Genomic DNA, 102,243 nt, shown 5'->3' on the forward strand with positions numbered 1-102,243 from the left:
ATCTGAGGGTGATGGTGTGGAACAAAGGCGCCGACTATTCGTCTGTGCCCCACGCCCCCCTCTTCATTGACGCAACCCGTGAGCGATCACGGGACGCCCGCCGGCCCGTCTTCGGATCCCCCGCGGGTTTCCTTTGACGTTCTAGAATCGGATCTGTTGTCCATCGCAGCATCACAGGGCGGGCAAGAATCTTCAGGAAGTGAAGATTCGACAGTGCTGCCACTTTCGGGTGTGCATATGGCATTTGTCGAGTCAGATCCTGAGATGACGGCCATGCTTTCCCTAACCCGCTGCGGGTATCAGACTAGAGTGGAACCTTCCACCCTGTCTGAGCGCTCGCTGCTGGACGATTGGTTTTTGGGTGCGGCCGCTGACACCTGTCAGCGTCCACCCCAATACCTTTCTTTCCGGATGTGCATCAGGAGATCTCGAAATCCTCGAAGACCCCCGTGTCTTCCAGCAATCCCTTGTTGATCTCCTCCGCCCTTCCTCCCCTCGACGGGGCCGCTGCCCATGGGTACATTGGGATTCCCCAGTTGAACGTTCTGTTGCGATGCTACTGTGTCCTCAGAGTGCTGCTTCTCAGCGCAATCCTAAGCACTCGTCCTAAGCCTGTAGTTTTTCATCTACACAAGTTGTGGCGAAATTCTAAAGCGCCACAGGACAGGCAGCTGCCTCACCGCATGCCATGGCCATTCTGCTGGTCTACCAGACCCAGATGCTCAGGGACATGCACGAGGGCGGGACTGACCAGGGCTCTTCAATGAGCTGCGCGCCATCACTGACCTTGCTCTCCGAGCGACGAAAGTGGCCGTAAGCTCCCTGGGTCAGGTGATGCCCACCATTCTGTGGCAGAACCTGTCCGATGTGCAGGATGTCGGGCGGACCCGTCTGCTCGACACCCCCCTATCCCAGGTCGGCCTCTTCGGCGGGGCGGTTGAGGGCTTTGCCCAACAGTTCTCAACCGCCCATGAGCAGACTGAGTCTTACTCTGCCCCGACGGCCCCGCCGTCCGCTCAGATCCCTCAGTCTGCCCACTGCCGAAGGCGCCCTCCCGCGGCTCCCAACCCGCCCGTTGACCCGGGCTGGCTCTGGAAGCCGCAGGGGGACGCCACAGCCCTCTCCAGTCCCGCCCCCCGCTATACACCGGGTTAAGCGGCACTCTTGAGTTGGGCTGCTCAGAGATTGGAATCAGTTCTTTCCAGGAGCTGGTATCAGGGCCACTCCTTTCCCCGGTGGAGGGCCGGGGAAGAATCCTTATTCTCAGAAAGAACTGACTCTCCCGTCTCTGAGGACACAGAGTTCTCGGACGACATGGTGCGCAGCTCCCGAGCCGTGCACCCCTCGTCCCCCTCTGTCTCAGAGCCGGATGACAGTGCGTGCCGTCCCCGGACCGTACCGCTCTCATCCCCCTCTGTCGCCAGACCCCTGGCAGAGCAGGCCCCCGCGGAACGCTGGTCCTTCCCTGGCCTCCTCTGTCAGCGTGCGGGTATGACCGTGCCCCCACACCGGGCCGCTATGCCGTCCACATCCGGGCCGGTCATTCCGCCTCGCTGCACCACTGAGGGGACATCTGTGGTTCACATGACTCCGCTGGCACAGTTCTTGGGAGCCTGGCTAGAGCGTCCCAATCTGAAACGGAGGTTGCTACCCTACTGGCGAAGGGAACAATCGAGACTGTCCCTCCAGCCGAAATGAGGTCCGGGTTTTACAGCCCCTACCTCATTGTCCCGGAGGATCCGGTGGGTTACGGCCAATCCTGGACCTGTGCATCTGTACCGCCCCCTTCACAGGCTGCCGTTCAAGATGCTCCTGGCCAAATGCATTTCCGAATGTGTGTGGCCACAGGATTGGTTTGCAGCGATCGACCTGAAGGACGCCTACTTTTATGTCTCCTTTCTCCTTCGACTCACACGGGACCAACCGTTTGCTGTCAGGGGGCGCGCATATCAGTACGCTGTTTTCCCATTCGGGCTAGCCCTGTCTCCTGGCGCCTTCACAAAGGTTGTCAAGGCAGCCCTTGTTCCTCCATGGGAACATGGGGTTTGCGTCCTGAACTATCTCGGCGACTGGCTATCCTTGCTCACTCTCGAGACCAGGTTTGCGAACACAGGGACCCAGTGCTCCGGCACCTAGCTCGTATGGGCCTTCGGGTCAACTGGGAAAAGAGTAAACTTTGCCCTGTGCAGAGGATCTCTTTTCTCGGTATTGACTTGGTCACCTTCTCCACTCAGCCACTGCTGACTTGCCTGAGACAATCAAGCGCAAGAGTGCGGTTCCACTGAAGTAATCGTACATCTCCTAATGTATGTCTCCTAGCGTACATCCACCATCAGGATGGTCTGCGCTCCCGCACAGCTGGCCCTGGGCCCGGCAAGTATGCGTTTTCCCCCAGTGAGCCGTCTGGCACAGACCTGTGCGAGATCAGGGAGGACGAGGAGCAGGTCATTCTGGTCGCGCCGCACTGGCCCGCCTGGACCTGGTTCTCCGAACTAGTACTCCTTGTGACAGCACCTCCCTGGCCAATTCCTCTGAGGAAGGACCTCCTTTCTCAGGGACAGGGCACCCTGGGGCACCCTATGGCACCCTCGTCCCTAATCTTGGAGCCTCCACACTTGGCTCCTGGACAGGACGAGGCAGGTTTGAGTACCCTACCACCAGCGGTGGTGGCTACCTTTACTTCCGCTAGAGTGTCGTCCACGAGACACGCCCATGTTTGAAGTGGAACCTCTTCGTCAACTGGTGCTGGCAACTGGAAGAACCCCGGAGATGTTCGATCAGTGTCATGCTTTCCTTCCTTCAAGAAGGGTTGGAGCGAAGGCTGTCTCCCTCCATCATCTAAGTATACGTTGCCGCCATTGCCATACATTCCACTCCACAGACTGGATACGTGCGATATTCTCCTCAGGTGAGCTTCCCCGAAAGCCCTGAGTTCCTCCAGCATTCCTGACGTCGGCGCCAGTGTCTATTGTCTGCGTGTCGGCTAGGTGCCTCCCGTGTGCATGGTCTCTCCTTTGAGCGACCCCCATATGTGTATTTCCACTGTAAGCCTCTCTGAGCATGTGTCTTTCCCTTGGCAAGCCACCTTGCTACCCCTGGGGTTTAAATATTCCACCTGCGGCTGGACACCCCAGTGTTCTCCATATGTATCCCTCCCGGTCATATGTGTATTCTCTAAGTGCCCCCCCCCCCCCCCCCCCCCCCCTCCCCCCCTCCTCAGATTTACGCAGGGCACTGGAAGACAGCTGAGAAGGTGGCATGATTAGACTGGTAACCCCATTCGTCGCCATCCGCCGTAACTCGGAGTGACAACCAAAGGGAATGTCTCGGTTACGTATGTAACCCTCGTTCCCTGAGTAGGGAACGGAGACGTTACGTCTTCCTGCCACTTTCCACTTTACCGTGGGGGTCGCCTGAGTTCAGTCTCGGCTCCTCAACGAAGAAACATATCTGCATGTTGCCAGCGTCCTCCTTTTATACCCACGAGGTAAGGCGGAGATACGCTATGCAAATTCCGCAGACCCATGGCATTTCTTTGTCATTGGCTCGTTTTGTATACTCAAAGTCGATAGGCTTTCTAAGCGAAACCCCATTCGCCGTCATCCGACGTAACGTCTCGGTTGCCTACTCAAGGAACGAGGGTTACATACGTAACCGAGACGTTCTGCTGCTTAATGTTTGTGTGGTAACCATGACACTTTTTTCAGGATTTATTGATGAATAGAAAGTTCAAAAGAACAACATTTGGAAATATTTTGAAACTCACTTTTGATCAATTTAATGCATCCTTGCTGAATAAAAGTATTAATTTCCTTTAAAAAAATCGTACTGACCCCAAACTTTTGAACAGTACTGTAAATGTATATGAAGCAACATAAAGCAACAACAAATGGTTGGTTTTAAACCAAACTGCCACTGAACAGCGCATGACAAATAGTGTTATATCTCACACTATAGAATCTCAAAAATAATCAAATTGATTTTTAAACCGATTTTTGCATAACCAGATCCTAAAGATACTGAGCAGACTTATGTTGGACAGTGTTTGTAAACATAAAAAATGAATCAGCATTATAGAGCATGTGTTTCACAGAATAAGGATATCTCTGTAGACAGGCAGAAATAAACAGGGCAATGGCTGCAGTGCCGTCAGTGTCGTCTCATTAAACCACAGTAACAGCAACCCTGCAGTCATATGTGCCTCTCACATTGCTTTACCGATTCAAGTTCCAGAGTTGTTTCTGTCCCTGAACTCTTGTATGAGCACTGCCACATCTAAAAAAAACACCTTCCTTAGGTGACAGCTTGTAATGCTTTCAGTAAAAACAGCTTGTGGTTAGAGATGGCTGGGGTAAACCTGAGTGTTGATTTAAGGTGTCAAAATAGCATATGGTCAACGGCTCTCCCCAGAGGGATGTTATTCACAGGTGGATGGGGGAACGATTGCCCAGGGTTTCAGTTTTCTGACCCACATACGAATGAGTCCTGACAAACACACTCCGTAGGACTCGTCTGGAAGTAAACAAAGTTTGTTATGCTGCAGAACTCATGAGCTTAGCAACTTTTATTTTTACATCTCTTTAATTAATGGGTGGAAAGAAAAGGGCAATGAAAGAAAATAGAAATAAAGGAGTGATTGAATTAATTAGTGAACAAGAAGAGAAGAAAATCAAGATGTACACTACCATTCAAGACTCTTATGCTCACCAAGACTGCATTTATTTGATTCAAAATACAGTAAAAACAGTAGTTAATATTGTTAAATATTATTACAATTTAAAGGGGTCATGACATTGATTATTTAAAATTATTTTAATATGTTCCTTGAGGTTCACTTATAATGTTAATAAAGCTTTTTTGCACACACACACAAAAAAACATTTATTTTCAACCTTCATTCTGACCCTGTCTGAAATTATCTGTTTTAAGGGGTGGCTCCTTTAAGGCCTGTCAGTAAACAGCCACTGTTATGATTGGCTAAAGTCATTACATAGCAAACGGTATCCACGCCCACGCACTCGCTATTGCACGTGAGTAAGTGTTTTGAAAGCATTATCCATATAAAACGCCGGTCATTTGCAGACAAAACATAATGAAATCGTTTGCGATGTAGCTGCTGTCAGAGCCAATACAGCTGACTGCTTCATCTGTCAACAAAAGTTTTTTTGCTAACTCTCCATTACACTGTGCCTTGTTTAAAAAACAATCTGCAGTCAATATCTCTATCCACTTGTTCCTGACGCTGGTATCCTTCTGAAGTCTGTACAGAGACACAAATGAGCTGTTTAAACACGACGCGTCAAAGCTAACGTTCCTTTATGCTACTTTTCACTCCTCCTTTTGGCCTCTTGTCGGCAGAGTCAAGCGCATGGACTAAAGTGAACAGGCATGTGTAGACAGCATTAGTGATTATAATGTATTTTATTTGCTGCTTTTGACACGACACTCACATCCGGTGTAAGCAAGTGTCATGCCAGGTTCACACATATTCCCTTTACAATGCGTATGCAGTACAGAAGCAGCCTAGGCTCATTGTGCTTTCACATTTGACACATTTTCAGTGCGTAACTGATCCGCGGCTGTATACTAAAAACACATTTATTCATTATTTTTATTTCAAATCTGAAATTTGTTAATGAAAATGCTTTTTCAGCATTGTGATTCTCTTTGTACACACAATTATACTATATTTCATAGACGTATTCATGTTTAAACGCATTACCGTTAAACAACGTATTATTCAGATCGTTTGTTCTATATTTATACATTAAGGCCCCATCCACACTACTGCGTTTTAGTTTAGAAACTGAGAATTAAAACGAATACGATCTCCGTCCACACCAGCGTTTTAGCTGCGTATTAGAACTGATCTCCGTCCACATTAAAACGACTGAAAACGCGGATCACGTGACCATTCACCTACACTGGGCATACGCGTGCCGGTGTAAACAGGAATCAGATCGACTTTTCCTCAGATTTCGCTGAGGTTGATAACCGCCGATCTGGACATTCAAAAGTTTTCGCACCATTCTTTAGGAACTACAACTTCATTGATAAAATTATCCCACCATGCGGTGGTTCTTCCCAGCTTAACCCAAAACCAACGCTCCATGTACGGTCGATACCGCCGCTGCACACGGGAATTGTCACAGATCACTCGAATAATAGCATGCCTCCGGCGCATGTAGGCAGTTATAGCATTGTAAAATGCAGAATTTACTTGCACTAACGTAACTGGTAGTCCAGGCTGTTGTTGTATGTTTTCTTCCAATGTATGACACCCAATCAGAAAGCTGAGCGTGAGCCTCTGCGTCATCGTTTCTAAAGTCCTCCGTTTTGACCCGTCTACACTAAAACGCCCTCCCGAGATTCAAAATAAACAAAAGGGAGATATTTTCTTTTACAGAAATCACTTTTTAAGGCCTACAACAAACAGCTGGTATAGGGACTACAATGAGCTTCTTCAAGAAATAGTGACATCATGTGATTTATTGATTTATCATGACAGAACATGCTAATCAATAACTAGAAGATAGTTAAACCCACATTAGCTACAAAAATTAATCAACTAAACATTCAGAAATGTCCTGTTGCATTCTACATGTCACTTCTTCATGAGTCTCTCCATATTTGTCCGACTCTGGTTTGAACATATTAAAAGGCTAAAAGTTTTTGAAATTTTCAGTACATGTCTGAGCTAATCGGAGCTGCTAACACACCAGCTTTTGAAGCTCCGCCCTCTATGCTAAGAGCAGCAGCTCATTTGCATTTAAAGGGACACACAAAAACGGCGCGTTTTTGCTCACCCTCAAAATGTGACAATTTTAACATGCTATAAAAAAACACCTGTGGGATATTTTGAGCTAAAACTTCACATACACACTCTGGGGACATCAGAGACTTATTTGAAATCTTGTGAAAAAGGCATTATAGGACCCCATAATGGGACTGAACACCATTAGAAGGGGCCTACGGTGCAAAGAGATGCTTGAATAAATAAATGCTTTGTTTGAAATGAAGGGGTCGTTTTAAGCTCTGAAACTTGCAGGATGTTTTAATGGTACAAAAGCCTCTTACATGTCAAAATTTGATTTCTCATGTCATGACCCCTTTAAAGAAAACTGTTTTCTATTTGAATATTTAAGGCCTGAGTACCGATGGTGTGAGGACCCTATTGGAATTGCTCTGAATTTTTAACTGAAAAATTAATTGAAAAACCATTACTTCAGCCTTCAGTAAAATCATTCTAATTTGCTGATTTGATGCTCAAGAAACTTTAAATTATTATTATTATCAATTTTGAAAACAGTTGTGTTTTTTAATATTTTTGTTGACACCGTGATACTTTTTTTCAGGATTCTTTGATGAATAGAAAAAATATCAGTGTTCATTCCAAAATCTAGTGAGCTGCCTCTGTATGCAGCTGATTAACAAATATTTAATTATGCTGCCTCCTTAAACACCTAATTTTTACCAAATAGAATAAATCCAAGATGCCAGGCTAGTGAGAGAAATGTCAAAAAGTAGCCTAAAAAAATCATTCTGAAAGTATTATAAATGGTAAGTATTATAAAGTATTATACTATTTTACCCCAAATATGTGTATTTTTGCACAGATTTGGCATTAGCATATCAGTACTGAGAGCATCTGCCATGCGCTTCATTTACAGAACACTATGATGTGTGGAGTTACTGCCGGTGTGGAATGTTACAGATCAAATCATTTATGAGGTTCCATTCAGGAGGCTGCCTTAGAACTCAGTTGCCTATAGGCTGTACACAGCTCACTAGGTTCTGGAACAGAGCCTTATTCTGAGTGCATAAGGAGAAGGAATGCTTTGTTTTACGGTTTCAAAAGGTCATGTTATGATAACCCTCTGCATGAAAATATTTATGCACTCAGTGGACCACGGAAGAAAAAAAAAAACCCTTTAATAACGGATCATGGCTGTCATTCACTGGTATGTGTTCCTGTTAACATTGCATTGCAAGCTCTGCTGAACATAAGCAGGTAGGATTTTTAATTATTGGAACAACCAGTCAGTACAATAAAGACTAAAGTCTTAAGAACAATATACTAGTTGTAAGCTGTATGTTTACAACTGTACGACCAAGTCACGCCCTAAAACTCCCCAAGTCTAACACCAAATGCTTGGGGAGGAGCTTTCTTCATTCGGCTGTAACAATTTGGAACTGTCTCCCCTGTACTGTAGTAGGTGAAATCACCTCAAAGAATGTTCAGGCCTTCAATAAAAGACTAAACAAACATCTTCTCAGTAAAAAAATTGCAATTTCTTGATGCTTAATGTCACTTATCCCATATTCCTAGTTCTGAGCAGCCGCAGATCACGATAGGCTCTCGGGTCAACTGTTAAAGCCTGTATCTGCTAAGCATTAATAAAAAAAATTTTTTAAAAATGTGTTTGATTCACTAAAAAGAATCAGCACATAAGAGTTATTTCTTTGGGAATCGATTAGACTTTTTGTACTGCAGGGTTCTGATTCACTAAAAAAGAATCAGCTCGTAAGAGTCTTTTGTTAAGGAATCAGTTTGACTACACTGATTGCACTGTATGGTTTTCAATCACAAAAATAATCTGCTCATAAAAGTAATTGGTTCAGGAATGGGTTTTAGGTCATATTGGCCGTGCTAAATGGCTTTGATTCGCTAAACAATATCAGCTCATAAGATTTACTTGCTCAGGAATTAGTTGGACTACATCGTTCGCGCTTTATGGTTTTGATTCACAAAAAAAGAACCTTCTCAGAGTTATTTGTTCAGGAAAATATTGTAATACACTTATCACAGTGTTGGTTAGCCAATGTTAGTCACGGTATAAGGTTTTGATTTACTTAAAAAAAAAAATCACCTCAGAGTCATTAGTTCAGAAACTGGTTGAACCATACTTGTCGCAATGTGTATTTTTGATTCACTAAAAAGAATTTTCACATAAGAGTCATTTGAAATTAATTTTTCAAAACTGAAAAAGTGTTATTTGTGTAGGAATCACACTAATCTGGATGCGCTGAATGTTTAGTGCTACACTGCAATGTCATGTTTAGCATATTCTGTGTGTCCAACCCTATAGAACATCTAGAAACTGAAAACCAACTTTATTCAAGATAAAACATTTGCAGTGGGGAAAAAAAATAAAGCCACTCTCAACACAAGCAGGCACTTTAATGGAAAACTGGTCTAACTGCTTCAAAAATACCAGTTGATCCCAGACTCTGAGTTCCCCCTAATCTACAAACCCCAGTCATATGACCTACTTCTAAGGGTATTTCAAACCCACATCCTCATCTTACCCAGTACATGTCATCATCGACAAACTCAGTCCAGTTCTTAGCCCAGACAACTCAAAGCAGAGACCGGACGGAAGCCCATCTCAAAATGACAGGAGAGGCGAGTCGTCTGAGATAGAGCGGGCCAGATAATGTTTCACCGACAGGAAATCAAATCTGTGAGCCACTTTGACAGGAAATTAAACAGAACAACATGGTTTAAGACAAAAACTCAACCAAGCACATGCATTCCTTAATGCCAGACCCAAATGATCTGAAACTCAATAGGACGTTCAAACAATCACTCCCAAACACTCTCCAGGGGCCTGCCTCATCTGAGATCAACTCCCATGTGCTAAAATATCTGGAGCTTAAAGAACACATGCTTGGAGAAGCGTCTATTTCTATTATGAACCAGCCTGCTTCAATAATCTCCATCTCTGGTGATACTCTCCTCATTTTTGCTTTGGTAATCTCACAATAAGCTAGCATATTGAAACTATGAGGCACACATTCAATCTGTTTTTCATCCAAATGTCTCATTCTATTAGCAAACAGGTTATCAAATCAAGCCCAGACACGTGGTTCTCGGGCTCCAACCTGTTATTTCCAGTGCTATTAATAAGTTGCTGAAGAAAAGAAAGCCACATCTGGATCGTCTCACAACTGGCCTTTGCTCGTGAGAGGCGTGTCTCTTTTGACCAACCTCAATTGAAGATCCAGATTGCACATGAAACAAAACTGCAAGACTTTATACATGGCAAACACATCAGCCGTGGTGGACTAACCAAAACAACCACATATCGATGACATTATGGTGATTCACCAAAATGTTCATATCAAAATCATATGCACTGATTTATGAACATCAAACAAAACAGACTTTTATGGCTCATATCATATGACTGATAGATAGGCTTGATATGCATTTTATGCAAGTAGTCTGCTATGTTAGTATATTTATGTTCGTTGGCACTCCAAAGATATCATCAAAGATTAGTTTTATGATCAAAGTTTCTGAAGTTTTTATTGTGGGGGCAAAACATATAATGCGATGAAATACGATGATGATTGAGAGATAAATGATCATCAAAAGCCTAATGCATCAAATTTCATACTCAAGATTTTCAAAGAAAAAAAGAAAATCTTGAAATATTAGTAAATATTTCAAGTTTTTATAATTATACTAAAGGGCCTTTTACTTGCTAAAAATACAAACCATCAATCAGACGACAGGCATAAAGTAGATTGTGTACAACAGGTTTTTCAGCAAAGGTTTGAAGGTTTGATCACACCTAGGAAATGTGTATATTAAATATGATACGCTAGGCTTTACATGGTTAATCTCAATGTTTATTGCTCACTATGCTAAATTATGTAGTCTGATGGATGAAGTTGTTTGTTTCATCTTGCCTTTTTTATGCTCTTCAATCCATTTGAGCTCAAAAGGCAAGCAAGTCTAACCTCCTTCCAATTCCATGTTACACCGTGTCCTGGATTCAAACATACCCTTCTTACTAAAATCCCACAATAAACCGCAGTCCTGGTTTGGTTTTGGCACTACCCAGCCTGCAGGGAGCAATGGAGGATGTGCATCTTGGCAACATCCCTCCACACCCTCTGGTTCCTTTAAAAAAAAAAACAGTGAGCCACGGCAACAAAGAAACATGAACCTACAGCACAAAGCCTGCACAAATTACGACATCTCTTTATATGGAGGACTGAGTGCAAATTGAAACAAAAAAAAAATTGGAAAATATCTGAGATGTAAATTAGAATTAGACTCGCCACTGGAAAAACTCACAACTTTGGACTTTACAGTATGTTTTTGTGGGGTTTCTATAAAGGATTGTAGGATAGTTTGTTTTTGCTTCACTTGCACACATATAAAGCAAACATTAAAAGACAAATGTTAAGGGGTCTAGGGCGACGGGTTGCATATATGTCAGTTTCAGGCAGAGCGAAGCGGGGCTGCTTTCTCAAGAGTGTTACTTTTCACCAAACTCTCCAAAATCAACATTCCACCACAAGCCGAAAGAAAGAGAGAGCGAGCTGTTGAAACTATGTGCAAGCATGGATTTCACAGACCTGGCCTTTTCTCAAAGACTGAAGCCATTTGTCCATCTGTGACATGGTCAACTACCTGTAATCAGTCAGATGATGGTCCGGTGAATAGAGGTGAAACAGTGATTAATTGGGTAATTTCAACATCCAACTTATAGGCACAAACAGAGTGAAAAGCCAGGAACTGTGTTGTAACCTAGAAGTTAGTACTTGCAGCATTTTCTGAACCTACACTGCTATTTATTGCTGTTGTCATATCTCTAACTGCCCCTATAAATAATGTATATAATAATTAATACAATTATTATTTAGCAAGATTTTTAATGTTTTTGAAAGTGTCTCTTATAGGCTCTATTTGATCATTTGTTTGATCAAAAATACAGCAAAACAGTAATAACTGTTTTCAATTTTATTATCTTTTAAAATGTAATTTATTCCTGTGATGGAAAGCTGTATTTTCAGCATCATTACTCCAGTATTCGGTGTCACATGATGCTTCAGAAATGATTGTAATATGCTGATTTGCTGCTCAAGAAACATTTTATATAATTATCAGTGTTGAAAACAGTTGTGCTGCTTCATATTTTTGTGGAAACCTCAATACATTTTTATCAGTATTCTTTCATGAAAAAAAGAACAACATTTATTTGAAATAAAATATTTTGTAACAGTAATATTACAAAATATTTTTTGTTGAACGGTAATATATATTCAAATAATATACAAATAAAACCCCAAAATTGGAACATTAAAATATATGTAAATATAGGCTATAAGTAAATTGTGTCTACTTTATCACATACTGACACTTAAATTCAAATAAAAAAAATTGAATGCAGATTCACACTAAAAAACATTTTTTATACAGACATTATGACTAAAACAGTATAGGGAAACATAATCCACCCCATATGAAAGCTTTGAAATAAGGCAGTAAAAATGCATCTGCTTTTAAAGAGTCTCAGGAGTGCAGCACATACAATACCAATACTATCAGCGTCTGGGCATCTCAAAATTCTCCATTTCTGATATATGTATTAAACCGCGGTGTTCATGGATCCCTGCTATCTTTCAGCTGGCCTCTGAGCCGTACAGCTATGAAGTCAGTTCAGAATTTAAGACTGCTTTTGTAGGTGATGTCATGGTGGAAATGTCCAGACATCTGTCAGCCCCAGAATTAATGTGGAATCTTCCTGTGCTTGTACTAAAGATAAAACAACACGAGGACATCACAGACTTGGACAACTGCAAGTCGGGAGCTACCATTATTTTCCATTAGAAAATGCATAAGGTGCAAGGTATTTAAATGTGGGGAAATTTCTGGGTTTTACATCTTGACTTGATGTAATCATACCACTAGTTGAGGAAATGGCTCAAGCGTCAGAGCATCAAGCTGGAATCCTAATTCTCATCATGACTTCAGTGTTTTCATATCCTGCACATTTCTCGAAGGTCTTCAGGTGCAGATCATCAAATAATTTCAAGCTTCATTTCATCTGTGTGGAAAATAGAAAGCGAAAGAATTCTGTTTTTCCTAAAATGTGCACTCGAAATCACCCAAAGCAGTGTCACAGGTCAGCGCTTAAGGACACCTGCGGAAAGATGCTGCCGGAACTGAGTCTTTACACAAATATGTGTCAGTTCCATTAGAAAAGGCCTTCCAACACCCCATAATGGCGAAAGACCTCAACCGTGCAGTATAACATGACATATAGGTTTAACGGTAAAAAGAATTCCCTAAATGGGAAACAACCGGAGGTGGCTAATCCTACACAGAGGAACCATTAGTGAGCTTTACCAGGGACTCTCCTATCATAATGGACCAGCCTGCAATATAAACATTCTCCAGATTATCATTTACATGGCCATAGACACACAGAGCAGGAGAGGCTCTGACACATCGTTTATCAAAGCTCTCTATGAGGTGGTCGATTATAAATGAATCCAGTGAAAAGAAGACAACCAGGCTTTTGGTTTTTTGACAACATCCTGAGTCTAGGAGATTTTTAATGTGGTGGGAGTTTTCACTTCTACTCTGGACTTTTATTACTTATGAGGTTTGGCTGTGCTTTAGATCAGCAGCGCTAGACACTTAACGTATAATTAAGCTGTAGCACATTTGCAGAAATAGGGAACAAGAGGTATTTGGCCTCTAACGAAACTCAAAAGGTCTTTTCATGTTAAATAAAGTAAAAAATTACCAGGCTTTACAATGATGATGTGCAGAGATGCCTCATATTACAGATTTGCCACTTCATTGTGAGTAAAACAAGTGATTTGACAGGTCATTATGTTCTGTTTGCTCATACTAGCATACATGGGTTGACCTGTGGTGCTATACTCCAATTAAAACTATTTTAAACATTTAAACAGCATTTTGCTATTATGCAGATTATATGACCTAGATGAAACAATGGAATATTTTTACTTTTTGATTTAAAAAAATTTATAAATTGTCACACCATGACCATTTAAAGTAAAATTATAAAAAGTAAAAATAATTTGTGATCTGCACTAAATAATCAAGATAAGAGGAAGAATATTGATAATAATGATAATAATAATAAATGCAAAACATGTCCATATATTTTTTTAATCATACAGTGATTAGCCACAGCACCAACAAACAAACAAACAAACAAAAAATAAATAAATAAATAGGCTAAATAAATTCACAATGTTGGTAGTTGATTAAAAAAGTTTATGGACATAATGTGCGTCAACTACCCACATATAGATCTGTAAATAAGAAGAAGAAAAAACTACATAACTGATGGAAGCCTGAAGCTGGGAAACTTATGAAGAAAAAGACCAAGGAAAGCAGTAATTAAATGGTCTATGATGCATCAACCCATTTGCTGTATGTTTGACATAGAGGTGACCAAACATAAACTTTATATATAACTTTTATTTTCTCTAACTTCTTCTGAAAGACCAGAAGATACGTTTAATCTATCTTCCTCTAAAGACACTAAAAAATCAGCATATAAAAGGTTTTGGCCTTGCTGGCGTAGGCAGACATGCCTATGAAGAAAAATGAATGCGTCTTACATGGAAGCTACAGCTTCCTTTTCTTAATAGAGCCATAGTTTGAGATGATTATCTGTGAAGCATGGAGACAAAACACATCTGGTTACAGTTCCAAAAAATGAACATAAAAAAGTCTAGATTTCCATATCCACATCATCTACTGCGACTGCAAGTACATGCCAATATCAACAGTGCAGAGAAACACAGAGATCTGCCAATTACCATTAAAGCTCGCTTTATTTTTATATCCAGACTCCTCAGCACAATTGCTTGACTGTTAGAAGCATTACACTAGGACCATACTTTGTCACCATTGTAAAATATCATAATCAGATGTGCTGTAGTGTGTAACTGTGCATTACAGTTCAGGCAGCCCTGTTAAGTAAGGGCACAAGAACTATGATGATGACATCATGCTGAACACACTGTGGGATATTGTAATGTGTGAAATACAGGCCGGTAAATGTTTTCCCAGACAGTACAGGCTCACCGTTTTGAATCGTTCCATTAACTAAATAAATATATTCTTGGCTTTGCGCATTAAGGCCTGTGAAAGTATTTTCATATTAGCAAGGACCTCTAAACACTGTAAGCAGACATTTTATAGCCTATAGTTGTTGTTTTTTTATCTAAAGTTTTTAATTTGATGATGGATAATAATAATAACTCATAAATAAAATATATACAGATCATATCATCTGACACTGAGTCATAGGCCTATCTCGTGACTGCGAAGTTTCAAAAATTGAGAGCAAACATTTTACCAGGGTAACACTGCCATCTAGTGGACAACCTCACACATTGAATGACTTTTACAAGAAAAATTCAACCATTTTAGGGGGCTTTTACACTGGGCTCGTTTGCTGCGGTCCGGCGAGCCCGGGCGCGATTGTTCCCGGCGCCCCCCGCAGCGTTGGTCTGGTTTCACACTCCACTTGATTCTATTCAACTCTGGTGCGTTTGCGTGCAACTTACGTCATTGCAAAACTGCACGGCGCATGATAGAAAACACGACGCAGGTCAATATATTGTGTTTTTTATTAATTTGGTGCTATTATGCATAGCTGTACAACGCAGGTTAACTGTGTGTGTGTGTGTGTGTGTGTGTGTGTGTGTGTGTGTGTGTGTGTGTGTGTGTGTGTGGCATAAGCTGTCTTTCCGCTGCTTGCAAATGGACTCTTTTGAGGAGACAGTGGATTTCCATTAATTTGTTGCCCTGCTGAGATTGCACGCACTATGCGCGAAAACACTGCAGACTCACTCTTGCTCGTATCAAAGGTAAATCTTCATCCCTTGCGTGTGTTTTATTTAACTAAATACATCATAATCGGCTAAAACGCATGCAGGATACTTTACTTCCTGAAGAAGTGCGCACCCGAGTTCGTGTTGCTTCCACATACACGCGAACCGCAGCACGGTTCGGGAGCAACCGAACTCAGACCACCTCCTCCAGGTAGTCTCGGGTTCGGAACCCAGTGCGCACCCGGGTCCACATGACAGCGTTCACATTAGCGATTTTTCATGCAAACCGTGCCCCGTTCCGAACTAAACTGTCAGTGTGAAAGCCCCCTTAATGTATTAGCCTATGTACTTACCATCGTGTAATTCCAAACCCGTACGACGTTCTTTCTTCAGTGGAACAAAACGTGAATGTTTGAAGAATATCCCGCGTGACGTCACGCCATTTGGAGCAGCCATTTTGACAGAATAGAAAATACTATACCGCCGGTGATAATACAGCTCGTCGCGAAATATTTCTATCATGCCCGAGCGATGCTGTGCAATTGGATGCGATCAGATACGTGATCATACAAAAGGAATATCTTCTTTATACCGTATCCCAAAAGAAACAAAACGGAGAAACAAGTGGTTATAAATAGGCAAAACGCTGATGGCGGTGTTAAGTTACTGTTTGGCTTCCAACTCAACACAGCTTTGCACTCTTCATTTTGGATCAGCTAAGTTGTCCCCTCGAAGGTTAATGAATGATTTCTCGGAGTTCGGGATCAAATGTTATAAATCCACTGTTGCCATAGAAATCCGCAATGTGTGTGTGCACACTACCATTCAGCATAACATAACAGGGCTCTCAAGTGTCACGCATTGAGCGTGACAGTCACTCATTTCGGTCTTTTGTCGCGCTCTCCCGCCACACGTTGTATTTCTCACGCTGAAAAACTATTTGTAATATATTTAATATGCCGCAGCGCCCAAAACTCTGGCCGCGCCGCTCTCACTGTGGAACCGGCAGGAATCAAGCGCGTCTCCTCTGGTGTTGTTCGGCGAGCTACACAATAGCCAATCAGAAAATAGCACTAATGTATCTGGGTAAGATTTAACACAACAACCAATAAAAAAAAAATTACACGGTTCTAATGGTGTATGAGTTGACTACATTTTTCTACGTTTTTTTTGTAGCAGTGAAAAAAACCTACCAACATTAGCTAGAAACAGTAGTAGTAAAGAGTAGAGAAGAGATCCGTGGAATTGCTCAGTTAGCTTCAGAGTCAGTAACGTTACTGGTAAATGCATTTACCTAACACACTGTAGCCCAATGTCAAAACGTTTTTATGTAATTATATTATAAGTATAATAATATACTAATATATATTACCCACGGCAATGGATCTATTATTAGGGGTGGCCCACCGCAATGGATCTATTATTAGGGGTGGCCCACCGCAATGGATCTATTATTAGGGGTGGCCCACCCCTAATAATAGATCCATTGCCACGGAGTAGCTGACAGATGTATTCCGTCACGTGACTGATCCCTAGATGGGCTAGGACTCTCAAGCTTGAAAAGACTCAAAAACACCATAAATATTATAAATATATCATTTATAATATAATAGAACCCTCACTAAGCCGCAACCTCCCTAATTACTGCTGCTACGCCTGACAACCTTTCGCGCCTGGCACGTCTATACAGTTGTTACGAGCCTGGCTCAAAGCAAGCAACAGAGTAGGGAAAGGCCACACGGAATACTAATATACCAGATTTATTAAATTAATAGTTTTAACAGAATAAACTTTGTACAGCCAGCAATGAAGTTGAAGTTGGCTTTGACAAAAAATAAAGATTTAAGCAATGAATAAGCAAAACAAAATCCTAAACGGTGCGGGAGAGATGCAACGGAGGCTGGTTTTCCTCCCTGTCTCATCTGAAGCGTCTTTAAAGGCCCAGACCAGGAACTAATTAGCACAACTCCAAACACCTGCGCCCAGCTCACCTGTAGGAGACAGACACAACACACAGCCAGGAGGAGCCAGGCAAGGCCGTGACACAGTGTGTATGCACTTTTTTTACTATGGTATGCACCGGTGTCTTTAAAAAAATCCACTGTGTCAGACATTCCCAATGAGATAATTAGTAATTTTTGGCGAACATCTGAAATATCTGAGAGAGCAAGACAAAAGGGACTGCAGTATGCATTCGAGGGATATATCCACGACATAATATGCAAACGATTAGATAATAATTCCATAGAAATTGAAGCTAAAGCCTATAGTCCCAGCGCTAGCAGCAGCCGCCTCATACGCTGATCTGACAACTTTTGAGTTTTGCTTGGAGTGAGATTTGTTGACGGGTCGGTTGGGGATTGTAGGCTACTGTATCACGTGCCGTTTGAATTGACGCGCTACAGCGATCTGGCACATTTAAAAGCGCCAAAACGTTATTTATTGTGTGAATCTCGTAAAAATATTGACAGAATCTGACAGCTGAGAATTTGTTCCATATCAAAAGTAACCTTCTCTGTCGCTGTCAGTGTCTTTGTCCGCGATTTTTCTCTGCGTGAGACAATGGATGTGGCTTGAGAGCATGTGAAAAGGGTCGATTGCATGAGTCTCACACTGAATGCGTGAGAGTTGGCAGTCTGTGACCATTCAAATGGGGAACACACAAACTGAGGAACAGCTATGTTCGAGCACAGCAGGGTACGTGAAGTGTGAAAATAATCAAATAATTGTAAATCAAGCAGTTTATCCATAAATCTTGTGGAATAACACTAACACCTGTTCGGATTGGGTTAAAGTTACTCAGTCAGGGGTAGTAGGCCGTCGATTAACAAAATATTGAGATATATTTTAAAGTATGTCAGTGAGCCTCCGTCTTGTCTTTAATCGTCTTATTTTACGTTAAATATGCATTATGAAAAAAGAACCGTCATTATTACCAAGCAATAAGTTAGGTGTTTTTGTCAATCCTGTCGACACTTAGTTGTGAATGGGGTCTCCCACAATGCTTGATCCACGCCCATCATTTCTCCCCTTGGCTTTTAGATTTTCGGGAAGGAAAAAAAATTCCACTCCCCCGTCCAAACTTTTAGGATACCGGGTATCAGATTTGAACTATCCATACGCACAACGCTTCTGCATGTTTCCCTCGCTCGAAAGCTTGCCAGACCTCCCACGCCTAGTCACGGTTGCTAAGACACGATATGCCAGTGGCGGTTTTCGGGCGTGGCTTAGCGAAAGGTCAATTGATATTTTTATTTATTCACATTATGGAGTTTTACAGCTAGTCCCCATTAACTTTTATTATATTGAAATACAATATGTATATATATATATATATACACACACACACACACACATATATTGTATTTCAATATAATAAAAGTTAATGGGGATTAGCTGTAAAACTCCAGAATGCAAATAAAAAAAAATATCAAAAGGTAATTCTATATATATAATATATACACACTCACCTAAAGGATTATTAGGAACACCTGTTCAATTTCTCATTAATGCAATTATCTAATCAACCAATCACATGGCAGTTGCTTCAATGCATTTAGGGGTGTGGTCCTGGTCAAGACAATCTCCTGAACTCCAAACTGAATGTCAGAATGGGAAAGAAAGGTGATTTATGCAATTTTGAGCGTGGCATGATTGTTGGTGCCAGACGGGCCGGTCTAAGTATTTCACAATCTGCTCAGTTACTGTGATTTTCACGCACAACCATTTCTAGGGTTTACAAAGAATGGTGTGAAAAGGGAAAAACATCCAGTATGCGGCAGTCCTGTGGGCGAAAATGCCTTGTTGATGCAAGAGGTCAGAGGAGAATGGGCCGACTGATTCAAGCTGACAGAAGAGCAACTTTGATTGAAATAATCACTCGTTACAACCGAGGTGTGCAGCAAAGCATTTGTGAAGCCACAACACGCACAACCTTGAGGCGGATGGGCTACAACGGCAGTTATGGGCTACCACTCATCTCCACTACAAATAGGAAAAAGAGGCTACAATTTGCAAGAGCTCACCAAAATTGGACAGTTGAAGAAAAAATGTTGCCTGGTCTGATGAGTCTCGATTTCTGTTGAGTAGGGTTGGGTACCGAAATAGGGATCCGGTTCCGACGTAAACGGTAGTAACCAGACCGAAAATTTCGGTGCCTGATTTCGGTACCAGACTCTCTGTGTCATGAGGCGCACACACGCAAGGTCTCTCGCTCTCTCCCTCTCCGCCGTGCGTGCAGTATACGGTTTGGAGCACAGTCTGTTCTGTCTGCGAGCTCTTGCTCGCTCGCTCTAGATTCCAGAAGATTTTAACTAATTTGCGGGCATCAGGGAGCCGTTATTAATATGCGGGAGACTGCCGGAACGTCTGCTGATAGTGAGGGGATTGATGAAGATGCCGAAGACAAAACGCTCCAAGGTTTGGCTGCATTTCACATGTAAAATTACACGTCAGAACGCCCTCTGGGTGTGCCGATTTTCTGAAGCCGATATAAAATCACGCCAATCCATTGGATGATGGCGTGGGCGCCGCCTCGATGCTCTTACGTCGTCATATTATATTGGCGCACACCATCATCTGCTCCTCAGATTTCTCTGCCGAAAAAGGAAGCTTGTCGGCTGCGCGAGGAGTTTGGCAGCGAACGCAGCGTCTCGTATTATATTCAGAGAACAAAGGTTACACCAGTAACCAGAGACGTTCTCTTTCATAGGTTCACTCAACGCTGCGTAGCTAAGACTGTGCGAACGATACCAAACTCACCAAGCTAAGCGCTGCTGTAACTAGTACAATGACCAGATAACATACATGACTGGTTCAAGCAGACAAAACATGGGAACCTGTAGCCATGTCGAGATTATATTACCCTGGTAGTAATCTCTATTAATCTCCAGTATTATTACATTGTTTGATACAATATTGTTTTATTTGATATTATGTAAATGTGAATTTTTATTTTAAATTGGTTTATTTATTATTACCATGTTACTTGTATTTATTGTTTAAATATTTAAGTTAATATTGTGTCCAGTTTGGGCCTGTAAATAAAAGGGTATTATTTTTTGACAAAGAATGTACGGTTTTGTTTTCTTAAGTAGCGTTTCAAGAACCGTTTAAGCACCGGAACAGTTTAAAAAATACAGAGTAGGTACTGGTATCGGATAAAACCCAACCGATACCCAACCCTACTGTTGAGACATTCAGATGGTAGAGTCAGAATTTGGTGTAAACAGAATGAGAACATGGATCCATCATGCCTTGTTACCACTGTGCAGGCTGGTGGTGCTGGTGTAATGGTGTGGGGGATGTTTTCTTGGCACACTTTAGGCCCCTTAGTGCCAATAGGGTATTGTTTAAATGCCACGGCCTACCTGAGCATTGTTTCTGGCCATGTCCATCCCTTTATGGCAACCATGTACCCATCCTCTGATGGGTACACTTCCAGCAGGATAATGCACCATGTCACAAAGCTCGAATCATTTCAAATTGGTTTCTTGAACATGACAATGAGTTCACTGTACTATGGCCCCCACAGTCACCAGATCTCAACCCCATAGAGCATCTTTGGGATGTGGTGGAACGGGAGCTTCATGCCCTGGATGTGCATCCCACAAATCTCCATTGTAGGGTCTGGACCAATCAGACACACACTAATTATTCATATTCACTATATTTAATGAATATAAAGGTCTATGAAACTCTCCCCCAAAACTAACCTCACAAATGAAGTTACTTTGTCAGCCGGGTGTCCGGTTACAGAACACTTTAAGACTGATAACAGACTTTACGACCTCAAAGGAATGTGGCCACATGCGCCACATGCTTAAGAGAGAGAGACCATCTTTAATTAAATAAACTTTGCGGTGTTACTCTGATCTATGAAGGAACATGCCTCACAGAAACTGTGATGATTTACTGTCTCGTGTACTATTAAGTATAACAACATGGTATGTTTGATTGGGGTGTATGTGGTTGAACAACCACCCAACGGTCAATATAACCTCACCTGTATCATGCTTCCTAGCAAATTAATCCTCATTTAATGACACACACTTTGATGTACATCACCTTCTCTTAGAATGCAATGTGAATTTGTTATGTCTATTTGAGCTTGAATGAACAGTCTAAGCATGCTGGGGACAAAGACCATAAATCAACTAAGAGCCGCTGCCCCTCTCGGACATGTCACCTTACTCATAGGTCCATTCAAACCTTAGGGGTTGGTTCTTTTCTCAGGGTATATCAGAGGCAGGCAACAGTGACCGCCCTCTCTTAGTTTTTTCATCCAGCCGCAACACTGTTCTGGTGAGACTGGGGAGCCCCCTCCCCCTCCACGGGGGCCCCAGGGCCCAGCAGGCCTCGATTCCAACCAGATCCGGCCTCATGGAAAAGAGAGAAGACTCTCTCACAAAGAACCAAGGACAATCTCAGGAGTTTTGGAACAAAGACTCCAACCAACAAAGACTCCAACCAACAACGACTCCAATCACCCATCCTTCCGACTTCCTCACTTCTCCTGGGTGCTCGGCGTGGCCTCAACAGAGTCCCAGGCCTTCACCAAACCAGTCATGCGTTCCTGGAGAAAGAGAACGCTCAACCAACTTCCACTTGACACTGCCGGAACCATCAACGACTCCAATTTTCAACAACTTCAAGAATTGTTCCCATTACAAATGCAAGTATTCAATTCAATGAAATGTGAAAAAAAATTCTGATGGTTCTTCTCATAGACCCTCTTCCGGTTTCCAATTTCATCCTATCACTAACCTATTTATGTATTCATGTGTGTATGTTGTTTAGTTTATTTATATTCATATAAATATCTATATTTAGTTAATAAAACTTGTACATAATATGTATTTGGTTCTGTTTTGTTTGCAATACAAGTCACTTTACGATCACGGTTTTTGCTACTGGCTCAAAGTACTGTACAGGCGAAGAAATAATTATTCTTCGGTGGCCATGGAAGATAACCTTTTCTTAGAATAAATTAATAATCAAAATAGTTCGTTGGAAGAACTGATTAATTGATTGTAATATTAATTCAGCCACATCAAGTTAATCCAATTAACTGACCCAAATATTTATAATTAATAATAACAAGATATTATTGATTATTAATATTTCCAAAAAGCTGAGTTCCTTACACCATCAACTGCAAAAATGCGGGACATTTTCTCAATATGCGACGTGGGGGACAAGGGGTGAAAATGCTGTGCGGTACAACACAAAGTGTGACGGGTGGTCACCCTAGTCACACAACAGAAAGAATGTTGAATCGCAGATACATTCAGCGTTAGGAAGCTTACTTTGGAAATGTAATTGCTTACTGTTAGAAGTTACCCATTATAAATGTGGTTTGGATTATTTTATTTGGATTACTTTATCAAATGTAAATCAATTTCCTTTTAATTTGATAAGTAACTAATTAAATTACACATTTTACCTCAGTAATACAACTAAATACAATTACATTCATTTTGTAATTCAATAACAATTTCATTACAGTTAACTCACCCCTCAACCCTGCATACATTTTGTTCTAATATATATATATATATATATATATATATATATATATATATATATATATATATAAACAAATGTCCACCTAAAATTTTTTTTTTCTTCTAAAGATTTACTAAAGTAATTCTGGAAATCATGTTCTGAGTCATGTTCTATCATGTTCCACAAAATTACAATTACAATAAATCAAACTTAATTATTTGTTCCGTGACTAGAGCTTTTAACATTCATTGCTGGGGGGAAATATTTCCTGTTAATGTAATCTGTACAAGAGTTCAAACTAATATCATTTATAGAATATTTAATGCAATCATATCTGACATATACTGTAAAGCTTCATTGTTAAACACTTCACTTAAAATATCTATATGAATTTCTTAGAATTTGATTTGAATTGCAATTCTGCTTCCTTTAATTCAAATTCGAATTGTAATTCTAGATCCTGTTTTTGACATCAATTCAAATTCAAGAATTGAATTGGAATTTAGGAGTCATTCTCAATTCAATTCTGAATTGTGAACAAGCCTGGAGTGTATATATATATATTTTTTTTTTATATCCTTTGTTCCATAGAAAATATGTTTCCCATGTGTACAGCAGAAGAAAGAAATACAGGTTTGGAAAAACTTGACGGTGAGTAAATGATTAAAGAATTTTCAGTCTAAGTATCTCTTTAATAAAGCAAGATGCACTGTGGAAGTACGCGAAATCACGGCTTAATTAAATCGCTCAAGTGTTTGACGTAGGAGAGTCTGACTTGAAGTCACATTCTTTGATCTATAGAAAAATAAGACAGCAAAATGTAGAAGAGTAAATGATTTAATACGTATTAAAATGAAAATAAAACTACTGTTCCTGTAGTTTTAAAAAGTGTATTACTTGTACAATTTAGATAAATATTCAGAAAATGTATGGAATACAATTAACATTACATTGAAAGGATGTTCCTGTAAATAAAGTTTTAAATCGTTAAGTTTTTAAAAAAAATTTTTTTCATTCTTTTAAAAAAATTTTTTTATAGGTTTACTCTACTCAGCATATTTTAATAATAGCCCTGTTTAACCATCAATGCTAATGAAAATAAATAATTGTAATATTGTTAATATTATGTTGCCATTAATAATAATGATGATAATAATAAAGCACACCCAGATCAATCACTTTTGCCATATTTTATTTAATAAGACTGCTCAACCACATTTTAAGGCTGTTATATTAGAAACTAAATCAGGACTTCCAGCTACTATACGAGACAGATAAATAAAGCTGAATGCACTGATGTTCATCCTCTGAATTACCACAAAATTTAGCATGTTTCACAAACAATGTCTTTGTCTCACTTTCTAACAGTGCCACACAACTGCAAGTAACATTTTGCTTGTTTTACAGCAAATACAAAATATTAAATTAACACAATAACTAGATGAAGCATTAATCTAAATGTCTTTATTAACACTGAGTATAACTGGAGATGAAGCTGAGATATAACAGTAGGTGATGTCACTGTAATCACATGCATTTAAATACATCAGCAGGGGGCGCTAGAAAGAGAGAAAGAGATCACTGCTCAAAGCATCTGGCTCATGTGTAGGAGTAGTGTATGTTCTGCTAAGTAACTGTGTTCTTGTAAGTGATGCGTGATAACATTTACACTCACTTCACCAAGATGATGAACATCTTTATGAGTAAGAGAGAGATTGTGTAAGTTTGTGAGTGAGTTTAGTGCCACATGATGTCTTACTTTCGTCCAAGTGTGTTATGTTTTCAAGTTGCCAGGGGGCCCAAGCTAAGCTCCACATGGTGTGTGAGCCAGATGGCCTCACTGGTGGCTTCTCCCTCCTCAGCGGGTCTGATTGGAGCAGCGAGGTTCCGGAAGTCATGTCGGAGTTTGAAAGCAACCGTGACATCACCCTCCTCTATCTGCGGAATCACTTTGATGAAGAAGCCGATCTTGTTTGACTTTCTAAAGGCCACCACACTGAACAAAAGAGCAGACTGTTATTAATCAAGGGTAAACACACAGGAACCAATGATATCAGATGATTTGAAGTAGACGTAATGGCTTAAATGCAAGGTTTCTTGACTTCTACTGCCTACAACTTTAAGCTGAAAACTTTAATGTTCATGTTTAATTCAAGTTCTTCAACATTAACACCATTCAATCATAATATTGATTACCGCAGAGAATCATTTTGGCGTGTACCTGCTGCTTTTAAGGATAGAGCACTTGCACAGGATTCTGTATAGCATAAACAGAAGTTCATTCACTTAGAAAAGTGTTCCCACTTCAAAAAAGATTGGTCAGATAACTTTAGAGCTCAGATTATGAACTAAGTTTTGCTGAATAATTCATGTGAAGCTTATATTGTGTCAAACCTCTTAAATTTAAACATTTCAATCCTGACCCAGTTTCCCTTCCAATGTAAGTGCCTTAAGTTTGCTTAAAAAAATGAGGTCAATTGTTTTCTTTGGTAATCAACGGTATGCTACAAACACTGTTAATAGATCTTTAATAGACATTTGCCAGGGTAAAGCCATATTTATTTTTTGACAGGAATGAAAAAAAGGATGTGAGTGATAGAAGTACAGTATGCTCAATGGATTTTACTGTTGTTTAACATAATGATAAAAAAAAACACACTTTCAGAAGACAAGTTGTGAAAATTACGTGATCTAGGACCTTTACACAGTGTGTGCCACTATAAAGACTGTAAGTCTATCCCTCACGGGCTCATTTTCATCCATGTTAAATTCAATATTGCGTTGAACTGCACATGACCTAAGATATATAGGCTCACATGGAATCTGTGCAACTTTTCTACACTGGGAGGCAATACAGTTGCAATATAATACAATTATATACAGTTAAATGTGTTAAACAGATCTGAAAGTACTATTATACTCTTAACTGTACCTGTAAGTATTATCAAAAGAGCCAACATTTTTCATAAAAAAGGAACAGGGTAAATTGGATGTAATAAACTATGACGTTCAAATTCAAAGCAGATTCCTACTTATCAATCAATAAATAACCTATTCGCAGCATGTCCTTCTGACTCTGTATTACAGCAATCTCATCTTGTTAATTTATGAGCTCAATTGTTTATCTGCTCTCAGTATCATCAGCAACAGTGGTTCTTACTCTGGGTCATCCTGAAAACCTTGAGGTTCTGCCAGTTCATCATACTCAGCGGCAGCATCTTTCCCTGCCAGGATCAGTTCCTTTGAGGGCACCAGCACCTATTAAACAATCATATTTTAAAAATCAAACCGTAGGGGGACACAACACATGGCAATGATGAGGCGCTGCCAGTGAATTCAAGCACTGTGGCACCGTGATGGTGAGGCTGTAACGTCTATCTGGAGACTGAACTGAGTGTTTGTTTTTAGAGTTATGTTTCAGCTCAAGCCAGATAAGGACAATTATCTAATTCAATAACCAACCACCAGCCATCATTATTGGACAAATACACTGCTGATGATTCATTTATACAGTATCACTATAATTCATCTGTACTGTTAGAGAGAAGCTCAGCTGTGGCGTTTTACCTTAGCATTGCTGTTAATATCATCTGCGTCTTCCTCCTCACAGGTGTACAGAGACACATGGGTAATGTTCTCTACTGGGTTGGTCAGGGTCAGCAAAACCTGACTCTCCTGTATTAAAACAAAATACAACAATTACTTACAAAAGTAAAAAGGTCTATAACTTTTTCAAAGCAGTGTAACCAGACAAATGGTGTTCATTTATATATTTAGCATATATTCATTCAAGTGTTCCAGCATGAACCAAGCTTGCCTTCATATGACGCAGGTTTGGAATGGACATGATTCTCACTTCAGGAATGTAGCTCCTATAAAGGAGAACAACAACCGTTAATTGATTCATTTTAGGGTCATTCCTTGTCAACTAATCCAGAGGTCCCCGGCTCAAATTTTCGATCCTTTTTTCCTGGTGAAAGAAATACATGTATAAGGAAGAAAGCCGAAGTATTAAATGTCATGAATGTATATATTTGTTGCAGCTCAAAACTGGGGAAAAACACTTGTGCTTTTTGCCCCAAGTTTGCATGCCTGTAACTCAAGAATTAAAGAGATATCTTAATATTCTTTAAGATTCTGGTCCTTAATAAACCTTTTTTTTAGGTCCTCGATGGTTCAATCCCAGAGATATGGACATTGGTCAATTGTACACATTTTTAGTGATTGAAAACAGCTAAATACAGCTAATGCTTTTTTCTTTTAAAGAGAAATAAATTAACAACAAATGATTCTAGTTTCAACAATCTCCATGTAAAAATATAATAATGATGCTGCCATCTTTTTTTAAGTAATTTTGTTGATTTGACATGGAATGAGCCTTTAGTAAATAAACATTGAAAGAACAACGAACAGAAAAGAACAACAAACTAAAATAATTTAGAGCACAAACACAGGACTTACACTGCCACAAGCTGGATTTTGAACTTTATTGAGGTTGGATTAAACTCTGGTTTGCTCAGATTGTGCTCACATTTCTGAAATTAAATAATGAAAAACAGTGGTTAACAGCACTTTAAACTGTTCAATAGATCTGCAGCTTAGCTCACGGCAATCAAATACAAATATGAAAACGAATCAACTTTTGATATATACAAACTAATGTTCAAAAGGTTTTTATGAAATAAAGGAATACTTTTATTCATCAAAGATGCATTAAATTGATCAAAAGTGACAATAAATATACAATATTACAAAAATGTTTTACTCCAAATCAATTTTAACTTGCTATTTATCAAAAAATCCAAAGAAAAGCTAATGTATATAAAAGAAAACAGGCTGAAAAATTTTAGTGCAGTGATTCAATGGCAGCTTCCTGAACAGCTTTTTTTATAGTGAAAGAGAATCTGGATGTGTTTCCGTACCCTGCAACGCAGAGAGCGCTTCATTATCAGGTGTTTGTGTCTGGGATGCAGCTGTGAAGCTCCTGCAGGTTGAAAATCAGGCTGTAGCAGCCTCTGGCGAAGACTCGTTACTGCATTGAAACACAAGCCATGTTTAAAATATGCATCAAATAAGTCAATAAAGATCTAGTCACAAACAAAAAATTATTTGGTAAGGTCAGGTATCTTGCCTTAGAATGACTAATGTGGTTCAATTATATAAATTAACATTTTTCCACATTTGATAAGTCAAAGTAACCCTGAAGATGCAAACTCCAAAAATGCCCCATGGCACCTGGGAGTATGGTTCTACATGGGTGTACCTTCCATCACTGCACTAAGAAAGGGGTTGGATTAAGAAATTAATTGAGTAGTATTACTGGGTGAAGCAGGGATGAGACCAACCTTCAGGAAGGTTGACAGGGCGGGTGTAATAGTCTTCAGGCAGGGGCTCCACTTCATCCAAAGCCTGTGCTGGCTCTATAGTGATATCCTTCTGGTCCTCTCCTTCTTTTAATCTGAAAACAAAATAGCATCATATAGACAATGTTTACAATCATTTAAAGTGTCCCTATTATGCTATTTTTTAAAGGTTCCAAATTTTGTTTTAGAGGTCTTATACTATATGTTTACATGCATCCAATGTGAAAAAACACTTCACCTAATATACATTGCATATTACCAAATTTCTAAACCCCACCTTTCCACAAGCCTACTTTGCTCTGATTGGTCAGACAGCCTAGTCTATTGTGATTGGTCTACCGCTTACAGTGTGTGTCGGAAACAAGCTGGCCATTACCATTTCTGAATTTCAGCTCCAGAGGTGATGATTTATCCGTATCAATTCCAGCACGAGTTCTCATCCTTTTTTTAAGTGAATACACAGCACTGAAAATAGCATCTTTTGGACATGTTGACAACAAGAACCAAACTCTTCCAGGCCTCAGCTACAACTATAGTGTTTGAGGGCGGGTCAACTTGTGGCAAAATGCGATGCATCAATTATTGCAGTACTTCACATAATACCCCAGCCATAAACTCCACCAAGCAGTGGATTTTTTTGAAACGTGATACTTACGAAAGGCCGTACAGGGCACTGATTGGGGCTCCAGATCTCTGTCTCTGTAGTCTGGTTCCCAGTCCATACTTCTCCTTTTAGACATAAACATAGACCACATCAGTTCATGCTAATCAGACTTTTTGGTGGTAATAGTAAACAAAGGTTAAACACAAATGTTATCCAAAAGCTTGCTTCCCAAGAAACTGGTTGATTTATTCTGAATGAAATAAGATTGACTCTTTAATTTACAGAAATACAATTCTTTTTCTAAAGATTATAATCAAATAGGTCTGCAGCTAAACTTCAAACATCATTAATAATCTCCAAACATAAATACATGCATAACCAGAACTCTTCAACTGTCCCATTAAAGATATCACTAGCCAAATACAAAGGATTCGATTATGCATAGAATTCCAAGTAGCAATAGTGAAGCTCATGTGATCAGCAAAGTCATTTAGTAACAGATTAGACATGCTAAACTGATGGAAGGATTGGGGGGGGGGCCTTCTTAGTGTTTCTGTGAGAATTGTGGGGGGAAAAAAATACCACTCACCACCACGTGAATAGTGTGTTGCTGGAGAGGGGTATAAAACCAAAAATATCACCGTGCACAAGCAAAGAAAAGGAGAGAGACAGAATCAAGTGAAACAAATGCATTCAAGCAAACATTAAAGTGGCAGTTTGAAGCACAAGGAAACAAGGATTGCATTAGTAAACAAGACATGCAGCTCAAAGTACCCAGTCATGTATTACAGGGTTAGAAATCAAATATCTGAAGCAATTTTTTCTTGAAATACCATTCAAAAGCTTAAGGTTGGTAAGATATTTTTGAAAGAAGTCTCTTATGCTGTCCAATCCTGCATTTATTTGCTCAAAAATATAGTAATATTGTGAAATATATAATTTGAAATAACTGTGTTCTAGTTTAATATAATTTTAAAATGTAATTTATTCCTGTTATGGGAAAGCCGAATATGCTGATTTGGTGCTCAAGTAAAAAATGTAATTACCATCAATGTTAAAAGTGGTTTTGCTGCTTTATTTTTTTTTTTTTTTGTGTGTGAAAGCCGTGCAACATTTAGTTTTAGGATTCCTTGAAGAATAGAAAGTTCAAAAGAACAGCATTTATTAGAAATTGAATTGTTGGTCTTTACTTACACTTCTGATCAATTAAAAGTATGCTTTGTGAATAATAGTATCTATAAAAAAAAAATCTTAACCTAAGCTTTTAAATGGTAATTTATATATGCAGCAAATATTAGGAAAATTATTATGTACATTATATACATTTCAGACTCTGCTAGGTTTAGTTGACTTAATCAGCATTGATGCATATTTAAATGAAACTTTTATAATTTAAAATGCATAATTCATTAGTAATTTTTACAATGAAATAATACACACAAAACAAAATAGCAGTACTGTATTACTGTATATTATTGTATGTAATATAGGTTTACTGTATATATATTTTTTCTGTTTTTCCATTAGACTTAGCCAAAGTTTAGCCTCTAGACAAGGCAGACCACACCCGTTTAGTGCTTGCTAACTTGAAAGTAAATGTTAGGTTAGGAGGGTGTTTCTAGACACACTGACACAGTGGTATAAATGTGTACCGAGAACGCCTGAGGCATGAAAGGGCGTCTTCGTGCCAGCTTCTTCCTGTCTCTCTCCAGCTTCTCTCTCTGGGCCAGCTGCTGGTAATACTCAATCAGCTTGTTGATCTATACAGAAATCATAACTGATTTGTAAACTACATTGTAATATTGAAAATGTAATATTAATGTAATAAGAGAAGAGCTGGTTTTGCACATACCCTTTGGGTATGCTGATTTTCAGGTTCCTGCCATCCTCCACTGGCTAAAAAAATAAAAGGAGCAAAGTTGTATTACAATGTGGTGCATACAGACTGAAATGTTCTAACCAGGCACAATTTAAGCAACAAGTTTAAAGTCCTCTCTCTTCTATGCTAATTTCAACTTTTTCAACCAAATTTTTTGGTCCTTTGGTTCTATCTCTGTTATGTTCCAGCCCAGAGTGAAATATAATTCTCCCAAAATCCCAATTACTAAAAAAAATCATATTCTGTGATTAGTTACAATTATGACCCTTTGCAAAGTATTTCACATGGAGTGTGGGCAGTAAAATTACTTGATGCAGGAAATCTGTTGCATCCCTTCTTGTCAGAATATTACCAGATGTTTATGCAGGTCTGTGGTATGTGTAAAATGAACTAACATAAATGCAACATAATAATGATCTTAAAGCACTTCAAAAAGTGAAAAACAACCATCTGATAAACCAATACAGACACTGGAACACATGTACATGTTAGGAAGTGCCAGGACTCACCCACAGATTTGTCAGCCATGCCTACATCTCTTGAGGTCCAGCGACAAAATCCACAGGCCAGGTAGTAGGCCTTCTTCATTGTGGTTTTGGTGGGGTCATCAGGCAGTGGTGCTGGGATGTTGGTGGCCCGTGTGGAGAGGGTGTGCATACAGCATGGACAGTCAAAGCAATTGGCACACCTGAAATCGATGCATCATACAGAATTCAACATCTTTAATGGGAAAGACGATTCATGTGACAATTTAATATTGTTACAGTCAATTTATTAAATAAACTTAATTGTCAAAATCTTGATTAAGGAGAAGAGTGACCAGTTTCATGCATCAAAAATGATAAATATGGCAAGCATGTTACTAGGCAAATTACAGATGATGTTAGATGATTAAAATCATTGCCGTTACTCACTCACAGGCCTGTCAGATATTTAGCACAGATGTGTTTTACCTATTCTTCTTGAGCTTCGCCTCAGCTGACGGCATGTTCTCCAGACAGCTGGGACAGAAATGGGAATCGACCTATAGAACAGGGATTACACCAAAACACAATTTTCAAGACAAGCAATTGCATTTGTTTGTTTTTTTATATTGTAACGTACAGAAAGGCTAAATTGAACTTATCTGGTGCCAGTGGAAAAATTCACACATTACTTTAGCTAAAGTATAATAATAATAATGTAATAGTAATATTAATGATAATAATAAACTATTTCAACTGTCTTTACGGGGTGTGGTAGTGTTTATGCCCTCAAAAATAACACGAATGGGTGCTGTAAACATTGATAGTGGAACCTTATTGATCTTATAATCTGCATATGCACATAATGTAAATAAAGGTAAACTGTAGATTTTTCATTTCATTCAGAATTCTCCTACTAGCTTTTAGCTTGTCAAATATCATAAAAAGTGGGATGTACATAAGTTAACTGACCGGTTCTACAGCCAATTAGATAAGACAACTGAAGTATAATTTATGACGGATGGAAAAACTAGCCAATCACAGGCCCAAAATTGGTTACTCTTGGACCGATAGGCGGTGCAATACTGTCTTCAATAGCCTGTTAGCTCGCTCTTGGCACGGCTAACATCTGTTGTTGTTCACTAAATGTCACACCCCGCGTTACTTACTTCATGTGACACGCATTCCAAGGATCGCAGCTCACTGCAATATCGGCAAAAATATAGCTGAGAGAGCGGAACTCGAATCTTTTTCTCGCTTCGGACGAGATAAACCACTTTCTCTGGCTGCAGCAGCGTCGCCATTTCTGACTGATTTCCCTGCTGCTGCCTACGTGACGATTACGTCATCATACGTGCTCATTTCTTTTCCGCTTTTATGTCAATAGCGCCCCTGCTGTTCATACTGTTGTATACACAATTTCCTGTATTTTTCTCCATTGCCACCACTTAGTCATACTGTTTTGTTATGATGTCTTAGCTGTTTTATGCGTACACGTTTTTTTCCCCACAAGAATTGTCAGCTTAGAAGAAATTGCTGCTGCATGGTCCAGTTTGATAAAGGTCAAGTTTGTGTTAATTAACGGAAAAGATCCATTAATCTACCGAGTGAGTAATTTGTTCTGCAAACAGTATAATAGTTTAAACAAACAGGGAGGCAGTCAGTCAGACACCTGTTTCTTTTGACAGGATATAATGGGTAACACAGCAGCTGCACTGTAATCCTTGGATTCTTCTTGTTTACCATTATAAAGTGCTTTATATCTAGTTTTTATTAAGAATATTTATTCTGTAGCCTACTTAATGCACTTGATTTTGCACTGCCCTTGTGTATCCTTTGTACCATTGCTTCAGTTATAGCTTATGACAAATAATGACATTGTATTTAAATGTATAAAAATAAAGTTTAAAATGCAGACATAAAACAAAAGCTATACTCTGTCAGCTTCCATAATTTAGACACATAACAGCTGAAAGCTGCCACTTCACTATTCTTCACTATATTTGAGCTTAACCTTTGATACTTTCAGAAGCTTAACATAAGATGATCTGAGGGCACCCAATGCTGTATAGAATATAAAGCAAGAGTAAGGTGAAGCTGCAGTGCTTTGTAAGCTAGTAGGCTATAAGAAAATACATTTTAACAGACACAGGGAGCCAAAAGTAAACTCTACAAAACTGGGACTTCATTGTCAGTGGTCTTTATACTGTATCATTTGAATACATGATGGGCCATGCATGTGAAGAGGGAGATACAGTTATCAAGGCTTGAGTCAAGGTGAGTAATAACGTTTTTATTATTATTTTTTTTTTTACAATATGTCATGTACAAACAACATGGCAACAAAAATATAATCACTGTGTACTAAGAATGTCATATGCCTCACTTTGGCACACTGGCAGGGAGAACGATGTCTTTCTTATATGTTGAATGCAGTGTTATTTTAATAGAATTGAGTTTTTTATTAATATTTTGAAAGTTATTTTATACTTTCCGTTTTCATTTTAGTATATATAGTTTTTATTAAATTTTATTTCAGTTTTAGTTTTAGCTGTTTTAGTACATCAAGTTAAACTAAATGAAAATGAGAAATGTTGCCCTGACAACTATATGAAATGAAACAAATTTAACTTTTTATATATTTTATTTTATTCCAACTACTGTTTATTTTCTTTCAAGCAACATGGTTTTATGGCTATGGTTTTAAGTTTCAGGTTAAGTGTGGCATTAAAATGCATACAAAGCTTGATAGAATGGAATTAAAACCTTGCATGTCCATTTAAAAAATACAAACAACTCTTAAAAGAATATTATTTATTTAGGCAATGCAGAGCTGAAGTCAAATTGTTTGTATGCATGTAAAAGAACATCTTGTGCTTTTGTGATATCAGTGTTACCGATGAGCTGTTGAAAGACTGTTGCCAAAAATAACTGTCAACATTTCACCACTATCAAGCAAATAACTTAAGCCTCAACTCTTTAAAACATAATTCTGTTAATCAAATGACAAATTACATAACAATAACATCTTAGGCAGGCTAGAGCTGCGATTAACAATGCTCATGCATGTATTCACTATGTAAATATGTGGGATGAGGCTGGTGATATGATTGGCTTGTCTGCGTCACTCACCTCCAGTGGTTTTCATCTCCAGCACAGCCACGCTTCATTCAGACGACACACAGACACGCTGTAGAGGCCATGGGGAACCAGAAGAATATCTGGATCTCTGCTCTGGTCCTGGTGGCTCTTTTACAGAAAGTCAGTGGACTATCCGATACCCAGGTAAGATAGACAGACACATACTTAATATACAGTTTTTGGTTTTGGTAACACTGGATTGCTCAAAGGGATGAAATAGCAACAGAGAGCATTAGTTTAAGGAACATATTTTCATTTTAAGTAGAAGAGTTTATGATTATTAAAGCAATAAACTATAAGTGAACAACCTCCAAGTATCTACATATTACACTGACTTAAGATTTCAAAGTAAATATAGGGAAATAAATGTATTAAACATTAAAGTTTTTTGTATAATATCTTTATTAAAATGTGTTTTCAACACAATACTGTAAGAATGTTTAGGTTTTAGCCCATAATTCAGTGTGATTTAGTGCGCACTGTTTTCATCAGGAGCAGGTGCACGGGTTGCCACAGTAACTGAGGGGAGAAAATAAATAAATATATAAATGAAAAAGAGAAGAGAAAATAAATGAACAATGTTCAGTTCTTATCAAATACCAACAGCAAAAAACAAGTCATGGTAAATATTTACTTTGTCAGGGCATTGCAACCCCACTACTACAGCTTCAAGGTTATATAATCCTAACACATTTCTATTCTGAACATATAACTATTGGATTAGATAATATTATGATGTTTTTTTAGCCTGTTCAATGATTAAGGGATTGTCTGGGATTTCACAATTTTTAGTGATAATACAAAGGTGACTGCGATGTTTAAATAATGATTTTATCTCATGTTCAATATTGTTCAAAAGTGTGAAGATGTTTACACGTTTTGAAAGTCACTGCTAGCCAAGGCTGCATTTATTTGATGAAAAATAATGGTACTATTGTGAAATATTATTATAATTTAAAATATTTTTTTTCAAATATTATTCCTGCATATTATACATTATAAACATATTTATGTTTTTATAAAATGCATTCCTGTGATGGCAAAGCTGAACTTTTAGCATCATTACTCCAGTCTTCAGTGTCATATGATCCATAGGAATCATTCTAATGCTGATTTGCTGCTCAATAAACATTTCTTATCAATGTTGAAAACAGCTGTGCTGCTTAATATTTTGTGGAAACTCTAATTCTTTCAGGATTCTTTAATGAATAGAAAGTTCAACAGAAAAGCATTTATTTGAAAAAATGTTTTTAACAATATAAATGTTTTTACTGACACTTTTAATCAATTTAATACATCTTTGCTGAATGAAAGTATGAATTCATTTTAGAAAAATAGAGGTATATTTTTCATTAATGATTTTATGAACACAACAATAAAATATTATTTTGTAAAACATATATATTTTTAATTGTGGTGCAGTGTTAATTTATGTATGTCTGTCTCAGGTCTGTAACCCAGGTGTAGGTGACACTATACACAACTATGGTGCAAAAACCATAAATGGGACCCAGTACATCCCATTCTCCCATTATGCTGGGAAGCATGTCCTTATTGTCAATGTGGCCACCTACTGAGGACTCACCTTCCAGTATGTAGGCAAGTATGCAAATTATTTCACCTAACAAAAATATTAGTATATACAAACATAATTTATTGTGTTTGCATATTAATATGCACAAATATTTATTTGAGATATCATGACAGGAAAGCTTGAAGAGCAAATACTAAACCGGTTACTGATAACTGTATATTGACTGTGAGTTTTATGCTAATCAGAATTGAATGCACTACACAAGGAGTTCCGAGATGTTGGATTCACTATCCTCGGTTTCCCTTGCGACCAATTTGGGAAACAAGAGCCTGGAGGCAATAATGAAATTCTTCCTGCATTAAAGTAAGTTCACTGTAAAAAAGTAAAATGTCCACCTATGTCAACATAGAATCTTAAGATCAGTTGCTAACTTACATTTTTAAGTATAATCAAATTGGAATTAACTGAAATTTCAACTGAAATCAACTTAAAAATTTAGTTGAATTTACTTACAGGCCTTGTTTCACAGACAGGTCTTAGATTAAGCCAGGATTAGGCCTTAGTTCAATTAGGACATATAAGTAGCTTTTATAGATGTGCCTATAAAACATTACTGATGTGGATCTTGAGGCAAAACAATGGCACTCACATATTTTAAGGTATGTCAGTGCAAGTTGCTTTCAGTTAAAACAGCTCAAAAATGCATTTTAATAGTCTGGGACTAGACTTAAGCCTTGTCTGTGAAACTAGAGTATAAAAAAGTTAAAGTCATGTTGTCAAAACAGAGACATTTAAATGTGGCTATGAAACTAAGGGTTTCTCAAGATTATTTTAACCTTGAAGTTACTGGTCTTCTATCATGAGTCACAACAATCTGAGCATCAGACAATGCAATTAGCTTGTCCCTCTCATCCATCATCCCCTTTAAATTACTGCACGTATCATATATCTTAAACCTAAAGGCTCTTTTCTGGAGTGATATCTGAAGCCAATTTTCTGGTCTTGGCTCTCTGAATCCCTATCTGTTTTCCTTATAGATAGACTCTTTCTCCTTGTCTTCATAGGTATGTTCGTCCAGGCAATGGATTTGTTCCAAATTTCCCGTTATTTGAGAAGGTGGATGTGAATGGAGACAATGAACAGGCCCTTTTCACATTTTTAAAGGTTGGTCATTGCTTTAATGAAGCATATTTTGAAATCTATCTAAAATTGCTTGCAACAATGCAAGAAAAGCCCGTTAGGACCAAAAGTTCAAAGAACAAAATCTCAGGTACCACAAAATGATTGATTTGTAAACAACAATATATAGTGCACTTAAATTATATTTGAGCTGTCTGCATGCCATTGCATTCATTTAATATCTATATCAATGTTTAGCTATAGAGAAGTTTGCTTGTGTTGTCTTTAAAAATAAATATTATTTTTAAAGATTCTATTTAAAACTTTAAAGGGTTCTGTCAGGCACTTCATATTTAGAACATTTTAGGGGTTCACATCATGGGATAATTTTAGGGATTTAATTCATTTTTATTTTAAATTACACAATCAATTCAACAGCTCATAAACATAGTCACTAGAAAACATCAAATAACCCATTAAACATGAAATTATTATGCAATCATTTGAGACATGTGTCCTTAGACTTTTTTACGGTACCCATAAAGGGACATGGTGATGGAAAAAAATATATGTCAATGCTTTTGCGTTCGCTCAAAAATGTTTTGCGTTCTCCAGAGAAGTTTGCTCACGAAAGCAAATTTTCTTGGGAGAATGCAAAAGTTTTGAGGGAACGCAAAAGGTTTTGCAAGCGAACAGTTTCTAGGGGAAAACAACAAATTTGAGAGAACACAAAAAGCATGACATTTTTTTACTCCCATCTCATTTTTTTTTTTGATCCTTCACCATGTTTGTTCTTTAGTGGCTCCGTACTTTTTGGCATAAATGGTTCTTTAAAATAGAGTGTATAACATTTAATTTAAATGTACAAATACTTTTGGGGACAGAAATACTTACTGTGGCAGAAAGGCGGTCGGATATCACGTAGAATTTTCTCTTTCAGAATGCTTGCCCTCCTGTGGGAGACAGTTTCGGTAACGCCAACAGATTGTTTTGGGATCCTCTAAAGGTCAACGACATAAAGTGGAACTTTGAGAAGTTTCTGGTGGGACCAGACGGCAGACCTGTAATGAGGTGGTTTCCCCGAGTGAACGTATCTGAAGTTAGGGCAGACATCTTGAAATACTTCCGTCAGCTTGTACAAAAGGCTGATTAACTTTGAAAGAGTGGATACAACTCTACATTTGTCTCTCTATCTCTCTTTCCAGGATAAACCGTGTTAAACTAGTTAACAGCGAGACAACATGTAAAAGTTTAAAAATGTAAACCTTTGTGAATTGGATTATTGTTACAAGAACGTGAACAGTATAAAATGGAATTAAAATAATTCTCAGACTGCTCCTTCCAGAAGCGGTCAAGGGATCAGTTTGGAGACTGGCATGTTGATGACGGGAAGGCTTGAAAACAGACTCTGTGGTGCCTGACCTGAGAGTGAGGGCCAGTGGGCAGCTCTTTAGTGCATTCAGGCTGCTCTGCTGTTCCTTTTCAAACATGTCTCCTAAACTATCCTTTGAACTTACTGGCTTCTGTGGCATTGCTCCGCTTATACTCCATAAATAAAGACTGTAATGCAAGAAACAAAAGGTTTTCCTCTGTTTAATGAACATCAGGGATATGAGAATTGAATTGGCCTTTAAACTTGTAATTTAACTCTCACACAATAACATTTGGAGGTTTAGACAGTTAGAATATATTTATTATACTAATCAATTACAAAAGTTTCACATGAGATCTGCTTTCACCCACTGGAGAAAAAAAAAAGTCATTCCAAAGAGCACAAAACTGCCAACCAGTGAATCATTGAAATGATCAAATGAAGCACACATCTCAGAGTGCAATCTAGCTCAAAGACATTTCAACTTGAAAACACTAATCTTAAATTCAACCACATATTCATAAAATAAATGCCTGTATTTTTTTTTTCTTCTACATGTCAAATATAACACGTTTTTGAAGCAAATGAATTGCTCACCTTTGGGAATATTATCAGCATACCAACCTTCTTGAGTTTGGTTCAAAGCATTAGTCTCTGCAGTTGGAGACATTGCACACATCCAGAAAAAATAGCCTTCATGACGGCGGATGACCGTATAAGGATAAAGGATATTATTCTTACCCAGAACATTTTGTTCCAAACATGTTACAATGCTTTTGAGTGCAACACTGGACCCATTATAAATCAGACATCCAGTGATTGATCAAGAACGAGACCAATGAAAAGTGGGCTGGACTAATGTGATGCATTAAGTTATTTATTCTGGCCCACTTTCTGTGATTGTGCATATGCACAAACCCACAAACTCAAATCCTACAATCTTCCAGTAGCTACAATATGTAAAGGGAGACACAAAACAATACACTAAAGACAACATTACTTAAGACATTAAACCACACTCAGCTGTCAAAACAATAGATATAAATAACTTATCACTTCCATTTGCACATCGGGAATAATGTTTTTGAACACTGAATCATGAACAATATTAAGCAAAACTACTGTTACTTCTGGCGACCATTTACTAGGACCAGATGAAGGCCCTCCTTGATCAATTATCATTTCAATTACAATCGAAAGATCAACAAGCCATGTGAAGAACATAATCTAATAGATGGAAAGGTTTAACAGGTGTTGTACAGTATATGGCTTCCTTAAACAATGGGGCAGATGACCAGTCATAGAGTAACGGCACCCATGTGGTGACATACGCAGACAGTGTGTGACCATCCCAACCACGGCCAATGAAGGAATCATGAATCAGTTCAGTCACATTCTACTGTTAGCCATTTTCAAGACAATTCACCTATAGAGTTACATTTTTGTAGATCCATCAATGCCAAAACACATTCTTATATGTCAGGGAACCCCTAAATATACTGTTTTCAGGTGGTTATTATTCAATTAAGCAGTGGAGATTTAACTCTATAAGTAGATTGCTATAAAAATAACGTTCAATCATATTATCCATTAAATAACTGACTTCAATTCCTGCATAGAATTATATAAAGCAGATAATTTAAACTTCAACAATCATAAAAAGGTCAAATAATAAATGTATATAATCTTAATTTGTCAGAACAGTGTTTCACAAACAGGATTATAAAACTTAAGTATATAAACAACATTTTCATCAGTGGTAGATATATATATATACACAGTAGGAAAAAAAAAAAACAATAGTTCACACCATGCCAATGAAAATAAACTGCATCATGCTACTAGCCGGGAGCCATTCCAGGAGAGAGAATATGTGTTTAGTGCTTTCCGGGATCTATGTTCTGACGCTCCCTTTTCCCAAATCCAGTTGCTCCCATTTCTGCCAGTAAAAAAAAAAAAAAAAGTTAAGAATCCTCATTTATAAAATATTTTTGACCTTCTTTTTTAACAGAAAATAACGAGATGGGTCATGATCAGTGTCAGAAATGTAAATAATGTAATGTATATTAATGAAATGTAAATTTGCTGGCGGCTGGGGGGGCTTTGGCTTGTTGAGAGTTTCACATGAGATCTGTTTTCACCCATTGGAGAAAAATCACCCACCGTGATTCGGAAAGGGCCACGAGCAATGACTTGAACTTACCAGAAGGTAACCAGAATCACAACAGCAATAAGTGTTGGCTATATTTGCATTCTGAAATCTTTATGAGCATTTAATTGTATTAAGTATAAAAACAGTCCAATTATATTCTTTTGTCAAAAGTGTAGGGTCAGCATTCAGAATTTTCAAAAGGGCAGCAAATCAGCATATTGAAATGATTTCTGAAGGATCATGTGACACTGAAGACTGGAGTAATGATGCTGAAAATTAGCTTTGCATCACAGGAATAAATTACATTTTAAAATGGATTAAAATAGAAAACTTATTTTGTAATAATATTTCACCATATTGTGTTTTTAACTATATTTTTGATCAAACAAATGAGCCCAAACGACCCCAAACTTTTGAGCAGTAGCTTGCATTAAAAGAGGAATAATTTAATTGAAATATATGAATAATAAACTATTATGTCTGACACCTAATCAACAACAAATTTATTTCTGAACCTGGTCATGGGTTATAAAAATAAAATAAAAATTGTATATATATATATACAGTATATTCAGAGTATTCAGCAGGAAATAATGTTTGACATGACTTGAGTGTTTACAACTAAATTTGATAAAAGTGTCAAAGTTGAGCTATGATACAACTAATATAAAAAAAAATTGGTACTGCATATATAAAATATTGCATTATGTAGCTATATCAATTTAGAAGGAAAGATGTTTCACAGTTGGAGAACGAAATACGTGGTAAACAAACATTTTCTTCTGTAATTGGAAAGCAAATTGGGTCATTTTATGTCATGTTTGTAGATGAAAGAAATATCGGTTAAACCCAAACTGAAACTAAACTTCATAGGCCTTGTACAATCATTGTGTAATTTAAAGCTATTGCCATTTCATGTTTCTTCTGTCATGATTCTCACTGTCGTCATCATTTGAACTGCCTCCAGTGGAAGCTCACTGATTCAGACAGAATGCTTGAAATACCACTGGGTCAGACTGATATTGTGGGGCAAAACAAAAATGGATCCTGGTGACGCAGAAAGAATGTAAGAGGGCAGAAAGAACACAGGATGAATAATTTATACCTGCAGTTTCTGGAGGGGGTCTCGCTGTGTCTCCTTGTCCTCTGGAACCACGCGGTTGTGGGAAAGATGACTGCCAGGGAAAACCCTGAACACACACACACGAAAGAAGAAATTTCTTTGTAAAAAGTTACAAAGACACGTAGAGAACAACGGTTTCGATCTCTGTCCACTTCTGCACACTGAAGACACGCTGTACCTCTCGTAAAACCCTGTTTGTACAAATCATTATAGCCACATGTCTTTTTCATACTACATGTGGTTAACCACTTGAAAGCGCTGGAATGACACTATTGTGTCTGTTCCAGGATATGAAGGAAGAATAAAATCAGCAAAAAGCAGGAATTGCAGAAAAAAAAAGAATTTACCACTAATCGAACTAACCTCCATTGAAAAAGCCAAAAAAACAACAACAACAAAGTAAAATGATGATATTAGTGTATGGACAATAGGCACGTGAAGTGAACTTGTACTTCAGTATTAAGTTAATTTAAACAAATACCAAAATGCACTTCTTGGTCAAAAATAAATGTTGCAGTGATGCTTCATTAGTTCTTTGATACTGCTTGTTTACTTGAATAACTGAACAAACTTAAAGCAATGCTTAATTAATTAAGAGATATGTAAGGTTGTTTTAATTTAACTTAATTTCTTCATTAATATTTAAATAAGACTGTGGTATCAATAGAGTGGAACAGTGCCCGACCAATTTTTCTGTGGCGTTGGTTCCGGAAGTGTTTTTTTCATTCATTTCTCCAATATGAATTTCAAAAAAGTCTTTGATATAATCCATGAACTAAACCAACAGCTACGAGGTAAATCATAACATTTAATCAATCAAATTTTGATTTGATATATGCATTGATTTGATTCTAGTTTACCGTTTTGTGTTACTTTTCCTATTTGACTGCGGTAGACAGTTTAATAGGTCTTTGAAGAACACAATCCTACAGAAATGAATTGTGAACCTTGAAATGTATTTTGTTTTTTTCCATTTTAGTCAACCCAATATTAATTATAAAGCTGACTGCAATCATTACACACATGACTGGCAGACTTCTATAATAAAGTAAGGCAGGCAATTTCATTTTATTTTTAATAATAAAAATAGGAATCAAATCGATTTTTCCCCCATCCCTAATATGCATACATACATACATATATATATATACATTAATATATATACACTGACTCGATTACATAATTTGCAGAGCTTCATGGGAGTGGGCAGAGCTAAAGAGATCTTTTGGTGCGTTTTTCTTGTTTCGATCTCTCGGATTGGTGGAATTTTCTGTACAGCATGATGGGTAATGTTTACACCACAAAGTCCACTGTTAAAAACGTTTATTTTAAAACTAAGTTGAAATAATGCAGGCTAACAGATTCATTATAAGCAAATACTATCTATTAACAACCTGATAGACAGTAAAGGCTGTCTTTAAAGTTTAATAAATTATTGTTAAAAATCTATTTTTCCTGTGGAGAGTTTTTACTTCCGGAATCCAACTGTTGCATTCTATTTAACTGCTATCGCTATTGTATACTTACGGGGTTGACGGGCTGGAAATCCCTGCCAGGTGCCGTACTAATGTTGGGCATCCTTGGCGGGAAGTGTATGGGCCACCCCTCTAGACCTTGATGGCCCACCTGTACAAACGGGCCACAGTACGGAGGGCTTATCGGGCCATTGGCAGAGCCAGAAGTGGGATCGGACGTCCTCCTTTCTTGTTGCCCCTCCAAAACATGGAAAAACAAAATCTAAATGAGTTCCAGTTGTCTTCACTACAGCATTAATAGAGTTTCTTCCACAAGGTGGCGCTAATGTGGTACATTTGAGTTACCTGCTTATGTTGCATCTGTAGTCTCTCCAGTTTACACCTCTCAGCACGTTCTCTCTGACACTCATTCTGTGCTTGATGAAGCTGTGAACCAGAGACACTAAATTCAGGACTCTCATAAGATTCTTTCATGTCTCATTATTAACTAATTGGACATTTTACTGCAGTCATTTCATTCGTTAGAGCTGACATTCTATGCAGGGTCTGTGTAGCTTCTGACCTGATTTGTCAGATTGGTCATTTGACCTTGCAGCCTTTCCACCTGCCGCCTCAGATCTTCTTTCTCTTCGTTCATCCTCTCTCTATCACTCCTCTCCTTCCGGAAGTCCTCTTCAAAGATTTTCACCTGAGAAAAACGCATGTGATGAGAATGGAGAATCTACAAGATCTCTGCAGCCATTAATACATTTCAGCAGACTGTACAGCAGTCTGTCATCAAACCTCAAGCAAACTGTATGACTCACCGTGGAACCTTGACATTCATTTCTTACAAAGCGTGTTTTATAAATGAGGTAAAAAGACTCGGAATCAATTCACGTAGTTTCAATGAGTGAAACCTCAACTCCTAGAGAACCTCTGACAAAAATTGACGCAATGAGAAAACTCAAATGTCCCAAGGAGCTCATTCACTATTTGAGCTCATCTGACCAGAGCAAGGCACCGTGTCATATCAGACACACAACATATATTCATTTTAATGCATTTGACTTGATGATAAATTTAATCTGGTTCCAAATTGAAAACTGGTCCCAGGTTATTCCCAGTGCATGAAATCTCCACTTGTTCAATTAACGTCAGACAACAAGTATCCAAATGAAGTCTCCTTGTTTTTGTACCTGCTCCTTCAAAACAGCTATCTGTGTGTGCAGCTCCTGCTGTCTCAGGTTGGCCACACCTTCTCCCAGGTTCATGCCTGGTTGGGTGGAAGCGGGAGAGTGGAGGTTCAAAGCTTCCTCTAATGCCTGTAAAAGAAACATCACAATCAGAACTGATTTTTGCTTTTATTAAGCAGCACAGCTGTTTTCAACATCGATAATTATAAGAAATGTATCTTGAGCATCAAATCAGCATATTAGAATCATTGCTGAAGGATTGTGTCTCACTGAAGACTGGAGTAATGATGCTGAAAATACAGCTTTGCATCCTTGCTGAATAAAGGTATTAATTTCTGACTTATATTCAAACAGAAAACAATTATTTAATTATTTTCTCAATATTACTGTTTTTACTGTATTGTTGATGAAATAAATGCAGCCTGGATGAGCATAAGAGACTTATTTTTAAAAACATTAAAAAATCTTACCGATTCCAAACTTTTGGACGGCACTGCAGTAATTGTTATATTAAAATTACTCTATGGTGATAGATGCCCCTTTTTTGAGCCCCTGTCCCTGAGAAACTCTCTGTACATCTCTGTATACATTGGATTGATTTTAATAACTTGAATATGTACTTGAAGTGAGCACCAAGCACTCAGGAAATACAATTATCCGATCTGGACTCTGTATCAGTAGATACTCAATTTTCAATGACTCTGATCGGATCGGGGGCACCAAAAACTTGATCGGGATACCCCTATCAAGTAAATATAAAAAAAAAAAAGTTTTAAACTTTTTTTCTACAATTGCCAAAGGGAGTTGGATTAGTGTCTGCCTAACTTAAGAACAATAAGTCAAATGGCAAATCCCCATTTAGATAGCTAGGAAGCGTAGTGCACGTGTGTTTTGTGACTGACCCTGTTGAGCCGTTGGATCTCTTTCTCCTGGTATTCTCTTTGTTTAGTAAGAGGCAACAACTGGTCCTGCAGGTAACGCACCTTTTGTTTCAGCTCACATGTCTCTGAGGTGAGGCACTCCTTCTCACCCTATTACAACATGAAGAAATACACTGGTTAGCCACCAGAGCAAAACAGTCATTAAGGTTATACATCTATACTTTAGTGTATTGACTGACAGTGAAAAGAGGGATTGTCTTTAAATGCATCCAGGGGTGTGAAGTAACGAATTACAAATACAAATAATTTTTAAATATAGTTTAAAAATGTTGTAATTTTACTTTTACTTGAGTACATTTTAAGTGATGTATTGGTACTTTTACTCCGCTATTTCCTTCCATTTGTGGTCATTACTCGTTACATGGTTGTTTAAAAAAAATTTGGATCAAGCAATCGGTCTCGTGACTGTCGTCAAATCAAATTCTGCATTGAAAACTTCAATCGCTAGCCTATCTGCTGTTAACGTTACTCGTGGCTGCTGTGGAAAAATTGCATTCTTCAAGTAACAATTCGATCAAGATATCAGCGTCTTCCCAGTGTTGCCAACTTAGCAATTTTGTTGCTAGATTTAGCAACTTTTTAGACTACTCTAGCAACTTTTTTTAAAAGGCACCTAGCATCAAATTTAGCAATTTTTTTTAAATTTATTTGGCAACTTTTGGAAAGTGACTAATCCAAACAACACGCGTACAAGCTAGCGAAATAGACTGAGTGGTTCATTCATAATTCCTTAATATCCTTAACATAAGGTCTATATAGCCAGGCACAGAGGCTGCAGGCATATATATACCGGTATATATGTATATATATATAAGAAATATGTATATAAATAAGATATATATATTTTACAAACAAATCTAAATTAGCATTTCAAATAATATCTAAGTATTACATAATGGCGTAGTTTTACGTAATTTTACGATTACGAACATCATTTAGCAACTTTTAGCAACAAATCGATCTGCCTTTAGCAACTTCCCCTGAAAATTAGTTGGCAACAGTGTGTCTTCCTCTAATATGCTAAGGTACATTTCTGCTTACTTAATGATCTTAATATAGGCTAGCTAGCCTATCTACAGGGCCTGACATTTGGTGTGAGGTTGGGGGTATTGCGTACAGTGTTACTTTCATAACATGCGCGTAAATGCGGTGAATTCCCGCTCCCATTTACTTCATAGAGACGCGCTCTGTGCACTGCAGCTTGTTGAGGTGAAGGTGTGTTGAGGACACTCTAAAACTGTGGAAAAACACCTTCTGTACCGAAATTGGAGTATGGAGTGCACACCTTATGACCCATGGCGTTAACTTGAACTGTGTTTCTGTCAGTGGGTGACTACAGCTCATTAAAACAACGTTTTTTGATTGATCCATTTCATACAATCCGCCTTCATTTAGCAAGTGCACTTGTGAAATTTTTTTTTTCAAGTTCAACATTTTTGTTGTTGTTGTGGATGCTGCTGATAAAACAGCTTCGCGAGACTACAAAGTGACATGCATTTGTTTGTGTGATGTCTGTCTGTGTGTGTTTCTTTTGTAAAAGTTTCATAGGATATACTTCCCTATTTAATGCACAATATCCCTTACAAATTATATTATCAGCATTACAATTTGAGTAAATGTAGCTGTGTAAAATGTAAGGGATGATGCCACCCTTCCAGAACAATGTGCATTTTAGTTTAAATTGTAACATTTAATGGCATGGAAATACAGTGTAATTAGTGTTAGCTCACTGTTTTAGCCTTTATCAGTTTATTAGGTGAGGTAAATTAGTGATTCTCATTTCTTTATCAAACCACAAAAACTGGTATCGTTTTGGAGAGAAATTGGGTATTTTTTAATCTCTCTGTTTAACCCATCTCACGGTGTGTGATGCTGAACTATCGTGTGAGTTCCTAAAGGTTTTTGAATTCTTTGCACAGTTATGAACATTGATATTTTATGTGCAACAATAGCATGCTCAGGCCCAGTGGCCTTACACCTAATGTTTTTTTTTCAAACAATATGATTTAAATGGTGATGAGTGTACTGTTTTGATGCATTTTAAAAAGATGGATGATAGATATTCTTCAATCTTTCTGACAAAGAACAAAATATAATGTGAATTACAGTATGTACAATGTTTTTTTAATGTATTAATTGTAGTGCACAGTGTTTATTAAAAGGGGCAGAATGCACAGCTCAGTACTCACTACTCATCAGTACTTTTAAATAAGCTACTTTTTTACTTTTACTCAAGTAGTTTTTTGGACAAGTACTTTTTACTCTACTCACACTACATTTTTTGGAATGTAATGGTACTTTTACTTGAGAATGTTTTTTCAGTACTCTTTCCACCACTGAAGGCATCTTACTATAAATGTCACATTTACAGTAGGTCTACAACCAGTGACTAATTTAATACCTAAATCAATAGATGGCTTTGATTACTCAGGTAAAAAAAGTTCAAGTCAATTTCCTGTATTGCAATTGAAAAAAAAAACATACTTTGTCAAAAGTATTGCTCTACATTTGAAGTTTAACAGCAACTCACTTGCTGTAAGGATGTTTTGCAAAATGGAAATCATCACATGACTTTGAATACATAACATCTACGGATATATGTATGGTGGGGAAAAACAACTCAATCGTATTCAACAGCACAAGCAATCTGTCGAAGCACCTGACACGACAGTCAGCCCACATGAAACTATGACCTTTAAAGAGCCTAATATAAAAACCTGCATTCTCCGCAATTTAAAAAAAAATTGACTACTGTCTGAGACACAATGGTATCGGACACAAAATATGACCTGCAGTTCTGCCTCAAGGCCTCACCTATGGAACATCTGTGGTCTGCTGTGGGGGCGAGTCATGCTGAAAAAACCTATGTAATGCTGTCCATAACTCATAAATAAACTAAAAACCATGAGAGCATTGAGATGCACAGATAAGTAGGCTGTGGATGTGAAAATGAAACCAGTCATCACATGACATGTTCTATGAGACTCAATAAAATTATACGGCAGTTTATATGTCGCTTGCTTGACTGTCCCCTGTGGGACTGAGGGGAAACCATCACTGTGTACTAAGAATGTCATATGCCCAGTTAGAGGGAATGACTGGTGCTTCCCAACAGAAAACTGAAAGCACTGAATGACAACTTGAAGCAGGGGTAGAAATACCAGCAAAATGTTCCGAAAAGAAAAACAAGTATTAAAAAAATAAATAAATTATGCAACACTCACACTGTTGTTTTTTAGGATTGACAACCGCATTTACTTGACGGTGTGAGTCTCAAAAAGTATTCGTCTCGATTCGAATACTTTATGTATGAACATGCAACAGGAGTCAAGCCTGTTTACTCTTATAAGTAACATTAGCAACAGTGATACAGAAGTAATATAAAAGATGGCAAAATCCATAAAACTGAAAAAAAACTTATAACATTTGACACGACAAGAGTTCAATTGAGCAGTGAGTTAATCCGTCAAAACTTCATTAAGCGACAGCAGCTTTTAAATCTGGCAGGGCTCCAGACTAACTTTTCCACTGGTTGCACTGGTGCTACCAACTTTCTCAGTTGGTTGCACCAGCATATGATTTGGTCGCACCTTTTTTTTCTTTCTTTTTTGCTACATGCCATGGGATTAATCAATGCATGCTGATGAATAGTGGTTTTAATGGACCAAGGCTAGCAAAGGCTTTCTGGGTTGCAGCAGAAATACCTGTAATATATTAATTATCATTGCCAAATTTCAGGATTTTCATGGATTTTGGACAGTAATTTTAATCTGTAATTTTAAGCATTTTACATTTGAATTATATACAATCTATATATTTACATTTGAATCATATTCTATCTATCTATCTGTCTATTATCATCTTTTAAAAATCATTAAACATTCAAATGTATGCATTACTTTTTAAAATATTAGAGTATTATAATAAACTGATACAGATTTTTCGTTATCAAAGTTTATAGTTGTAACAAAAAGAAGAAATCTCAAACTCCTTACCTTCTGCATTTTATAATAATTTACTTTACCTCTGTCGAGCGATCATGAGAGTAATCGCTCGACAGAGGAAAATATAACCGCTGAAAAGACGTAGGAGGAAGGGGGTCTGTGTTTCGGGAGACCATTTTTATATGCCTTAATTCGCCATCAATTTTATATGCAATTTCACCATCAGTGTGCAATGCGCGTGACGTCTACGTTCGTCAATAAATAAACTGCACGTGTCTTGCGGAAGAACATTGTAGACGGAACTTCTCTCCGTTAATGTCTATGGCGAGTCACGCAGGCACTGGGCTACTCCGCAGCCGAGACGACCCCAGGATAAAATAGTCCGAATATAAACACTTATTATAGGCGTACCGTAGTGATTCAGAATAAGTCAAAAACACGGTTTGGAAAATGTATTCATGATGTAGCCTACTCGTTCATTTTGAACATAAGTTACGGACTGCAGCAGCTGATACAACGGCGTTCTGTTGCTCAAGCGTCCACTCGCACAAATGCGACCACATAACATTTTAACTCGCACATTCTCAATTTGGTCGCAGTCTGGAACCCTGTGGAGATCGGAAGGACTCAAAACTGATGGGAGCAGCTCTCTAACACTGTATGACGTGACAGACAAGTTGTCCAGTCCGGTACCTGTCACACAGCACAGATTTTCAGAGCAGGTGGTTTTGAGACCTGAAATTTTACGGGTGAGTGTTGGATTACAGAATGCGGTTGTCTTTCCAGTAAATAACAGTACTGTGCGTGAACGTTACCATATTAAGAACTCGAATACAGCACTGACAACCATATTCTGTTGCTGTGGCCATAAAGAAGTTTTTATTAAATGGTCTTTTTTTTCTTGCTTACAGCATGAAGTAAGAAAAAAACACCCACTTATACAGGAAGAGACTGTCTGAAAAACATGTAAAGCTGTTTTGTATTTCATGCCCTTAAGTAGTGGGTTTATCTGAAATGGATGAAACTACAATAATAGACTGGCATAAAAATGTTATATTAAGCCAGAAAACACCAAATAAATTGAGGAAATCTTTTGGACTTTCAAATCAGCATTTCTCTGCACCTAAAAGTAATATGTTCTGATTGTCTGTGGGTGTGCCGTCTGCGGTTGAGAGTAAGGCGTACCTGCACATTGTCAATCTTAGACTTTGCGAGGAGGAGTTTTTTATCATAATCTCTTTGTCTCTGTTCACGTTCTGCTTCAAGCTCAAGCACAACCTTCTGGGAGTCGGCAAGCCGCTGCCGTAGGTCTGTGATCTAGGAAGGGGAGAAAAGTCATAAAGTGATGGAGACTCATCATAGTTTTTTTGGCATTGGATACATCTGTTCACATGGCATACTAACACAAAACCAAGATCCATCAGTTACAGAGCTGCATTAAACTGGCCAAAACTGTTTATGTGCATCTTCATCAAAAGTTTAATAAGGGATTGTAATTTATTTTATAATGAAAAACAAAGCAACAAGAACAAAAAAAAAGAAGAAGCAAAAAGTTTGATTTTGTTCCACTGCTCTGAATTTTAACACGATCCCCCCATAATGACAGCGGAATGTGTGTAGAGAAACAGCCTCAGTTTGTTTTTTTTATTCTTTTTTCTCTCTTTTATCAGGCCGAGCAGATGCGGAGATGCAACAGGCGTCACTATCTCTGAGCTGTGAGATCACGTGGCTTTGCAACCTTGGCCAGCCCCTACGGCGAGCCACAACAGGAAGACAGTGGGTACGGCCGAGGTGAGGGAAATTCTGCCAAAGGTGTGACAGGAGGGGCCTGTGGTCTGGTGTGCAACACTGTGACACACACACACACATAGCAGCTTTCCATTCCTTTGACCCAGCAGCATTTCCACCACCAACCAAATGCAGTAACATGGCCTGTCAGCACCCTTCACTTTCAACAGGAATTTTATGCGATGATTCATATGGTACAATCTCCCACCTCCATTCATATGTGCTACACACGGCTGGTTGGATTCATTAAGCAATTGTTGTTTCTAAGTAGAGTGATTCATGTTTCTTTATGTTTTTTGTCATGCTTACCAGGAATAAGGTGAGCCACAAAGGTTACAAAAATATTTATAGAGTGCTTCTAAGGTGTATGTTGTGATGTACCTTCTGCTCAAACTGTGCTTTCATAGAATTCCACTGAATGTCCCACTGTTTGTTCACCTCTAGTACCTAAGAAAGGTAAAAAGCAAGAGTTTACACTTCAGAATTAAACGAACGGGAAACTATGACAATAGTAATGTCAGCATGAAAAGCAGGGGACCTCCAGTAAGTTCTTACATCTTTCCTCTGTTTCTCCAGAAGCTTGATCTTCTTCTCATACACCTCCGGATCGCAAGTCTTAGATGGTGTTTTTTCCACAGCTTTACCAGACTGTAAAATTATTGGAAATAAAATGTAACCAATTTTGTAATACAAAATTGCAATTATGCATTTGCAGCCAAATACTAGTACTTTGGTATCAAGTCAACACTAAAATGTTAACATTAAAAAAAAGATAATAGAAAAGCCTCTATCTATTTATTATTTTGGTTTATATTAATCTATCAGCCATACTTGCAAAAGAAACTCAGAAACTCCTCTTAAATGTTCTTGTTTTTATAATTATTGGAAAAACAAAAAATACTTACTATTGAATTGTTATATTTTAAGGTTTTATTTATTTTAATATTTAATGAAGGGAAAGTGGAATTTAACATTTTAAAATCATTCAACCAATATAAATTATAATCCCTTGCTGTGTGTGACCAAAAAAATGTATTACCAAATCTGCATCCATCCTATATCTTTTCAGCATAACTGAAACTCGGTATGAATTGTCTTCCCATGTAAATGTCATAAACTATCCCCACCAGACTTTAAACTGAAAACTGATAACATAACCTAATCAATCACAGCAATTAGCTGACAACCGACCAAAGGACACCAGAATTTTCCCATCATACTACAAGAAAGTAGTCTTGAGGTTGAGTCAGAACATAACACAATGACCATGTGTATTGTTCTTCAATATTTAGTCATAGTGAAAAAAAAGCCCACAAATGAGGAACTTAACCAGAAAGACCCATTGAGGAAGAGCAGTATTCAGAACCGAGGTGGTATTCCCAAAACTAAACTGACTCAATAAGAAGCCTCTCAATTTAGAATCCGGAGAACAATGTGCATGTTGGGTATTTTTTCTAAGAACTCCAACTGAAAAAAGGCACACAAAAAAACACAACTAGGCCACAACATCACTGGTCTGAAAGGGAAATTAAATAGAAAAAAACCGGCACAAATATAGAACAGCACCAGGAATTCTATGGGGATGTCACCTGAGATAAAGAGGTTCATGAAGAAAAAAAAAAAGTGCACACCTGCTGAGTCACGGTCATTTCCACCTTGGTTTTGGCTGCATCCTCTTTCACTGGCTCCTTTTTTGGGCTTGGTTGCTCAATAGGTGCTGCCTGGCCTCCTCCGCTGACCTGCTCCTTCAGTTTCAGGTTCTCCTGCCTGTCCAGAGTACACAGAACCAAAATCAAAACTAATGAAGGAGGGAAAAAAGTATTCTCTATTTGATACACTCAGAGTTTAAGAGCAAGCATCAGATGGAAAGACCCCTCAGTTCCAGCACAGAAGGAAATTCTGGACCGTTTTGATATTCTCACAACTTACTCACACCAATCCTTCTCAAAGATTCACAATGGGCTTTTTCGTTTCGTTTTTTTGTTCCATGAATTAAATGAATGAACGAGTTTCTGAAAATGAACTTAAATGTGAACTAAATTACCTGAGCTGTTCCAAATCACGGTTACGGTACTGAAGATCCTCCTCCATTTTTTTCCTAAGCTCGTTGTTTTCCTGTCTTAGCTGTTCGCAGAGCGTCTAGAGATTAAAGCGAATTAAATACTCAGCAAATCAACCTTTGATTAATTCACATAACAGCCAAAACAGAGGCCCAGAAGGTGTCATGCGCCCTGCCGTCTCACCTGTAACAGAGATGTTCTCTGTTCGTTCTTCTGGACCTTGGATGATAAGTGGTGGAACTCCACGGCCATGCGGCCCAGGTGAGCCAGCAGCTGGTTGGGATTAGACTCTTCAGCAAATACACTGAAAGAACTCTCCAGTCGTCGAAGTTGACTCGCCAGCTCCATGTTCTCCTGTGGCAGGTGTGTCACTCCAGACTGCTTTAGACAGTGAGGTTTACCTTAATCTTCTTTTCAAAAACATCCCTGACATATAACACCAATCACTGGGCATCAAGTGGCACCCTTACTGTCAATATCTACCCCTATTCCTTTCTCCAATACACAAGAAGAGCATTGTGAAACCATAAACTGAAAGTGAAAAAAATCCTCAAATATCTTTATACAAACATTTCCAGCAAATTTGCGAACAAAAGTTTTTGTAACTTTAACTAAAGAGGTTTTCCATAAACTGACACACACGCATGAGTTTTTTGTCTATCTGCTTACTAACTAAATCCTGGAGTTTCCCTCTGAGTCATCCAAGGAACAGCCTCATACAGATAGTTGATTCATTACAGTGAACAAATTCTCTGATAAGGAAGGGCAGAGAGAAACAGCTGAGCAACTACAATGACAGGAATCTGTCGCATGACTTATGTCCGCAGCACAGAATGACAGAATCCAGAATGTTCGAAACAGAGCAATAATCCAGAAAAATACACACAAGTTCATACACGTGCAGTTGAGTGACTGCAGCTGCCCAGGATTTCCTAACATCCCCAAAACTCACCGTCTGGGTTTCAGAGAGCGTCTTTTCTTCCATATTCACCACCTCAAACTCTGATGAACTTTCCTGTAAACACATGAAATTACAGTGTTACAACACATGTTCTGACGGTTACACACAATATCAAATTAAGAATATTTTACCATTCCCAAAGGAAGAAAATGATGAGCAATTCCCCTAAGCTTTTCACAACATGATGTAAAACAATATAATATATTCACATGTAACACAGCTTTGAAGGGAATATAACACCTGCGTTGCTATAATCATATGGGATATTTTGCTGTTCAAGCTGGACCAAAATAGCCAGCAAATCACAAAACTGAAAGTTATATTCCCATTGTAGGATTTTCTTAAATGTTACAAGTGGATACAATATATTATTTGTATTTTTGTTTATTTACACACACTGTATCTATATAAATCTTCATCGTATTCACATTTCAATTTTGTCTCTGTTTGCTGGAAGCTTCTGTCACCTTGTGCTTCCAAACATAAGTATCAAGTGACAAAGCTCATTCTGGTTGTTTTGCTAAATCAAATCTACATTATAACATCTTATGGTAATCATATACAATATTAACTCATTAAAGATAATCTACAGTTTATTAAAATAGCCAGTAATTCACAAAACTGGAAGTCTTGTTTATTCCCATTATAAGATTCTCACACCATTACACGTGAATATAGTATAATGTTTCTTAACATCGAAGCTATATTGGTAATATAACATATAGCACGTGACGTTATACGCTTTATACAATATTAACTCAAAGGATTAACTCAAAAGTATTTTACGGCTCACATGGGATTCAAATAGACAGCAATTCGCAAATCTGGAAGTTACATTACTACGTTGCATAACATCGTTAATTTGTAATTTACAACTTGTTAAAAGAAGTGATTCAGTAGAAGTGCTTACAGTTGCCTCTGGTTGTAAGGTATTTCCAGTTAAACAATCCCGAGATTCTTGTCTTTCTGCTGTAGGATGACTGCGAAGTTTTCCATGACCTAAAGGAAGCCAAAATCACAAAAGGTTTGGTTTGAAACAGGTCTCTCCGGCGTCGAACCCTTCACCGACCTCACGCCATCAGAATAATGACAGCACTGTACCTTGTTTGTCTGTCTGAACAGGGGCACCCATGCATAGACTGGAGGCAAAGCTGGTCGTAGATGACTTCAGCACTTCATTATCCCTCACCAACTCCTCCACCCTTTTCCGAAGTTTTGCTGCCTCTGTCTGAGACTCCTCTAACAGGTCTCCTATCAGTCACGGGTAAAACTGAATTATTTGACATAAGCACACAGTGAAAGCATGCCTGCTCTGACACAATAGCACATCAAATGGCACATTGACAGCCTCTAAAAGTTGAAAATCTAGAATCACTTCATTTTTCTCTTCTTGACTCAAAAGAGCTAGAAGCCCAAAATGGCAACACAAAAGACCGGTGAATTAATACAGGAGTTTGATGACTCAGATGTCCTGAATGAGCAACATGTAAGGCATGTAACTATATGTAACCTCAAGCGTTCAGCTTAGTCATTGGCAGATGTTGAAATTGAAAATGACAAGGTGAATATTATAAAATCTTCCCAGGTGGCTTACATTAACCGTACCAGCCTGATCAATCAGGATATTGATTCTCAAAGGCATTAAAAATGGGTGGCAGTTTCGGATCCCTCACCTAAACTCTTCAGACCTTTCATTCTCTCCCTCAAAACGGTGTTTTCCTCTAGCAGCTGTCTGTAGCTGAGGCTGCTGGCCTCGTCTTTGACTTGGCAATCGCTCCCACCGGGGTCATAGATGCGATATGGGCCTTTTCCCTCCATCTGTCACCCCGTCACTTACCAAACATGTTTCCCTGTACTAAAACAAAGAAATCAGATGGTCATTCATTTGTGTGTGTACTGTACAGACAGATTAAACAAAACTTTCAGATTACTAATGCAACATGAAATGAAGGCATGAAAGTGGGCAAATATTGTTAATTTGCAATTCAAAGAGTGGCATTTGAATAATGGCATATTGGGGATTTCTCTTTGGCTATTTCAAGACATAATGATTTGAATGCACATCTTTGATATCATAACTAAAATGTGTCACAGCAGTATGAAAGATTTTCTAAAACAGTTAATAGACAATCAACAAAGACCAGCATGAATCCAAACTACCATACAACCTATACAAATGACATTTACATAAGTGACGCCTCAAACCAGCAGCCAAACAAATTAATAATCTTGTGCCACCAGACATTTCTCACAAATCCTAATACGTGCCCTCTTGGACACCAAAATCGCAGCCACCTACCTTCACAGAAACAGCAAATCCAACAAACTAGACTTAAAGCTAAGCGCTTTCACTTTCCTTTCCATGATAAGACCTGTTTAAACTGATCTGGTAGTGTCAACATCATCGCTGAATGATAGGTGCTCTTAGATAAGAGGAAACCTCATCTAGAGGATCATGTTTATTTCTAATCCCTTCCGAGCTCTTAACAATACGACTAGAAAGAGATACAGTACGGAAAGCTTTAGCTTTTATTAAGCATGAGCCGAAACCCCCTAACGTTACCCACACAAGGTCAAAGTCAACGTAATTTGAAGCCTAAATAAATTACTCACTATAAAAACAAATACATGATGGTATTAGCTTAGCATCCAGCTAACAGCAGGTGAGGTGTTTAGCTCGCTAGCAGACAAAAGCTTTCACGCTAGCTCTCTCTAAAACCACAAACAACACCTAAATACGCTCAATAATGTCCAAGGAAAAATAAAACATCGGTCGCACGATAACGATTATAATAAGCTGAATTTTACCGTTAGTTTTTTTGTTTTTCAGAAAGAAGAGCTCTTTCTGTAGCCTACCTTGACGGAGATGCGTCTTTGATCGGCCGGAGGTTTGCGGAAGTGGTTCGCGGCGCGAGCCGGGAAATTCCGCAGATGTAAACAGAGCCGCGTTCACTCTAGTGATGGGAAGTCCGACTCATTTCCGCGATTCGGTTCTTTCAAACTGTTCATGTGATAAAGCACAATACAGTAACTCTTTCACAATTTTACATGCTCCATTACGTTCAAATATATACATATTTTGGCCTATTTTTCTAGTTTTATTGTTTAGGATGTTTATTGTATTTTCATCCAGTTCAGTTTTTGGTTTGTGTTTCAGTTTGCAGTATGGATTATTGTTTTTATTATTATTATTATTATTATTTATTATATCTCCTAAATATAATTTGCAAAACTAAAAGCCTTTTTATCTCTTAGCTGAAAATGGTTTTGTATAATTTAATAAATTGCTAGCCTGTTTAGTAAGATCAACTTTTTTTAGTATTTGTGTTAATAGATCTATCATAATCAGGGCATAAGCATTCCAGCCCATTAATATCTCCAAAATTAGTCAAATGTTCGGGACCCTCCAACTCATTGTTCGCGGATCATTATGAATCGATTCTCATTACGAACCGCAGGGATCGATTCAGTACAATTCGTGAAAGAATTGTTCAGACCAATTGTTTTGAGCCGATTCAAATGATTCATTGAAAAGATCCGAAACAAAAGATTGATTAATTCACGAACATCTTTAGTGTGCTGCTCGCACTGAACAGCCAGCCACACACATTTGAAAATGTATTTAATAGGCTAACTTTATTGATTTGGTGGCTGTACTGGGTTATTTTAATGACTGAGCCCATATAGACTACTATAGAAAAAACGACTCATTTTCACATAGTATGATGTTGGATGCCGTGTTTTCACTAGTTACCCTGCCCAATGTCATGTAACGTTAGCCTAAAAAACATTCGTGGTCAACATAAACCCTACCCTACCAAAATGTCAAAATATGTTTTATAGGTCTATTAGTGTGTACGTGGTTTATAAATGTGAGTAAATTACAGACATCAAAATTATATTTAGTGAAAAAAAAAGTAGCTTACTTAATGTTTTTAGTCAGAGCTCGTTGCAGTAGCCTATAGGCCTACGTAATCCACCTAAGTTAGATCAAACTGAAGTAAGGAACAAGCACAATAACACAAAATCACTTTTCATTTTCTTTGACAGAACAAGTCGTTACTATAAAGAATATGCATCTTTGTATCCCGGGAGCATTATTTTTTACCCAAATATAGCAGAAGCATATAGGCCGCACGTGTACATGTATGTGTTCATGTTAGGTTAAACAATCTAATAGTTAATCAGATGCCTGCCATACTTACTCATACAGATGTGAGTTTTCTTGGAAACTTTAATCAGTACTGCAGGGAACTGAAAAGGCTTTTTCAGCTGTTCTAAACAACATTAGCCAAGTTAATCTAAAAAATAAAAAGATTTTATTTCTTAAATTTGAGTGTTCAAAATAGAATGCTTTGTTTACTAGTAGGCCTACAAGGAAACAGATAATGATACGTTGAATTGGGTAACATAAGAGTTGTCATTATTGGCCAATTCTGGAATTCATTATAAGCAAATGACTGTTTTGTTTGTTCTTTATAAATTCTTTCAGAATACTTAACATAAACATTACAATAAGGTGGACATGTTCAAGTTAAAAGCAAAGTTCTCCCAAAAATGGAAATTCTGTCATTATTTTCTCCGCCTTAAGTTTTTCCAAACCTGTATGAATTTCTTTCTTCTGCTGAACACAAAATAAGATATTTTGAAGAATGTCAGTTATCAGTTTATGGGCCCCATTGGCGTCCATAGTATTTTTTCTCCATATGGAAGCCAATGGGGTCCATCAACAGTTTGGTTTCCCATATTCTTCAAAATATCTTATTTTGTGTTCAGCAGAAGAAAGAAATTCATACAGGTTTGGAAAAACTTAAGGCGGAGAAAATAATGAAAGAATTTTTGGGAGAACATTCCTTTTAATACTTCAGTACGATATTGAGTATTTAAATATGCATTGGAAAATAGCTTTAAAAAATACAGTCATGATGAGGGCTGCAATTTGAAAGCTTTCAGAAATCGTATAGTCAAAAATATTCCACAGTTCTTAAAATATTATTTTGACAGGAACAAAACTGTCAGTTGTAATTTATGAGAAAATATAAATTTTACTCCATTATGAAGAAAGGGTTATGTCCAGCTAATTTAAATAATGTTTGGGGTTTGTAATTTATTTTCAGCATGTTTTCAATGATACCATTATTGTAATAGAAACTGAATCTCATGATAAACATTAATAGATGGACAGACGGACGAATGGATGGATGGATGGATGTTTTTTTTTTTTACCATTGAGGTTAACTTCAGAACAAAGGGATTTACAGATTTATCAGATTTCATTTTTTTGTCCTGTAATCCAAGTTTGAATTCAGTTCCCATCAACACTATAGAACAATAATATTTTAGGAGAAAATTGAATGCAAGTTTTATATCACTAATTTTTTTATCCATCACCATCAGAAAGATTAACATCCTATTTGTAAATCTCACTCTGCACTGAAAATAAATGGTGACATCTTGTGGAAATTTACCACTGTGGTATTTAAGATTAAAATCACACACATAGTTCTGCCACATATGCGTGCAATCTGAATGTGTATTGAGAAGTCTAGTGGTAACATTAAAATTAATTTAAAAAAACTTTTAATATGATTTATTTAAAGCAACGGTAGTCAGCAATCAATCAACTTTAAAACTTTGCAATGTACAGCTGCATGTGTAGTAAAAAGTGTCCAAATTAAATATCAATGAAATTAAATACAACCAAAGACAGTTTGAAAACAATTCATTAAAAAAGTACTGTTTAGAAAGTTATATACTATATATATTGTTTGAATAGAAAACACATGCACCTTTTAATAAATAATACATATATACTGTATATAGGTGACATTTAATAGCCTACATTTTCCATTGGAATGTACTACTACATCATCAAAAATAAATACCATTTCATCAAAGCTTTTATGGAAATGCAAATGTTCAGATTTACTGGTATATTATCCAAGTTTTAAAAAACTAAGATACAGCATTTTTTTCTATTAATACTAGAAAATGCTCAATAAAAACATGGTACAATTACTCACCTACACATTATACTTGTGTCCGAGAGGCGTTTTTTAAGGAAACTGGTGGCAATGGGGGAAGCGTTTGCTGTGTTTTTAAACAGGAGGGGGAATTCCCACATAGTGAAAGAGCCAGATATTTTCAGCTCAAAAGTGGGGCCTGGTATGCGTCCAACTTGAGACTGCTTAGCTAAGTGTTACCAGACAACACATATATTTCATAGTAACACAGCATATTTTGCCTGTTTAAAAAGCAAGTTGTAAAATAAGAGTGAAGGATTATTTGATCAAATCATCGTAAAATAGCTTCATAAATCAGCAGTTTAATGCCTGATATTGAATTACTGCATTCTAACTCCATCATTCTACATGCATTTGCCTTGACAGTGTCCCATACATAAAACTCAACAAAGAACAAAGTTCATAAAACAAGCAGAATTGAACTGTTTTGGTTTGTCGTTTAAAAAAATCACAATTACATGCACAATGGAAAGTGCACTGATAAAATGACCTTAAATTTCTTTACTTAAAAACTGTCATGCAGCTTTTGCAAAGTCAACAGAAAGTGCACTTAGAAATGCACAATGTTATCTCTTCATGTTATTTAAGATTGTCTGCATAGTAACCTTTTGTCACCTCTGACATTAAGCATCTCGTAACACCCTGAAGAGTTCATTTTGTCTTTGCTTTTGCATGTTCACTCGCAGTTGAAAATATCAATATGATCATGCACTTGATGTTTAGTTCTGAATTTAACTATGCTATTGCAGACATCATCGATGGTGACTGGGATGTTGGTCTACTTGCAGGGGATTTCCTAGCCCCACAAGCTTTTTTCTTCTTTCCTCTTTTAACTAAAGATGGCCTGACAACAGCTGCGCTCACACAAAGACACGTCCGCACACACACAAACGCAAGCGTGCTCGCACACATACACATAGCCGCAGACAAGACTATATGAATTGATGGTTTGAAGGCTCGATTTTTTTGACAGAGGAAGGCTGTTGCACAGAAAAAGATCTGTCAATGCTTCTACTCACACCCTGAAATCTGCGGATGACAATACTGTTGCTGTCTGCTAACTGGGAAACATCTCTCGAAACTGCATGGTGCAAAGCCCAAAAGAACAGAAAATGTGTTGAAGTTCAATTTTCTAAAATAAAAAAAACTTTCCAAAATGGTGGTCACAGGATATGTAATTAAGGTGTGTTGTGTGCATGTATAAATCTAATAAAAGCGATGTGTTCAGGGCAGACCCAAGTACTTATCAAGTCCTATGTATTTTCTTAGCTTTTAGAATGTCATTATTATGCTTTTTTGCTTGATGTCATAATGCATGATTGTTTTTGAAAAGTAAATAATATCTACCGAACATCAAATATCTCATTTGTCATCTGCAATTTATAACCAGATATTTCCTATTCAGAACAGAGTTACACAGATTAAAACAGGAGGGAATTTCCTTATCTTGTGCGTCTGCAATGTAAATAAAGTTAATGACTGATCTGGGTGAATCAGCTCTCTAGACCATAAAAATAAGGACGTGAGAAACATCCTCTGCTGAGTGAAATACTGTATGTTTTAGGCCAGTGGTTTTCAATCGAAGTTTTGAGCCAAAAACAGGTCCAAGGTTCTGAAAAGTGTCGAGAACAGCAGGTGAAAAACAATGCTAAATGCAAATAATAATTTAAAAAAAATCCAGCTAAGGTACAGTATGATAGCAACATTTTTTAAAATAGGACAATTTCAAAATTAAATGAGAAACAACTACACAACATAAATAAAAATATGACCCCCAGTCTATATAAAAATACGATTTCTCTTGAAGTGAGCATAAACATGATTTTGGGCTGACCACAATTTATTTGGATGGGTGAATTATTAGCTGCTAAAATCATGAAAACATCCCAATCTAATTTTAAATTCTCAGTTTTCCTACTCAGTGTATGTCAGGTTACTAATTGCGCATATTAATGAGCTTATGCAATTCATTAAAATGCTAACCCGCGGTTTCACAAACAAGGCTTAAGCCTATTCCCAGTCTGAAATATATGTTTGAGCTGTTTTAACTGAAGGCAACTTGCACTGAGATATCTTAAAATATGTCAGTGCCATTGTTTTGTCTCAAGATGCACACTAATGTTTCTTTCTAAGGCAAGTTTATAAAAGCTACTTAAATGTCTTAATTGAACTAAGCCTAATTCTGTCTTAATCTAAGCCCTGTCTGTGAAACCAGGCCTAAAGGTGTGGTCATATTAGTGAAATTCCATGGGCAAAAAAAGGTCCATTGTCAATAGTGTAGCAATAATGTATGAAGCACAACTCACACTAAACGTTTAAACTAAGCAACTGTCTGTTGGTCAATGTTGCGACTTTGAGGTAGCACCTTGAACCTGTTGCGAAATCTGTGTGGCGAATTCTTTCCCTCTAACGCAAAATTCACAATCACATGGATTCGTGTTGAAATGGCTGGATTCAACAAACAACATTAAATCCAGCAAACAAAAATATGTTCTAAAAACATTTGTGCTGACTTCCCATTAAGTTAACACATTATTTCTGAATGTTCTCTGAACACCTCTGTTTTTTTTATGTTTTAAAACGTTTTGTTCTTGTTTATACGAATGTTAAGGGAACATTCTATTTTTATCATTTTGCAAACATTATGGGAATGTACTTTCGAATGTTTTCTAGGCTTTCTGAGACATGTACTAACAATCAAAAAATGTTAGACGAACATCCAACGTTTCAGGGAAAGAAAATGTTCCATGAGCAATGTAATGATCTTGTGCTAACGTTTTGAGAGCATTTTCAACGTTTGAACATTGAACCTTATTAAAGAGAGAATATTATTAAAGACCAGATAACTTTGAACGAAAGATCTATGAACATTACTGGAAGAATTTTTCATAACTTTTAAAAAGAACCTTGTCAGAATGTTCCCTGTTAGCTGGTAAATCATTTTATAGAATAATTTATTTTTGTTTACTTTTGTATGATAAAAATGTTGGTGCTGTGTTGGGTCACCATTTGACATCCAGTCCTATAAAACAAATTCAGAAACACATCACATTTTGTACTAGATTTAAAGCAACTTTTGGTATTAAAACACAACATCAAAACACTATCACATTTTTTATTTCTGGGGTGATCAATTTAAACAGGGCATTAGGTAACAAATAAAGCACTAGTAGAGTTACACCACAAAAAGTGCTTTTAACTTTAAAAAAAAAAATGTTTCGTGCATGATTGCAGAAAATGGGACAAGGTGTGGCTTTTGCATAGGTCACTAGCTTTGGCATAGGCATGGCAGCAGCAGAGGGCACAAAGGCTGTATGTTGACTAGCATCTCACAAACAACGGACTGGAACATAACGCACGGTTTGCTAGGCATGAATATCCTGTAACACATCAAGGATGGCGAACAACGTTCTAGTCCTCACCTCCACAGAGCATCAAAAGGGTTTTACGATAGTCTCCTGATGTGTCGCCCTAAGAAAAATAATATGATTGGTCAGACCAAACATTTTACCATTTTTGGAATAAAGCATCAAAACACACCCTAGTTTGAGAACGTACATGATTATATCAGTGAAAGTTTAGTGTTGCATAATGCTATTAAGCCATTATGATATTCATGACATTACATAATCACAAAGAGTTTCATAATAACTATACGAGCAGTGAGATCATTTTCTTTCCTTCAAAACCTAAAGTGCATTTCCATGGAAATAAAGTTTGAAAAAGCAAATGAAAAGTGCAGCGAAACCATGCAATTCTACAAAACAATGAATCTAATCCAGAAATCATTTGACACGCAGCTTGAAAACACACACAGACTTGTTCTCTGCATGCTTTATCTAACTCTGCACACATCTAAAAAATAAATCATGCGGTTATTTTTTCATTTTTAAATATGATTTGAATTAAAATGATGCATTAGCTTTGTTACGCTTAGTTTATTTGCATACTGGCACATGTAATGTAACATAATAAGCCCAAAAAACAATGCATAAAATTTATAAATTAGTGTTGTTATTGATCTGTGAAGGGAATTTTGACTACAGAGCCAGTATAGACCTGTTGTTGAACACTTCCTGTCTCTACTCTCTCCACCAATCAGAATCAGCACACTGAGAGGAAGTCAAGCATGCAGGGGAAATTCCTAAACAGCTGAGCCGAGCGAGTACACCGCAGGAACCTGTCAAACACTCTGTTCCCCTCAACTTAACTAAAAGAGGATGTACAACGCCTACAGTAATACAAAACACAATATCTACACAACTCTCTTTAAATTCTCTAACTTCCAATCACACCAGTAAGTCATTCACTAAAGCATGCAGTATATTTGACAAGGAGCACACAACTTACAACGAACGTCTCTACCTGGATGAATTCATGCAAAGAAGCTTCATGGATGTCCTTGAACTCTTTGCGGATGTTGAAGAGGTCGATCTCGGAGCGGGACACTATGATGCGGATGAGAGCCCTATCATCTGTTCCCAGGCCCTGCAGGGAAAGTCACGGCGCTTAGAAAACTCAGTGCAGACACTCATCACAGGTCCTGTGACTCATAATCAAGTCTGAGAACCATTGCTGGCACAAACTGTTGCCTTACATCAGTGTGTTTAGACCATAAAAAATGTTTCAGTAGAGCATGTTTTTAATCAACGTCTCTTATTCATCACCCAGAGTAAAGTTTTTGCTCAGAGATCAGCTCAGGAGATTTAACTGTGTACTCGGTTATGCTTTATTTCAGTATCTGAATACAGATTTTTGCATCCTATCGAATCTGAGCACAGACATTATTGAGATGTCTTCTGAACTCCTTGAGTGGGGTTACTAGTGTCTGAGAAGCAGGAGCCTTAAACAAAAACCTCCATTTGCTCCTATTTAAATCCCATTCCTATTTAAGAGAACCAGATGAGATATTAAAGAGACCTCAGTTGATCTCTTTTTCCATTCTATTGGCACTTTGAGATGACTGATGTCATGTTCTTGGCCTAAATGTTTGCGATATGTCCTGCTCACAGAGTGATGTTGATGGAAGTGTATTACATAACAAAGCACTTTTACCTTCATGGCTTTGTACAATCGGTCAGCAAAGTAAGATGGCTGATTCTTCACACTTCGCACTGGAAAATACAAACATGTAACTGATATTTTTTTCAGATGACTGGAGTCATATGATCTTTTTTGTTTGAAATGTGTAAAACCTGATTATAAATTTGACTTTTGCTGATGTAATTGGTATAGGGCTCATTCTAGATCATCTTATATTGCTAGTCAAGATTTTGTGCTAAAGTATTGTTTAATTATTTTTAAGATTTTAAGATAGCCTTTTCACGTATAAGATGAATAGCATGTAAATGGTGGCAGTTTTTCTAATTGTAATAGTTTCTAGTTTAAATTTAAAAAAAAAAAACTATGGCCTGGTTTCAAAGACAGGGCTCAGATTAAGCCAGGATTAGGCCTTAGTTCAATTAGGACATTTAAGTAGCTTTTATAGACGCGCCTTGGTAAAAAAATGAATTCTGACAAAACAATGGCACTCACATATTTTAAGAAATGCCAGTGTAAATTGCTTTCAGTATTTTAGTCTGGGACTAGGCTTAAACATTGTCTGTGAAACCTGGGGTATAAGTATTAGAAAAAACACTTAAAAATTAGAAATGTTGCCTTGACAACTAAGTGAGATAAAATACTGTATGCTTAAGTTGAAGTACTAAAATGACTAAAACAGAAATAAAAATACATTAAGGCTAAATAGAAATATTTTTAGAACAACTTAAAAATTATAAAAGCACAAAACAAAATTAATAAAACCCAAACTAAATTTAAAATGAAAACTGAAAATATAAAAACAAAAGCTAAATCAAAATCAATAAATACTACAATAGTATTGGTACTAAAATAACACTGATATATAATTCAATTTAATTATATAATGTAATATAATTTAACTGCCTCGTCATCCATTAACTCCATACTTTTGATAGTACATTGGAATTAAAAGAGCAAACATTTATTTGATGATAACATGACCCCTGTAGAATATAAACATTAACTAAAAAAGAAAGTAATGTATTAGTGATTTATTTTTCTGGTGCTCAGTCATCGTACTGACAAAGTGCTTACCGATAGCAAACATGGCATTTTTAACATCTCCTGACATCTCTTTCTTTATGATCTGTTCGATATCTTTGTTGCTGCACCTCACAAATTCCTGAAACACTGGAGGGGATATAGCAAATGTTGACTAAAGCGTTCATGAAAACATGTATTAGCATGTGTGTATCAGTAGCAAACATGTATTTGCATTACCTTTCCTCAGATGAGGGAAACTCCTAGTGCACAGGATACTCATGAACTTGTCCTCCATGTCACCAGAGTCTGCGTTGCATGCATCTGCCAATTCCTTACATGGGATGAAAACATTCAATCTTATGACAATACTCTGGTATTACCTTTATACTTGGTAAACAAACAGCTGTTGACTGTGTTTTTCAACTATATTTCAACTATACTTGTTTTTCAAGTATTTCACACTTACTTGGGCATCTTCCAAGGCCCTGGCCATGTCTACTGGGCCCTCTTCACGGGCTCCCTGACAAACACACCAGTGAAATATGAGTTTATAAAGCAAAAAGTATGAACTATGGGTCAGTGTTTAGATGCGAGAACTGTGTAGATGTACCTGTGCCAAAGCGATCAGGATCCTTTTGAAATGCCCAGATGTATCTGACTCGATGGCATCCTCCAAACTTTTTTTAAAGGCTATGAAGGAGAAAATTAAAATACATGGATTAGGTAGACATAATGCGATGTATATCCTGTATGTAAATAAATGACTCTTCATATCATAGTAAATGCCCCATTACACAGACTTTTTGTCAGTGTTTAGCATAGATAAATGGCGCCACCTGTTGGACACATTACTCAATCTACAGTCAGGATTTTATTTACCATTCTTATAGGCAGAACACATCTCCTGAATCTCCTGGTTGCCTCTAGTGACCAGGATCTCAATCAACGCATGTTCATCAGTCCCGGCGCCCTATTAAAAAATGGAAAATACATACATTTAAGCATAAACAAAGTTATTTCATAGGAAAATGTTTACAGTAAATAAGCTAAATTAATATGCATGTTGCATACCTGTTAACTACATTTCTTTATCAACACAGAAAAACTCAACATGAAAGCAACATCCGCAAACAAACAGTCCTTGTAGAGAAAAGACTATTACCTCTGCTCTAGTTTGGACAGGTCACTGACCCCAAGTGAACAAATGAACACAGAAGTTGAACAACAAAAGCAAGGTCGATCTGCTTAAATGATGAAACAGCCTTTTCTATGACTCAAATAAGATTTTGGTTTGGTTCCATAGTGCCATCACAAATTATTCTGTGTACCTCCATGGCTTTCTTCATCATCTTGGCGTCAAACTCTGCTGGGGTCATCATGAGACCAAGAATGAGTCTTTGGAGGTTTTTGGACAGTTCTGATTTTAGGTCAGCCATGAGATCCTAATGGAAAACAACTTTATATATCAGCAAAATGCTAAATATTTTCACATTTACAGCAACTACAGTAAAATACTCTTTACGATTGGGAACAGTTGCAAAACTGGGCAGGACAGTGTCATACCCGTCCCAAAAGAGATTTGAAAGTCTGTCTGATCTCCTGTCTCTGTGCATTGCTCCTTTGTGCCACAATGTCAATAATTGTCTCTTCATCTGTGCCTGAAAAATAAAAGGAAATCATTAATTATTTTTGCTTGTCTTAGTATCTTTGGCTAATGCATGCTATCGACCTTATCAAACTGTGTTTTTACGCACCAAAACCCTTCATTGCTTTTCTCAGAGCTTGTGCATCACTCGCAGGGTCAAAATTTTGATATGGTCGCACAGTTCCTCTAAACTAGAGATAGATAGAAAAGACAAAATTATAAAATTAAATGATTAAAAAGAATGACATACACACTCTTTAATCAGACTTTCAATTAGCAAAAGATTAGCTTCAGTCATTTTCCTTTTTTTCATCTTGTAATTTAAAATGTATAAATTTTCACAGCAACATCACACCAGCAGCATAAACACACATACGGACACACTGAGATCTGCAGGATGGTGTGACACAGACTGAAATGTGTCACAGGAACTGGCAGTGAATCAAGAATCTGATTAGCAAATTGAGCAGCATTCGGATGCTATCTGTGCACAGACAAAAGCTCCACTGTATTCTTTGGGTGCATGACACAGTTATCAACTCTAGCTTGGCCGGAGCAGAGGGTAATATGATGAATGCCGCTGAGAGAAAACGTGGGTGACACCAACCTGGACTTTGGTCGTGGCGCTGATTTCCCACATCTTGTAGGCAATCTGTGCAGCCTCTGGGAAGAACTCCCCTGCCATACTGAGAAACAAACAGCTCTTTACACTTTTGTGCTGACAAAATAACAATGTGTGGATTGAGGGCTTGACAAAAACTTCACATTCTTCACATTCAAACTTCACATAAGGGAATGAGGGCTTGAACAGCTTCAGTTCTTGATCTCTGGCCTGCAGGATGGTGTGACACAGGCTCAGGCTCATTGAAATCTGCAAATACATCTAAATTATATAATATAGTTTGTAAATACGGAGGTATATAAATACCCCACTTTTTTAAAGTTTGGGGTCAGTAAGAAAAAATATATTTATAATGTCACAAGAGATTTCTGTTTCAAATAAATGCTGCTCTTTTGAACTTTATATTCATCAAAGAATCCTGACAAAAATTTATCAGCAAGCTGATTTCAACTGTGATAATAATAAGAAATGTTTCTTGAGCACCAAATCAACACATCATGAGACTGAAGACAGGAGTAATGAAGCTGAAAATTAATCTTTGCCATCACAGAAATAAATTATACTTTTTTCAAATACATTGTAATAATATTTCACAATGTTACCGTTTTGAATGTATTTTTCATCAAATAAATGCAGCATAAGAGACTTCTTTCAAAAACATCTTATTGACCTCAAAGTTTTGAATGGTATGTTCTCCTATTTTATAATGGATTAATGTCTCCCTCTACTGACTGTTAATTGTTACTGCAAAACTTATTTAGAGGCTCTTGTATCCTAGTCCTAGACTCATCATAGTTAAAAGTTGAAGTGTTTTTTGGGGGGAGAATCAGACTTCTAAAGACTTAGTTATAGTTGTCTGGATATAGAGCTGGGTTTGTAACATTTAAAAAAAATGACACACTTAAAGACCTGAAAAATGCTTACTCATCATCTCCTCCACACAGTTTCAGCAGGGAGCGTTTGTACTCCCCAGATGTGTCATCCTGTTGGGTTCACAATATATTATTTACCTTTTATTTATGTACACAGACAACATGTCCACTGTGTGCAAGTGTAACACATGAATAAACCACATTTTATATGTAAAACTATTCGACTACACAATGAACGACAATTGTAAATCATAGAGGAAAACTCAACGACACAATTGGAAATTATTTCAAAGGATAATAAATAAATGTGTGTTGATTGAATCAAGAAAAGTCTGGATTCTGTTTTGTTGGTGTATAGGCACCTGAATCATGTTGTACAGAGACTTCTCATAGCGCAGTCTGAAGCACTCTCTGATGTCCAGCATGTCAATCTCAGCACGGGAGACCATAATGCGGATCAGAGTGTTGTCAGCTGTGCCCAGACCCTACAGACAGATGGACAAACTAAAGGATTGACTAAAAACCTTGAGAATTGTACTTTCATTCCATTAGAATTCATTATAATAAGGCTAGAACAACCTTCATGGATTTGTAAAGGCGTCTGGCAAAGAACATGGGCTTACTCCAGATGCACTGAACTGTGGGAGATAAATCAAATAGCAGATTTTTGTGAAAGTGCAGCTGTGAGTGTTCAGGAATTGATTGCAAGGTGTCAAAGCATACCAACAGCCAGCATCAGTCTTTCGAAGTCTCCAGAGAGCTCGCTTTTAATACTGTCCTCAATGGATTTCTCAGCAATTTTATGGTATTCATCAAATACTGAAAAACACAATTGTTAGTTTACTCTGTTATGTCATACAGAATTGATCCATGTTACATTGGGTAATCCTTAACCATTAAAAATGTATTAAAAATCATAATCACTCATCCTTTAGGTCATTGCACAGTGGTTTTGTCTGCTGCATTACAAACTCTCTTTTATATTATTAAAAGCAGCAACCTGATGGTCAAATCTAATCGGCGGTGCAGTGTGGAGTGTTACAGACACAAAAGAGAGATTGTGCAGTGGAGGAGGGGTGTTAGTCAGCAGACATCTCTGTGTCCAGTGTGTGGCTGCGGCTCTCATACCCAACTGCAAATGGGTCACACTGCGGTTTCCCAGCAGCATGATGAATTTGGCCTCGTCTGTGCCCCACTGTGCCTCTCCTGCATCATACAGGTCCTACGATGAGATTACACACAAACATTCTTTCAAGATGCAAGTCAAGAGGTCAAAAACATACTTGTTAAGTTGTATGGTAGGGCACACTCAATTGTTTTCCTGTTGCTCTTATGCAATGAAGAGTCAAATAAATAAGTAAATTGGCATTATAAATTTAGTTGAGATTTAATTATTGTATGTGAGAAGAAAGAGACTGCAAAGCTTTACACTGTACATTCATTATAAAAAAATATATATTTGAAGGTCAGAAGGCCACAATTGACCAATAAGAATCAATGTATTTGTAGTATAATTCAACATCAGTCACACTCACTTGAGCATCTTGCTCCACGAGGTCTTCACTAACAACATCATCTTCCTCTCTGGTCCCCTGTTAAACAAGAAAATCACAATTATTAAACAGAAACAAAAAGTAGACCATAGGGCTGTGCAATTAATTGAATTTCAATTTCGATTTTGGCTCCCAACGATCACCAAAATAGTACAATCAAGCAAAAACGATTATTTTGCCATGTTCTGTTTTGCAGGAACACTCTAATTTTGTCTTGTGTTCTGAATGACACGCGCACATCTGCCCCTTCCGAAGCCATAAACTCTCTCAGCTTGAATGTTTAAACTGATAAGACTGATAAAATAGGAAAGAAGTGAAAATGATCAACTTTAGTTATGATGCAATGCTGGCCCGATTGTTCAATTGACAATTCCATCATGTCCCGACTCCTAAACACGAGAATGTAGTTTCGACGCTTGCCTTGTCCAACCCATTGTGAGAGACAGAGAGAGAGAAGACGCAGCACAGCTGAACACTCTGGGTTTGTGAAATTGCGTCTTGGAGAAAGTTTTAAAACGATTGATTTGATTTTATAATCTATGTGGATTAAATTAGGCTACTCATACAATCTACATGCTTAAGTGAATCAATGTTTTCGGGGGAATTTCCCGCATTATAATTGGTGGACCCATGGGAACTATTAAATACTTATTGAAGTATTATCTGTTGTATTTTTTTTTTAATAGTTAAAGTACAATAAATGTTCAAATTTAGATTTTTTAAGAATTGTTGAAATAAATATTTTTAATAAATGCAACACGTTCCCAAAGTCATGTGAAATAATCGTGTTACATAATCGTGATTTCAATACTGACCAAAATAATCGTGATTATGATTTTTTCCATAGTAGACCATACAAAAGGCAATTTCATTGTAACCTTAGTGAAAAAACCTATACCAAAATTTATTTAAAATACATTTATTTCATACTAAGTATACTACAAATCCATTAACATATTTACTGACATGTCGCTTGAGACTTACTGATATAATTAATGAACCTTTATTTGGAGTACTTCTTTATTGCACAATGCATATTTCTTAATACTAATAATCTATGTATAATATCAGTCTTTAAATGCAAGGTATTTAAAGTGTACCTAAAGTATACTTGCAATAGTTCCACTTTAACACAATCAAATATTAGTATAACTTTAATTGAACTTCAGCACTCTTTCTGGATAACTTAAGTGCAGGTACAAAATTTGTTCCAATTTAGCAGACTTTAAGTATACCAAATTAGTATAACTAAAATACAATTGCAGCCAGGGTATTTATATGAAGTACATCAAATATGTAAATGTATTTGTAGTATACTTAGCATTAAATAAATGTAATTCAAATACATTTTAGTACATATATTTTTCATTAGGGAAATTGAATGTCTCAGTATAAAAAAAATTACTGAAAAATCAGAAATAGGAAAAACAATCATACACTGACTAAACATTGGGCTGCAGATTTGCTCTATTATAATAATCAACATAAAAGATTTCACTGACCTGAAGCAAAACAACCAGCATCTTCCTAAAATGTCCAGATGTGTCCCCTATAACGTCCTCTTCAATGTCTCTACCATATGCTGTGAACACAAACACAGTCAGGCTTTGCTTCAGTTCAGAACAATATTGGGTTTCGTTTTGAAAAAAAAAAATTAGCTCACCATCTTTGTATGCTGCCACCAGATTATGAATCTGCTCATTGGTTCTTGAAGCGAGGATTTCAATCAAACATTTCTCATCTGTTCCTGCTCCCTTTATAGCACAACAAGCAAGTCAATGTCTGAACACAAATCACATATTCAGTCTCTTTAATTTGAAGGGATAATGGACATTCAGCTAGTATAATTATCCATATGGAAATCAATCAAATCATGCTGTCTCTTATTTGCAGCAAAAATAATAAACAGCAATTTAAGTGTAAACTTCCCATAAAGAGTCACAACTAAGCAGGTTATACATGTATTATTAATAAATCATTTATAATTTTCCAAAAGAAGAGTCAGACATTTCTTCTTTGTTTTTCAATGTAGAATGTTTTCTATTATTAAAGTCCCAAATGACTGAATACTTTGTGATTTTTCACAGCCATAAAATCATGAAATAGTTAAAACTCCCAAAGTAAACAGCTAACCATCATCATTTAATTAATTAAGGAAAATCACTTACCGAATCCTATATAGCCATGGGAAAATAGATTCACAGGACAAAACATGCAGTAAATAACACAGAGAAACTACTATTGCTGATATTGTAATAGGTCTTGATGCTTAGAGAATGTTTGGGAATACTCTGTCTATTGTGTTCTGTTTATAAGTCAAGACCATATATCAGCAACCAGCAATATTTTCAGAAAATATAAATGCAACTTGAAAAAAATACAGCATAACGTATCTATATGAATACAATTAGTACATTTTAGTGCAATTACATCAGCCATGCAGAGCACATTTTAATTGAAGGTCTCAAATTCACACAGAATCTAGATTCTTATATACCTTAATGGCATCCTTGATTTCTTTGGCATCATGATAAGCAGGAGGTCTCATCAAACCCACAATCAGACGTTCAAACTTCCCAGTCAGCTCGTATTTCAGATCATCAATTAAATCCTGAAATGTAATTTTGATAAAGCACATTTTATCCATAAGCCATTTATCCATTTATTAAATGCTTGCTGGAGATTTTTCAGTACCTTCCCATATTGTGATTTGTAGGCAGTGCGGATCTCCTGCCTCTGAGCATTGCTTCGTGAGGTAATCAGGTCTAAGATGGCATCCTTGTCACTTCCTGTAACACAAGAGAGAATCATTTCATTCATTCATTATAGAAATATCCCAGCAGCCACTAGCTACATTATACACATCTATAGATGAGTCCTGGCACTCACCAAAGCCTTTCATGGCATTATAGAGGGTCTCTGCATCACTGCCTGCATCAAAGTCAGGGTGATCTACAATTGTACCTCTGAATCCCTATGACAAAAAATATAGAAGTTTAGTTGTTGTTTTTAATGAACGGTGATGGACAAAATGAGAGATTAATCTTCTCAAACCTTATGAATCACAAAACCTGAAAATGCTTTCCTTCATTGCATTAAGTGGAAAGAGTAAACTCCCTGCAGACCAAGCTGTCATTCAGGATATATTTTTAATTTTTTTTTAAACATAAATGGAGGTTTATGCACAAACAAGGATAAACAAAACTAAATATAAAGATTTATATATAAAAAATGAAAATGAATTATTTTACAACTTTGCTTCTAAATAAAATAAAATTTAAAAAAGTCATTTTCTTCAAAAAAGTGGACATTTTACTGAAAACAAAAGAAAATACTGGAAGAATTTTTTTTTAGAGAGCATTTACAGTCACACGCATTACACTAAACTAAAAAAAATGGGTGGGACAGCCTACATATGTTTATATAATCCCAAAATAAAATATTACACAAACAATCAGACTCTCCCTCTCATCTGGCCTTCGGTCCAAACTCAGAGGCTCAGGCAGGATTATAGCATGAACAGCTGACACCTGTCAGTGCAGCAGTTGTGTGTTATGGTCAGCAGCAAAGGGCAGTTTGTGTGACTGAGAGAGAGACAAAAAGCTTGCATGCAACTTAAAAGTCTGTTACCTTACACTTTCAATGCTATTGAATCTACAGGATGTCGTTCCCCTTCAGAAAGCTGCAAGACCTCACATCTGACAAAGCTCCTCTGTACTCACTGTCTACCTACATGTATTCGCCATAACACTGGTCTTGCTGGCGTGTCTTAGTATAAAAGGGCACAGATCCAGTGTCCTCCCCCTCATGCTTCTCTGCACATGCTCAAGGCCTGTCCTAGAGATATCTCTCAACACAGCAGCTGTGGACTTCCACGTCTACAGCAACAGACCCCAGCAACACTGACCTCAGTAGACAAACATCCGGCCAGGCACACTTTTACAGTATTATAAGAACTATTATAATATGATATAGTCCTCCAGTGTTGTGGCAAGCCAGTTTCTTTCAGTATTATAAGAACTATTATAATATTATATAGTCCTCCAGTGTAGTAGCAAGCCAGTTTCTTTCTTTCAGGAAATATCTAAGATGTCATTGAAAGTTTTGTAAATATTGCCAACAAGAAAATAGTGCAATATAACTTATAAATATAAAACACAACAAGATAAAATTTTCTGATTAAAATGTGATTGCATGTTATTAGTGCTTACTAGGGTATTAATATGCAGTTTTTAGGGTGCTAGGTGATTAGGTCATAAAACAACACCCCCAAATCTCTTTAATATTCTGGTGGCTAGATCTGAAAATTCTGAGCACTTAAAAGATAGCTCAAGTAATAGCTCACCTTTCCTCGACAAGATAGATAGTCATGTGCACAGCACAAACAAGGTTTAATACTTAGGGTTAGAGGTTTATTCAAATCCCTAATAATTTGAAAAACAATAGTGATGCACTAATGTTTTATAAATTATTAGTGTGCTTTAATAATAGATGGGCTACTATACATTTCAAGGTATCTACAATGATATCTAAACAAGATATTGTTTCAATAAAGGGGGAAAAAAAGGAAAAAATTTATCCCATGCGGTATAGTGGTGTTTCAGCATATCTAATTTTTTAATGAGCAATTCATTGACCTCTAAGATTTCATTAAGAAAACTCTGACATTCTACACTCCCTGAACGACAATAGATGGAAAACGAGAATGACTACAATGAGAAAGGAGGCAGAGGTCATGTCTTTGTGGCTATTCTTTCTTGCTTCATGACAAAATGCAAATTGCACATAAATATCAAATTGTAAGCATTGCATAAAGCAATAAAACAGTGATGTAGAAATGTAAACTTACTTTGCCCATGTTTGATCAGTTGCTAGTTGCCTATGGAATGATAATCTTGAATCTGGAGAGAGAATTAAGAAGAAACATGTTAGCCATTCCTTATAGCTTCTGTATAATTTAAAGACAAAAAAGTAATGTCCTTTTTTAAATGGATGATTATTTCTTTCAGAATCCTCTGTTATGTCTGTTATAAGTTATGTATATTATAAGCTACAGTGGAAACTTTAGATAGATTATCTAAAGTCCTCTATTTGCAGTGTAAATGACATTTGAAATGAAAATACATTGCTGCAGAAGCAAACCATGTTTCTTTAGGTCTACTTTGAGTTCAGTAACCTCCAGACCTGTTTAAAATGTATAGACTGTTTAGTCACATAAGAACGCTCTAAAAAATAATGTCCCCCTAATTCAGACCATTTCTACTTCCTATAGGATAAAATGCTAACTGCAAAGCCACATTTTCCACAGGATACTCATTGCTCCACCCTCTGAACTTACACCATGCTCTCTTTCACTACATAATCAGGCAAATAAAGAACTTTCAGTGATGGAAAACGTTCAGTCTGCAGCTCACTGGAAATTTTATTCTCTGTTATATGTATAACTTGTGCACAAAACATCAGGAGAAGCAGTTAGCCTACTGTACAATGATAAATCATCACATATCAAGCTTCATGTGTCATTATTGATTTTGCACTCTGACTCTGCAAACTTTCATAAAATAAAATAAAAAAAGCACAGGCACCTTTTAGTAGTATTGTTTAAAATTGTAAATGTGTGTCAGTGAAGTCCAAAAATAGGCATGTCTCTGTTTGGTCTGAGTCAGGAATACATCCAAGGTCTGAGATAGCCATTCACACAGCCCCACCCAACCAATACCACAAATTATAATTCAATCCATCAAAAATGAATGAAAACCATTCTCAGCTAATCTGATATGTCATATAAAGAACATTACTGCAATTATAACCCTAAAACTTTTTGGTTTATAATCAACTTTCTACATTTTGAATCATCAAACGTATGATTATTCTATAGAATTGAATGTCTATAATGTCTGCGGTAAGTTAACGTTAGTCGGAAAGAATGTGAACGCCTCTATGTGAACGCAAGAGTTGGAAAAGTGGTACCATTTGCCTATATGTGCACCAAAACGCCGAAATTGGTTAATAAAATACGTTACAAATTGTTAAAAATAATAACAACTAAACAACATTATACCTTAATCCCAGGGAGTCGAGCTCCAAATGATGGTGGCCCGTTGCTTCTTGTCAGTCAGTGGTCTTGCTGAGAAACGCTAGCGCGAGTATCAGCTGTTCTTCTCTGACGCAACGCATGCGGCGCAAATGGCACTGAGAAATTAACTCAGGATAACCAGCTTTGATGTAATGTCCACGGCTGACGTGTCGTGATAGCCAGTTCTCATAAATGGCGTGGAGCATAGGATAACTATGGTGAAGAAAGGATCGAGTCGACCGTTGGTTTTTCAGTCAGTAGCCTATCATCTGCAGTGCACCTCATGACCTGTTCCGATCTGCCTATGCAGCACATTTGGGAAGTCCTGAGTCAAGATGAACATTTGAGAAACAATACACAGTATTTTTTGAGGTGAAAGATGCAGTAGCCTACTCACCAACTTTTGCAAAATAATGTATTTTTTTACACAAATAAAAAGAGAGAGAAAAAAACATAAAAAATAAATATGATATTGAAAAATGTAAATAAAGCAGGGTTAAAGAGAACATCTTTATTCTACATGGAGCGGGTTGCCCTCTCATGGCAGTGGCCATATTGGCATTACACGGTCATTGGTGGCATGTAATTTTTTTAATATAGTAAATTAGCCCCTTTGAAAACATAAACATGGGCTAAAAGAACATTGCTGGGACGATAAGCGCTGAGCCAATAAGTGTGAGTATCTCAAAACCACTGTTACTTCTAGGATAATAAGAGGCCGCTAGAAGAAAACAAATAGGCTACTTACTTACTTACTAGTTCACCTTTAATATCTGAATATCTGAAACCACATTATTAATTATCAGACTTTATTTCATATGATGTGAATGTCATTATGATGTCCAAATGTCCAACCCTTTAAAATATTACACTTAAAATAGAAGTAAGCCTATTTGAAACTTTAAAGTTATGAAGATAATCAGCAGGGATGTCCGAACCAGCTTCTGGACGGCCACGATAGATAGATAGATAGATAGATAGATAGATAGATAGATAGATAGATAGATGGATGAAACATCAGTTCTTGAGGAAACAATTGCCTGGAAATGCAGCCTGCATGGCCCATATTTAAGCAGTGACATGTTTTTTTTAACTGTTTATATGAACAGATGCATTCAGAATTGCAGCAAGTACAAAGTCAAACATAGTAACTTATTAATCAACTTAAAGAGAAAAGCAGAGTGTTCCCGATATGCTCTTATAGTATCCAATGGCTAACCATGTCTGCTTTGGCGTGAGATTGCGACAGGGCTATTTCTGTCCAATCCTTTCGGTCATTCCGGTAAGAGGGCGAGGAATTCAAGATCAGAACAGCATAGTAGAGCAGAACAGAGGGAGAGGGGGCCGATAAGGTCACTAGTCATTTACAGTAAACTTTTCTCTCTAAATATTTGGGGTTCCATTTGTGCCAAAAATGAGTCGACTTCTTTGTGCTTTGTACATTTTTCCTCAACATTTATTGCTAGTTGTTCAGATAAATTATTATATGTTCATGTGTATGTTCTTTGTTTATGTCGATTTGTTCTTCATCTTGCTTTGTTGTCCTCACTGTCGTCCTGTTCTGTCAGCCTAACTGTTATCTTGTCATCATTACTGTCGTCTTTACTGTCGTCTTGTTATAAGAGCTAGAGGTATCCCTCAGCTTCTCATAACTTTCTCACATAAATAAAATTATTTTATAAACTTACTTTTTTGTAAACCTACTTTGCTTTTATTTTGACAGCTTTGCGTGAGGTCTTCATCTACACATTTGAAACAGTTTACATAAACGATAGTAAGGATAACAGAGCAAGATAAAAACTAAAAACTCCAGCAAGGATGACAGAACAAGTCAAGAGACAGTTAAGATAACATTAATGACGACAAGATAACAGGAAGACAGAACAGGACGAAAAGAACAAGATGACAGTAAGGACAACAGAGGAAGATAACAGTTAGGAGGACAGAACAGGATGACAGTAATGACGACATTATAACAGTTAGGACGACAGAACAGGACAACAGTAAGGACAACAAAGCAAGTTGAAGAACAAATCGACATAAACAAAGAACATACACATGAAAAAGATTTGAAATTAACTTTTTAACTCATCGGCCAATTTGCTTACAAAATTTTTAAGTTACAGGCCATTTAGAACTTCTACTAGCCAAAAAAGAAAATGAATCAGAGTAAATATGTCACAGCTTATATATATATATATATATATATATATATATATATATATATATATATATATATATATATATACACAAGTTGTTTATATATATACAGTGATGTGAATAAGTTTGGACACCCATGCTAGAGTTGCCTAAAAAGAGGAATAAACCCATCATACCTAGAGATTGGCATGTTTTATTTCAGTTAGCCTAATAGCTGGTTTGATTTGCATTGAAAGATGATCTTATGGAAAGTACCCCATGCCAATCTCTAGGTATGGTGAAGGGTATGTGATGATGTCGGTCTATTTTAATTCCAAAGGCCAGGGGGACTTTATCAGGATGCATATTATACTGGATCCATGAAATAACTGGCCTTTAAAAATAAAAATATGCCTGCCTCTATGGGAATTTAACATAGGGGTGTCCTGACTTATGCACCCTGTATTTTAAGGAAGCACATTTATTTATTTATGATACATTATTCATACACAAAGAAATTTGGTGTCCTTAAAGGTTGGATTTTCCTAATTTTTCTATTGAAGGCATTAAGATCAATTTCCAAAAGATGATTTTTTTATTCCTCTTTTAAGGCAACTTTAGCATGGGTGTCCAAACTTATTCATATCACTGTATATATACGAGAAATATATAGGCCTATATATAGCACGAGTTCCTCATCCTTTTCACCAGAAATGTGGTTTAGGTGGACAGATCAATACAGTCCAAAAAACACCAAAAAAATTTAAGATGTCGGTAAATAAATTACAAATAAATAAAAAAATTAATTTATTTTCTGTTAAAGGTGCAATGTGTAATATTTCTGAGGATCTATTGACAGAAATGCAATATAAGATCCATAACTATGTTTTCAGTGGTGTATAAAGACCTTGGATAATGTTCTTTTACCTCAGAATGAGACATTTATGTCTCCATAACCGCAGGCACCTCCTTCTATGGAGGTCTACATATTGTATCGACATGTTTCTGACGTAGCCCTAAACGGACAAACGCGTTTCGTTACTATGTTGCTCTTCGTGCAAGGAAGCAAGCTTAGTTCAGCGAATAAAACACTGACACAATGATGAACAAGTAACAATCATATTCACAATTACATATAGTTTTACTGAATAATTAAGTAAACATAATTTCTTAATTTATCCTTGTAAAGAAACCTCATTTCTGAACTGGCTACTCTCTGCTGTCTCAGACGATGACATATTTTCCTGTCGGCAATCGTAACTTTTGTTGGTTGCAATTCATAACCTAAAAATCACACACTGCACCTTTAACCAAACGCTTTTTAATCTCCGCTATTGTTTCAGTGCAAATAAACAAGCATGCTGTTATTTGTTGCTAGTGATGTGTGTGTTCAAGTAAGTCAGATATGCGCAGATTCTGCGCAATACATTGTATTTAATATATCATGATGACTCACGAGTGTTTGCGCTAAATCTGCGGAGATTTGGCTTACACAAACTTCCCCAGCAAAGTGAGCAAATATAATAACAAGCCAAATTGGCTAGTGATTTGACAGCGTCACCCATCACATGTGATTTTTACCCACATTTGGCGGGTGTTAATTTCAAACCCTGCACATGAACATATAATATAGGCCTACTAATTTATCTGAAAACGTAGGAACAAACTACAGTAAGGACGACAGAACAATGCAATATAAACAGAGAACATACACATGAACATATACTAATTTATCCGAACATAGATGACTGTTGACAAGGACAAATGTATGGTACAAAGCACAAAGCAGTTGACTCATTTTTGGCACAAACGAAACCCCATATAATATACAGCACTTTATTTCATTATAAGGATTTAGCCATAGTCCAAAACATTTTTACAGTTATTGGTAAAACATGATTTACTGTAATTGCTGGGGTAACAAAATGCGTTATCTTTCTGCACTATAAATCATGAAGGTCAACATCTAAGAACTGATTTCTTTGTAGTCAGTAAACAGCAAGGTATGGCAAACCTGTGCTGCCATCTAGAGTGTAAAAAGTGAAGCAGACTTCCCAAAACGTTTGTAAACTGTTTAATAAATAAGAATGTCCTATTTCTTTCTTGCATGAAACAATGTCCTGTTTTGTTGTGTAAGTATTTGCTGAAATAGAAAGCTATCGTAACCTCACAGAAATGTTACAAAAGTATCTTTGGTTTTCAACATGGAATTATATACTCACTCTGTTCCTTGGCTGCAATTATGAGCATATTATGGGGCCAGTGAGAAATGCGGAAAGAAAGGCTACTTTGTTGCTAATGCCACAGAGTGGGTGGGTCAAACAGTCCACTCTTGTATATATTGTTGTTAAAAATCATTTGCCTTCATTGGTGTGAAATGGATAGCTATATTTAGACAAAGTCATTACGAAGATACGGACTGCACACTTCTCTGGACAGAATTAAGGTAAAGAAACAAATATACATTTACTAATTAGATGCATTAAGATATGTTTTTGCAAGCTCTTTATTTCTCTCATTATTTTGCTGATAAAACTCGTAATTTATGTTTGGCATATATTTTTTGAATTACACAACCTTTTTCAGTGCAAGGAGTAGATGAATGCTAAATTAATAAATTTAATTAATTAATAAGGAAAATACTAATAACACAGCTTCACATGCATTTAGAAAACGTAAAATAATGCACATATTTCTAAATAGTTTCTTACGTAAAGTATTAACAAAAAGTAAAATGATTACAGTGAATAGTAAACATTTTTGACATACCTATTTCTCTATGTTCAGGCTGGCATGGCACGTGATCAGTGCTATAGAATCATGGTATGCAGCAGTAGATTCCTTGCAGGATTAGGATGGATCATTAATCTCCTTTTGGCAGATTAGAAAGCCACCGCACAAAAGAACGTGTGCCAGTCAACCACTTGCGAAGTCATGAAGGCAACTTTGTCTACCCTTCTTCATAACTATCTCATGGAGCCACTGAACAGGGTTCTATCTAGACTGAATGAGTTCAGAAGAGGTTAAGTTATGCAGTAGAGAAGGACACCTGCATTCATATTAGTTGTACCAATACTTCAGAGAAAAGATACAGTCAGTTTGATTTTAATAAATAGCCATATTGTTCAAAGTGACCTAAAAAAATGACAAATTAAATAATTCAAAGCGAGTCCACTTTGCAATGTTTTTATTCTTAATGTAATTAATAGTACAACAATAATAATTTGAGGCTGACAAGATAATTAGTGATAGATAATAGTGATCTATTCATTCTTAAATTAGAGATCTGTTTTTTTCCCCCTCAGGATTTCAAAGGAAAGAAACAATGAAAAAAAATCTCAGTACTCATGAAACCATGAAGACATTTTGATAAGGTAAATGGGAGGGACAATTAGTGTATATATTATTATTATTATTATTACAAATGTATGACCAACATGCAAAAGATTAAAAATTGCTAAAAATGTAACTGTGAATCCTGTCCAGTCTCATGCAATCAATATCCCAGATAGAGTAATGTGTACAATTTTACTGTTGAAATTTATAAATACCATATACTGATAAATCATTGTCATCAAAATCGTAGTTTACATCTGAAAATACTGACAGAGTATTCTGTTATACAACATGACTAAGCATTTTGACTATCTTGTATGGGAGCAATAACACAAGGACTTCTCATTCTGATGGCACTGATATGTTCATTAATACTTACTTTTGAGAGATGAACAGGATTTTGAGCAAGTTACAGGATATGAATTGTTTTGAGAAATGCACTTACTGGTTTGCAAATCTTAAGGATGATTCAAGAAATGTACCAAAGCGACTGAGAAAAACGGTAAAAAAAAAAAATGGACATAGCCCTAACCCTTTGCTATCATTTGAATGTTTTAATCTATAACAGCCAATAATGCAATCGATGCGGTCTTTCCTGAGGGGCCTGTGCCGCAGGAAACCCCTGGAACCGGAGGGAGAGGTCTCCACATTTCGTCGCTGTCTTACGACTTTGGACCTGGTGGCTTTGGGAGTGGGCAGCACCTTGGGTGCCGGAGTCTACGTGCTCTCTGGGGAGGTGGCCCGGACCCTGGCTGGGCCAAGTATTATCATCTCTTTCCTCATTGCTGCTTTAGCTTCTATCTTTGCTGGGCTCTGCTACGCTGAGTTTGGTGCAAGGGTTCCTAAGACCGGATCTGCCTATCTGTACAGCTATGTGACAGTAGGAGAGGTGTGGGCCTTCACCACAGGATGGAATTTGCTACTGTCCTATGTCATCGGTAAGTAGAAATTAAAGGCCAATGAATATGCAAGATCAGACAGTTCAATGGTGATGTGTTGATTGATGGATGGATGGATGGATGGATGGTTAGGTGTATGGGTGGATGGGTGGATGGGTTGGTGTATGGGTGGATGGGTGGGTGAATGGATGGATGGATGGGTGGGCAGGTGGATGGATGTATGGATGTATGGATGTATGGATGTATGGATGTATGGATGTATGGATGTATGTATGGATGGATGGATGGATGGATGGATGTGTAGGTGTATGGGTGGATGATGGGTGGGTGTGTGGGTGGATGGGTGGGTGGATGGGTGGATGGGTGGGTGAATGGATGGATGGATGGGTGGACAGGTGGATGGATGGATGGATGGGTAGGTGTATGGGTGGATGATGGGTGGGTGTGTGGGTGGGTGTATGGGTGGATGGGTGGGTGTATGGATGGATGGATGGATGGATGGATGGATGGATGGATGGATGGATGGATGGGTGGGTGGGTGGGTGTATTGATGGATGGGTGGGTGGGTGGGTGGATGTATGGATGGATGGGTGGGTGGATGAATGGATAGATAGAAAGACAGCCAGACGGAACAATAGATAAGTAGATTGATAGATTAAAGAGTCTAATGTCAAATACTAACAGAGCTTTGTCTTGGTTTAGGCACATCAAGTGTGGCCAGGGCATGGAGCAGTACATTTGATGATCTCATTGGAAATGTGATGGCTAACTATTTTAGCAAATATGCAGCCATGGGGCTTTCTGGCCTGGCAGCCTACCCAGACTTCTTTGCAGCTGTTCTCATAATGATTCTCTCTGGTATCTGACTATACTTTACTAATCATACACCATATAATTCATTATTCTATATTTTCCATCTTTGGCAAAGGCTTTGACATTATCTATGGTATTTTTCTTACAGCTCTTCTTGCGTATGGCGTAAAAGAATCAACCACGGTCAACAAGATATTTACAAGTGTTAATATACTGGTGTTGATATTTGTCATCACTGCTGGCTTCATTAAAGGAAACCTGAAGAACTGGTTTATCACAGAAGACATCATCCTGAATGCAACAGCAATGCATGAGTAAGAACATCTGTATTTATAGTTTATTGGAATTTTCAGTATATTCATATTTTATGCAATTTATAATCCTTTCAGTCTATAAACATATTTAAAAAATCTGTCTGAATGTTATATCAATGCAGTTTTGACCATGTTTGAAATAGCATACTTCTTTATACTGCTGCAGTCAGACATGGGCAGTATTTCAATTAAATGTATTTTAAATATGTATTTAATTACTTTAGTGTATTTTTTAATTTGTATTTTGCAGGTGTGGAAAAAAATAAATGTAGTTTGTAACAAAATATTTTGAGGGAGTGTATGTAGAGTATTTAAAATACTTAAGAAAAATCACCATAGTAAATGATTTTGCCATATTTTCGGTCTGATGTTGGCAATGGCAATGTCCAGGTTAGATGCACGAAAATCACGTGACACCATGTAGACCGGGCTCCCTCCAAAAAGTGAATGAGTTTTGAACTCTTTAAAATGGCATTAAGGTAAAATGTTTTGTGAAAAATATACAGTCTACACACACACATATTGCACACTGAACGGCATTATAGAGAAAATAATTGTGCCTTATGAGATCAATGCACTGTGTTGTCATTCATAAAAGTACATCATAGGCCCTATTATGAAACAGCGCGTCTGTCCTAACTCCACTGAAATCTCCATGCTAAGCAAGCGTTCACAATATAACATTCATCTACAGTTTTTACACGTTTTTAAACGTATTACATATGAGAAATATTGATATTGATTTTGTATAAAATAATCATCAATCCTATTGTATTTCAGTAATTGCGCACACAGCGCGATTCTATTATGGGTTTGCTACCACAGAAATCGAAAATTCTCGGGACAGCAGCATTTGTTCAAATTTCAATCTTAACCGTTCTATTTCATCAGAAATGGTCTTAAAACAGGGCTTTAAGTGTAAAATACCGAACTTGTCCTTTAAGGCACGAGTAGAGTAAGGGTGATAGTAAGGCTACCTAGCCTACATCAAACACGCTTTGTTATTAAGGGCAGCCTACCACACAATTGATGTGAATTTACGTCAGAGGGAGCTATTTCAGGCCCTGTAGAGATTTAGTGAAATGCCCATACTTTTTTATTTTGCTACTTAAATTTACACATTTCTCATATTTGTGTTATTGCTACTATTTGTGTTATTGACCTCTCAGTAATAAAAAAAAGACTTAAGATTATTGTAGTATTCAAAATACTAATTACTTGTATTTTATTTAAATACATTTTCACATCAGTATTTTGTATTTTATTTTGTTACATTTCATGAGCCAGTATTTGTATTTTGTAACAAAATAGTTTTTGATGTATTTGTGCCCACCTCTGGCTGCAGTAAGCTACATAGTACTACTGTGCATATAAAGTATGCACATTTTCTCTATACTAAAATAAAAATAAAATACTGCATTGTTTTTTTTTTGTTTTGTTTTTTTAAAGAAACCTGACATCCACCATCAATGTCACCACTGAGTACGGAGTAGGTGGCTTTTTTCCATTTGGATTTGAAGGAACACTGGCAGGGGCAGCTACATGTTTCTATGCATTCGTTGGCTTTGACTGTATTGCAACTACAGGTAAATCTGGAAAAAATATATAGTGGGCAACAAACATTCAACATTTTTTAATGTTTTTGAAAGTATCTTATGATCACCAAAGCTGCATTTATTTGATTAAAAACAGTAATATTGTGAAATATTATTACAATTTAAGTTTTCTATTTTTATATATTTTGAAATATAATTTATTCCTGTCATGGCAAAAGCTTAATTCTCAGCATCATTACTCCAGTCTTCAGTGTCACAGAAATCATTCTAATATGTTGATTTAATGCTCAAGAAAAATATTTTTGTGAAAACCATAATAGATTTTTTTTCAAGATTCTTTTTCAAATTTAAACAGCCTTTATTTAAAATACAAACCTTTTCTAAAAAAATTATCAGAAATTATCTAACCCTTTGATCAATTTAATGTGTCCAAGTTGGCAAGTTTTTTTTATTTTATTTTATGTCCTAGCTGAATAAAAATATTAATAACATTTAAAAAAAAATAATCGCATTGACTATATATATTATCATCAGCAGTCATGAATATTAAATTTCAAATGTATGAATACGGATTTTCTAGGCGAAGAGGTGAAGAACCCTCAGAAGTCTATACCTGTGGGTATTGTGGCCTCTCTGCTTATCTGTTTCCTGGCATACTTTGGTGTTTCGGCTGCTCTCACATTGATGGTGCCATACTATCAACTCAACATTCAAAGTCCTCTGCCTGTAGCCTTTGCTGACATTGGCTGGGGTGCAGCAAAGTATGTTGTGGCGGTCGGATCCCTGTGCGCTCTGTCAACAAGGTAAAAAAAAGTCCGAGTGAGAATTGGATCTCTATTATGTTTCAGATCAGTTACAGACATTTCATTTAATCTGCAGTCTCTTGGGGTCCATGTTCCCAATGCCCCGTGTCCTGTTTGCCATGGCCAGAGATGGCCTTATGTTCAAATCGCTATATAAAGTCAGCTTACGGCAGAGTCCAGTGGTGGCCACACTGTCCTCTGGAACTGTGGCGGGTAAGTGGACTGAAAGATTGTTAAAAAATTATCTACTAATCGGATATCTTAATTCTGCCCTGTTTTTCATCTCTCACATATGACAGACTAAGCCAAATCATAAGACTAGGGCCTTTTTCTCTCTGTGAGATGAATAGTAAATAGGCTGCAGCTTTTGTTTAAAATACAAAAGCCCTGGCAATCATGTGCTCTGCTTTATTCCAGCAATAATGGCTCTTTTATTTGACCTGAAGGCATTGGTTGATATGATGTCAATTGGAACCCTCTTCTCCTACACACTTGTGGCTATTTGTATTCTCATACTAAGGTTGTATTCCCAGCTCCACACTTCCCTTCAAGCATCGTAGTGCAAATCTTTGAAGCTAAAAGTCGTTTCTTTCAAAGGTATCAAGAGACAGCTTCAGAGGAAAATGATTTGCGCACACCCACAACCTCCATATTTGGGTTTTTGAAACCCCCTTCGTACCCTACCAAAAAAACTTCAAACACTGTTACAACCTGCACTGTTTTTATTGGTGTGTAGAAAACCTTACCATACTGAAATTCTACAGAAATCGCTCAAGAATATGACCTCAGGCAGCAATATAAGCAAACTTATTTCATATCTTTGTTTTTGCAGTTGTGTTGGTGCTTATCCTGTCACTGCTGATGAGCAAAGCTATCAGATCTTTGTTGTTGCTGGAGATCTGGAGTGTTGTTAGTGTATCTGTGATCCTGGTCACAATCTTCCTTATAGTCTTCATTATCTGGAGGCAACCCCAGAACCCAACCAAAGCCTCCTTCATGGTGAGCAGAGAACTTATAAAACATATAATAATATAATATAATATAATGTAATATAATATAATATAATATAATATAATATAATATAATATAATATAATATAATATAATATAATATAATATAATATAATATAATATAATATAATCACCTAATTTTATAAAATATAATAAATATATTTTTTTATAAATTATAAAATAAAAATCTCATATTTTCTGTGACCACAGGTACCGTTCTTGCCTTTACTCCCTGTGGTGAGTGTGTTCATCAACATTTACTTGATGATGCAACTGGGAGGAGACACCTGGGTTCGCTACGCTGTGTGGATGGCTGGGGGTATGCGATGCAAAATATGAAATATGCTGAAATTCAAACCCCAAATTTATGTTTTAAAAATATGTAAATATGTGTCTTTTTTATGCTTAGGATTCCTCATATACTTTGGATATGGAGTGAGGAACAGCGTCCAGAGGCAAAGGTTACTCAGCAGTCAGGTCACCATTGAAACCATTGAATCCAAATCTGATAAAGAGACCAAAATAAATTTATAAACCAAAAGACTTTGCATCTGTTACATCCGTCAAGTAGATGCCTTTCAATATTTCTTTCTTATTTCGTCTTTTTATTAGAGCTTGCATCATATTTGCAGTGAAATCTTTTATACTTTTTATAATAAATGAATGAATAAATAATAATTCTGAATCTTCAAGTTGAATATGAAATCTTTTATTAAATTATACATCACTGTTCAAAAGTTTGGCGTTTTAATGCTTTTAAAAGAAGTCTCTTATGCTCATCAAGGCTGCATGCATTTATTAGATAAAAATACAGTAAAAAGAGAAACATTGTCAAATATTATCATTAAATTATAATATTATATTTTAAAATGTAATTTATTCCTGTGATGGAAAGCTGAATTTTCAGCAGCCATTACTGTCCCAGATTGGTGAGATGAAGCGGATCTATAATGCACCAGACAAACACCAGACAATGAACTAAAGAAACTGAGAGCATTACACAGAGAACTAATGATCAAATTAGTAACAGGTGTAAGTAAATCAATGAAACAATGAATAACCATTGGCAACATTAAATGAAAAATATCTAATGTTGCCACATTGGGGCTGCGTTCGAAATGGGCCTGAAAATGCAAAACTTCTGAAAAAAGGATTCAAAGAGCAAGATTTTTAAAACTATACTGTCATCGTTTTCATGTAAACTACAAACAAAGTGTGAATTTGTGAAACTGTTGATGTAATGCTCATTACATGTTCAGTCTATAGGCAGGTAGTGTTTCTTTTTCAAAGTGACGTCGCCAACTACTGGCCGGGCTGGAATATAATACAACGTTTTTAATCGTTTTCATGGATCCGTGTGAACGTGGATCGTTGTTGCCTGTACGTTAAAAAAAGCAAAGGAAAAACTTTTCTTTATACATTACACCTGACATATAAATGACTTTATTGTAAGTATTGATCATTTAAAGCATCTTTGCTAGCATTAAAAAAAAAAACATACTGACCCCAAACATTTGATTGGTAATGTATGTTCGGGGAGAATGCTTCAGTCATGAAATAAAAAGCTTTTTCAGCATGATTTGAGTAAAATAAAGAAAATTGATGGCATTAACATTGATTTTGTTAATTTTGATGCATGTAACAATATGTAAACTTGGCAAACAGTTTTGGAGATTTCAGCCTCTCCTCATTCTTGTACTTGCATAACTAGAAAATCGCTGCTCAGAGGAGTTGCTGAGTGAACTGATGTACCCTTAAGGGACTTTGATCTTACTTTCAAATCTGAGGGCACAAAAGAACAATAGTACCATTCACAAAATCCTACCTGTGGCACACTAATCAGATTATTAAATCAAACAGAAAAGCTCAGAAAACTGAGCCAAAGTCAGGGCAATGAGTTTATAGGCCGATACTATGTTATGTCATTTGAAGTGCTATTGCATTTATGCACCAGATAAAATATCGATTCACAATATGTGTGGATCAATTTCAAGTTTAGCATGTAGTTATTCGCAACAATACAATTTCTTGTGACATTTTCAGAGCTAGCAAACCTTAGACTGATGGCTGATCATGGCTCTGAGTTTTTACAGCTAAATAAACATTGTCTGCTTTTTCAGTTGGATGGCCAGTTCTCCTCAGGCCCTGATTGGTAGAATGAACACAGAAAGGATCCATTGAGTGTAACCAGAGGAATTTAGGGTGTTCATGCGACTCTCGTAAACATCTGACCCCTCACTCACTCGATTCCTGCTCTACCGCTACCTTTCAGATTTTCCCTTCCCTGCGTGTATGCTCGAGATCTGGGAACGTATAGTGAACTAAAGTTCTTTCGTGGTCGCTGTGAATATTCTCTGCCATGAAGTGGAGGGTGGTGCTATTTGCTTTTCTTGTTTCTCTTTTGATCATTCAGTTTGGTGAGTATCTTACCTCTTAAGAGGCCACATTGTAGGCTACATTAGAAATGACTTTAAGTTACAAAAGGAGATGGAGAAAAACATTTAACTGTACATTAAAGCAATGCATGTAAAACATTTAAAGTTGCACATAAAATACCTCAATTTGATAATCTTTTTGGTGCACTCAGTAAGTTTTACCCTGTTTATGTTGTACACATGAGATATGTTTAAAATCATGTACAGAGAGAGAGAGAGAGAGAGAGAGAGAGAGAGAGAGATAGAGAGAGAGCGAGAGAGAGAGAGAGAGAGAGAGGGGGGGGTAGCAGAGTAAGAGTAACTGAAAACTTTTTCAGTACATGATGCTGTATCCACACCACTAGGTGTCAGCATAAGTTGTTTTTCCTGTTTTTTTTAGTAACACTATTTCAATAGACCACTTTAGACATTCTACTAACTATAGGTAACTTTGCAACTACATGTCAACTACCAGTCTTTAGAGTATTAGTAGATTGTCTGCTTAATATCTGCTAACCTGTTATTTTGATGCTCCACAACAGACGTTCTTTAAGTAACTCAATTTATTCTGCTAACATAACCCTAAATAGTCCACTAATACTCTAAGGCCTGGTTTCACAGACATTTAGTACATTTAAGTAGCTTTTATAAACATGCCTTAGAAAAAAAAACATTACTGGTTAAAGTTAAATTTCAACATGAAAAACAGGCACGTGCCAAAAGGTTGAACCTGACCCGAAGACCAAAGCTGAGAAAAGACCAAATGTAAAGTCCAAGACTGTGAAGGGGACAGGAAAGGCAACCTCTTCCAAACCTAAAGTGAAAACCACCCCTGTGACCCCTAAAGAAGCACAGATGTACCTCACCCAGGTGGTAAACAAGGGGAGGTTTCAGAAAGTGGGCGACACGTTGACTGTCCAGGCAGGTGATGCGCTAGAACTGAGGTGTAAAGGTAATCCTGTCCAATGGGCTGTTCCTGCATATCTGGAAGAGGATGATGAAGGACGACTCAGGTATGAGCTAACAGTGACAATTAATCTGTGATCACAATTTCTTTTTGTTTTAGTTTAGTTCAATGAATCAGTTGCTGTTTTGCTTTTATTTTTTGTCTGTATTTTTAGGACAGTTCAACATGAACGTTATGGCACACTGATTTTGGCAAATGCAACAGCAGCAGATACAGGGGAGTACACCTGCTATCCCATGTACTGTGAGGGGAAAGACTGCAGAAAACAATATGACAAAGGCATCAAAGTCTTCATCTTTTTCTCTGGTAATATGGGAATGTAATGTGATGAACAGTATGCAAATTATACCAGTATTTTTTAAGCAATCTATTGTGGTTTGCCTCCCACACACTCAAACTGAGTCAGATTTTAAAAGTTGTGTATAGTGTATTCCAGCCTTTAGTAGCCTACGTCTATATTATATTATTTTGCTAGTGGAATACTTGGTTCCGATTGGTTAATAGCATTATTCAGCGGTCAGATATTTTCAAAATTTTCCTCAACTGGCGTCATCTTTTATATCAGTTATCGACAATTTGATCAACACAGAGATGACAATAATGTCCTTTGGTTTTTCTCTCTCAGACCCTCAGGAGTTGTTTGTACCTTCCTCTGATTATTACGAGGTCATTCAGCTTCGCACTAACTGGCCCACCGTCCTGCCCTGTCAGGTGACTTCTCCGCTAGCAAAGGTGAATTTACACAGGGAATTTCCTCCAATGGAGGTGAATGTGGATGGACGAGAGATCACCTTTGACGTTAAGAAGGGCTTCACCATTCACAGGCCGAAACAGTATCATGCTGGTTCTCTCTACTGTGTGGCAAGCCTGGGGAACCTTCGCCAGAGCTCAACCAAGTACATGCTCATCTATGTCAACTGTGAGATTTTTTTTAATTCAGTACATAGCATGTGACTATATAAATCAGATTGCAGAAATGATTTCAGAATGCCTGTATATACCCTGGCAGATCCAGCCGCCCCCCCGTCTCCTGCGATCCAGACCTCCTCTGACACTGTGGCAGTGGGACAGAATCTCCAGGTGACATGCACTGTGGTGGGAGAGCAGGGCGTGGTGGTGGATTTAACCTGGGAATATCCTGGACAAAAGGTTAGATAAATATAAGTACACGCAGCCTCACAATATTTATTAATATTTTAAATATTTTTTATATTTTCAAAAACAGAGATTTTTAAAAAACCCTAAGCCTGATATTTTCAGGAAAGAAAATTTAATTTATTGAAGTTTATAGAACTTTTAGACAAAATATATAATAGATAGGAGGGAAAAAACACCTTAAATTTATTAGGAAGCCCAAACTTATGCAACTATAGGTACAGCTTCTGCTGATATTTATATGGTCAAATTTTTTTTAAAACTCTGTAGTTTTATATACTGCAATAGAGTCAGGTGCGGGGTGTGACTTGACTTTTGACTGAAACAAACAGTGTATGTCAACGAACCAGCACAGGACCTAAAATACAAGGAGAGTAAATAGGTAAGCAAACAAAAGAGGGTAATGAGGGAGGACAGGTGGGGCAAATTAATCAATAATCCAGTAACAAGATGGGCGGGGTTAGACAATCGACAGGAGAGCACATGGCACAGGGAAACACATGACGATCCATGTGCTCACACCAAACATGACTAAAACGAAACACATGACGATCCATGTGCTCACACCAAACATCACTAAAACACAAGCACATGGCCAGTAAAGCAAAATCACAAGCTATGTGCTGACACAAAACGAGACATGAACACGCAGCCAATGAGAACACTCATAAGCCACGTGTTCACACAAAAGTACCCAGGCTGACACTCCTGTTTTGTCTTGTAGCACACAGCTAGTGTTAAACACAAGCTGTGTGCTAAAAGACAAAACAGGAGTGTCAGGGCTCTGTCACAAAACCAAGAAATAGACTAAGTGACAGAACCCTGACAATACAATGATGATGATTGAGACATACAAATGTTCCTCAAAAGCCTGATGCATCATATTTTTTATACATTTCAACATCCCCCCGCCCGCCCCCCAAAAGGAAAATCAAACTAACTCCAGATGCTTCAATCAAGGGAGTCTTCTGAAATATGACTAATCATATAAAAGTTATTATGTTTAATCTATTAGATTAGAAGGCAAGTAGTTGACAGAAGGCAAGTAGTAGATTGTGTACAACATGTTTTTCATTATGTTGACTTTTTTTCATGTTGATAATTTAGATACTTTTTTGCATTGTACAGTCAAATATGATACAGCAAACTTTTGTAAATTAAATAAAAAATAATTAAATTTTAAATTGAACCCATTATTTAAAATATTTATCTTAAATTATTCTTTTTATTTTTCATTATCAGATTGGGCGCCCGATGTACACCCAGGACAGTGTGCAGACAGTGCAGGTGGACGGGCAGAACCGACAGCGAACTCAGTCGGTACTGCTGGTGGATGAAGTCAGAGAGGTTGACCAAGGAACATACACCTGCACAGCTCAGAACCTACAGGGTTCACGGTCTGCATCTACCTCTGTCAAAGTGCAGTCAGCACGAGCCAACGCCAAGCCTAAAAGAAACCACGAAGCCCGTCAGAGAAGTCCCACAGAAACCTGAAAACCTGGATATTCTTTCTTAGTCATAACATGCACTACTAAATGGCTGTAAATGAACAAGAATTATCCTCACAGAACACTGTATTTTTACTTCTGTGTAGACACAAGCCAGATGCAACAGTTTATTTTTAACGTCATGATAGCATCAGGGCTATTTACATGGCAAACACAAGGTCAATATCACAATCCATCAAATTTAAATTATTATAAAAACATTTTAACTTGACATAAACATGTTTCTGAATAAAAGCATTTTCTAGCAGTATATAAAAATTACAGTCCACAGATGCAACAGAGCAAAGGAGTAATAGTGCTTAAATTACACATTATGTGCACTATAGGTTTCACTGACCCTGCTGCATGAAAGCAACCGGGATTGTATATGTGAGAATAAATATCATCTGAGCACAAAATTACAATATGACAATCAAACATGCAAATATAGAAATGCTGGCATAAATGGATAAATAAAAAAGAGGGTCTAGAGTCTTTTCTATAGCCATATGCTTAACAACATAGGCAAAGCTATTTGCATATCTCTAATATTGTGCCGTTTTGAATCCTGTACCTACATATGTTTTCATACTAGGAAAATAAAACACAGTATATTAATGCCAGCTTCTGTTTTCTGTGTTCTTTATAAACTATTACTGTTTTAATCAGACTTTATAAAGCCATTGTTTGTGACATTGTCACTGAATCAAACTGAATTCCAGAAATGCCACAGCTTTAACATTACCATCAGAGGGCGACTTGTGATGTTAAAAACACAGGACAGATGCTGAATCCGCAAGCCCATTAAAGGGCATATTGATTTTTAGATGGTTCCTAAACCCCTGCTACTTTTATTTAACACACATGTGCAGGTTCCCAGGTTTGGCTGTTCAAGGATCTGTCACTCCAAGATGGTTTCCCTCAGCCTCTGCCTACCCTGGCTCTGGAGGACTCAGAGGAACTGGGGCAAGGATTGCACTGGGACCCTATTCAAGGTGTGGTGTGGGGGTCTTTGAGAGAGGATGGAGAGAAAGGAGAAAGGCCAGAGGAAAGCAAAGTCTGGAGAGAGCTTACTGAAGGAGGAGTGAATGGAATCATCACTGAGAATGATGTTGAGAGAGAAAGGGCCGGAGACTTCAAGGGTGTGTTGCTTTTAGAATATTTATACAATAATACAGCATTGCATGTGGAGGTTTGAGTAACAGTGTTTCACAGCACTACTGACTTTTTTTAATCCTCTACGTCAATCAGGTTCGACCTACGTTTTCAAAGGCAAATCCTATTGGAAATTTACTCACCCAGGCTCAGCCCCTGTAGAAGGATACCCCCGACTTCTGGCCGCCGATTGGTTGGACTGCCCTCAGCCGTCCTCTCACAGCCCCGGTGACATCTCTTTGATCTCCCACTATGGTCAACGGGAGCTTCGTGAGCAGAAAGGGCAAAGAATAATCGACCAGATCAGCCACAAAGACAAAACAAGTGATAAACCTCATAGCTGGGACTGTCCATGTCTAAACAATGCAGTGACTCAAACTGGACCTACTTTACTTCTGCCCATTTTATTTCTGATCACTGTGATTTGTTAACCGTCACTTTAATGTTTTCCACTTTCAAGTTCATAATCATACCCAAAAATGACTTATATTTTCCTTGACTTTTAATCTCTGACCAAAGGATGACATATGGAAATAGTTGGCAAGATGAGTTCTAAGAACCATCAAAATGAGTTGTTCTGTTGTTGTATGTACAATAACTCCTAACCGAAACGCTGGTCTTATTTCTCTGGTAATTCCAGTTTCAGTTGCTAAACCTCCTTAGAATGATCAAGTTAGGTAGGTTATAATGCAGCACATTCTTGGTCATTTTATCAACCAAAAATGTATAAAACAAAAATCTACAAAATGCCTGATGTTAATGATTTACAGTTCTGAGTCTGTCAGTTCACTAAAGCTTGTGAAGGAGGCAAATAAGCACAATACTATTCGGCTCCTTCATAAGCTTTGGAGTTCAAAAGCATAATGATATTATATATATTTTGATCATGAAGATGCAGAGAGCATCCATTGGTTTCCAAAATATGATTTATTCATGATTTCTCCTTATTAAAATAGTGTGAGAATTTAGATTAAAGATAAAGTGCAAGGAAAAATTATTGTGCTTGTCATACTACTGGTAAATACCGATGTACTTTTTAAAAATAATTTATTGATCAAATAATGATATAATAAAATCTAAATAAAAATATGTACATTTGTTTTGATATATTTGATGGATTCTGCTGTTATCAATAATATAATTTATAAATATCACATTTCATGTAAAATTTCTTTATTCTTTTTATTTATTTTATGTAACCAAAAACTATGGCAATAAAAAGAGAAAAAGGAGCATTATTTTATGAAATACTGGAATTTCCTGATCCCTAAAGTCCAAAAATGTTTCCACTTTAATCATTTTGGTTTACTGGCGCTATTGCATCACAAACAACTGTTGCGTCACTTCAGAAAAACCAGATGATAATGTGTGATAAGCAGTTCTATTTAAAGTACTTGTTCCCCATGTGATGCAGCATAACTTTCTGAAATCATATTTCTGAGGTTCTACAATGTCGTCTTTGGTGGTCTTGACTGCATTTCTGGGCCTGTTTAGTTTAAATCAGGCCACTATGCCAGGCTGTAAGGAGCTCATAACGCCACTAACCCTGGAGGATGACTCCAATACTGTAAGTGCATTATTAATATGTTTTAAAGCAAGTATTCTTTCAAAGTAAGCAAACACTACAGCAGCTTATATAGGACAATAAGGCACTTAAATTTCACAGCTTCTATTTTCTTCCAAACAGATCATGGGGAAATGGATCTTCCTTGAAGGCATAGCTGATCACCACTTCTTTACAGATATATTGAAGACTGTGAACAGCTCATGGGTGGAATTTGGCCCAAGCACTCTTACACTTGCAAACACGTTATCTCTCAGTCAAGGGAACATGCTGTAAGATTATCTGTTTTTAACATGTTTTGCTATATTGAACACATTTCATCATGACCAGAATTCTGAATCAGATCACTCTCCTCCTCAGGAAAGGAAAATGTGAGTTTAGCACCATCAACACAGTTCTTAAAGACAGCACCTTTTATGCCAATGGTAAGTTAACAAAAGCGTATTCATTTCAGTCCAAACTCATAAGTTCCGAGCACTAAGGAATGTTATACTGTTGTTTGATCCACAGAGAATGACACAATATCAGATGGAAAATTCTTACCCTCCTGTCCAGAGTGTCTCACCATGAGCTTCGTCAGCAAATTCAAAAATGAGACCATAAAAACGCTGTACTTTTTCAGTAAGCCACAAAATCCATACAGATGTAGACATTACATAAGTTAAAGTATGTATTTCATGACAAATTGTGTGTAATGTTTCCCTCGTTGCAGAGAGAGAAAGCAACCCAACCGAGTCTGACATGGACATGTACTGGAAGCAAGCTGAGTGTCTTGGATTCAAAAGAGAAGCCCAGTACTCCTATGATGGTGTAACAGGTCAGTTTGGGTTTCAAGCACTTGTAGTTTTTATTGAAAGCCACAGCTTTTAGTTCTGATGTAGAGAAATTAGATCCTGGTGAGGTGAAATTCAACATCACTTCTTGCATACTAAATCTGTATAAATTCGCTGCATAAAAAAACAGGTAAATCTCACAAAATCTTTCACCAACATGTCAAGGTCATAATTCAACTCCCAAATCAAAAAGAAATCATGATAAATTGATATGCAATTATTTACATATATTGTATTTTCTTTAAATGTAGCTTTTTTTCTTTCTTCTCTCACTGCAGAATTCTGTGTCAAAGTACAGCCATCTGACAAGAAGCCAAGTTTGGACAAATCAGATCAATAATACATGCGTCAATTTTTTTTTTCGCTGCACAAAATAAATAAAATGTAAGAACCACTATGACAAAAAGAACAACATGTCTCTGTTATTCATCTTGATGTGTGGGCTATCCGTGATAAAATATATATATATATATATTTTTTTTAAAGTCACATTCATACCTCATAAAACTTAATTAGAATATATATATATATATATATATATATATATATATATATATATATATATATATAAATGCGACTCTGTGGGTAAGTATCTTTTTGGATTGTCCTCCTTTCTAAAGGCTCATGGTCTTTCTGACAAGAGCATGCCCACAGTTTTATGCACTCAATTGATTCATTCACAGAACATGTTGGATCACTTCAGAAAAGAAAGATAAGAACTATGTTATGTAGCAGGCATGTTAGAGAAACAGACCTTCTGTGCAAATATAAAATACAGAAGATGCTTTCCAGGTGAAACTAACATGCTGCTCATGATAAAGAAGAATGTTGATATGAGTTTTGATTAAATTATCATTATTTAAACGCTAAATTAATAAAAACGCTGATCTTGCATTTGGATACAAAAAGTGCCTGAAGCTGCGAGAGCTATATTAACACCTCAAAGCAAATCAATGAAACCAAAAGTAACAGGTTCACGTTTTCAATGTTGTTAGAGACTACCATCAATGTTGGGTCCAAATAATTAGTAACCAATTTACATTACTTTTCCCTTGAAAAAGTAAAGGGACTACTCTTAATTTTTCTTTAATTACAGTTACTTCTTGCATTATACTGTATAGACTATACAATAATTTCTTACATCAAAACTGAATGTGGCAAAGTATGTTTTAAGGTAACCTTCTCCCCTTTCACACTGTGGTCAGTTCAAGAATAATTTATGCAAGTGTATGTTGTTTATTTGAAAGAATTCTTGCATTGTTCAACTGGTTGATGGGATTTAGAGAGTAATTAGTAATAAGCAATCTAATACTTTTTAAAGATAGCAATTACAGTAATCTAATGACACTGTTAAATATGTAATTAGTAGCTAATAATTAATTACTATTTTAAAATAACTTACCCAAAACTGTTCACTCTGTACATGCTACCCTTAGGAGATATCATTAGGAAGCATGGCATAGTTTGACTGTTATGCTGATGATACTCAGATCTATATTTCTTCAAGCCCTGACGAAACCGATCCACAAAATTAATGGAATGCATAGCGGGTATAACAAACTGGATGACTAGGTTTACCACAAACCGGCGGATCCAGGCCATATCCAGATCTGATGAAGGACCATCGCATGGACACGACGACAACGCATCCCTGAAGTGCCAGCCTCATCAGCCCTGTGAAGGCCTCATGGACACCTCAACAAACTCGTCTCCATACCGGCGTAATGACTCCGACCCCCAAATGGAACTGGATAAATATTGTGAAAGTTCTGATCCCATCTAACTTCTGACCTATAATGATGCCTAAATCATAATCATACACTGTTCGTTCGTTGGCCAAAGGAGGACTGGCCCCCTGACTGAGCCTGGGTTCTCCCAAGGTTTTTTTTCTCCATTCTGTCACTGATGGAGTTTTGGTTCCTTAATTTCCACTGTCGCCTTTTTCGCCTTGTCGCCATTGGCTTTTGACTTGCTTAGTTGGGGACATTTAATTTTATATTTAACAATACTATTTCATCTATTTTCCTGTTTTCTCTGTAAAGCTGCTTTGAAACAATCTGTATTGTAAAAAGCGCTATATAAATAAAGGTGACTTGACACTGACTACGATACACCACTTGGTGTCACTTTCCCCCCATATAATCCTCCATCCATGGAATCCGAAATCTCCAGGTCACTCCTATAAATGTCCAAACTGTCGCCAATAGCCTTACAATAAATCTTACAAACAGAACAGTCAGACTGGAAGTCCAGCTAGACCACACTGAAGAACAGCTTTGAGAGACTTATAAATATTTAAACCAACTTGTCTGAGGCATGTCTGACTATGACTGGAAAAAAATCATTATTTCTGGTTAGTTATAGATAGATCTGGTAGCTAGGTAAATCATATTTTTTTTGTAAATGAATATTTTAACAAGTAAAATGTCCATGTTTCTCTATAGGCTATTTATGTATGGTAACAAAACTCTTAGTCTTGACATTCATTTACACAGTAGGCTATACGGGATCGTAATAATTGTAGTTGTTTTACTACTTTAAATTCAAGCAGATACACGTAATATTCCAATATTAAAATCTAATACAGACAGAGGCATGAGAACAAAATAGGTAAAAATTAACAGTAGCCTACTAGCAGCAGCGTCCTCATGCGTCGACTGGATGAATATTCATGAGCTGAACAGGTGGAGGATGGCGCCGCGGCTGTTGCTGTGAGCGGATTATTTTTTAACTTAGTTCCTCGTACAATTCCATGTCATCACCTGACAGCTCGTTTTGCGACAATTAATGTAGCTGGCCCGGTTTGGACAAAGTAGGAGTCCTTTTAAAATGACTATCGTGAAATGCTGAACATTATTCCAGTTCAACCAGACGTTACGGGGAAGAAACGGCAGCTAACTTTTTCTCTGTGGTATATTGAGGATTTTGCCTTCTTCAAAGCGTACGAGTAGTGTCCCTGTATTCCCGATGATGAGATGAGGCCCTGTCATGGCAAACTTTTCTTCCTCGCGGGTTTTGTAGGCTAATCAGGACTTCAAACCACGACTCACGACTTTGTAGCGGTCCAGGCCAGTCACGCCAAACTACCTGAGCGCAGCGCAATATATAGGCTACTTATTGTTTCAGAGACACATAAAATTGTCATACATAACCGTGGATGTATTATTATCATTATTATATTATTATTAACTTGACTGAAAAGTTATATTGTCCTAAAGTGTTGTTTTGTACGGTTTCGCGGGCTATGTGACGTCAGAGCTCGTAACTGGGAGTAGGCCTACATCGATCTAGTACGAGTTCACGGGTGGGAAGTCACAGGTTTGACTGCCGTTCCAGTGCACTTTCACGGGTATAAGGTTGGAAAAACACGGGTTATAGGTTGTCTGGAACGCGGCATAACCTCCCGGCACACATCAACGTCAGGTGAGTGTCATCGTCTTATAATGCCTGTGTGGATGGCCTCAAAATTATTAGTAATTTGTATTAATTAACACTTTTTTTTTGCTATATGTTTGTCAATTTCTCGGAACTGACAGTCTGATTGAGGTGTAAATCAATGCCAATGATACCGTGATTTATACTTTTTGAGAGATGGAAACCTTGTCATAGTTATTACGTCAACTTTGAAAGTTGTAAACAGAAATATAGCCTAGGCTATAAATTAATTTAAAATTATGATATTTTATATTTACATTTTAATTTATTTGTGAGGGTAAAAAAAAGAGAAGCAATCTTGGGCTTTTTTAATAAAGAGATCTAATCCTGCTCGTTTTAAAAAACCCATAAGCTAACATGTTACATTAGCCTATTTGAATCTAAACTGTGCGGGAAGATGTGATCACCCCTGGTTTAGAGCTATATCCAGACACCAAGTAGCTTTTACTAAACTTTTACTAATAGCTCTAGTAAGATACACTTGTTGCCAAATGATGAGTTGGGACGTGGTGGAATGAACGTCAGTTTAGGTAGTTCACCCAAAAATGAAAATTATCCCCTAATTTACTCACCCTCAAGTCATCCTTGGTGTATATGACTTTCTTCTTTCAGCCAAACTTAATCAGAGTTATATTTAAAAATATATATATATATCCTGGCTCTTCCAAGCTTTATAATGGGATCAAATAGTACCTGAGATTTTGATAGGCATAGCCACGGGTGTGCCAGGGTGTGCCGATGCCACCCACAGTGACAGCTGGCACACCTACAAATAGATGGAGAATTATTTTTTAAGTCTTGATAAAAAAAAAACTTTTCTAAAATTGTTGTTTACTTACAATTTGTTAATTTAAATTATTATTATTATTATTAAAATTATTATCGTTAAAAAAAATATTGGTTGGGCTGCCAACCAATCCGCAAACAGCCGCTGACTCTCTGACGGTAACAAGGTTGTGCTCTTGAGACTCGCCCCTCATGAGGAGAAATGGAAACAAATCAGCGCAAAGAAACTTAAACCCCTAACTGTGTTTTAACCCCCAAGTATTGATAGTCATAATGGGTTAGCAAGCTATTGTTTAAAAAAAAAATACTTATTCGTATTTTCTTGCATAGCTGCACAGCACTTTAATAATACATTGTAAATTTAAGCTGCTGAACTTCTGTAAACTAAGCTAAATCTCAGCATATTAGAATGATTTCTGAAGGATCATGTCACACTGAAGACTGGAGTAATGATGTTGAAAATACAGCTTTGCCCTCACCTGGAATAAATTACATTTT

The 102,243-nt window shown here is 37.2% G+C and overlaps 7 protein-coding genes and 1 long non-coding RNA gene across 27 annotated transcripts; 4 read left to right on the forward strand and 4 right to left on the reverse strand.

Moving 5' to 3' along the window:
• Nucleotides 1-24,302: 24,302 nt before the first annotated feature.
• Nucleotides 24,303-32,783, reverse strand: dctn4 (dynactin 4). Of its 3 annotated transcripts, XM_077247616.1 has the most exons (15): nucleotides 32,607-32,783; nucleotides 31,927-31,997; nucleotides 31,483-31,661; nucleotides 30,947-30,990; nucleotides 30,747-30,854; nucleotides 29,684-29,704; nucleotides 29,146-29,219; nucleotides 28,473-28,585; nucleotides 28,050-28,159; nucleotides 27,589-27,662; nucleotides 26,945-26,999; nucleotides 26,695-26,802; nucleotides 26,288-26,385; nucleotides 24,887-25,123; nucleotides 24,303-24,686 (listed from the first exon to the last, which is right to left on the reverse strand). In XM_077247616.1, exons 1-14 carry the CDS (start codon nucleotides 32,739-32,741, stop codon nucleotides 24,910-24,912), a joined length of 1,404 nt encoding a protein of 467 aa, XP_077103731.1. In that variant the 5' UTR covers nucleotides 32,742-32,783; the 3' UTR covers nucleotides 24,303-24,686; nucleotides 24,887-24,909. The 3 variants fall into 3 exon arrangements, with proteins under 3 accessions (XP_077103731.1, XP_077103730.1, XP_077103732.1); XM_077247615.1 differs by having other exon boundaries at nucleotides 24,303-25,123; XM_077247617.1 differs by lacking the exon at nucleotides 29,684-29,704 and having other exon boundaries at nucleotides 32,607-32,782.
• Nucleotides 32,784-34,575: 1,792 nt separating this feature from the next.
• On the forward strand, nucleotides 34,576-38,811 carry gpx3 (glutathione peroxidase 3). The gene is made up of 5 exons (XM_077247625.1): nucleotides 34,576-34,722; nucleotides 36,027-36,177; nucleotides 36,358-36,475; nucleotides 37,177-37,276; nucleotides 38,172-38,811. The coding sequence occupies exons 1-5, from the start codon at nucleotides 34,639-34,641 to the stop codon at nucleotides 38,382-38,384; spliced, it is 666 nt and encodes a 221-aa protein (XP_077103740.1). The 5' UTR covers nucleotides 34,576-34,638; the 3' UTR covers nucleotides 38,385-38,811.
• Nucleotides 38,812-38,902: 91 nt separating this feature from the next.
• tnip1 (TNFAIP3 interacting protein 1) lies at nucleotides 38,903-60,305 on the reverse strand. 17 transcript variants are annotated; one of them, XM_077247605.1, is made up of 21 exons: nucleotides 60,246-60,295; nucleotides 58,428-58,523; nucleotides 58,149-58,202; nucleotides 57,079-57,223; nucleotides 55,896-56,077; nucleotides 55,324-55,473; nucleotides 55,133-55,221; nucleotides 54,214-54,276; nucleotides 53,445-53,639; nucleotides 53,246-53,340; nucleotides 52,833-52,968; nucleotides 51,757-51,849; nucleotides 51,583-51,648; nucleotides 50,599-50,730; nucleotides 45,431-45,559; nucleotides 44,532-44,657; nucleotides 43,916-44,041; nucleotides 43,699-43,779; nucleotides 43,406-43,591; nucleotides 41,861-41,945; nucleotides 38,903-40,542 (listed from the first exon to the last, which is right to left on the reverse strand). In XM_077247605.1, the coding sequence occupies exons 5-21, from the start codon at nucleotides 56,038-56,040 to the stop codon at nucleotides 40,481-40,483; spliced, it is 1,959 nt and encodes a 652-aa protein (XP_077103720.1). In that variant the 5' UTR covers nucleotides 56,041-56,077; nucleotides 57,079-57,223; nucleotides 58,149-58,202; nucleotides 58,428-58,523; nucleotides 60,246-60,295; the 3' UTR covers nucleotides 38,903-40,480. The 17 variants fall into 17 exon arrangements, with proteins under 17 accessions (XP_077103720.1, XP_077103715.1, XP_077103714.1 ...); XM_077247600.1 differs by having other exon boundaries at nucleotides 53,445-53,642; XM_077247599.1 differs by lacking the exons at nucleotides 58,149-58,202; nucleotides 58,428-58,523 and having other exon boundaries at nucleotides 53,445-53,642; nucleotides 60,246-60,300.
• Nucleotides 60,306-63,346: 3,041 nt separating this feature from the next.
• Nucleotides 63,347-77,434, reverse strand: anxa6 (annexin A6). 2 transcript variants are annotated; one of them, XM_077247594.1, is made up of 25 exons: nucleotides 77,065-77,434; nucleotides 75,853-75,904; nucleotides 73,893-73,977; nucleotides 73,698-73,792; nucleotides 73,501-73,614; nucleotides 72,667-72,757; nucleotides 72,506-72,585; nucleotides 70,986-71,042; nucleotides 70,579-70,672; nucleotides 70,174-70,269; nucleotides 70,030-70,088; nucleotides 69,813-69,935; nucleotides 69,503-69,561; nucleotides 68,564-68,642; nucleotides 68,066-68,147; nucleotides 67,875-67,969; nucleotides 67,640-67,753; nucleotides 67,191-67,281; nucleotides 66,922-67,001; nucleotides 66,778-66,831; nucleotides 66,549-66,642; nucleotides 66,363-66,458; nucleotides 65,301-65,359; nucleotides 64,596-64,733; nucleotides 63,347-63,716 (listed from the first exon to the last, which is right to left on the reverse strand). In XM_077247594.1, the coding sequence occupies exons 2-25, from the start codon at nucleotides 75,859-75,861 to the stop codon at nucleotides 63,657-63,659; spliced, it is 2,004 nt and encodes a 667-aa protein (XP_077103709.1). In that variant the 5' UTR covers nucleotides 75,862-75,904; nucleotides 77,065-77,434; the 3' UTR covers nucleotides 63,347-63,656. The 2 variants fall into 2 exon arrangements, with proteins under 2 accessions (XP_077103709.1, XP_077103711.1); XM_077247596.1 differs by having other exon boundaries at nucleotides 64,611-64,733; nucleotides 77,065-77,404.
• A 4,150-nt stretch (nucleotides 77,435-81,584) lies between these two features.
• Nucleotides 81,585-88,641, forward strand: LOC143756841 (cationic amino acid transporter 2). The gene is made up of 13 exons (XM_077247627.1): nucleotides 81,585-81,664; nucleotides 82,524-82,592; nucleotides 83,123-83,492; nucleotides 84,156-84,311; nucleotides 84,415-84,580; nucleotides 86,030-86,166; nucleotides 86,717-86,939; nucleotides 87,016-87,152; nucleotides 87,357-87,459; nucleotides 87,537-87,667; nucleotides 87,772-87,938; nucleotides 88,160-88,268; nucleotides 88,359-88,641. The coding sequence occupies exons 3-13, from the start codon at nucleotides 83,129-83,131 to the stop codon at nucleotides 88,481-88,483; spliced, it is 1,818 nt and encodes a 605-aa protein (XP_077103742.1). The 5' UTR covers nucleotides 81,585-81,664; nucleotides 82,524-82,592; nucleotides 83,123-83,128; the 3' UTR covers nucleotides 88,484-88,641.
• A 1,458-nt stretch (nucleotides 88,642-90,099) lies between these two features.
• LOC143756842 (platelet-derived growth factor receptor-like protein) lies at nucleotides 90,100-94,595 on the forward strand. Its single transcript, XM_077247628.1, has 6 exons — nucleotides 90,100-90,366; nucleotides 91,073-91,376; nucleotides 91,485-91,636; nucleotides 91,956-92,249; nucleotides 92,340-92,479; nucleotides 93,728-94,595. Exons 1-6 carry the CDS (start codon nucleotides 90,309-90,311, stop codon nucleotides 93,977-93,979), a joined length of 1,200 nt encoding a protein of 399 aa, XP_077103743.1. The 5' UTR covers nucleotides 90,100-90,308; the 3' UTR covers nucleotides 93,980-94,595.
• On the reverse strand, nucleotides 93,798-100,257 carry LOC143756843 (uncharacterized). The gene is made up of 3 exons (XR_013210332.1): nucleotides 100,157-100,257; nucleotides 95,271-95,393; nucleotides 93,798-93,932 (listed from the first exon to the last, which is right to left on the reverse strand). It is a non-coding gene; the product is annotated as an uncharacterized LOC143756843 (long non-coding RNA).
• Nucleotides 96,527-97,939, forward strand: LOC143757088 (saxitoxin and tetrodotoxin-binding protein 1-like). The gene is made up of 6 exons (XM_077248073.1): nucleotides 96,527-96,694; nucleotides 96,815-96,963; nucleotides 97,052-97,116; nucleotides 97,202-97,312; nucleotides 97,404-97,508; nucleotides 97,803-97,939. Exons 1-6 carry the CDS (start codon nucleotides 96,578-96,580, stop codon nucleotides 97,862-97,864), a joined length of 609 nt encoding a protein of 202 aa, XP_077104188.1. The 5' UTR covers nucleotides 96,527-96,577; the 3' UTR covers nucleotides 97,865-97,939.
• Nucleotides 100,258-102,243: the final 1,986 nt, after the last annotated feature.

Source organism: Siphateles boraxobius, unplaced genomic scaffold (assembly GCF_051911475.1).
Source record: "Siphateles boraxobius isolate OS27281-9 unplaced genomic scaffold, OSU_SipBor_1 3, whole genome shotgun sequence".
Classification (NCBI taxonomy): Eukaryota; Metazoa; Chordata; class Actinopteri; order Cypriniformes; family Leuciscidae; genus Siphateles; species Siphateles boraxobius.

Coding starts and splice junctions, on each gene's coding strand:
- LOC143757088 (XM_077248073.1), top strand. CDS start 96,578: ATGTCGTCTTTGGTGGTCTTGACTGCATTTCTGGGCCTGTTTAGTTTA. Junction 96,964..97,051: donor CTCAGTCAAGGGAACATGCT/GTAAGATTATCT, acceptor TCTCCTCCTCAG/GAAAGGAAAATGTGAGTTTA. Junction 97,313..97,403: donor AAAAACGCTGTACTTTTTCA/GTAAGCCACAAA, acceptor CCCTCGTTGCAG/AGAGAGAAAGCAACCCAACC.
- LOC143756841 (XM_077247627.1), top strand. CDS start 83,129: ATGCAATCGATGCGGTCTTTCCTGAGGGGCCTGTGCCGCAGGAAACCC. Junction 86,940..87,015: donor CTGTGCGCTCTGTCAACAAG/GTAAAAAAAAGT, acceptor TTTAATCTGCAG/TCTCTTGGGGTCCATGTTCC. Junction 87,939..88,159: donor CAACCAAAGCCTCCTTCATG/GTGAGCAGAGAA, acceptor CTGTGACCACAG/GTACCGTTCTTGCCTTTACT.
- dctn4 (XM_077247616.1), bottom strand. CDS start 32,741: ATGGCGACGCTGCTGCAGCCAGAGAAAGTGGTTTATCTCGTCCGAAGC. Junction 27,663..28,049: donor AGCGCTCTCTGCGTTGCAGG/GTACGGAAACAC, acceptor ATTTAATTTCAG/AAATGTGAGCACAATCTGAG. Junction 27,000..27,588: donor AAAATCCAGCTTGTGGCAGT/GTAAGTCCTGTG, acceptor TCTCCTTTATAG/GAGCTACATTCCTGAAGTGA.
- LOC143756842 (XM_077247628.1), top strand. CDS start 90,309: ATGAAGTGGAGGGTGGTGCTATTTGCTTTTCTTGTTTCTCTTTTGATC. Junction 90,367..91,072: donor TCTTTTGATCATTCAGTTTG/GTGAGTATCTTA, acceptor CATGAAAAACAG/GCACGTGCCAAAAGGTTGAA. Junction 92,480..93,727: donor GGGAATATCCTGGACAAAAG/GTTAGATAAATA, acceptor TTTCATTATCAG/ATTGGGCGCCCGATGTACAC.
- tnip1 (XM_077247597.1), bottom strand. CDS start 56,040: ATGGAGGGAAAAGGCCCATATCGCATCTATGACCCCGGTGGGAGCGAT. Junction 50,731..51,582: donor AAGCACAGTTTGAGCAGAAG/GTACATCACAAC, acceptor TCCCCTTCCTAG/ATCACAGACCTACGGCAGCG. Junction 40,543..41,860: donor ACCCCCTCCAGAAACTGCAG/GTATAAATTATT, acceptor TTTTACTGGCAG/AAATGGGAGCAACTGGATTT.
- anxa6 (XM_077247594.1), bottom strand. Junction 69,936..70,029: donor GCCTTTACAAATCCATGAAG/GTTGTTCTAGCC, acceptor ATCTGTCTGTAG/GGTCTGGGCACAGCTGACAA. Junction 65,360..66,362: donor AAATGCCATGTTTGCTATCG/GTAAGCACTTTG, acceptor TGTATTTTCCAG/TGCGAAGTGTGAAGAATCAG.